Here is a 144,179-nt window from a genome sequence, read left to right on the forward strand (position 1 = left end):
AGGAGAAGTAAAGCCTTGAGTCGTGTGGCAACATGTATATGAATATAAATGGGTTAAGTTAATTTATAAGAGGTCATAAGAAACACACCTAAACTCTCAAATGAGCTTTCTTAATTGATAATAAGTCTCTGTGTCATTGTTGGGGAGCTGGTAGCCGAAAAGAAAAGTCCACTTACAGGTCCCAAAAGCAGGTAACAGAGTCATAGAAAGCTGCTGCTCTCACTGTCAGGAGATGGAAAACTAAACTAAGCCACACAACTGTCACATGTATGCAGTGGGCTCAGGTCAGTCCCATGCAGGCTCCCTGGATTTTGGTTGATTCTCTGAGTCCCTGTGAGCTCAGGTTAATTGATTCTGGGGTTTCCTTGTGCCACTCTGGCTCTCACAATCATTCCTCCCCTCTTCTCCATGATTCCCCAAGGTCTTCCAGGGATTAGACTGTGTGTCTCTTCATGTTTCCAGCTGTTGCTGGGTGATCCCTGTCTGGTGGGAATTAGGCTAGGCAGCAATCTATGAGTGTAGAAGACTATTATGAATCATTTCATTGACTTTTTGCCAGTAATGCTCAGCTCTATCCTAGGTCTCTGGCCTGTCTGACCTCTGGGTCCTGGTCCTCCAGGCAGTGTCAGGGGTGGGCTCTCTCCCATGGTATGGGTCTCCAGCTTGACCAGTCATTGACTGTCCATTCCCATAATTTCTATACCACCTTACCCTAGTATCTCTTTGTAGGTAGGGCAAACTGAATATTGAAGATTTTGCCTCTGGGTTGAAGGTGGCAGTCCATCCACTGGATGTCTTACCTGGTTACAGGAGATTGCCTGTGCAGACTCTGTTTCCCCCATTGTTAGTAGTGTTAGCTAGGGTCACCCTCCTAGATTCCTGGGATGTTCCATTGCAATAGGTTTCTAGCTCATCCTAGAGATGCCCCTCATTCCAGTAGTCTTTCCCTGGACTTGCTTCCTCCATATTCACCCACCTGACCCCTCCTGTTCCCATGCCCACACACCCCAATCCAGAGCCCTCCCCCTTCACCAGAAATGTCTATTCTAGTTCCCCTTCACAATTAGATTCATTGACCCCGCCCCCTTCAGCACTCCTAGTTACTTTAGCTTCACTGGGACTTGGGATTGTAGCATGGCTATCCTTATGGCTAATATCCACCTATAAGTGAGTACACACCATGTTTGTCTTTCTGTATCTGGATTACCTCTCTCAGAATGATCTTTTCTAGTTCCTTCCAATTGGTGGCAACTTTCATGATGCCACCGTTTTTAACAGCTCCTTCATATTGCATTGTGTAAATGGACAACATTTTCTTTATCCATTCCACTTTTGATGGATGTCTAGGTTGTTTCTAGTTTATGGCTATTAATATTCTGACTTGCCCCCTTGGGAACCAATGTTAGTATTCTGATCTACCCCCCCCCCACCATCCTGGGTCCTGATGGAAAAATCTCATTCTAAGGAACAACTCCTCCCACTTCCTCTCTCTCTTCCACCTTTTTCCTCCATGAGATGTGCACCCCCCTCTCTCTCTTCTTCTCCTTCTCCTTCTCCTTCTCCTTCTCCTCCTCCTCCTCCTCCTCCTCCTCCTCCTCCTCCTCCTCCTTCTTCTTCTTCTTCTTCTTCTACTTCTTCTCCTCTCTTTTAGTCTCTCTCTTTCCTATATTTACCTTCTTCTCTTTATTATAATAAACTCTCCACATGGATACAGTGTTTGGGTTGCAAATTATTTGCAACCCTGCTGCTGCAGCTGCCATGCCCACATGTATGCCCAGTGCACCACTGCATTTGTGCTGTATGTCTCCTTATACACTTAGGATACTCTTGAGGGTCCCCCCACATGCAATAACTCATAACAATGACTATTATAAATAATGCTGCTACAAACGTAGTTGAGCAAATGTCCTTGTGATAGGATGGAGCATCCTCTAGATATATGCCCAATTGTGGAATAGCTGCTCTTGAGGTAGGTTGATCACTAACTTTTGGAGAAACAACCATGTCACTTTCCAAAGTGGATGCATAAGTTTTCACTCTCACCAGAAATAGAGAAGTTAATTATAATTTTAGTTAGCTTTTATATCATTTAAAAATCATTTTAATTTTGTGGTTTTAGATAGAAATTCATGTTTCCCAGGATGGCTTTGAACACGTGATCCTTGTGTTTCCAACTTGCAGGTGCTGGGACTACTGGCACGTGTGACTGTGCCTGTCCTGTTCTTAGTCTCTTGAAAGATATCAAGTATTCTTATTTTACAAGTGTTAGATGGTAATCCTAATGTCTGAAGTTTTATGCACTGAATGTACTGTTTCTGCTGGATTTTTTTCCTGTTGTCATTTTCTTTGAGGCATTTACTGAACTTCTTCTTCACTGGCTACAGAAACTATCTGAAGCATGGTATTCACAGCGGTAACTGTCTCAGGAATATTTTACTCAGTGCCTGGGAATAAGATAGGTCTGGTCACTTCTGTTTGAATGTGGTCCAGGCAATGCAGACAGCTAGGTTCCAAATCTGCAGGAAAATAATTTCCTCTCTCTCCCTAAAGATACTTTCATGCAGGCAGTCACATAGGTGGCCAAAGGACAGAGACAGACAGCCTTACAAGATGTTTTAATATATTCAAGGCACTCAGATTATTTTTGTTGTGATTAGTTTTGGTTTTTCTATTTGAAGTAACATTTCATACAGGCTAGCCCCAATTCTTCATCTATCTCCTAAGCACCAGGATGGATGCTGTTTTCCACCATGACTGACCACAGAGTTCATGAATTTATGTACAGCCTACAGCACCATACAGAGTCAGAGATGGCAAGTGGTAACATTTGGAGTGAGGTGCTAGTGGCTGAGAGGATGCCTACATCCAGGTTAAAATATCTTTGTAGACTTTCACTGTGCTACAGAACTGCCCCCTGATGATGGTATGGTTACTAGGGCTGAAACTGAGGATTCAGTATAAAATCCTGGTGTTGAGAAGATTTCTTTCACTACAAGAAGCATGTTCTCTAGTGGGAAGATGCAGTATCTTGGACATATGTTTCAACGTCAGGTTCTAGTGGACCTAGTGAGCAGCTATGAGATTAACTTGTCTTTCTTGTGTAGAGCTCCAAATGGGCATCACCATGGAGGTAAAGTAAAGAGCTCATGATGTAGAATGTGTGCTCCATGTGGATCTTGTGAATAGTTAGTGTCTACTGGGTCTTTTCCTCTATACTCCTGTTCAACGCACATGCTTTATTGATTGTACCCAATGTGTCTCATGGTTTTCTAATCTGTATTCTTATTCCTACTGTACCTTACATGTTCTGTCTATACCCCAAAGGCCAATTAGTTTCATTTATATTCTTTTGCTGTTCCTATTGTAAATCTAAACACACTTTTACTACCTGGCTTGAATCCAGGGCTCCACAAATGATGATCTTTTGTTGAAGCTTTATCCTTTTGACATCAAATGGCATTTGGTGGATTTCATTGCCTGGTTTATCTTCATTCATGCAGATTCTCATCAGCCTAGCCTTTTTAAATCTCACTGTGTTGCACAAGCAAGTTTTAACAATTTTGAATAAAGTTCTCATGTCAATTAAATTCCCTTGAAATGTTTACTATCCAGCCTGGCTTGAATGTCAGTAATTTTTCCTGAATACATTAGAATTCATGATCCTTGTGTGTCTGTCTCCTGAGTACAAGATTATGGATAGATGATGTGCTCCCAATGATTATTGTTTTGTCAAAACATTTTAACTATGTTCATGTGAAAATTATTAATAGAGAATATAGACATTAAAAATTGTATGTAAATCACTGTGTGCAATACATTGTATTTTATTTTTATTTTGGTAAACATCTAGAGCTTTGATATCTGTGTTCCAGTATTAAGTGCAGTTTCATTTCACAAGAAAGTTACAACATGTTTTGAATGTCTTATGTCATCTTACTTTCTCTGCAACATGGGAGAGTTTCCTTTGCCTTTCATCTTTGCCATCACTTGATACTATCATTGCTTTGAAATTTTACCATCTTGATGAACTGAGGAATTCTCATTTCTCTAAGAACTAATGATACCAACCATCTTTTTCAAGTACTTATTGGTCAGTCATGTTTTCCTTTGTCGTATACCTGTTCATATCTGTTCACCTCCTAGCTGTAACATTGTAAGAGCATTTTGTTTGTGTGTGTGTGTGTGTGTGTGTGTGTGTATAATTTGGATACAAAGCCTTTGATATTGTTGTGTGATGTAATATTTTCTTACTGTCTAGTCTGCATCTTCTGAAATAAATCATTCAATAATATAAAATTTAACATTTCATTGAAGTTTAACATATCGCTTTTTAATGCTATCAAAATAAGTCTTTGTTTACATAAAAATGCAGAGGTTTTAACAGTGTCATTTTTCCTAAATATTATATAGTTTCAGCTTACACATTTACCTCAAGGTAATTTTTTATTTTGATTATTTTTATTTATGCATTTCTCTGTCTGTGTGATAGTGTGATCATATGCCATGTTCATTGGTACTTCGGAGGCCAGAAGACATCATTTGATGCCCTGAAGCTGGAGATTCAGGAGGTGGTGAGCTAATCAGGTGCTGAGAACTGAACTCAGGTTCTGTGTATGGGTAGCGTGCTCCATCCTCTCTTTTAAAAATCATGACACACATTCATTTGATACTTCCGGTGTATTCATCAATGTATTGCGCATCGAAAACAGACTTTACTTTCCAGAGCAGTTTTATTTTTATTTTGAATATATTTTAATTGAAAATAGAAGTGTAATACTGTACATTCTTATTATGATATTCCATCAACATTTTTTCTAAGATCCTTCCCACTTCCCTCTCCTACACAAATTCACATCCTTTCATTTTTCTCTCTATTTAGGATACAAACAGACATCTTCAAAAATAAAAGGAAATGAAACTAGATAAAGTTTTAGAAAGTCAGAATAGAACAAAACCAAAAGAAGAAAAAAGAAACAAAGAAAATCAAAAAACATAAATAGTCACAGAGACAGATACAATTGCACACATAGAAGCCCCATACACACAAAACTGGAAATCATAATACATAACCAAAGGACCTAAAGGAAACTAAAAATTGTGACAAAGTATTAGGAGACAAAGAGCTTCCAAAAATACCATTGAATGTGTTTTGCTTTGGACTTCTACTGAAAGTCAGGGAGCCTGGCTTTGGGAGTGGTTTGTATACCTAGTGAGAGTCTAGAACATGCATTTTTTATTTTCAAGAGGTTATCAATTTAAAGAGCCTCTGGTTAGGGTTGTGTGCTGTGTCTACTTTGTTTCTTGACAACAGGACCACATCAGGCCCAGACATGTGCAGGCCCTGTGCATGATGCCACATTTCTGTGAGTTCATATGTGTGTCAGACATGTTGTTATCTAGAAGAGCTTGTTTTTTGGTGTCCTCTATCCTCTCTGTTTCTTACACTCTTTGTGTTTCTTCTTCCACATATTTGCCTGAGCCTTGAGGGGAAGGAATTGATTTAGACATCCATTTAGAACTAAGCGTTTCAAAGTCTCTCACTTTCTGCATAATGTCTGCTTGTGGGTCTCTGTATTTGGTCCCATCTGCTGCAGGAAGAACTTCTCTGGTGATGACTGAGCAAGGCACAGACCAATGAGTAGAGCAGAATGTCATTAAGAGTCATTTTATTGTTATGTGCCTTTAGTAGAACAGTAGTGTTTGATTTTCCCTGGGTCCATGGCCTGTCTAGTCTCAGACACTTGGCCACCCAAGTGGTGTTGTGTATGGCTTCCACAAATAATATTTGTTTGTAACTGCTATAAGTTTTATGCCACTATTGAACCAGAAGGTCTGGCGGGAAGATAGATATTGTAGAATGAAAAGTTTGTAGCTGGTTTTTAATTTTTCTTTTTTGGTAGCACGTGAAGTACCTTCCAGAAGTCTCCCACTCCACCAGAGGCCCAGCCAGCATCCTGAACCCCATGTAAGACTGCCCCTATACCTCACCTGTACCTACCCAACATAGCCCCCTGCCTCTGCTTTCATTGTCGCCTCCTCCTGGTGTACACTTCTGGCAGAAATCACCTCTTCCACCAGCATCCTGGACCCAGAGACCAGGCACAAGGCTATCTGCATGCTTTCTCACATAATGTTCTCTCCTCTCAGATGACCTAGTTGTATCATGTTGACATAAAACTAGCCTCATTAGTGGTGCTTGGAAGAGGTGTACATACTTTAAACTCATAATTCTCATGACTTTCTTTGGGTATGTTATATTACATACATACTCCAACTTCAAAACTTGGTTTTTTCTTTAATGTCAAGGCAAAAACAATCAAAGAAGTCACAAATAAATGTACAGTATGAAAGGAACATTAGGAAACATTAACAATGATATGATCCCCAAACTGACAAATGTGAAAATGGATTATGGATAGGCTATACTCCTATATCAATACTAAATCTCTTCTGTTTTATCATTATGTATGATTATATATATATATATATATATATATATATATATATATATATATGAAATTGCTTGTCCCTAAAAGTATTTATGGATGGATTAGTATTATTAATATTAGAACATCATTATTATTATTCATGAGACAGTATCTCACTCTCTAGTGCACAATGGTCAAAAACTTACTGTGTAACATAGGCGCTCCTCAAACTCATATGCCTATAAGACTAAAAGTCTAAGTCATATTATCCAGCTGGCATCAATGAATATTACTGCATTTTTGGGGTGCCAACTTATCATCAAATAGATCAGGGAGGGTAAGAGGGAGAGAGAGAGAGAATGAGAACACATATGGGATGTGGATAATTGTATGAGCTTCTTGAACTATACTGGCAGATATTCATCATATATGAAGTTATATTTTAAACAAATAAATGCTTTTTTAAAGATGACAAATTCTTCTGCCTACAAAATATAACACTAAACAACTAACTAAAAAGAAACAGAAACCCACAACTCTATCCTATTTCTTAATTGTGATGTCAGAGCATTGAGATATTGAAAATATTTATCTTAGCCATGATGAGATATGTTTGCTATTTATCAGGTTCTGTGTTTTGTTCTATGTGTTGTTTTTTAAATAAAAAGAATGATTCCTCAAGGCCTGGGAGCAAGGGTCCCTTTACGTGAAACAAACTGCTCTTGTTACCAGGAAAGAAGATGGCTTCTGCTCTTTTAAGTCAGATACCAGAATATTTCTTCCCTTTCTAGCTCATCAACCCTTTGCATATTGAACTGAGTCCTAGGGTTAATACAGTCACAAAATATTTATAAATCATCACTGGAAACAAACAAAATCATCAGGTTCCATGTTTCCCTTTCCTTCCCACTGTGCACTGAATCAGGAAATTTATCCATCCTATTTTTACATACACAGCAGCAGATTTACCACAGTCGTCATTCTCTATACCTGCTGAACTGGAAAATGCACAGACTCCTGTGTTATGTAGTGATTCCATTACTGCCAAATAACTATAAAACAAAACATAATGAGCAGTTATTAAAATCTGGAGTTAATGTTCATGGAAGAAATGATTTCTAAAACAAAGGGTTTTTTCACCAAAATGTCCAGAATATGAAATTAATCATTACTGTGGCATTAAAAGATGGCTCAGTGGGTAGAGTCTGTTGCCACCAAACTTGACAACCAAAATTCAGACCTCAGATGCAACACAAGAAAAGGAGAGAAGTAACTCTTCCAACTGTCCTCTAACTACACATGTACTGTGACCTGTGCAGGCACATGCATATACATTTACACAAAAATAAATAAATGGAATAAAATTTAAAATTTTAAATGGTCTCTTGAATACAACTTAGTTTCTTATGTATACCATTCTGCTAAATTTTGGTCAGAAAAAATAAATACCTTTTCAATATCACTAAAGAATAATTGTACACTAAAGTTGTTTTCCTGTGATACTTTTTGCAATGAAGAAAGTCTAAAACAAATAATAATAAATATAGGCTGCATACAGGAAAAGGTCTCATGCAACAAATAATAGCACATCCCTAAAGTATGTAGGCTGGTTTAATTCAGCAATCCCTTCTGCAATCCAACATCTCTCCCCAACTGCCATTTTCTGTTCATTGGTATTCAAAAAAATTCAAAATTAACAAAACACTATGTAAGGGTCAAACACCAATGTGTTATAGTATCCCTGTCCCTGCATGGCTTATCCTTTTTGTGTTACTTTATTCTTTCTTTAAAGATTTCACTTTAGCCGGGCGGTGGTGCCTTTAATAGCAACACTCTGGGGGCATAGCCAGGTAGATCTCTGTGAGTTTGAGGCCAGCCTGGTCTACAGAGAGAGATCCAGGACCGGCACCAAAACTACACAGAGAAACTCTATCTAAAAAAAAAAAAAAAAAAAAAAAGACTTCACTTTATTATTTTTCAACTATTTATTATTTTTCTATGACTGTTTATACCCCATTTTCTAAGCATATTTTCTTTTAAGCACATTTCTTAACATGAATTTCAAGCATTTTTACCAGGTTCCATGTTTCCCTTTCCTTCCTACTGTGCACTGAATAGGGAAACTTATCTGTCCGCTTTTCAAATACACAGCTGCAGATTTACCATATGTCTGTTTAGAGGTTTTCTCAGTCTGGACCTGACTTTTTGAGCACCTGAACCTTTCTCTGACTGCATGAGTCAAACCTTAAATTGCTAAGTGGCAGCTAGACTTTCTGCCATGTGGCTCTGTTTAGCCTATGACCTATCAGCTGGCTCTGCCCCCTTCTGGTAGATGAGGACAGAACCTCATGCCTATGGGCTCTGGAATGGAGCCAGTCTATTTGCCCCAGCTCCACTAGGTGCTTCTACTTGGTCTCCCTACATCAAGCAGTGTGCCACCCCATACTCATAAACTCCATTCAAGTGCTTAGTAGCAGGGCCTCCTGAAAGAGTAGAACCTGTGTGTGCTGCAAGCACAGAGCATACTCAGAACTTTTTTGTTTTTCAAATTCTTCAGACCCTATGTGAATTTCATGTGGTGCTTTGGGCACCAAAGGAAATAAGTCCTTTTTTGGACTGCCAGCTCCCAAATAATATGGAGACTACTTATGAATTATGAAACCTTAGCCTATCGCTAACTAGCTCTTCTGTTGTTGTTTTTGGTTTGTTTGTTTGTTGTTTGTATTTCAAGACAGGTTTTCTCTGTGTAACATTGGTGCCTAACCAGGAACTCACTCTGTAGCCCAGGCTGTCCTCGAAGTCACAGAGATCGGCCTGGCTCTATCTCATGAGTGCTGGGATTAAAGGCGTGTTCCACTACCGCCCGGCCCAACTAGCTCTTATAACTTAAATTAACCCATTTATGTTCATCTATGTTCTATCATGTGGTGTTACCTCTCTTCCATCTTGCATCTCCAATTTTCTCTTCATGTCTCCTAGTGTCTCCCATGCACCTAGATTTCTTCTCCACTTGCTTTCTTTCCCTGTAAATCCCATCTATACCTCCTCCCTAGCTAGTGGCTGTTCAGTTTTTATTATACAATACAGCAATACACCTTTCATACAATGTGCAAATATCCTACAACAGTCTCATGTACCTGTGTTTGAGACTTAAAAGGAGATATGAAATAGTCAAAGAAGAGGGTATATGACTGTTTTGTGGTTGTTTTTTTTTTTCATTCTGACCACAACTCATACCTAATGGGACTTCATTGAAACATGGTGATTGACTGACTTCCTTGCATGCAACACAACTGCAGCCTCTAAAGTTTGTTGTATTGAGTGCCACAACTACCTTCCTTGGAAAAAGTAATTTAAAAATGTTGAGTAAAAAATAAAACATTAAGGTGGTATCTCATAGTCGTTTTGATTTGCATTTCCTGGATAATTAGGACATCTATCATAATGGCTAAAATCAAAAACACTGAAGACAGCTTATGCTGGAAAGGATGTACAGCAAGGGGAACTTTCCTCCACTGCTGGTGGGAATGCAAGCTTGTACAGCCATTTTGGAAATCAATATGGCACTTCCTTAGAAAATTGGGAATCCATCTCCCATAAGACCCAGCTATAGCACTCTTGGGAGTATACCCAAGGAATGCTCTATAATATCACAAGGACACATGCTCATGCTCAGCTATGTTCATAGCAGCATTATTTGTAATACAGAGAACCTGGAAACAACTTAGATGCCCTTCAACTGAAGAATTGATAGAGAAAATGTGGTACATATGCACAATGGAGTACTACTCAGTAGAGAAAAACAATGACATCATGAGGTTTGCAGATAAATGGATGGAACTAAAAAATATCATCTTGAGTGAGGTAACCCAGACTCAGAAAGACAAACATGGTATGTACCACTCATAAGTTGATGCTAGATGTAAAGCAAAGGATAACCAGACTACAACTCACAACTCCAGGGAGGCTACCTAGTGAAGAGGAGCATAAGAAAGACACAGGGATCACCCAACAACAGAGAAATGGAAGAGATCTACATGAGCAAACTGGATGTAAGGGGGTTAAAGAAGGTCAAGGGTCAGGGGAAAGTGAGCTTTGAGGAGTGGGAGATCCCAGGTGGATGAAGAACAGAAAGGGAGAACAAGGAATAACAGACCATGATAAATGAAGACCCCATGGGAATAGGAAGAAGCAAAGTGCTAGAGAGGTCCCCAGGAATCTACAAAGATACCTCCACAATAGACTACTGGCAATGGTTGAGAGAAAGCCTGAGCTGGCCTACTCTGGTGATCAGATGGCTGAACACCCTATCTGTTGTGATAGAACTCTCATCCAGTGACTGATGGAAGCAGATGCAGAGATCCACGGCCAATCCCCAGGTGGAGCTCAGGAGTCCAATTGGTGAGAGTAGAGGGATTATATGAGCAAGAGATATTGAGATCATGATTGGAAAAAGCACAGGGACAAATAACGAAACTAATGGAAACACATGAACTGTGAACCAATAGCTGAGGAACCCCCATGAAACTGGACCAGGCCCTCTGGATAAGTGAGACAGTTTATTATCTTGAACTATTTAGGAAGCCCCCAGGCAGTGGGACCAGGACCTGTCTGGTGCACGAGCTGGCTTTTTGGAACCCAGGGCCTATGCTGAGACAGTTTTCTCAGCCTTGGTATAGGGAGGAGGGGACTGGACCTGACTCAACTGATTCTCCCAGTCTGGGCTGACTCCCCAGAGGAGACCTTGCCTTGGAGGAGGTGGGAATGGGGGGCAGATTGGGGAGAAGGCTGGGGGGGGTGCTGGGAAGAGGGAGGTGAATCTGTGGCTGATATGTAAAATTAAATTAATTATAAAATAAAAATATTTTTAAAAATTTATGTTAATGTCCCATGATTCAAACAGATCATAAGGTTTGAATCTGTCACAGATCAACTAAAAAAGTTCAAAATGTAACTTTCTTTTAAGTTCCTAAATTGTAATTTCTGTCCCTAGTCTATATCTATGTCAGCAGATTTCCACTCGGCTGACAGACAAATCCATGCATCATTTGCTGACTAAAAGCCCTGGACTTGCTAAAAGCTGAGTTTGACCAGTCCAGCCAATGTAATTGCTCCCTGTCCTTTCAGCGGTATCAGATAACTTCTGATGAATGACTCATTGCCCAGCCTTTGACTATCCTTTCAGCCTTCCTGGACCCTGACAATTGATGCCCCATTTCAGCTAGAAGCAGCTACAGAAGAGAGAACACTGTCCCTTGCCCACCTACCCTTAGCAAGCTAAAATGCTGAGTCAAAAGGAAACTTCCTGGTATAGGGGACAACATGGCTACCTATAATGTCCACTGGTATAACAGGAAAGTGGGCCCAGATGTGTCAACCAGTAGATTCATTAACTTAAACAGTTCTACAATGTGATAAGATACTTGGCCTGCTTTATACAGAGCCAAAAAGGTATTAGGTGATGTTAAGAGAAAATTATTATTTCTATACAAAACATTCAGGAACATAATCTGTCTGTATTGAAATAAACAACAACAAATTGGGTTCTAAAATAAATGACTGGCACCTTGTCTATTTTCAGGCTCCTCCTATATAGTAACTCTGATGTCAGCCATCACATGGCCTTTGACCCTCCTGTTTCTGCTCATTACTTATATCATTGCATCATTGATGCCATAATTAGATGATGATTCCTACCTGAGTACCATTAACATGATGGTTGTTAGATCTCATCATTCTTACCAAGACTTCTGATTTCTGCATCCTATTTGATCTGATTCCTGAAGTCTATTGCTCTTCAGAAGGAAGCTGAGAACATTTGGGACTTTTGCCCTTAACTCACTCAATGAGAGCAGGCCAGGTGTTGGTGCCCCCAGTAATAGGGGCGGAGATAACAGTATCAGTAATACTGGGAACAGCTGACATTATGCTGTCCAAATTAGAAAAGCAAAACACAAAAGAAAGTAACTGCCAAACCTTGCCAAGATAAGGTAGGAGAGTCAAATTTCAAAATTCCTGGTTCACAGAAGTCTGTCAGATATTTGAAGCCTGTTGACTGAATATGGATGCCCCAATGTTATAGGGGAACCTTGGGAAACTGTTTAGTCAGCCAGCTGTTTCTGTCATTTCTACAGTTTTGGAAGTTGTTTGCTCTGCATTTCCTATTTACTCAGATAATAATATATTCTCCTTGGGTCTCTGATAGGATTGAAGATTAAATAGTTATAGTTATAATTTTCTGGTCTGGAAAACAGCTAGCTCTCCCAGGATGTGATCTTTAACTCAAATTTTTCAGAGTCCCCTAAAGATACCATCAACACCAGACAACAGGAAGTAATTTTAACATGACATCCACATTCCCAAAAGGTGGGGTGGATAGGTTTTCATCATTTGGTAGATGTTTATCATTATTTAAGGGGGATGGTTACAAGTTAATATTGATCATAGTAAGAGACAAAGATTAGATTCTAGGATCTTGTTCTGTAAAGAAAAAGGGGGTATAGGAATGATCAGAAAAAGGGTAGAATGTTAAATTACTTTTAAACTAAAACGACACCTACTAGCATTAAATATTTTATATTGTTATGGATTTTTGTATATTGATAAATTTTAAGGTTATTTTAATATACTGTACACATTTCTACTCATGCTTAATATATTTTGTACGGCCAGGTGGTAGTGGCACATGGCTTTAATACCAGCACTCAGGAGGCAGAGCCAGGCAGACCTCTGTGAGTTTGAGGCCAGCCTGGGCAAACAAGTGAGTTCCAGGAAAGGCTCAAAGCTACACAGAGAAACCCTGTCTCAAAAAACCAAAAAAACAAAAACAAAAAAAAAAAAAAAAAAAAAAAAAAAAAAAAACAGATATTTTGTATGTTGATACAATTTAAGGTTATTTTTGCAATATTGTACATATGTTTCTATTCTGGTTTAAGGTATTGTACCTATGCAGCTCATTAGAAAATTTAATGTAAATTTCTAATCCATAAAAGCTATTTAGGATAATAAACAAGTACATGTTATTAGTTAGCCATCTTTAATAGTCATATTAGCTATGTTTTATTAGGTAGTCATATTTGGTATGCTTTCAATGTTAACAGATATGTTTTAGAAAGATGGGTGATCTTCAAATGCTTCAGAGATCTACAGAATATGGCATTCAAGATGCTTAATAACATAATGATTTTCTTGAATGTGAGACACATCTGCTCCTAGAAGTACCAGTTTGCTTCAAAAAAGCATGAGGGTCATTGAAGAATCCCTATATGGAGTTTGCTTTCAATACGACAAAGATAGTCATTTGGGCAAGAAATTGGATTGCTGACAGTATGCTATTCAAACTGGACAAGCAGGACACATACACACATAAACACACACACACACACACACACACACACACACACACACACCACTTCCAAATTTGCCAAGACAAGGTGGGACAGTCTTTTAAAATTCCTACTTCACACAAAAGTTTGCCAGATATTCTAGGCTTTTAGGCTGAAGACAAATGGTCTTTTTGTTGTCCCAGTTCAATTAAAAATTAAATCTGGTGTTGGAGTTGGAGAATGGCTCTCTCCTTCTCTAAATGCAAGCATGTTGTTAAAAGGAAAATACAACTCTTGCCATGTCAGAAGAAAGAGCCATCTTCTGATATGAGACAGAAGATAACCTGTTGTGGATATTGCTCTTTATAAATAAAATGCTGTTTGGCCAGTGGCCAGGCAGGAAGTATAGATGGGACAAGAGAGAAGAGAATTCTGGGAGGTGGAAGGCTGGGGCAGAGAGATACTGCCAGCCGCCCCCATCTCAAGGAAGATGTAAGGTACTGGTAAGCCATGAGCCACATGGCAATTTATAGACTAACAAAAATGTGTTAAATTAAGATAAAAGAAGTAGATAACAAGAAGCCTGCAATGGCCATACAGTTTATAAGTAATATAAGTGTCTGAGTGATTATTTTATATGTGGGTTGTGGGACCATGGGGGCTTGGTGGCATCTGGAGAGAAGATCTCCAACTACAATAACCAAAATAAATAAATAAATAAAGGACTATTCTATTGCCACTAATCTCCATTCTTTGGTTCTATTTTGATTCTTTAAACTTTTTGTAATGTATAAATTGTATATCAAAATGTGTAATATATATATATATATATATATATATATATATATATATATAACACTTTTGTTTTGATATTAATGGTCATATAGAGTACAGTTCTAGAAAAAGGCTTCATTTAGCTGCCTATACATGTTTTTGAGTTCGAGTCTCTATCAGTTTTCTGCAAAAAACCATGACCAGGACTAGCAGCAATTTGGAGTTTCCAGGAAAATGATGGGGCCCCACAATGACTATTTCACATGGACAATAATAATACCACCAAGCTGACAAACAACACCCAAAAATCCCCTTTGGACTACAAATTGCTCAGAACAATATCAAGATAGCTAGCTGAGATGATCCAGCCTCACAGACTACTCAAAGAAGGATGTGAGCTAAGCCCTGCACTTTGGCATTAGGCAGAGATTGGACAACAAATGATCTAGCTACCTCTCTTGGAACTTGGCAATTAACCCAAAAATTTTCTTTTCAGGATCCCCAAAAGATGCTTTTGCCCACAAATAGCAGGAATCAATATTAAGAACACAATGCCCACATTCCTAAGAAGTGGGGTGGTGCAGGTATCTTTTGGTCTTTCAATGAGTTTCAGGTTTGGGATTGTCATTGTTTAGGAGGGTTGGTTACAAGTTGTTGTTGTTAATGGTCAGGAAAAGGGCTAAACAAAGCAGATTAGATTTCAGGTTCTTATTGAAAAAAAAGAAAAGGAAAGGAAAAAGAGGTTATAGATATGAGGTAGATTATTGAATCACTCTGAAAAGAGAGGATATAAATATGATATAGATAAAAAGGTAGATTAGTTTTAAATACTTTACATTGATTGGATTGGACTTTTATATATTGTATACAAATTATATATATTGAGATTGATATTGTTAGAAAAATGCTGTATGTATGTAACACGAATCTTTTTTTTTGGGGGGGGGAGCTGAGGATCGAACCCAAGGCCTTGTGCTTGATAGGCAAGAGCTCTACCACTGAGCTAAATCCCCAACCCCTGTAACATGAATCTTAAAAGGTCTTATTAACAAAATCAAACCTGATGCCAGATATTGGTGTGAATTGTGGAAGATCAGAGAAGCAGAACAAGCCACAGCTTTCTCACCTAGACCAATTCCTCAGGTCTCACAGGTTCAAAGGACATACTTTCTATTTGGATTTAAACATTCCCCAAAGCCATTTAAAGCCACTTTACAAACCTCATCACATGGTGCTCATTAATTCATCCATGTTACCTGGATTCCTGAAGCACCTTCCATATGATGGGTTTTCCACTCATTTAATTTACAGTTTAATGAGGTAACTAGAAGTGAATGTACATTAAAAGGCTTGACCAAGAACATTTGTTTATATGTGTAATTATCCTCTCTTATAAGATGTACAGCATTTATTTATTGTTGGCAGCTCTAAAGCAGCCACCATCAATCATCTTCACAGCCTCCCTTGGCATGCCACTGTGTAATTCTCATGTGAGTCTTCATGCTGGCTGTGGTGGCCTAAGAGGAATTTTACTACTCAGAAGATACTGGTGGGAGGATCAAGAGCTTAAGTCCAAACTGAGCCACAAAGCAAAATCCTGTCTCAAAAACCACAAAACAAAACAATCTTTTCATAAACTCATACCATGCATGTGTATAGAATATGCACACACATATCTGGATCTAAGCCTAAATTCTACCTATTATTTAGTAGTAAATGGGTACTGGACATAATTTTAACATTTAATCAATAATTAAAGTGGAATTATTTGACTCATTTACCCTAAATCAAACTTCTAAGTTTCCTTCACTGAAGGCACTTTGTTTCTTTGCTATTTAAAACAACCTCTAAGTCTATGTTAGTAAAATTAATTACAAATAGGACTTTTCATATACATGGTGTTTGGAAGCTTCCCAAGACCATCAAAGTGTTTTTACCAGGACAGCTGGCTGTTGACAGAGGAAACATGCATGGGGTGGTGCAATCATGAAGCTCCAACAAGAAGAGGCTACTGTGATCACTGTGTACAGTCTAAGAAAACACAGTGAAAGTTGGGAATGGCAATAAGGGTCCAAATGTAACTGGATAAAACTTCCAGTATTATTGTCTTCATAATAGCATGGGCTTGAACTAACTCTATTGAAATCTATATCAGATAAAGCAGATCTTTCAGCTGGGCGGTGGTGGCACATGACTTTAATCCCAGCACTCGGGAGACAGAGCCAAGCAGATCTCTGTGAGTTTGAGGCTAGCCTGCTCTACAAAGCGAGTTCCAGCACAGACTCCAAAGCTACACAGAGAAACCCTGTCTCGGGGAAAAAAAAAAAAGACAGATCTTTCTTGTGATTTCTATATGTTAGCAGGTGACAGATCAAGGTGATGGTCCTCTTATTTGGAGATGTTGGACTCAGCCTTGAAAATCATTGTGGATATTTTGAGTATCACTTCTTCACCAGTTAGAGGCTCCAAGTAGCATTTTTGTGTATCAAATGCAGGATGAAGTATGACTGATAAATACTTAGCAGTTGAGCTATAAAGAGAAATCCAGAATGACTATGATGGATCCATATGCTTTACTTTGCCTATGAGGCCATTCCTACTTTTAGAAACTGCGAGTACTGTTAAATTCTATGTTTTCAGAAGCTCACTGAAACTCATTACAACTATAAGTATGTAGTCCTTTGGCAAGTATTTGCACATGTATGATGAAAAGTCTATCTCACCCAGTTACTCAAAAGCATTTTCGAGACCACTGGCTTTCTAAATTACCCTAGTTTTGGTCCTTGTCCTTCTGGCAATGTGTAGCATGACTGCCACAGTACAGGTCAAGATAGCTACAATGTAAATGGGGAGATTGCAAGGCATCCATGAAGTCTGCAGCCAACTTTATCATAGGTTTTCACAGGAGAGAGGGTATCAGGGGCCATGAGAGCAATCAGTCAACTGGAAGAGTGAGTAACTAGTGGGGATGGCAAAAGAAAATGTCCTTATGTAAGTAAGATTCAGGCAAACACTACTAAAATTTTGAGGCCCTTTTAGAACAAGAAAAAGTGAAACCTTATACTGTGTTATTTTTGTAGTGTTCCTATCATTGGCTTGGCTTCCTATAGTAAGTATCAGTTTAAAGATAGGGAAACAAAATAATTGCATAAGAGGAAACACAATGGGAGAGCTAAAAAAAAATCCTATCTTGGACGTGTCAGGAAGGGATTCCCTGGGGTCTGACAGCTTCATGTGGAATGAAGGAGTGCTGAGTTTCTGGAACTCAAACCAAGAGAATAAAAACACAGTTTGGAACTACACAGAATCCTTAGCTTTTATTTGTTTGTTTTAATCTCTCCATAGAGTTAATTCTGACAACTATTATCTAAGACACTAAATTCCCAGAGTTTCAGTGGCTACAGGTGACCAGAAGTCATCATATTGAGTAGACTGCTCTAGGTGATAGTCTAAACTCAGTTTATATATGCATTTTATCTGATGTGGGACACAAGAAAAATAAATATTTTTATTTAAAGCAGGTTGATTATAAATACAATCTTTTTCTAAAAAAGAAAAGGGGATAGTTTAGATATGATAGGATGAAAGGGTAGGTTAATTAATCTACTTTTAAAGAGCAACTTGTTTAAAAATGTTTTACATTGCTATGGATTTTAGTTTATTGATACATATTTAAAGTTAATTTTGTTATACTGTGTGTATATTTCTACTCTTGTTTAAGGTATTATGTTTGTACAGCTCATTTTAAATTGTAATGGATAATTTAAAAATAGATTAATAATTAGTCATCTATGATAATCATATTTGTGGCCATGTTAGTTAAGTCTTCTAGGTATACATAGATATATTTCAGATAGATAGATAATCTTCAAACACTTCAAAGACCTACAGAATATGGCATTTAAAATGTTTTAAAAATTTAGACTTTCTGCACAGTGAGACATGTCTTCTCCTGGCAGCACTGATTTACTTCAGAGAGGAGGATGGGCATCAAAGACACTCTATATGGAGTTAATCTTCACCTTGGCCAAAATAGCCATTTGGGAAAGAAACTGTTCTTGCCTGGACTGCTTAAAGAAATGTATTGACTGAACATACAGGACCCATAGAAAGGTGACCACTGAACTTTGCTTGGCGAAATGGTCCTTCAGGTTCCTGCTTTGCAGAGGAAACTGCCAGACATTTTACAGGACACAGGAAGAAATGGCTAAGAGACTCTAGACCTCTGGGCTGAAGACAGATGCCCCAACTTTACAAAATGACTTTGGATTACTGTCCAGGCTGCCAGCTGTCTCTGTTTACCCTGCAGGACTCCAAAAAGTTGTGTGCATCCTTCTCAGATAGTAGTATATCCTTCTGAGGTCTTTGATGTAGATGAAGACTAGATAGGTATAATTTTTCCATAGTTATGATAAAAAAAATAAGTTAGATATGAAACCTTAGACTCAAAAATATAGGACAGATAGGCTATCTTCTTTAATTTTGCCAAATGCAAATAGACTAGATATTAAAACTGTAATTCTTGCTTGATAACTGATTTGTTATATGTAACTGTACTATGTGAAAGTTAAAACCTTCCTTTAAAAAAAAGGGGGGGGAAGTGCTGTGGATATTGCTCTGTATAAACAAAATGCTGACTGGCCAATAGCCAGGCAGGAAGTACTGGTGGGACAAGCAGAGAAAAAGATTCGGGGAAGTGGAAGGCTGAGGCAGAGAAATACTGCCAGCCACTACCATGACAAGTGAGATGTAAGGTACCAGTAAGCCACGAGCCACGTGGCAACTTATAGACTACTATAAATGAGTTAATTTAAGATATAAGAACTAGATAACAAGAAGATTGCTGCAGCCATACAGTTTGTAAGCAATATAAGTCTCTGTGTGTTTACTTGGTTGGGTCTGAGCAGCTGTGGGACTGGTGGGTGAGAGAGATTTGTCCTGACCATGGGAGGCAGAGGCAGGCAAATCTCTGAGTCAGGTCAGCCTGACAGAGAGAATACCAGGACAGACAGGGTAACACAGAAAAACCTTGTCTTTGAAAAACAAACAAATAAACAAACAAACAAACAAAAAACAACCACCAACAAAGCACCAGAAAACAAAAAAAAAAAAGCTATTCAGAACTAAAGGACATCAGCATTGAATGCATATGAACCTGAACAGGGAGGAAGAACCTAGAATGACATTATCCATCAGTGGATGAGTACATGGGTCCTAGATTAGAACAAATTACTGTATTAATATAAAATGTCCTGAGTCTGATTGTTTGGGTATAGTTTTAAAAGATAAAGTGTTGTCCCTGGAAAATATTAAGAACTTTTGGGCCTTGATTGTGTTGGTTTGTTTGGTTCTGTGACATAGGCTTTCACTATATTCATTTTTTTTCAGCAATCTTGTCTTAGCCTCCTAATTGCTAAGATTATGAGTGTAAACCACTACATCTAGCCAACTTCAATTATTACCACCATTTCTATAAGGTCTCAAATTATCAGAGATCCATTAAAGAAGAGTGGGTATGACAACTAATGTCTTGGATAAAATATATTCAGTAGTTCCTTCAACTATCCCTGCAACTGTTCGAATTTAAAATTATATTCTATGGGCAAAAGAAATGTGTATAATAATGAAGAAAACTTCTACATGAAACAAAACAAAATAAAACAGCAATCAACTAATAAGTAAGAAATTGAAGCCCACATTTCTTAATTGTGCTTTCAAATAAGACAATGTATACTATTGATAATGAAATACTCAGGCTGTTTATTAGGATTCTTTATTTAGTTCTATGGGTGTTTTAGAAAACAGAAAGAGCAGATTTTTCAGGGCTTGGGGCAAAGAGTATCCATGCACCAGAGAAGATGTGCTCCTCCAGAAAGAAAGATGGCCTCTTCTCTGTCAAGTCGGATTCTAGAGAATATTCTCAACCTCTCCAAGCTTGTGTCTCTGTTTGCACAGAGGACTAAGTCCTGTGATCAAAACACTTGTTCACAAGGAATCACAAATTATTACAGGAAACAAATGAGGATCAGCACACTCCATTTTACGTTTACATCTTGCTGTAGAGTTACTAAGGGAATTTATTGAGTCTCTTCTCACAGACACAGGAGTAGGATTTACCACAGCTATCATTATCTAGTCTTGTTCTAGATAAAAATGCACATTTTCCATTCTTGGTGTTGAAATTTGTTATGTTCGAGTCACTAAGGAACAAAAACAATGGGAAATTGTTTAATTTTGAACATTCACTGAAATGTCATGATTTTGAAAATTCTATTGACCAAACTATACAGAATATAGAAGTATTAGTTATACATTCATCACTAAAATGTTTTCTTTTCACCAAGTTCATTAGAAAGAGTCTCTTGATCATATCAAAATCCACATCTTATTCCACATTTGCAATTTTTAGTCAGCAGGTAATACTGATTTTCAATATTTCCAAGGAATTATTTTATGCTAAACCTGTTTTCCCACTTATATTTTGTCAATAAACATGCTAGGTAGAAACAAATGTGTGTAGAACACAGAATAACATCACATATGCTTGTGTGTTGTAGAATATTGTTTTAAGCTATGCTACATTTGATAATGCTGTACAACACTTTGGCTTAATGATGCAAAGATGTGTTTTATTTTTTTTTATGTTGCATTTGGTTAACTCTGTGAACTGTGTTACTGTGCCTGTCTAAAACACCTGATTGGTCTAATATAGAGCTAAATAGGCAGGATTGGCAGACATAGAGAATAAATAGAAGGAGAAAAACCAAGAAGAAAAGGTATGAAAGCAAGAACAAGGAAAGGAGGACTCAAGGGGCCAGCCATCCAGCCACACAGTCAGCCACTGAGTAAGAGTGAAAGTAAGATTTACAAAAGGAAGAGAACGGCAAAAGCCCAGGAATAAAAGGTACACAGGATAATTTAGGTTAAGAAAAGCTGACTAGAAATAAGCCAAGTTAAGGCCAGGCATTTATAAATAAGAATAAGACTGTGTGATTTATGTGGGAGCTCAAAAAGCAAAGAGTACAAGACAACCAACTACACTTGTGTTTTAAGGAGAAAGGGAAGATTTGGAATACAGTCATAGATGAGGGATTGTAAATGATGATTTGGGCTGTTCTCCTTTTCTTCCTCCCCTGTCTCATAGATAATGGGTCTTCACTGAAACATGGTGATCTAATGAATCTCCTGTATGCAACACATCTCTGATTTCTGCAGGATAGTACATTAGAAGCCACAACTACCCTTCTGTAAAAAAAGAAAAAAATAAATGCTGCAAAATTTGAAAAATGTATTTAAAAATTGTAAGACAGAGCAAATTAGTACATGGGCTAAAACAGAGGACTATGAGTACCAGTTTAACCTGGACTATGTAGCAAAACCAGAAGTAAAGAAATAATTAATTAATAATTAAGATTATCTTTTATAAACTGACAGAAATCAGATACCTACTCAGGCTGATATGTTAGCAGGAGTTGGGGAAAACCTGAAATGGTCAGGGAAGCACTGTGGCCAGTTTTCTCCCTAATAGAGGAAGCTGAGTAAATAATACACTCAAAATGGATATCCTAAATAATGAATCCTGACAGGCACAATTGTAGTCCCAGTATTTGGGAGATGAAGGTAGTAGGATCACAGTTCAAGACATAGGCAGTTTGAAGCTGGTCTGGACCAACGAGACTCTGGCATAGAAAGATAGAAAGAGAATGAAACCCACTCACACTACATGGAACACAGACTTCAAAGGAATCAGTTTTTAGCTAAATAAATCACTTTCTTTGAGTCTTGGATTTAAGATGGGAAAAATGGAATATTCAAATTTACCATAGGAATTTAGAAGAAAAGAAGATAAATGAAGCCAAGTGGCTTGTGGGACATAGACAGAATAGGTTAGATACATTAGGAATGGAATGTACATTAGACAGCCATGAGATGTGGGTTATAGTCGGGAAATCATGTGTATATGTTTAACACGTACAAAAGGAAGAAAGGGCCCAGAAAACACCAACTGTTCACAAAAGGTATTTATTAAAAAATAAATAAAATGTATGTTTACACAGTGACTTGTACATGAGTTGGCATAGCATTCATAATTGTTTATAATTCATAATTGTCAAAACTTAGAAACACACCATATGTTCACATGTGGAGAAATATCATGGTATAGTTGTATAAAAAAGTGCTTAGCAACAAAAAGAATAAACCACTGATTTGCGAAGAAATCTTGACTTAGCTAAAATGATGATGATAATAATAATAATAATAATAATAATAATAATAATGATAGTAAAAAATGCAGAGAAAAATTGAGCTAATCACAAATTTGTACATGGTATATGACACTCTGGATGTGGCCATACTAATTTACAGTACAAGAGAGCACATGCCTAATTGCCTATAACCAGGTGAGGGTGGTGGGGCAAGGTGCAAAAAAGAACTTTGGGAGGTAACAAAACTGCCCTGTTTTGGTTTGATGGTTTCTATTGCTACAATGAAACCCATGAACAAAAACAGCTTGGGAGAATAGGGTTTATTTTGCTTAAACTTCCACATCATAGTTCATTATCGAAGGAAGTCAGGGCAAGAATCAAGCTGGGCAGGACCTTGGAGGCACAATCTAATGCATGCCAGTGGCCATGTCAGAGGAGTGGCAGATGACAATTGACTTCAGGGGATTGGCCCACTAGGAAAAACAAACCCTGATTGGTAAATCTCGGATAGGAAAGGCCTTGAGACCACAGATCCCAGAGTGTCTTTTGCTTCTGCTGGGCCTTCACATGTTTGTTGGTGCCACCTTCCCTGGTATCTGGCAGGGTGTGAATGGGCATGGGGAGATCCCCACTGCCCTGAATGCAGCATGATCATCTCTTGGAAATATCCCATTCGATGGGACAATTTTACCTGTGGATTATTATAACAATGATTTCCTCTTAAGCTGTACTGTTTAACTGAAGCATTGATGTTGTACAATAAGTGTTAGTTTAAATAGGATTTTGATGATTAAGGGTTCTTAATAAATAAAGTAAGGAATTATGATAGAGGTCAGTTTAGTGGAAAAATTAACGTAGGTAAAGATAGGATAAAAGGTTGTCCCTGCCTCGATGAAGCAGAGGTTGCAGAGGATAAAAAACAAAACAAGGAAGAGTCACAGAGGACCTATATAGACTGTGGCTTAGGTTAATGATTAAGAAAAACAATTGTGTCCCAGTAACCCAGCTAGTTTAAATTCTTTTAATATTAATGTAGAGAGATGGTTCACAGGTTTCAGTGTGAATCATAGCTTAAACAAAGCCTTAAAATAATTTCAGGTTAGATTAAGACATTTGATAATAGCTTTGAGATGGAAAACCCTAAAATCAACCTAAAGTTCACAAGGAAACATAGCCAAGAGACAGATTCATTAGGTTAAGGATCAAAAAACAAAGCAGCCTAATAATTATTAGCTGACGTACTTTCCTTGCTAGGATTGATTGTTGATCAAAGATGATGATTAGTTCCTTGTACACATTTCTTCCCCCAATCTCCTGATTAAAAAAAAAAAAAAACTATTGATTTGAATGGGTATACACCCTAAAGATTTAAAGTAGAGCTTGGTGTGGATATCACTCTGTGTAAATAAAATGCTGATTGGCCAGTAGCCAGGCAGGAAGTATAGGTAGGAGAAGCAGAGAAGAGAATTCTGGGAACAGGAAGGGGAGGAGAGAGATTGCAAGCCACTGCCATGAGAAGCAAGATGTAAGGTACTGGTAAGCCATGAGCCACGTGGCAAAGTATAGATTAATAGAAATGGGCTAAATATAAGAGTAAGAGCTAAACAACGGTAGGCCTGAGCTAATGGCCAAGCAGTTTAAATAATATAAATGTCTGTGTATTTATTTCATAAGTGGGCTGTCTAACAGGGCTTGGCGGGGGCTGGAGAGAAGGTCTCCAACTACAAACGGCGCCCAACGTGGGGCAAGAGTTTCCACCTAAAACCTGAAAAAAAGATTCTAAAAGGGAGCTAAAAACAGCTTCCTAGGTGTCTCTCTCAAGTTAGCTGCAACGTGCCCCTTTGAGCTACTATGGCGGGTTCCTGGCGTGTGCTTCTGACCTGCAGTGTGGCGGGAATGAGGAGTCTACAAGAGGCACTTTACTCTGCTGTATGGTAGATTTAGCATTTGCTAGTTTAAAAAAAAAAGTTTCTGGGTTATGCACTGCTTTGATAGAACTGCTTCTAATAGTTGATGGTACACATGGCTCCAGACCCAGAGCTGGAGATAAACTGTACCACCGCCATGTTGGAAAGCTGAGGTGGGCGGAGCCAGCAGCCACAGCAGTGTTTCAGTCTTACAAAGATGGATATTACACAGAGAATCTGGTTTATGTTGTCTTTGGGATTTTTAACTACAAAAAAAGATTTGATCATAAAAGCTGTTGAGTTAAACAAATATGTAAATTTTAAAGGTACCGTGACTTCAAAATTTGGATATAAGGATATGTTGCTTTGGAAAAGAGTCTCTGCTTTTGTTTCCACAGAAAGCCAGAGGCTATGGATTTGTTCCAGATTAAGATACATCAGGTTTGATCAGCCAAGACCACCTGAAAGGTCTCCAATGACACCATGGCTCAGATGATCCAACATCCAGAATGGTTTCAAGGCAACTGGCTCAGAAGTTTACCCTCACGGACTACTCCATAATCCTAAAATTTTCTTTATGTCCCCATAAGATACAGCGCCCCCCTCCAGCAGGAAGTAGTAAGAAAATCTACGCCCAAATTCCCAGCTGGCTTTGGAGATGGAATTGGCTCACTCCTTCTCTAAACCCAAGCACATTGTTAAAAAAAAAAGTTAAGAGCTTCTTGTGTCCCAAATCAGAAGAGCCCTCTGGTATGGGACAGAGAAAAACCACTATTTTATTTAAAACAGGCTGATTATAAATGCAATCTCTTTCTAAAAAAGAAAAGGGGATATGATATAGATATAACAGGATAAAAGGATAGATTAAGAAACTTACTTCTAAAGAGCAACAACTTGTTTAAAATGTTTTACATTGGAATAGATTTTAGTCTATTGATACAAACTTAAAGTTAATTTTGTTATACTATGTGCATATTTCTACTCATGTTTAAGGTATTATATTTGTATAGCTCATTTAAAATTGTAATGGATAATTAAAAATAGATTAATAATTGGTCATCTATGATAATCATACTCATAGCCATGTTAGTTAAGTCTTCTAGGCATACACAGAGATATTTCAGATAGACAGGTAATCTTCAAACACTTCAAAGGTCTACAGAATATGGCATTTAAAATATTTTTAAAATTTAGACTTTCTAGACTGTGAGACATGTCTGCTCCTGGCAGCACCAATTTACTTCAGAGAGGAAGATGGGCATTGAAGACACTTCATATGAAGTTTATCTTCACCTTGGCCAAAACAGCCATTTGGGCAAGAAACTGTTCTTGCCTGGACTGTTTGATTGACTGGACATGCCTGGACATTTTGCAGAGGAAACTGCCAGACATTCTACAGGACACTGAGAGAAGTGACCAAGAGACTCTAGCCCTGTGGGCTGAAGACAAATGCTCCAACTTTACAAAGGAATATTAGGTGACTATCCAGGCTGCTAGCTGTCTCTGTCTATCTTACAAGACTCCCAAAAGTTGCTTACATCCTTCTCCTGGTTCTCAGGTAATATTATATCCTTCTGAGGTCTTTGATGTGGTTGAAGACTAGATAGTTATAATTTCCTCAATTATAATAAAAGATAAGTTAGATATAAAACCTTGGACTCACAAATATAAGATAGATAGGATACCTTCTTTAATATTGTAACTGTAATTCTTGCTTGGTAATTGTTTTGTTATATGTAATTTTACTATGTAAAAGTTAAAACCTTCCTTAAAAAAAAAAAGAAAAGAAAAGGGAAAGTGCTGTGGATATCACTCTGTGTAAATAAAATGCTGATTGGCCAGTAGCCAGGCAGGAAGTATAGGTAGGAGAAGCAGAGAAGAGAATTCTGGGAACAGGAAGGGGAGGAGAGAGATTGCAAGCCACTGCCATGAGAAGCAAGATGTAAGGTACTGGTAAGCCATGAGCCACGTGGCAAAGTATAGATTAATAGAAATGGGCTAAATATAAGAGTAAGAGCTAGACAACGGTAGGCCTGAGCTAATGGCCAAGCAGTTTAAATAATATAAATGTCTGTGTATTTATTTTATAAGTGGGCTGTCTAACAGGGCTTGGCGGGGGCTGGAGAGAAGGTCTCCAACTACAAACGGCGCCCAACGTGGGGCAAGAGTTTCCACCTAAAACCTGAAAAAAAGATTCTAAAAGGGAGCTAAAAACAGCTTCCTAGGTGTCTCTCTCAAGTTAGCTGCAACGTGCCCGTTTGAGCTACTATGGCGGGTTCCTGGCGTGTGCTTCTGACCTGCAGTGTGGCGGGAATGAGGAGTCTACAAGAGGCACTTTACTCTGCTGTATGGTAGATTTAGCATTTGCTAGTTTAAAAAAAAAAGTTTCTGGGTTATGCACTGCTTTGATAGAACTGCTTCTAATAGTTGATGGTACACATGGCTCCAGACCCAGAGCTGGAGATAAACTGTACCACCGCCATGTTGGAAAGCTGAGGTGGGCGGAGCCAGCAGCCACAGCAGTGTTTCAGTCTTACAAAGATGGATATTACACAGAGAATCTGGTTTATGTTGTCTTTGGGATTTTTAACTACAAAAAAAGATTTGATCATAAAAGCTGTTGAGTTAAACAAATATGTAAATTTTAAAGGTACCGTGACTTCAAAATTTGGATATAAGGATATGTTGCTTTGGAAAAGAGTCTCTGCTTTTGTTTCCACAGAAAGCCAGAGGCTATGGATTTGTTCCAGATTAAGATACATCAGGTTTGATCAGCCAAGACCACCTGAAAGGTCTCCAATGACACCATGGCTCAGATGATCCAACATCCAGAATGGTTTCAAGGCAACTGGCTCAGAAGTTTACCCTCACGGACTACTCCATAATCCTAAAATTTTCTTTATGTCCCCATAAGATACAGCGCCCCCCTCCAGCAGGAAGTAGTAAGAAAATCTACGCCCAAATTCCCAGCTGGCTTTGGAGATGGAATTGGCTCACTCCTTCTCTAAACCCAAGCACATTGTTAAAAAAAAAAGTTAAGAGCTTCTTGTGTCCCAAATCAGAAGAGCCCTCTGGTATGGGACAGAGAAAAACCACTATTTTATTTAAAACAGGCTGATTATAAATGCAATCTCTTTCTAAAAAAGAAAAGGGGATATGATATAGATATAACAGGATAAAAGGATAGATTAAGAAACTTACTTCTAAAGAGCAACAACTTGTTTAAAATGTTTTACATTGGAATAGATTTTAGTCTATTGATACAAACTTAAAGTTAATTTTGTTATACTATGTGCATATTTCTACTCATGTTTAAGGTATTATATTTGTATAGCTCATTTAAAATTGTAATGGATAATTAAAAATAGATTAATAATTGGTCATCTATGATAATCATACTCATAGCCATGTTAGTTAAGTCTTCTAGGCATACACAGAGATATTTCAGATAGACAGGTAATCTTCAAACACTTCAAAGGTCTACAGAATATGGCATTTAAAATATTTTTAAAATTTAGACTTTCTAGACTGTGAGACATGTCTGCTCCTGGCAGCACCAATTTACTTCAGAGAGGAAGATGGGCATTGAAGACACTTCATATGAAGTTTATCTTCACCTTGGCCAAAACAGCCATTTGGGCAAGAAACTGTTCTTGCCTGGACTGTTTGATTGACTGGACATGCCTGGACATTTTGCAGAGGAAACTGCCAGACATTCTACAGGACACTGAGAGAAGTGACCAAGAGACTCTAGCCCTGTGGGCTGAAGACAAATGCTCCAACTTTACAAAGGAATATTAGGTGACTATCCAGGCTGCTAGCTGTCTCTGTCTATCTTACAAGACTCCCAAAAGTTGCTTACATCCTTCTCCTGGTTCTCAGGTAATATTATATCCTTCTGAGGTCTTTGATGTGGTTGAAGACTAGATAGTTATAATTTCCTCAATTATAATAAAAGATAAGTTAGATATAAAACCTTGGACTCACAAATATAAGATAGATAGGATACCTTCTTTAATATTGTAACTGTAATTCTTGCTTGGTAATTGTTTTGTTATATGTAATTTTACTATGTAAAAGTTAAAACCTTCCTTAAAAAAAAAAAGAAAAGAAAAGGGAAAGTGCTGTGGATATCACTCTGTGTAAATAAAATGCTGATTGGCCAGTAGCCAGGCAGGAAGTATAGGTAGGAGAAGCAGAGAAGAGAATTCTGGGAACAGGAAGGGGAGGAGAGAGATTGCAAGCCACTGCCATGAGAAGCAAGATGTAAGGTACTGGTAAGCCATGAGCCACGTGGCAAAGTATAGATTAATAGAAATGGGCTAAATATAAGAGTAAGAGCTAGACAACGGTAGGCCTGAGCTAATGGCCAAGCAGTTTAAATAATATAAATATCTGTATACTTATTTTATAAGTGGGCTGTCTAACAGGGCTTGGCAGGGGGCTAGAGAGAAGGTCTCCAGCTACAAGAGCTGACTGATTCTTTTTCATATGTAAAAACTTAGGTTTGTGATTCTTTTTAAGACTACTTAAAATATTACCTATCAAGATAAGTAATAATGAACTGGCTGAGAAAAATTCATTGCTTATTCACACCCTGTTAATCTATAACAAGTTAGATGTCAATGTGTGGGGGTTTTGGTGATAACTTTGTTTTAATCATGTAAGAGAAATGAAAAACATGTTTTTATCTGGATTAAATATACACATTCACTTGAAAAACAGAATGTAACCACATTGTAATTTTTATATTTCCTGAAAGATTTTGTCAGGGTTCATAAGCTGTAGAGGAAAAATAAAGTCAGGGAATAGAGAACACAGAATAAAGAATACAGAAGGAGGGTTGGGGATTTAGGTCAGTGGTAGAGCGCTTGCCTAGCAAGTACAAGGCCCTGGGTTCGGTCCTCAGCTCCAGAAAAAAAAAAAAGTTTTGGGCTGGGGAGATGGCTCAGAGGTTAAGAGCACCAACTGCTTGCTCTTCCAGAGGTCCTGAGTTCAATTCCCAGCAACCACATGATGGCTCCACAACCATCTTTAATGAGATCTGATGCCCTTTTCTGTATACATAATAAATAAATAAATCTTTAAAAAAAAGAATACAGAAGGAAACCATCAAGAGAGTGTGCAAATGTCTTTCCCTTTACTTTCCAAGATAAAAAAGTCAGTGTATGCCTACTCCGTGGATTTCTTCAAGCCCTGAGCTGCTGAAGGATGGACTCCAGGCAGGGATAGATGCATATGTCATGAAGAAGTGCAGCTTATTGGCCTGCTTCCCCAAATTTACTCAGCCTACTTTCCTACAGTAACCAAGACTACCAACCAGCCCAGGCATGAAACCACCTACAATGGGATGGGGCCTCCAACATCAGTCACTAATTAAGAAAATGATCCACAGGCTGCCTACAGCCAGATGTTTGTTATTAAGGTACTTTCTCAGTTGAGGATCCCTCTTCTCAGAGGATTCTAGCTTGTGTCAAGTAGACATAAAACTTATTTGCGGAATAGTGGTTGCAAAGCCATACATATTTACTAAAATTCATTTTATTACATGCACACTCCAACTTCAAGACTTGATTTTTAATGTAATTGTCAAAATGAGAGAGAGAGAGAGAGACAGAGAGAGAGAGAGAATAAGCAATCATGAGTCAAATTTTCAGAACTGAAGGATATTACAAGTAAATGCACTGCACAATCCTGAATATAAGGAAATATCAACAGTGACATGATCCAGAAAACTGACAAAACTGACTATCAAGAATATGGATTATGAAATAGAACATATTACTAAACCAATCTACACTTTTTTAGTTTAGTTGTTTCAGTATGATTTAAAAATTACTTGTCTCTAGAAAATATTTATGGATGGCTTAGTGTTATTATTATTATTACCATTATTATTATTAGGCTTCATGAGACAGAATCTCACTGTGTAGCACACAATGACTTCAAACATACTATGTAGCTTAGGCTGCCCTCAAATTCATTTACCTAGAAGGTTATAAGTCTTGAACTTTAACATGCAGCTGGCCTCCATGAATATTACTATATCTATGGAATTTCAACTCATCATCAAATGTATGAGAGAGAGAGAGAGATGTCAAAGCCATGGATATTGAAATGGTTTATTCTAGTTATGATGAGATATATGCACTATTTATTAGGGTTCTGTATTAATCTGTGTGTCATTCAGGAAAAAGAAAAAGAGAGTGATTCCTCAGGGCCTTTGACAAAAGGCATCCATTCTACAGACAGAAGCTGCTGCGTGTACAAGGAAGGAAAATGGCTTCTGCTCTTTCAGTCAGATTTCAAAGTTTCTTCCCTTTCCAGCTCATCACACAATTTGCACAGCAGACTGAGGTCTGTGGTTAAAACATTTGGTCGTTAAGTAGTCACAAATCATCCCAGGAAACCAACAAAGATGACCATGTTTCATTTTTACCTTTTTTACACTCTGTACACTGAATCAGAGAATATATCCACTTTCTTTTCTCAGATACAAGAGTGAGTTCTAACACAGTCATCATTATCTATACCTGTTGAACTGAAAAATGCACTGCCTCCTGCCTTATGTAGTGATCACATCACTGTCAAATCACTATAAAATAAAAAATATAATGGGCAGTTATTTAAAGTCAAAGCTTATGTTGATTCAGGCAAAGGTTTTAAAAACAAGGTTTATTGACCAAAATGTACAGAATATGGAATTAATCATAAGTATATCAATAAAAGATTTCCATTTTCTCTAAACTCATACAAATGGTCTTGGGCCAATGACATGGCTCAGTGGGTGGAGGTCGTTGGCATCAGACCAGGCAACCAGAGTCCAGACCTCAGACTCCACACAGTAGGAGAGAAGTAATTGTTTCAACACTCCTCTAACTACACCTGTGCTGTGACCTGTATGTCACAGTACATGTGAATACATGCACAAAAATAAATGGAATAAAATGAAAAATAAAAATGGACTTTTGATCACAGCTCAAGTTCTTACCTACTTCACACTGTTAATTTTTCTGAGCAAATTAATTTTCAATATTGCCATGAAACAATTTTATATCAATTTGTTTTTCTCTAATACTTTTTGCAATAGAGACAGTTTAAAAAGAAGAAACAAATGCATGTGGCACACAGGACACAGTCTTACATGCCTGTGTTTTAAGGAAAAGGGGACATTTGTAATACAGTCACAGAAGAGGGTTGTGACTGTTGTTTTGGTTGGTTTTTCTCTTTCCTCTCCCTCCTCAGAGCTTTTGGGACTTCCCTGAAACATGGTGATCGACTGACTTCCCTGTGTGCATCACAACTGCCATCTCTGATGGACGATGAATACTAAATCCACAACTACCTTCCTGTGAAAGACAATTCAAAACTTTAAATAACACCTAAAACACAAAAGAAAGGTGGTACATGACTATAATCTAGCACTGTGAAGGCTGTATTAGGAGAATTATAAACCAGGACAGACTGGACTATGGAGCAAGACCTTGATCAAATATTAACTAATAATTAAAACTTAATTTAATTCACTTATGAACAGGCAGAAATCAGAATCCTATACAGTCTGAGGCTTCGGTAAAGCTGAGACTCCCAAAATATCAGTAAAGCAAGGCAGCTAGTCTTTCTACCAATAGGCAGGGCAAAATACATATGGAAAATTATCATTCAAATACCAAAGAATGAATCCAGGAGTATCAGAATTTCAAGGTTTGTTAGGGAAATACAATGAGTTTGAACAGACTAGCCTAATGAGAATCTGACAAAGAATACCAGACAGAATGAAATCCACCAAACTCCAAGGGACAGAAATGGCAAAGAGCTAATACTTTAACAAAAGATCGCCTTCATTTAACATTGGATTTAAGCCAGGTGGAAATAGAGGATTTAGATTTGCAACAGGAACAGAAAAGGAAGAAAATCATAGAACAGGTAAGATACAGAAGGAATGAGTATTAGTCATTAGTCAGCCATGAGGTATGATTATGGTACAATCAATAAAGCATGTGTGTTGAACATGGGCAAAGAGGAAAAGACCGAGGAGACAATAACTTCACAAGACACAAATAGAGTACACATTCTGCATCATGAGCTCTTAAATTACCTCCCATGGTGATGCCCACGTGAACCTCTATCCAAGAAACACAAGCTCACAGCTGCTAATAAGGCTCATTAGAAGCTGATATTGCAAGCAGGTGTCCAAGCTTCTGTATTTTCCCACTGGCAAAAATACTTGTGGTGGCCACAGAAACCTTCTGACCACTGGGATTCCTTTCTGAAGCCTCAGGTTTGGCCCTATTAATCACACCATAATCAGGGAACAGTTCTGCAGCATAGTCAAGGTCTACAAAAATCACTTAATCTGGATAAAGACATCCTTTCAGCCACTAGAACTTCACTCTAAATGTTATCAAATGCTCATTTCACTCTGCATGGTGCTGTAGGATACAAATAAATTCATTAACTATGTGGCCTTTTACAGTGGCAAACACCAGCAATTCTAGTGCTTGGGAGGTAGATGCAAAGGAGCAGAGCTAACCTGTATAAAATGATACTTCATATAGAAAAAAAAAAACAAAATTAATACCAATGGTGTTAATCTGTATAATTTGAACAAATTAATATATTTTATAAGGCCTTCTGTCCTCTGGCCACCTCTGTGATGGGCTAGATACCTGTATGACAGTCCAGCCACCTCTCTGACAGCCTGCTTGAGAGTGCCTTTGGAGGAGAGAGAGGAAGATATTTTCCTGCATATTTGGAACCTAACTGTCCATGCTGGCAGGGCCACATTTTAAATAGAAGTGACCTGTCATGTTCTCAGGCACTGAATGAAAGGTTCCTGAGAAAATTACACTGTTGATGCCTCAGATAGTTTCTGCAGCAGCTGAAGAAGAAATTAGCTGAATACCACAAAGAAAATGCCATCATGAACAAAATCCAGCAGGAACAGTACATTAAACCCACAAAAGAACAGACAATAGGATTACCAACTAACACATGTAAAATAAGTACGATTGATATCTCAAAGATAAAAAGGGATAAAAGACAGCCACACTAGTCTCAGCACTTGAGAGATGGAGATACAAGGATCAGGAGTTCAAGACCAGCCTGGGGACATAAATCCCTATTTCAAAACAACAATAACAAAATTAAATTTGTTTTTAAATGATATAAAAGGCAACTTGAAATGTAACTAGCTAACAAAGTTATTAAAGGACAAACACAGAGTTATTTGGGGATTTTTAAAAATTTGTATTTCTAAAAAAAAATTAATGATCAGGAAAAATGATGAATATATGATATGAAGGCAGAGAAGGGGTTCTGAGGATTAAAGAATAAAATGTGAATGAGTACTGTAAAATGATGGATGGGGAAATAAAGGATGGATCAACCAAAACCAATGATATATAAAAGACCTATGGATACCCACTAGTGGACCAACACAAAACAGACTCCTGTTTTCTTTGGTGGTTTGGGGACCTTCATGTGGTGTTTGTTTGTTTGTTTGTTTGTTTGTTTGTTTGTTTGTTTGTTTGTTTTAGACAATTTTTGTTTTATTGGGTGATTTTTTTAGTTTGATTTTATTTTTCTTTTGTTTGGGGGAGAGAGAAATAACATGAAATTGGGAGTAGGGAGAGAGGTGGGAAAGAACTGGGTATTAAAGAAAACATGATCAAAATAAATTCTATAGAAAATGTAATTTTAAAATATCAATATATAATTTTAAATAGAGTTAGACCCACAGAAGATATGAGCTATTAAATGAAAATCAAAGTGCAAGGAAAGAGAAACCTTCAAAAGAATTACTGGTCAGGGAGACTACAGACTCTCTAAACAACCAGGCTGCTGCTGTGCCCTTGGTTTTCCATCATCACTACATGGAAACACCCTGTTTCTAAAGACACTACACACTTGGTCTCTCAGGACATAAAGAAGTCAATCTCAATCCAATCTGGAAACATCTTTCTTTGGGTTAGCTTTCAATGGGTCAAAGGTTCTTTGCAGGTTGTTAGGGTAGTATCAGTGTGTTAGAGTTTTTATTGCTGTAAAGAGACACCATGACCTTGGCAACTCTTATAAAGAAAACATTTAACTGGGTGTCTCCCTTACAGTTTCAGAGCTTCATTCCATTATCATCATGGTAAGGAGCATGGCAGTGTACAGGCAGACTAGGCGCTGTCTAGCTCTTGATATGCAGGCTACAGGAAGTCAACTGACACACTCAGCAATATCCAGAACATAGGAAACTTCAAAGCCCACTCCCACAGTGGCACACTTCCTCCAATAAGACCCCATGAACTCCACCAAAGCCACAACTACTAATACTGCCACTCCCTTTGAGATTATGTGGGCCAATTACATTCACACTTCCAAAGGGAGAAAAGATTTGAATATTCTTACCCAGCACTGGACCCTGCAATGCTGACCTGCTAGGCAAGATGTGCCCAGTGGAACAACCCTTATATGATAACTAATTGCTTTCTTATCAGAGTTGAAGTATGTCATGTTTGATATCGTAATCCAAATCAAAAGCCCATGATTACCGAAGTCATGGGCCCTTTGATGGAATCTGCTACTATCATTTTGATCATGTGATCAAATTTCATTCTTAATATTTATATTTATGGGCTAGATCTGGGCTGCTCTCAACTTCCATCTGAGAAACTTTTTACAGTGGTCAGTGGTCAGTGCAGAGAACCAGAACTGGTCAAAGGGCTTAGGAGAAGAGAATATGTGCTCAGCCATAAAGAGGACAACTTCATAAACTTCTTTCCCCAAAAACCACAACCACCACTCAGGAAATGGGAAGGAAGAGGAAACAGAAAGTATGTAAGAATCTGATAAGGAAAAAAGCGCTGTAAAAAGAAACTTTCTGGACATGACAAAATTCTTACATAGATGAGGAGGCATCTACTACCACTCAAGAAATCACTATTGTTAGGTGACAGTCCCTGGAAAAGGGCTATTCATTCTTCTTGGGGGTGTGGCCAACAGTAGATATCCTTGCTCCAGTAGATGCCCTACCATGTCCCCAGGGACAGCATCAATTAAGAAAACATGAGTTAGAGAAGCACAAGTTAGGACAGAAGCAGAGGAAGCTTGGGGAAGGATATGATAATATTTTATTTTATGTATGTGAGATATATTCAAGAAAAAGAAATATTACCAACAAAGATAATCAATGAATAGTTTTCTACATGATTATAAATTAAAATAAAACTTGGAGTCTACAATACCTTAAAACAGAAAATAGATATACATACATCTATATGCAAAAATGTTCTTATATTTATAAATAACAAGCAATTATATAAGCTAACTACAGAAACAAATGAATTGAATGTTTCAGATACTCATAGTTTTTATCAGGATGATCTAGTCACTTCAAGTTATTCTTAAGTTGTTGAATTTCTTGTGCTCTCTGCATCTTAGAACACACAATCCTTATATGTGTTCATTATTACATCACTAGCTGTCAGCTTCTAGACTGTTCTTCTTCCCTGTCTAATGCTTGCTCAAACACTGCCTTATGCATCTTATCCTTAGCTGTGAGATCCATTGACAAAGAGAAAAGCATTGTAAAATGAGAGAAAAACCTTTGCACCAGTGTTAGAATGTGAAGTTTCTGGAAAATCACCGTTTAAATGAGCTGTCACCAATCCATAGCTGTTTCCCTTTCGGTTCATCATATTTTAATCCAATCCAGTAATTGTTTTGATTAATTTGGAGCTGAAGAAACTTCTGTAAGGAAAAACCTCATCTGATGATAAAGTTTCCCTCTGGTGAGAAAACAATAAAATAACAGGCCGCAGCTATTTTTACGTCAGTTCTCTGCTGTCCCACCCCCAGCATTTCAGTCCTCCAGAGTTCATTTTTAAAGTGATTTCCCCCAGTAGCTCATTTGTGTTGAAACTTATGTCAGCTGCATGAGTTGTTTAAAATGAAAACTTCAGGTGTCTAAAGATACTGATTCATGAAATGATTTTTCTTTAGATCAAGTCTCACTACGCAACCAATCCAGCTCTGAACTCACAATACTACTGCTTGTGACTCTTAAAAACAAGCACACTGCATACATGTTTCATCAAATAATTTCTGACAGTCTATGAAATTATTCAAATGTGCATTCCCAAACACTACAGAGGTCTGTGGGAAGTGTTCATATGATAAGTAATTCCCTGTCTTTACAGCAAATTCATTAAGATGAAAGATCCTGTGTGAAAAGCTGTGCATTAAGCTCCATGCTCCAGGAGGAAGCTATTCTGAAGTTTAGACCTGGAAGTGACAGAAATTGAGGAGGAAAGGGACAAATATTTGGAAAAATTTAGTGTCTTACATGTGACATGAAAATGGCATGATAGCTAATTAAATTTTTGAATATATCTTAAAATATGGGTTTATAGTTAATTATGATTCATATATCAAATGAGCATTTATATAATTATTTGAGATTAAAAATTATTTTGTTGTAATTTTTTATACATGTATTAAATTGGTGCACAAATTTTGTATCATGTTCTAAATGACAAAGTTCTCATGCTGATCCTGCAAGCATTTCTCTAGAAAAATATCATCTTTGTATTAGAAGAGATTTTGTTAGTAATAATTTAAATAGAAAATGTCCACATCTTGGCACTTTTTTCTTTTAATTACTCATTTCTAAAAATATATGTCTTTTTTAAAAACATAAAAATTGTATGAAGTAAAGATTGCTGACAGTTTCATTAAAAGTACTGTGGAGCTAACTGGTAAAACTATTTAATTCTACGGATCTCATATAATTTCCAACTTGAAAATTGGCACAGAGGTCAGTTTTTTCTCTATTGTCATCCAATTACTCATCTCAGGTAGTTTCATTTCTCGGTTCCAAAGAGAAGTCCTAGACTGAGACCTCTCTGGGTGTAGTTGGTACTCTATGGAGATACATAACTGTCACTCACAGGATGTTCTGTTTAAAATTATTCAAAGAAAACATACTTCTCTGAGGGACTCTCTTGTAGACTCCCAAGAAAGGGAGGAGGCTACAAAGACATGACTGTCTCTTTAGTAACCAGTCTGCTCATAACAGACCCTGTGTCCTGACAATAAGCCAGGAGCACGAAGGAATAGCCCAGGATATTCTTACTGCAGTTTTTGCTCACATTACAGACAAACCATATACAACACTTAGAGGTCTCTCTTTCAATTAACATGCCTGGGCTTAGTATATCACTTTTCAAGGGTTAGAGACAGAGTCTAAGAGAAGAAGTGGACATGTAAGAGTCTACAGTACCAGCTCATTTTCATCCTCTATCTTCAAAAGGGATAAGCTGCGGTGATGGCAGATGTTTTCACAACTACTCCAGCGTTTTTTCTCTTTGAAAAAGTAATAACATTTTATGCCATAGCAGAACCAGTGTCCTTCATCATCTTTGCCTAAAACAGAGAAGGTAGATGGTGAAAATTCTTATTTTGTAATATCCTGTTATTAGAGCACTGTTTTAATTAAACATCAATAAATAAAATTTCAGAGCTCTAAGAAATTTAAATTCCAGAACATTAAGAGTCTACTTTACACCTATGCCCTATGCAGTGTATTTTATAGCAGTAGATATATAGATAAATTTATCCATCATGGATAAATCAGCAGAAAAAAATGGAGCACATGCACACAAAGTAATACTACTTATCCTTTAAAGGGAAGTAAATTGTCTGAGCATGAAGACTTATGACTATAACCTGAGCACTCCACAGAGTGAGACAGGAGGACCACCCCCACTTTGAGGCCAGCCTAGGCTAAGTAGTGACTTCCATGCCAGCCTTGGCTATAAAGTAGACTATAAGGACAGCCTGGGCTACAGAATGAAGCCATGTCTCACACCTCAACACCTTGAAAGAGAGGTGCTCAACCAAGCAACGAACACGGATGAACTGGAGGATGGTGCAAGGTTAGAGTCAGGCCCAGGACCACACTTCATGGCTCAACTCAGATGAGGTTCTAACACAGCCCAACTCTAAGAAGCAGGGGCTTGTGAGAGCTGGAGAATGGGGAACAAACACTTGCTGCTCAGAGGCAGTTACAAGGATGACTGAATTCTAGACCTGCAGAAATGCACTGTGCCCCCAATTAATCCACACATACTGTGCACTTAAGGTTGTGCTGTGGTTTATGTTAGATGCTCTTATCTTAAGAGAAATAAGGGACACATGAGAGAGCTTTTGAAGGTGTTGGTGTATTCTCCTGATTGTGTTCATGCCTTCTATCTATGTCCACATACCCAAACATGTCAAGTTGTACATTAAAATGTGTGCAGTTTGTATATCAATAACACCTCAATATGATTATTTTGTTAGATGAGGGGCTGGGGATGGCCATGCTTTATTATCAAACTGTATATACAACCTTTGTTTTCCTGTGAAGAGGTATCATTGTGTTGCTCAGGATAGCCTGGAATTTGCTGAGCTGTCCAGATTGTCCTAAAATTTATAATCCTCTTGTCTCACACCCCTAAAGACAGAGACTACAGCAGTATGCTACTATTTTCAGATGATAAAGTTATTTTAAAAACTGAGAAAAGATATTTTCCATGGGTCTGAAATATTTCAAAAAATTTTTGTAACTTTCTTCTATCATGTTTTATAATGTAGCAGTTTGAAAGATATTACTGTTCCTTGCATGACAATGATTTTAACCCCTATCATGGTGTAGCAAGATCATATGCAAAAGCTCTCTGTAAACTCTAAATTCTGAAAATAATATTTAATAACAAATGATAAACTGTGTCACAATACAAGGTAAGGAAGGTTCCTTGCAATGCTTGATATTTTCATCTCTGTGACCTCATTCACGGTGTCACTGACAGTCACACAAGTGTGGACACCATTTTGAAGCTCCAAAATGTGCAGCAGGGAGCTTCACCACGGTCACAAACAGGCAAACTCTCTCATACCAAGGCAGAAGGGAAAAAAAACACACATTTGCTTTTATGACTGCATCCATATAAATGCTCTTAGTGCATTTCAGCCTAAGAATTTCGTAAATACACTCTTACTGGAAGCTTCCATGTTCTGTCAGCAACAGAGCTGGAGACTCAAATTTGTCCACAGTCCAAATAAACCTGAATTGTCTGCTGTGCTGACTTACAATTACATCCCCTTCTAGCAGTATTAGCCAAAACAGCCACTGAGTCCTAAAAACTTTAAGTTTCTCCAGATTCAAGCAGGGATATCTGGGGGTACAGGCCCCTCCATGAGATAAGGAAACTCCAAGCCATTAACTCACAGATCACCAGCATTGTAAGCTGCTAACTGGACTTCCAATCTTTAGGGGAAGAAACATTAAAGAATAAAGCAATTCTTTATTCAAGATCCTCTCCTTACCTCTGTGCTGTTTGAAATCTAAAACCAATTTAGTTTCCTGGTAGCATCTGTTCAGTGTTCTGTTGAGGGAGGACAGACTGTCTTTGAGTGCATCACACTCTCTAGACTTATTTCTTAACATTTCTTCCTTTAAGTAGCTGTCATTTCGCATGGTGCTATTCTCTTGAAGGAGATTATTTTGAGTTCTCTGCAATTCATACTTTTCTTGACTATACTGAAAAACTAAAATTAGTAGCAGTTATAACACCAAAAATGCTTATGAGTAAATAATGAAATTTAAGATAACAGAGAAAGCCCATATTGATAACCAACACATATTATTACTGGAACTGGTACTTTGACATTTAGAAAGTAACACCTCAATTAACTCACTATAGGAATGGAAACATACATTTCTCTCTATCAGGGTAACATTAACGTAAAGCAAACAATGCAGCTGAATAAAATCATGGAGGTATACCACAACTTCCAATTATTTAGTTTTTCACAGCATAAAACTTTCAAATAAATACCTAAAGAAAATATTCAGTGAATACTTAACACACATAAAAATGTGAATTAAGAAACATTAAGAAATGGCACAATTCTCATTTGACCAGAGGGAAAGCAAAATATCCAGATATAGTCATGTCTTAAAACAGACTGGGAGTGATGTCCTCTGAAAATGTGAAGCAATCAAATAAAGCTTAAGTTTTAATGTCTCTGTACAGATGAAGTCTTTTCCCTTAACCATGTCCGTAATGTAACAAAGGAAAATGAAAAGAACGTCATCATTTCTTTTGCACAGCTGTTTCTCACAGAATGTTTACGTACGATTCACAATCACCTAAGCTCAGAAAGCAGACTATCATCAAGTCCTCAAAAGGAACAATACCAAGAATGAGACAGAACAAGGCAGCTGTCAGCAGCCCCAGAGTTAATAGAAGAGGCATGTATGAGAACAGGATACTGTAGTGTGTTACATACACACACACACACACACACACACACACACACACACACACACACAAAGAAAAAAAAAAGAAAAGAAAGAGAAACAAAAAACAAAAAACACAGTCCAGAGCTGTCAGGCACATCCCCTGATTATAGGCAGGACAATGGACAGAGAGTGCTCACTGCATAATAAGTGACTGAAGGTATTACTTAGGTAGAAATGCAAAGACGATGTACACCAGTTACTCACTGTGTATCACCAACACTGCAACTGTCACCAGCAGAATGGAGCAAAGGATTCCTAGAGGTATTGCAATGAGGCGCCACGGAACTGGACACTCTTAAAACAAACAAATAAACAAACAAAAAGCAAAGCAAGAAAATAATCACCATGAAAAACGCAAGTCTGAATACTGGTTATAATTTTGTGTAGCGTGGAAATGAGGGGATATTGGTCTCCAACAGTTTACAGACATGCATCATCAAACTGACTGAACAAGTGCTTTCAAAATTTGTAGATTTCTACCTAAAACTCACGCACTACATGTTTGAAGTTTCACAGGATTTTAAACTTTTTTTTATTTTATTTTTGGCATTATATTATCAATCCTCCCACGTCAGCCTATAATAGCTGGATGACCTTCTACTAAAGTGAAAGTATTGTTTCTTTTTTTGTTTGTTTGTTTCTTGTTTTGTGTTTTTTTGTTTTTGGTTTTTGTTTTTTGAGACAGGGTTTCTCTGTGTAGCTTTGCGCCTTTCCTGGAACTCACTTGATAGCCCAGGCTGGCCTCGAACTCACAGAGATCCGCCTGGCTCTGCCTCCCGAGTGCTGGGATTAAAGGCGTGCGCCACCACCACCTGGCAAGTATTGTTTCTTATGCATATTTTGTGTTTCTTTAAGATTTCATTTCTCTAGAACATTTGGTGTTTCTTCAAATTCTACTGTGTTACGTTTAAAGGCTTCAGAATTCTTCTTGACTAAACTAAATAAAAACCTTTAACCGTTTCTCAAATTTGATGAAATGTATTCACTTCTGACCTGACAATTTTTCAGTAACTTTTTTCTTACAGACTTTTATTGATCTCCTCTATCCACTGGCTTTCTCTGTTCAGCTAACAGTTAAAAATAGAGCTATTCTTTTCTTTTCTTTTCTTTTTTCCCTTTTAAAATGATTACTTAATTTTTAAACTTATTTTTGAACAATTTTGTACATGATTACTCCCCCACTCATACTTACTTATCTCTCTTCTACCCCTGTGTATCACCAAGCCCAGCTAAAATGGAGGGTTATTGATTTCCATAAAAGCCAATAGGATATTGTTTTCAAATGTCAAAAGCTATGATGCATAAAAACAGGTGAATTTAGAGACTTAAAACACTTACCTTTGTGGCCATCTTCTCTGGGCCCTTGAGTTTCATCGGGCCTTCCTGGGTTCTGCAACCTTGAGGAAGACTTGTGGAATCTCACAGTTGTGTAAGTGATCTCCTCATCACTCATCTTGGGAGTAAGTGAAGTACGGTCAGTGTTACAACCTGCCCTTGAGTGGTTCTAAAGAAAAAGGTAAAATGTCCACATTTAGGAAGTTACCTAGATCTGATGCTGCAATGGGGTGGGAAGGGATAGGGTCTGGTTAATTCCCTTAATGATCCAAACAACCTAAATACATGTACTTACCATGATTTTCACTAGAAGTGAGAAGTCTTTGAAGATTTCTGTCATTTATACCTCTAACATTCACAGCACTTATTATTAGGAAATACAAAACTTTACTAAGTTATTGTAATATAGGCAAAGCCTATTTGTTTAAAATATTCAACAAAAAAAAATGTTAGGCATAATTGGTACCACTGCAAATCTTTGAAACATTTTTAAACTATCATTTCAAACACTAGTCAAAGCTTTCTGAATATAGAAAAATTTGGCTTTAAAATTGTTTATACATTTTGATAGATATGTGAATATAAAAGGAAAGTTCTTGCAGTCTTTTCAATTGCATATGACTATCAGAGTTTCCCAGACACCACCTCCAAAACAATATATGAAGGTTAATGCTGCAAATGATTATGATTTAGTGCTCCCAGACACATAAATATTTCTTGGATTAAGCCCAAACACCTGAGATATCCAACCTCTCCACCCAGCTTTAGACTACACATTCTTCTCCAGGGTCAGGTCTGGTAAATGCATAGAACTAGAAAAGATCCTATTGAGTGGAGTATTCCAGATACAGAAAGACAAATACAGCATGTTCTCCCACATCTGAGTCTCTTGGCGCCAAGTCTTCAGACATGCTATATAACCTGGAGTGACTGCAGCAACCAGGAAAACAGAAAGGGATATTTCATGGGTGGGTCATGGGAGCAATAGAGCAGGGAAAACAAGGATAAAACCTGAAATTTTAATCATTCCATGTACATGATTATTTCACATATTATATTCTAGAATATGATGCTGCCAGAGGAAGCTGTATGAAAACAAATTTTGTCACTCTAAAGCAGTCATTAGCTAATGCCTATAAAGGATTCAATCTGATAATAGATATCAATATATTATTAAATAGCAAATATTTGTAATTCACCTTGCACCTTACATTCATAACTGAGATGGTAGTCAACAGATAATAAAGAAAACAAATAGTGCATGGATTGATTCGTCTCTAGTTTTTTAATTTATGAAGTTTTTTGAAATTATTCAAAGTTTCCCTTATTTGTTGAGAAAAAGGAAACTTTCCATTTACAGAATTTTTTCAAAATCTTTATTTTTAGGGGGATATGGGAGCTCCTGTGCCATAGTGCATGTGTCCAGAGGACAACTTTGCCAAATGAGTCCTCTCGTTCTACCTTTATGAGGTTCCCAAAGATCAAACTTAGGTGGTCACTCAGGCTTGTGTAGCAAGTACTTAACACACTGAGCCATCTTACCTGGCTCCTACTATGACTTCTCCAAGATGGATAATATATAAACATTTAACCCAGCTAGAGCAATGAACTCCTAGAACCCTCTACCTAATTCTCTTAGCACACAGCAAAAGTCATAGCCCACTCAAAAAGTGCTAAACACCACTTTTCACATGCTTCCAGAGTCAACTAGATCTAACACAACCAACAGGGTTTCCCCAGCAATTCCGGTCTGATGTCACAACATCTGAAATTCTCTTGAGTGATAGAAAAACAATAAAAGTAGCTGTTACCTGTGTCTCAACCCAGAAGTGATTTTGGTGCAGGGAATTTGTCCCCCAGTTGGGGAACAAGTTGACCTTTTCCTGGACTGATCCTCTCAGAGGCTCAAGAGAAAAGGCAGAACTGAATCACCTCTGGGTGATAATTAAGCTCATGACTTTTTGCCCCTCCTCTTAACCGAAATGAAAAGAGGAAATTGCATGATGAAAACAGATTCTGATGTCAAAGGAAAGAAGCAACAAATAATGCTGGATGCTGCAATCATGTCCATATTTGATATTTGAATACTAAAAAGATAATATATCTGGTGATAATGTAAAATCAGTGTGTTAGCAAAAAATACTAGTAAAAAGAGGTGACTGACGTTCCTCCACTCCTAACTTTATAATAGACTATTGGAAATTTTCCCTTATGTTACCAATTAACAAGAAAAATTACTTCCTGTTTTTTAATTATGCTTATTATACCTAAGTGTGTTTTAGGATGCCTTTAAAGCACTCACATTTCCACTGTGAAACTTACTGTAAACAATTCCAACTTTTTATTCATAGACAATATTTACTGTGAACACTGAAGTCATTCCATATAGAGTAATTTGTTGCTGATATTTTTATGGTGCTAAGATATCAACTCTAAAACACTGAGCATGCTCAGCCAATACTTTATCAGTGAGCTACAGACTTGGGCTTTGGTTTTGCTTTTTACAACTTGTTTGTCCATTTGTTTTTGTGTATGTTTTGTTTTGGTTTGTTTGTTTTCAGACAATTGTTGTATCATGCTTACTATGTAGCCCAGGCTGGCCTCAAACTCACAGAACTCTTGATTCAGTTTCTTCACTGCTGGGATTACAGCTATATACCACCACACTGGTTTACACCGTGATTCTGGTTGATATTTTCTAATATATAAAGAGCATTTATGGTTTGTAAATATTGAACTATGAGATTTTTAAGCTAAATGTAATTATTAATCACTTGTATACAGCACAAATTAATCCTCTACTGCTGAACATTTAAGTTGTTTTACAGTGTTTTGCAGTTGTTAGTTTAAAAACTACATGGGATATACATTAGAATATACTTAGAAAGATTTTTTTATACCTGAAGTCATGGGATCAAAGAAGATATGCATTTAAGGAACTCTAATATAGATTATCACAATCCCTGTAGTTCATTTATGGTCTACCAGTTGTGTGTGAAAATATTCACAAATGATTTTTTTAAGATGAAATAAGGTGAATTTTCATCTATATGAATTCTATTTGTGAATGAGAATTCCTGTAAAGAAATTGTGTCAGCAAAGACTGATTTACTGATTAAAACCACAATGCTGGGTAGAGGTTGGATATTGTAGATCCAGAGGCTATTTACCTTATCAAAAAATATCTCTAGCCCCTTAAATAGCCATTTCTTGCCCACTTGTGTCAGAACTAATATCCTGTGACTAATAGATAAAGACTTCATAAAATCTATTAACAGACCACTAAGTCCCACTAACCAGAAAGCTAAGAACATCGTCTGATGACCTATACATCTTCTTCCATCTCTCTATAACCACCTCTTTGATGTACCCACCAATCTATGTTAAATTTGCCTCGATTTATAACTTACTCTGTTCTGTAAAACTACAAAGCTTCATGAAAGTGCTTCCACCTTAAACATGAAGCTATGGTCACTTAAAGTGGTTCCAGAATAAACTACTGTTATTCCCTCTGAGGTGAAAACTGTTTTTGTATCAGCACATCTCCATTCAAAGTTCTTGCTGTGCATACTCCCAGTAAGGATTCACACTCTAATACTGAATGCTGAAGACTTTAGAAAATTCATTGGGATTTGAGATACAGTACAGAGAAGGTTCTTATATGACATGTGCAAAGGCCCAGCCTTGACTAGAAATATCTCCTGGCATTGTTCGTTTTGTAGAAGTAAAAAACAAAAATAATTAATTATATATCATAATAATGATGACAATAAAAGCAATAATAATAGCAGCAACAATGATAGTAACAACAACAAGAAAATAATTATAGGGGAAAAAGAGGAAGTAAAAGACTGATTTCGAGTCTGTTGCCATGAGCTAAGCCTTGCCAGATTATGTTCAAATCTCTCACCAAACTTAACTTGCATTTTATTATAGCTTTTCCAGTGTGCTGCTTGTTTTTGATGATGCCAATTTAAATTGCTATTCCAACCAAGTGACAATGGTTAACAGAGCACTGGGGGATGGGGAACGGGCTAGAGAAGAGAAGAGGAACTGACAATGCAGTGACAAGCCTGAGCTCCACTTTACTAGGCCAGTGGGGAACTTCCTGCTTCTCTCTTCCTTTACTAAAGTCTAGTCGGCCCTTAATCATCTCTCTCTTAGCCTTCATTCACTCCCACCTCCAATGTTTCCTCCTAACTGTTTCACAGTCTACACATGTTCTCACCACTAGGTCATGCTGCCTCTATCTTATATGACCTGATTCTCTCTCCTACATTGTTCCTTTTGTAGACTTTTTTTTTAAAAAAAGAAACTTTTATATTTATTATTAGTGTGTCTAAAGTGTGTGTGTATGTATGTGTGCATGTGTGTGTGTGCGTATGTGTGTATGTATGTGTGCGTGTGTGTGCGTGTGTGTGTGTGTGTGTGTGTGTGTGTGTGTATGTATGTGTGCATGTGTGTGTGTATGTATGTGTGCATGTGTGTGTGTGCGTATGTGTGCGTGTGTGTGCGTGTGTGTGTGTGTGTGTGTGTGTGTGTGTGTGTTTGCTTCTGAAAAAGAGTTTGAATGCATTCATGCCAAGTAGTGTGCTTGATTGTCAGAGGAAAACGTTGTGGAGCTAGTTCCTTTCTTCTGTCATTGGCTCCATGGGTCAAATTCAGGGATGTCATAAGGTTTGTGCTGCATGCCCAGAGATTTCACCCATTGAGCAATCCCACAGGTCCCCTTTCTGGTTCTTAAACAGTGGTATCTCTGAGTCACTACTCAAGTCTGCCATTGTCATGCACCAGAGAGCCAGACATTAACTCATCTCAACAGTTCCTTGGGTGCAAAGTGGATGTTTCCATAACACCACCTGCTAATTGCTTTTGTTTCTATCCCCTCGTACTGGGGGATATCTATCTCTAGTGTTCACACACACACACACACACACACACACACACACACACACACACCAAAAACTAGGAATGAAAAAAAAGAGAGATTTAAGAAAGTAATGCTTGGAGGAGAAGGTAGAGGAGCTGCAGTGCTGGAGAATGTGGCAGACACTCCGTCCCCGCTGGCAGATGCTTGTTGTCTCAGCTTTCCACAAGGAGGGGCTGTGAAAGTGGTCAGAGGGTTTCTTGGGTCCTGCCTGGCCCCCCACAGACCTGCAGCAACTTATAAAACAATCTCTCAGAGGCTTATATTATGTATAACTGCTAGGCCATTAGATCAGGCTTATTACTATCAGAGCTGACTAGCTCTTACACATAAATCAACCCATAATTCTTATCTATGTTTAGCCACAAGGCTTGGTACCTTTTTTCAGTTCTGCCTTGTCATCTTACTTCCTCTGTGTCTGGCTGGGGACTCCTCCTCTGCCCTTAATCTTTCCAGCATTCTTCTAGTCTGCTTGCCCCGCCTAATACTTCCTGCCTGACTACTGGCCAATCAGTGTTTCATTAAACCAGTGTAAAAAGAACATTATCCCACAGCATTTCCCCTTTTCTAGGAAAAGGGAGGTTTTAGCTTTAACATAGTAAAATTATATATAATAAAACAGTTATCAAGAAGGAATGACAGTTACAATATCCATTCTATTTGTATTTGGTAAAATTAAAGAAATATTCTATGATTTATCCTATTTTTTGTGAGTCTAAAGTTTCACATCTAATTAATATTTTATCATAACCAAGGAAAATTATACTTATTACTATATAGTCTTCAATTATATCAAAGCCCTCAGAAGGATATTATATTACCTAAGTAAACAAGAAATGCATTGCAAGGAACTTCTAAAATTCTGGAAATGACAATACAGCTGGCTGCCTGAACAGTCACCCAAAGTTCCTCTGTAATAATGGGGCATCTATCTTCAACCAATAGGCCTAGGTTTCTCAGGTGCTTCTCCTTGTTTTGTGAAGAATGTCTGGCAGTCTCCTCTGTGAAGCAGGAAACTGATGTCAAGGCAGAACTAAGAAAAGGTACCAAGCCACATATCTAAAAATAGACAAGAATTATGGATTAATTTAAGTGTAAGAGCTAGTCAGTAATAAGCCTAAGCTAATGGCCAAGCAGTTATAATTAATATAAGCTTCTGAGTAATTTTTTTTCTCTTTTTTTATTTATTATATTTGTGTTTTAATTTTACACATCAGCCATGGGTTCCCCTGTCCTCCCCACTCCCGCACCCACCCCTAGGCTCCCCCCAGTACCACCACCCATTCCCATCTCCTCCAGGGCCAAGACTCCCCCGGGGATTCATTTAAACCTGGTGGATTCAGTACAGGCAGGTCCAGTCCCCTTCTTCCAGGCTGAGCAAGGTGTCCCTGTGTAAGCCCAAGGTTCCAAACAGCTAGCTCATGCACTAAGGACAGGTCCTGGTCCCACTGCCTGGGTGCCTCCCAAACAGATCAAGCTATTCAATTGTCTCATTTATCCAGAGGGCCTGATCCAGCTGGGGGCTCCACAGCTGTTGGCTCATAATTCATGTGTTCCCATTCGTTTGGCTATTTGTCCCTGTGCTTTTTGCAATCTTGGTCTCAACAATTCACGCTCTTTCAGTCCCTTGAGAGAAAATAGACTCTTACTGAAATTTTCCATTTTCTGTCAGCAACAAATTTTGAAGAGTTGGATTTGCTCATATACCAAAACAATCTGAATTCTCATGGTGCTGACTTGATTTTCCATCCCCTGGGGGCATTAGGAACCAGAATGGCCACTGAATTCTAGAAACTATTAGATTTTCCTAATTCAAAAGGGATTTTTTGTAGTTCCAGGCTCCTACATGAAATAAGGAAACCCCACTGCAACCTGCTAATTAGACTTCAAAGCTTCTGCAGAAAAATAAATACAGAATAATGCAAGTCTTTATTCAAGATCCCCTCCTTACCTGCATGTTGTATGCAATCTAAAACAATCTTAGTGTTCCCATAGCATCTGTTCCATTCTCTGTTGACAGAGTTCAGATGATCTTTGAGGGCATCACACTCTATAGACTTATTTCTCCACATTTGTTCATTTAAGGAGTTTGTTATTTTTTATGGTGTCATACTCTTGGGAGAGGTTATTTAGGATTTTCTCCTGCTCATGTTTCTCTTGTTTGTACTGAAAAACTATAATTAACAACAGATATATAACACTAAAAATGTTCATAAAGTGTAAATATTGAAATTTAAGATAAAAGAGAAAGCCCATGGGGAAATGCAACACATATTACTTTAATTGCTATTTTGACATTTAAAAAGAAACATTTCAATTAACTAACTATAGAAATGGAAACATGAATTTCTTTCTATTTACAACTTCAGTGTGAAGGATATGATTACTTCACTTTTTTTCACAGACCAAAACTTACAAATAAATACCTGGGTAAAATATTCAGCGAACACTTAACATACACTGAAAATCCAAATTAAGCAACATAAAAAAATGCCACAATTCTCATTGGACCAGATGGAAAGCATAATATCTGGATGCATAACTATGTTTTATCACAATCTGGGAGTGATTTCCTCTAAAGATGTAAAGAAATCCAACAAGGCTGAGGCTTTAATTTCTCTGTACACATCTACCCTTTTTACTTAATCATGTCCTCAATATACACTGGAAAAAAAACCTGAAAATAAATCATTTCTCTTGTACAGCTATTTCTTCTGGAATGTTTACCTAAGATTCACAATCATTTGAGCTCAAAAGGAAGACTATCACCAAGTCCCCTGAAGGAACATGGCCATGAACGAGACAGAACAAGGCAGCTCCCAAGAGTCCCTTATTTAACAGATTCAGTATATAAGAGAACAGGACACTGTAGTGTCAGGAAGAAAACAGAAAAAGTCCAGAGTTACCTGTTAAATCCCTTGATTATAGGCAGGACAATGGACAGACTATATTACTTGCATTAGTTTCTGAAGTTATTACCTAGGTAGAAAGGCAAAGGAGATGTACCCCAGTAACTCACTGTGTGTCACCAACACTGCAACTGCCACCAGCAGAATGGAACAAAAGACTCCCAGAGGTATTGCAAGGGACTGAAGATTCTTAAATTAAGAAAATAAAGCAAGAAAATAATCAACATGAAAAGAGCACATTCCACTACTAATTATAATTTCACATAGCTTGGAAACAAGGGCGCATTGGTCTTTATAAGTTTTACAGAAGTCCATCTACAAACTGAATGAAAATGCGCTTTCAAAATTGTAGATTTCTACTTAAAATGCACCCACTGTAGAAATCCTAGTTTCACAGGATTTCAAACTTTTTTTCACCTTTAGCTTTGTATTTTCAATCCTCCCAACTCAGTCTAGAAGTAGCCGTATGACAGGCACATGCCCCTCTCCCAGTTCTCTAGGATCAAAAGCCCATCCTGCAGAAAGCACTGGAGGCACAAACACAGCCCAGGTAGATGATCCCAACCTGGAGCGTGCAGTTCACCAAGGGAGCATAACTGAGGATGAGGAGGAAGGGAAGAAGGATGGATGCTCTTGAGAAATGCAGGGAACCATGGCAGTTCTTGAGCTGACCTGTATACAAGTCCATCCTTAAAGGGGCCTAGAAGTCAACTCTCTCTTTTTTGCCATAAGTTCTATTTTTCTCTAGACAATACTGAACACCTTTTGTACCCAAGGTGTTGGGAATCTGAAAGTCAAGTCTGCAATTTCTACCTAGTCAAAGAAGTTAAAGTCCTCCGGAATTGATTTATGACAGTGTGTGTAGAATGAGCATAATAGGAGAATAGAATTCTTTAATTAATAAACTTAATTATTCTTTGATGTTTTGGCAAATTCATAGTGTGGTTTACTCATTCCCATCCCCATTCCCCTCTCTCAACCCCCATTCTCTTCTGTTCAGCCTTCTTTAAGAAAGAGACTTCTTTGGATGGACTACTTTCACTGCTTCATTGCCTCCGACTCTACTGAGTTGCTTTTAAAGGCTTCAAAATTCTTTACTAGACTGAAAGTGAACCCCTAATGGTTTCTCCAATTTGACAGAATGTATTCACTTTTGCTTCTCCATTCTTAGTAACTTTTTTTTCTTCTTAGGCTCCCATAGTTCTTCCTTGCCCATATCACTTTCTTTTGTTACCAGATAACAAGTAGAAATGGGGTTATTGTTTTTAATAGAAGCCGGTAGGATATTGTTTGTAAGTGTCAAAAGTTACAATGCATAAAAAACAGGTGAATTTAGACACTTAAAACACTTACGTTGGTGACCAGCTTCTCTGAGCCCTTGAGGCTCATCAGGCCTTTCTCAATTCTGCAACTCTGAAGACTTATGGAATCTCACTGTTGCATAAGTGATCTCCTCATCACTCATCTTGGGAGTAAGTGAAGTACGGTCTGTGTTAAAATTGGCCTTGAGTGATTTCTAAAGGAAAAGTTAAAATGTCCACCTTTAGGAAGTTAGTTACCTGGATCTGATGCTGCAGTGGAGTGGGAAGGCGAGGGAGGGGTCTGATTAATTTCCCTAATGATCCAAATGCTTGATATCACATGGGTGAACCCTGATTTTCACTAGAGGTGAGAAGTCTTTGAAGATTTCTGTTAAAGTCATTTATACCTCTAATGGTCATAGCAATTATTATTAGAAAATACAGAAAGAATTTAAAATATACTAGTAAGTCAGTATAATATTGAAACAGACTGCTTATTCAAAATATTTCACAAATATAAAATTGTTAGGCAAAATTGCTATTACTACAAATCATTGAAACACTTTTAAACTATCAATTCAAATAACAAAAATTGGAAGATTTCTGATTAAATAAAAATCTTTACTTTAAAATTATTTACACATATTGATAAACACATGAATATTAAAATGTTCCTGCAGTCTTTTCAATTATTTATCTAACTAGGTTTCCCATGTATCACTTCAAGAAGAATATTTGAATGTTAATATAAGAGATGATTAAATTTTTGAGATTCAAGACATATAAATATTTCTTGGGTTAAACCCAAGCACATAAGATGTCCAACCTGTCTACCCAGTCACAGCCTACACATTCTTCTCCATGGTCAGGCCTGGTAAATGTATGCAACTTGAAAAGATCCTAAGACAAATATTGTATGTTCTCTTGCATCTGAGGCTCCTGGCTCCAAGTCTTCAGACATGCTACATAACCTGGAATAACTGCAGCGACCAGGAAAGTAGACAGGGGTATTGCAGGGGTGGGGTGTGGGAGCAATAGAGAGGAATACAGCAGAATACAACCTGAAATTATTCCACACACATGATCATTTCACATATTATTTTCTAGTATATGATATTGCCAGAGGAGTCTATATGAAAATTAATTTTGTCACTAATGAGTCATTGGTTAATGCCAATAAAAGACCCAATCTGATAATACATACAAATATATTATTATTCAATAGTAAATATTTGTAACTCACCTTGCCCCTTACATTGATAACTGAAACTGTGGCCAACAGACAATATGGAAAAGAAACAGTACATGGATTGGTTCCTTCTAGTTTTTTAATTTTATGATTTCTGGAATTATTCACATTTTCCCTAATTTCTTAAGAAAAAAGGAAGCTTTCCATTAGAGAGTTTTCTTTCTTAAATTATTATTCCTTATTACTGATCTTAGGGTAGTGCCTGTACCACAGTGCACATGTGCCCAGAGGACAACTGTATCGAGTGAGATGAGTCCTTCTATTCCACCTTTTTGTGGGTCACATGTATCAAACTCAGGTGGTCAGTCAGGCTTGTGTAGCAAGTACTTTACACACTGAGCCGTCTTACCCGACTCCTATGACTTCTTTAAGATGAATTATATATAAACATTTGACTCAGTTGAAGAGTAATGAAGTCCTTAGAACACTCTACACTATTTTCTTAGCACACAGCAGAAGTCAGAGCACAATCAGAAAGAAAATAAACAATGCCAAACTCCAGTTTTCACATGCTGCCAAAGTCATTCAGATCTAACAGAAAAAAAAAAAAAAAAAAAAAAAAAAAAGGCTTTCCTAGCAATCACTCTCTCTCTAGAGTATGTATAATCTTGTGATAGAAAAATAATAAAAGTAATTGTTACCTGTGTCTCTTCCAGGAATCGATTTTGGTGGAGAGAATTGATCCCTAATAGGGGGATAAGTTGGCGTTCCTTGGTTTATATCCTTCAGAGGCTCCAAGAGAAAAGGCAGAACTGAGTCGCCTCTTGAGTGATACTCAAGTTCATGATTTTCTGCCCCTCCTCTTGACCAAAGTGAAAAGAGGGAACTGCATGACAAAAGCAAATTCTGACAGCAAAGGGAAGAACCAGCACATGATAGATGCTGCAAATCATGTCCATAACGGATAGTTGAAGACTGAAAAATGGCATGTCTGCAGAGAATGTAAAACCAGTGTTCTTAGCAAAATACTAACAAAAAGAGGAGCTGACATTCCTCTGCTCCTGGTTCTGTAATAAACTGTTGGAAATTTTCTCTTAAGCTAGTATTTGAAAAAAAAAATCTTGCTTTTGAATTATACTTATTACAACTAAGTGTGTTTTAGGATACTTTGAAGGGCTCGCGTTTCCACTGTGAAACTGTTGGTATTAACTTTTAGCTTTTTATTCATAGATAATGTTTACTGGTAACACTGATGTTATTTCATACATAGTGGTCTTATTGCTGACATTTTAACGTTGCTGGGATATCAAATCTAATACTGAGCATGCTCAGTAAATACCCTAGCACTGAGCTCCACATTCAGGCTTTGTTTTTGTTTGAAGTTTTTGGTAGTTTGGGGTTTTTGATTGTTTGTTTGTTTTGTTTTGCTTCGAGACAGTTGTTGTACCATACTTACTATATAGCCCAAGCTAGTCTAAAATTCATAGCCCTCTTGACCCGGGCTCTTCAATGCTGATATTATAGCCATATACTGCCACACCAATTTACACAGCCAATAGCTTTAACCTTCTAAATAACCGTTCTTGGAATCTGTTAACGTAGCATACCACTAAGTTCCATCAAGATGAAAGCTAAAAATGTCATCTGATGACCTACAGAAAAGCTTACCCCATCTTGCTATAATCACCTATTTGACGTACCCAACAATGTATCTGTTAAATTTACCTTGATTTATACCATTCTCAGTTCTGTAAAATTACAAAACTTTGTGAAACTGCTCCCAAGTTGGAACTTGGACTCATGGTCACTCAAAATGGCCCCAGAATGAACTGTTACTCCCTTTAAGGTAGAGGTTCTCAACTCCCTAATGCTGCAACTCTTTAATACAATTCCTTATGTGGTGGTGACTTCCAACCATACAATTATTTCATTGGGACTTCCTAACTGTAATTTTGCTATTGTTATGAATCAAAATGTAAATATCTGATATGCAGGATATCTGATGGTCCCTTTGAAAAGGTCATTTGACCCTTAAAAACGGTCAAGACCCACAGGTTGAGAACCACTGCTTTAAGGCAAAAGCTGTTTTTCACATCAACAGGTCTTCATTCAAAACTCTTGCTGTGCACATTGCCAGTGAGGCCTCACATTCTAACACAAGCTGAAGACTTTAGAAACTTCATTGAGATTGGGGGAATGATTCAGAGATGACCCCAAGCACCACAATATAATAAAATTAATAATAATAATAATAATATTAATATTAATAATAATAGAGGAAGGAAGACTATTTCATTTCTGTAGTCTGTTGCCATGAGCTAACTCTTGCCAGAATCTTTCACTAAACTTTATTTTCATTTATTTTAGCTTTTCCAAATTGCTGTCTTGTTTTATGAAACCAATTTAAGTTGTTCTTCAAATCAAGCAACAGTGGTTAACGGAGCACTGGGGGTGGGGAATGGGTTGGAGAAGAGAAGAGGAACTGGCAATGCAATGGCAAGCCTGTGCCCCACTTAACTAGGCCAGAGGTGAACTTCCTGCTTCTCTCTTCCTTTACTAAAGTCTAGTCGGCCCTTAATCATCTCTCTCTTAGCCTTCATTCACTCCCACCCCCAGTGTTTCCTCCTAACTGTTTCACAGTCTACTGTTCTCACCACTAGGTTATGCTGCCTCTGTCTTACATGGCCAGTTTCTGTCTTACATTGTAGATTAAAAAAAATCTTTAATTTTTTTTAATTATTGTGTTTAATGGGTGTTTGTGTGAATTTGAGTACATGCATGCCATGGGGTACATGTGAGGGTCAGAGTTAGATCTTTTCTTCAATCATGGGTTCCAGGTATCAAATCCAGGTAGGTCATTAGTCTTTATGTGCACACTACTTTAACCCACTGTGATATCTCATGGGCCCCCTTTATGGTTCTTAAATCCTATTATCTCTGAGTCACTACTCAAGTCTGCCATTGCTGTGCAGCAGAGGTCCAGACATTAACTCATCTCAACCGTGTAAGCAAAGTTCCTTGGGTGTAAAGTCAATGTTTCCAGAATACCTCTTGCTAGTCACTTTTGTCTCTATCCCCTCATCCTGGGGGATCTCTATCTCTAGTGTTAACACACACACATGCACACATTATAGAATATTAAAGGTATGTTACATTTGTTTATGCTGTGGAATATTTGTTTAATGATGCAGAGATGTGTTGCATTCTTTAATGTTGCATTTGTTTACGCTGTAAAACTGTGTTACTTAGCCTGTCTAGAACACTTAATTGGTCTAATAAAGAGCTGAACAGCCAATAGTAAAACAGGTAGGGCTGGCAGGTAGAGAAAATAAATAGGAGGAGCAAGAAAAAGAGGAGAGATGGATTGCAGGGGCCAGCTACCCAGTTACATAGCAAGCAACGGAGTAAGAAGTGACAAAAGATATATAGAATAGATAAAAGATAGAGGCAAAAGGTAGACAGGATACATAACACAAATTGCTAAATGGTCTTAGAATAAAAAACTCAGAGCCTGTATTAGGGTAAATGCTGAAAGATCAGATAGACAAAGAGACAAGCCACTGCCACATCTCACCTCTCCAACTCCTCAGCCTGAAAACGCCTCAGCAGATAGGCCTCTAGCCAAATGAGCTTCCTTAGCTAAAAAGACTTCAGCTAAAAAAGCCTCTAGCTGCAAAGGAAGCTTCTACCAAAAAGCCTTTAGTTACTGTCTCCACACTCCGTGCATACCTTTTTCTGCCCAGCCATCACTTCCTGGGATTAAAGGTGTGTGCCGCCTCTACCTGGGATCTATATTTAATCTAGTGGCTTGTTCTGTTCTCTGATTTTAGGCCAATTTTATTAGGGTACACAATATATCACCACAGGGTAATTTAAGTTAAGAAAAGCTGGCAAGAAACAAGTCAAACTAAGGTCAAGAATAAGCCTCTGTGTGACTTATTTGGGAACTGGGTGGCAGGCCTCCAAAATAGCAAAGAGTAAAGAGGAAAAACCAACCAACAGTACACACACCACCAACACCACCAAAATCAAGGAATGAAAGAGATGAGATTTAAGAAAGTTATGCTTGGAGGAGGAGGTAAGTGGGGGTGCAAGAGCAGCAGTGCTGGGGAATGCGGCACACTGTCCCTGTGCAGGCAGATACTTGTGTCGTCTCAGCTTTCCACAAGGAGAGGCTGTGAAGAAGACAGATGATTTACTTAAGGACAGCTCGTAACTAACTCTCGACCTATAAATAAAGCCTTACCCAATACACAGAATATGGTTACCATGTGGACTCTGAAGAGCCTGTGTTTTAGCTTGCCACAAAGCATGAGTTTGGTACATGGAGAGACTTGAGTGGAAACACCAACAAGCTCCTGTGACTTCAGGTAAGTCTGATCATTCACAAAGTTTTTGACTACAGCAAAACAAAAATGCAATTTCACTTCAGGGTTGCTGTGAATATTTAATAAGATATACAAATATAGTTTCGTTTTGTTTTGTTTGAGGCAAGGTCTCACCATGTACACTTGGCTGGCCTGGAATTCACTGTGTACACCAGGTTTGCCTGGGACTCCCCTGCCTGCCTCCCAAGTGCTGGAATGTGTGAGCCACCAGGCCCAGCTTCACAAATAAAGTTTTTAATCATAACCTGGAAAATGGATGGTAAACTTTCATTCAACATTAAACATTATATTTAAAGTCCAAGACTCTAATTTCCTTACCATATAAATTTGAGCAAAACACTGAATCTTAAAGATTCTTTTTTTTTTTTTTTTAGTGTGGAGTGTGTTAGAATATTCCCAGTGTTGGAATAACTGGAAAAAAAAAACACAATTAGGAATTATAGAGACAAAAGAAGCTCTTAGATGTCAGGGCTGGAGAGATGGGTTGGTAGTTAAGAGCACTAACTGTTCTTCCAGAGAACCCAGGTTCAATTCCCAATACCCACATGGTAGCTAACAGCTGTCTGTCACTCCAAGATCTGGCACCCTCACACAAACATACATGCAGGCAAAACACCAATGCACATAAAAAATAATTTTTTAAAAATCTCATAGATTTCAAAATAACTTTTTTTTAAAGATTGCTAGCCTGCAGAAACTTCTCTCAGCCACAGCGTGAGCTAGGTTTTCTACCTGATCTTGTCAAAGAGTGCTGGTGTTTGGAGGAACAGGATGGGGATGGTAAATGAGCCAAGATGAGGACCTGAGAGAGCTACAGCAGAGAGCCACTGCTGCTCCTGAAAATTCATTGTAACCCAGATGGGGGGGGGGGGGGGGGGGGTGTCACACTGCTCATGGAAACACTAATGGACCTTTTTACATCCTTATCTCTGCTGAGAGGAAGTCATCTTTACCATGAAGGCTAAGCAAGTGCAGGACATGCTTCTTGGTGCTTTCTGCATGCTGTTTGCCTCCTCTAACATCATGCAAAGTCTGTGAGCAAGAACTCCAGATCTGTTTTACTGATATCAAAGCATGAACAGGATGTGGGCTGCCTAGCAGTGCTTAATAAAGGACGGTAGCCAACAAAAACTGAACACAGAATGCAATTTTTTTTTTTTTGGTTGTTGACAGAGACTGGGTGGGGGAGGGGTGCCAATAACTGAAAAGCCAAAGAGTAGTAGCTTCCTCTGAGCTCTGTATAATTAAGCTCTGAATTTCTAGAAAATTCTAAACTGATGAGCTTGATTAATTAGCATTGGAGGAAAGTCACCTCAGAAGGGATGGACTGACAGTCTCATTGTGGATTTTTGACCAAAGCACAGCACAAAACAGGGACTGCTGAACTTCACATGACCAGGATAAAACAGAAAGGTGGAAACAGAAAGGTGGAAATCTTAAAGAAATTTTTTATTTTCTTGAAGTATGTCTTCTAAATTCACTTTTTTGTGAAAAAGCAAACAACAAAAGAAACCACAAAACCCACAATATGCACACAAATATATATTCATTTCTCTGGCTTCTCTGCTGTAATAGCCTCTGTGAAACCACAATTGCCTGTCCTACTATGTTGAGAGAGATACAATTCTCATCACACATTCAGACCTTCTAGTGGGACCCTCAGACCTCGGTGGCATCATCATTGCACAGCTGCAAGCTGTTCTTCCTGCCCCAGGCTGAAGTGAGAGACACCTGCAGTAGCCACCAGCCCACAGGGAAGGATGGGCTGACTCACCGCCTTCACTGGGAGGACTGGTTAGTCCTGGCCAGCTTCACACCTCGGTATTTCTGCCTCACAGGGAACCTTTCACAACAGTGAAATATGGTAAACTTGACAGCTCTCAACAAAACCAAAAAGAGCTCTATTTTAAGATTTCCTGTGCCCTAAACCACCTCATGTGTCCTAGCATTTACAATCACATCTGTTCTAAAGGTCTGCACTATCATGCCTACTCCTAAAGTCCTTGCTGAGCCACAAGCACTGAGAGTGAAGACATGAGAAAGAGGCTTCAGGAACTCAGTGATGAAAGGGGACAAGGGGACCCTAGGAAGGGTTTTTGGGTGGGTATTTGGACTCTGTCGCTCAGGAATAAAATCCACTTAAAGGTCCCAAGAAAAACAGGGGCTAGAGAGAGATGACTCAGTGGCTAAGAGCACCGGTGACTCTTGCAGAGGACCTGAGTTTGGATCTGAGCACCCACATGGGGATAATTCCAGTCCTAAGGGTTCCAACATCCTCTTCTGGCCTCTGTGGGCACCAGGCATATGTATATTTCCAGATGAGCGGCCTCTGCTCTAAGCTCTACCAACAAGAACAACTTACCATTCTTAAAGCAAGTCACTGACTCAGCTGCAAAAAAACAAAAAAACAAAAAACAAACAAACAAATAAAACAACAACAAAAAAAAAACAAAAAATCAATGACTCCACATCTAGGCTTTTCATACATTTTATTAGAGCAAAATTTCAACAAAAAGTGGCTTTTATGTACAGAATCAATTGCATATAGGGGCTTTCTAGCCCACATGGACCCAAGAGAGGAAAACATATTTCACATACTAAGTTTATATACAAAAATTTCACATTAATAAAAAAATCCCGAAAGTGTCAATTAAAAAACCCTCCTTTAATTAAATATATAAATAATCTCAAAAGTATCCAGTTCAAATTGGCTTAATCTTGAAATGTAGTCCAATGAGACTGAATACTAAGCATTTCAAGTCCTGCACCAAGTAGTAAAATACACGGAGGCCTTCAGGATCCCTAAAATTAAAAAACATAAATAAATAAAAGTTATCTTTCGTTTTCTATGAAACATAATCTTATAATTTCCTGAAAGAAAACAAACCACTTGTACCAATTAAGCTTATAGAACTAGGAAAAGGGCCACCTGCCAACAACTACAGTGAACAAACTGGACAGTTAATTAACACTTCTTTCCCTGTAAGGAGGAACACAGTTCAGCAGGACTCACTGCGCTCTCAACAGAAGCAACCCACGTACAAACCCAATAGAGTACACAGGCCATGTCCTCACCAACTGTAGGAGCATATTTATAGGTTTAAGCATCCAGTTGTTCTTCATGAATATGGGTGTCCAGTTATTATTGTGCATTCATTCTTTTCTTCTTTTTAATACTTATTTGAAACACCTACTATGTGCTGGGCACTACTCTAACTCTGAAGACAAGAAGGTTCTCATGCAGCTTATACTCAAGCAAGTTATAATTCAGGGCAACATGAAGCAATGGAAGCCATATGGGGACATTTTAAGGAAAGGAGCATGAAGAAATGACTCAATGATTCACACCAGCAAAGCTTCAGTATATGCTACAAAGAATCTAAGGACACAAAGGTAGCTCACACACATGCCTACTGTTTTTTGTTTTTTTTTCAAGTGCTAAATCCTAGGGGAAGTATGATATAAAATGGTCCCAATGAAGCTGATGAATCCAAAATTTTCTTCCTTTACATTTTGTGACATTATAACCAGACTTTTTAATATAAAATGACCAATAAAAATCAGGCATTATTATGCACATTGCTGAACTGAGTACTTAGTGAAATACACTGCTAACTTCTCTGACAGACAAGATAACAAGTATTTAATTACTTAAAAGTCCCTATGCCATCCGAATACTAAACTGCCTTGTCTAGGAGACCACAGTACTGACACAAGCCTCATTAATGAGTTACATTAACTCAGCCAAACACTTTAATATACTTACTTTGACTGATTTACATCAATAAGAGAACCTATTTTTGATGTGGTAAAAGAAATATGTTCATCCCCAATTACAATTTCAAGTTCCTGGAAACAAAAAGAGCAGAGAAATGGCATCAATAAAAAAAGTCTACCCGAGAGATACTTGTATTCATGCTACAAAGAAGTGCAAACCTTCTAGAACTTGATAGAGGGGAAAAGAAATTTAATCTCAGCCAAGCATGGTGGCACATACTTATAATCCCAGCACGCAGGAAGCAAGACAGAAGGATTGTCTCAAGTCCACGGCCAGCCTGATCTACAGAGAAATTCCACACCAGCCTGGGGAGACTCTCTCCAAAAACCAAAAGAAAGTTAATCTGCTAGACCAAATTCTCTTAATAGAACCTCACTGACCACACATGAACACTAGCCTCAATTTCAGGAACAAGCCAGAAATGCTTTCCAGAGCCATCATAAGAAAGGAGCTCAACAAGATGACACCAAAATGTTTCTGATGATGTTGGTAAACATGAGCACTGTCACTTTAAAGCATATGTTATAGAAATGATTATATAAATACAAACCCATTTAAAATAGCACAAAATGCATTTTCCCTTTCTGTTAAGTTTCTATAAATAAATACAGGACATTAACAATAGCTACCGTTTGGGCACCTGCCACATATCAGGCCCGACTGCTGGGACTTTATATTTTCCGCAGTCCCTAAAACACCTTTCCAAGAGCATAGTCTTCGTTAGCCCTATTTCACAAATGTACAATCTTAACCTCATCAAGTACAGAACATACAATGATATCAATAGCCAGAAGTGATGTATAATAGTAATGCTCCCATTTACAGACTAATACCCTCTGAAATTCAATGAAACCTCAAACTTATACAGTATAATGTGGTTGCTCCAGTATCATTATCATCATACAAATTTTATCTATACTGCTTACCCAAAAACCTAAAGCTAATGAAGGGGCTGTATGTTTAAAGAATTTTTACACTAAATTACCAAGCAGATGCTAACAGTCACAGCTTTTTAATCAAAACGCCTAACTATACTCTTCAAGAGATACAGCAAATTGAGAATTAGCTAAGAATCTCTAATAATCACAAAATTCTTGCTTTAATTATCCAGTGGCAGTTTCTGGAGCATGCCTGCTCCCCTCTCATGAGAACACATCACCAGTACACAGATGCAAGCAAGCACTGGCTCTCCCCAGATGATGGAACACATTTTTATATCTAATGAAATCTTCTCTGTATCTGCAGTTACTTTTCTAGAACTGGTGGTTCAGAAATGACATTACTAAGGGAAAAATAAATGGAAAATATTGGCATTTTCTAATGTATATTCCAAAACCATCCTCTAAAAGAAGTATATCAACTTATAAACACAGTCAAGTCTAGATGTCATATCACCACTATAGAAGCAAGTTTAATAATTTAAAATATCTGGCTGTTTTGTAGACACAGACACCCAGTAACTACTACGCTAACTAGTGGTATTAACTGCTATGACTCAGGTTCCCACAGGACACAGACCACTACCTCTGTTGCCTCACACCATACTCTACACTGTGCTCTTGCCACACAACAGTTACATTAATGCTACTTTCAGCATGTATTTGATCTCTCTACATTTTCTTCTAGTCAAAGAAAGTGGCTGATATACAGTATAATCCTTAGGAACACACAAAAATGAAATTAAGTATTTCTTTCACCAAGGCCTTATATTTCATTTCTCTGAGAGTTGAAAAGACCCAATTCAGAAACCACACTGTCTTCATACAGAGTGAAATTGGGCCTACAGAGTTCTTTGGGAGCACTTTGAGAAATATCAAGTATTTTGAAGGGAATATAATAGTCAAATGCAATAGTCAGTTTGAAAAAAAAATCAATCAAGACTTTTTCTGGGGTGTTCAAATATACAAATCCTGAAAGAAAAAAAATTGGAGAAAGTGAATTGCCATACTCAGTGATCAGAACTAACTCTCAAATTTAGCTAGTAATGTACTTATTTACAATAGAAATAATTAACAATAACATCTAATTTACAAAAAATAATTCATAGCCGTGTCAAAATATACTAACTTAAGAACTAACTCTCAAATTTAGCTAGCAATGTTGTACCTATTTATAATAGAAATAATTAACAACACAGCTAACTAACAATTAATAATTCGTAACAGAGTCAAAATACCCTAACTTTAGCTGGACAGGCTGGAGAAAGGATGTCTAAATTAGAGCTCAGTTCTAACTCCTCTACTAGGTGGAAACAGCAAAGAAAATCAAGCTCAGTAAGAGCTGGAGCTGTAACCTGATGGAGTGTTTGCTTGCCTAGCATGGATGAATCTGGAGTTCAATTTCTAGTACCACAAAAAAGAATCTGAAAAGAAAATGAGTTATATAATCAAAGCTTCAATAAGAAACCATCATGGATATACTGACAAAGCACAGTAATTGTATTATCAACTTGAGTCTATCCACTTAAAGAACACGGTCCACAGACCTGGCGGCCAACCCTGTCAGGCGGTGGCCACAAAGCATCATCCTCTTTTGTAATTTCACTGTCGTCAATAATTCTCTTCAGTTCTTCCATGACACTCTTGTGAACATAGGCCTGAAAATCAATTACAATAAAATCTTATAACGCCCATCTGTCTTCCCACAATTCATTGAGATATAATAAAAGAAAGCTACAAATCCTAAATACAGATATACACAATAGGAGTGAACAATTTAATTTGATTCCAAAGTTGCAGAATTAAAATTTATCCTTCTCACAAACTTTTATCCTGCTCTCTCGCCCTTTAACACACACTGTTCCCTCTTCTCACCCCAGCTGCTTTAGGCCCCGGAGTTGGCCGGTGTAGCGGGGACACTCCAGGTGCTCACAGTTAACGGAGCAGCGTAAGGGCTACAGTGTGAGGACACAACACAAGCACACAGCAGCCGGCACGCTGAGCCCAGTCCACGCTTCCAAGCCTTTGTTTAAAAATCATGCTTCACAAAATGAATGATATGGGATTAAAAATATTCAAGTTGATTGTTTAAAAAAATGCTAAAATGAGAATCACCAAGATGGCTCTGTGGGTAATGTCAGCCAAGACTAAAGACCTGAGTTCAATCCCTAGAACCCACATAGTAGGAGAAAACCAATTCCTACCAGCTGTTCTTTGATTTCCACACATGCATGCTATGTTACATATGTATCCAACACACACACACACACACACACAAATACACACATGTTAAAAAATTTTAATGCTATAATCACATGTAATTAACATAGAAACCTTTCCATCTATAAATTGGCTTCTTCATTGAAACACTTTCATCAACACAGATAAGATAAATAAACAAAATGTAATAATTTAGACATTTGAAAAGAACTTAGCCAGAGGCAGGTGGATCTCTCTGAGTTCAAGTCCAGACTGTTCCACACTGTGAATTCCAGGACAGCCAAGACTACAAAGTGAGACCCTGTCTCAAAAGAAAAGAAAAAGGAAAAAAAAGAAGAGAGAGAAGAGAACATACCTCTTTTCTGATCATCACGTCGTTTTTATAATTGCTGTTGTTGGCATATCTAAGCTTTCCTGTGTGGAAAGAAAGAAAAAATACCATGAGCAATGTTAAAGGTAAAGACAATTTCATATTCCCAGTTTTACTAGTAAATACACTTTCCTTGTGTAAGATCAAGGCTAATATATAATATAAGTCAGCTAGCCAACTTTAAAAATGTTCCATACCTTCAACATAACAATGGGTCAGGTTTGTTAAGGTTCTTCTCTCTCTCTCTCTCTGTCTCTCTCTGTCTGTCTCTCCCTGTCTGTCTCTCTCTGTCTGTCTCTCTCTGTCTCTCTCTCTGTCTCTGTCTCTCTGTCTCTGTCTCTCTCTCTCTGTCTCTCTGTCTCTCTCTCTCTCTCTCTCTCTCTCTCTCTCTGTCTCTCTCTCTCTCTCTCTCTCTCTTTCTCTCTCATACCTAAACATACAATGGGTCAGGTTTGTTAAGGTGCATTGTGTAGTCAGGTTAGTAGCCTTGAACACACAGGGATCTATCCTCCTGCCTCTGTGTCCTGAATGCTGGGATTAAAGTTGTACACAACACCACATTTATTTTCTTAATCTAGTCCCTGAACTAAATGTGACTGTGACAAACCACCGAATATTCTCTTCAAGTGTGACGACGTGTTGGTGCTAAATGCAGTACTCACAACACTTCATCTGGTCTCGAAAGGAATTCTAAGAGCAGGTTTCTTTTTCTCACGTGTTCACAGGGGATAAAATCAAGTTAAGCAACTTGCTCAGGGTAATACAAGTCTCTATTATTCCAAAACATTCTCTTAATTGTTTTCCTTCAAATTCATGTATATAGTTAAGATAGCGAAAAATTTTTAAAATTAAAACTATGAAGCATACAAACTATCAGTTTGTTGGCTGATTTATTTCAATCCATCTGCCATGGCCTCTGAGGCCTCCAGTGTGTGCTATCCTGAATGGTTAGTCAGTCAGGTGCTCAGATACATCTGTGATGTCCTTCTCATCTGCTATATTATACTGGGGTGTACCCCATTTTGTGAGTCATCACTTCTCAGGTAAGTGGAATGATTCGGTGGTAAGGGTGCGTGAGAACCAATCCACACAGAAAATTTCCCTTGACAGTGTTGTTCTTAATTTATGTGACTCAGGGTGATAAGGACAAGCTGCATGGCATGCACAAGCAAGGGAACTGAGAATTACAAAAGAAATAAATAAAAAACAAAAACAAAACCCACCAGCACAACAACAAAAACAAAGTAAGTTTGCTCCAAACAACATCTGGAGAACAAGGGTAAAGTTAAGTTTCTAAACAACTGCAAGGCCACAACAACCTTGACTTCTTCCTAAATTTTTGATACCTGATCCTCTCATACTTCCCCTTTCAAAGACCCTTGTCCAAAATATGCATACAGCACTTCATTAAAGTCCACACAGTCATATGCTTAGTTAAATGTCTGCATCTCAAGTACCACCTTCAGCTCTGGCACTTAAGTACTGCCCAGTAAGTACATAATGTACATTAAAAAATAAAACTCCTTGGGGCAGGAAAGCAGAGCTGTCCAAAGACAGAATTGCATCACTCTAGACGGGAGGGCTTCAACAGACCCCTGCTCATTCTGCTCCTCTCTGGTGTTTCTCTCCCTCAGAAGATAAGAAAGTTTTTTGTTTTTTGGTTATTTTTTTTGCTGGAGTTGAGGACCGAACCCAGGGCCTTATGCTTGCTAGGCAAGAGCTCTACCACTGAGCTAAATCCCCAACCCCAAGTGTCTCATCTTCCAAGGGAAATTCCCACCCACCCCCACCCTTCCCACCCCACCCCCAACCCCCAACCCCGGTTTTGGGGATTTTTGTTTTGTTTTGGCTTGGATTTTTTTTTTTTTTTTTTTTTAGCTTTTGGGGCCTTTTTTGTTTTGCTTTTAGAGACGGAGTTTCTCTGTGTAACCCTGGCTGACCTGGAACTTGCTCTGTGGACAGGCTGGCCTCAAACTAACAGAAATCTGCCTGCCTCTGCCTCCAAGTGCTGGGATTCAAAGCATAAACCACCACACCTGACTTAGGGGAAGCTTTTCTTTTTTCAAGTTCTGATTATCAACTTATTCTTTACTGGACTCAGACTTAAAAGTAGAAGCTCTTCACAAGGACAGCCTACATCTCTTGGAAATCTGATCCTGGTGCTTTGTTTTGTTTTTTGGCTTCCTTCATTCTCTATGCCAAAAGTTTAGTATATTCTGCAGCCTCTTTATTTTACTTAGTGTGTTGTTTCTTCAGAACAGAAAGTTGGAGTTGGGAACCTTGGGTGCTTTGGTCCTGGACTTCCTACCATCTTTGTTGAAGAGCTTTCTGACAACATCCTGATAGATATCATCTTCCTTAGAGAGATTGAAAAGCTTTAGAACTCTGATAGCTGTCAGCCCAGGAATATCCTTTCTTTGTTATTTTAAATAATAATCACTTGGCATCCCCAATGTGCTTCCTCTCGCCAGCTCTCATTGGTCTATGGCAAGTACGCCCCTTACTCAGCAGCAGGCACACTCTACAGTGGATCAGAAGCCTTGTTTCTTTGGGAAAACCTAACTTGTCGCTGGCTACTTCATTTGCTTCCTGTGGAAATACCTCAATGTGTTCTGACAGCCAGTGGCTCAGAAGGAGATACTCAGCTTCTTCTTAACAGGGCTGACCACCTAAGATGCAACCAGAAAGGAGCTTCTAGGAAGCCTTTTCGGCTGACTGCCTTAATTCTGACCATCCATCCATCCGTGTATCTTGACGAAGATGGTGAAGAACTGTATTTCAATGCCTAACACACATCACACTCTTGTTTGGACAGGGGGTTCCTCCCCTACAAAGCAGCCTTCACACAGGGTAAATGGGTGAGTAGGCCGAAAGGTCACCCAACGATTTCAAGCATCTGCGGAAGCATCACTTGATAATTCTGTTAATACTGCCCAAGGACACATTCTCCATTCTAGGTTTCCGATTCTTCTATGTCCAACCTCCCTGATGGCAGCAGGATCTGCTTTTCTGGATAACGTTACAGCAATTTTTCTCTCACAAAAACACCCCAGCACACTACACGAGCAAGCTCTTCCTAAGTTGGAGCTAAGCCCTTCCTGGGAGGTGGGGCGTGGTGACACACCTGTCACCCCAGCATCCGGGAGGCTGAGGCAGGAGGATCGTGAGCTCGAGGTCAGCCTGGACTGCACAACGAGACCTCGTCTTAAAACTAAACAATTAAATTGAAATAAAGAAGACAGAAAATAAAACGGAAGAAAAGAAAAGAAAAGAAACCCACCCCCAGGGCGGCTCGCCCTCCCTCGCGGCCCCTTCCGCCGCTCACCGTCCGGCCGAAACTCGAACTCCAGAAACTCGTGCCCAAACTTGCCCTTGTGCCCAACGTAGTAGCGCAGGTAGAAATCACTAGCCATAGACATTTTTGCGCTCGGTAAAGCCGCCGCACGGCCGGGCCAACGTGCCGCCGGCGCGGGGCAGTGACGTCAGAGGCGCAGGTAAAGAGCGTCACGGCGGGTGAATGAAATCCCGGAAAGCTGCGGGTCCAGCGAAAGACCCTAGGGAGAACTAGAGCTTTACACTGGAGCGGCTTTACCAAGATCCCTAGCACATTGTTTTCTTTCTTGAAAGGATTTTTATATGCTTTGCTTTTTACTCTCAATTCTTCGACGATTTCATTCACGTATATGATGAATTTTAGTCACTTCCACCTAATTACACTCTGATCCTTTCTCCCGCCGAACCACCCTTCCCAACAAGCCCTCCTGCCCTTTTATGTCTTACGTGTGTCTGGGTTAAGGGGGGACTATAAGGGTTGTTTACAGGAGCACGATGGCGGATAAAGCCCCGGATTTCATTATGGGATTCTATATTGTTTGGGGTTAGCCTCTTCCCCCATCTACTGTCTCCAACCCTCCGTCTGCAGCATACCTGCTTGCACTATCTTGTTAAGCGTATCCTGTACCCTCAACATTCCATTTCTTTAACCAACCAACCCCCAGTCTCCTGTCTGGTTTAATAACCTACGCTCACTAGCATGTAACACACATACACAAGCTAAGATCCACGCACAAGACCGAATGGGTTATTCGTCTTAATACTTCGTGGTTACCCTCACTACTATAATAATTTCCAGCTTTATCCTTTTTCCTGAAAATTCCATTTTATCTTAGTAATGAGCAAATAGCCTCTCTTTTCCTTTCGTTTTTTTTCTTTTCTTTTCTTTTCGTTTTTTTTAATGGGCTTGGAAGGAGCATTTGTAAACCACTTTTACTTTCTGGTTGCCCTATAGTATGGGTGTGCCTTTTTCTGGGTTTTGGAACTAGGGTTCACAAGCTGTAATTGTTGTATCTCTGATCTTGAAGCACATTGTAAAATGGGGTGTGGCCCTACTTCCTGTAACTGGTGAGGTGAGTAAAGATACATTCCCGTGGCAACCGGAATATAATCTTCCTGATTCCTAACAGAAGCCTTTGGACAATGCTTCACAGTTTTCCAGTAGCTAACAACCTAGACTAAGACTAAGAAAGCAAACAAATAAAAAATAAAAATAAAAGTTTTAAATAGGAAAGCAAACAAAGTAAAATGAATCTCCCTGATGGGAAGTTTGATGTTCAAATAGCACATGAAACTGAAAATCATCCCTGGAACTTGGGAGTCACTTCATTCAGTAAGGATTAATAGGTAGTAGCCTGTGGCGGGGTAGGTGGGTAGCTAGGCCACAATTCTCAACAGTTTAAATTGGAGAAGTAAGGAACACTCTGGTGTGGCATGGTATTGAAGAGCACAAAATGTGAGTGAATTTACACACAGTTCACTTTTCAAATCCTGATCACCTCTCTGTTACCAACCCTGAGTAATCCTACCTGGTGACTGGTAGCCTTCTGTAGTAATTCTTAAAAAGTTCAATCTCAACACTGTCACCACCTAATTATATCTCCACCTGTTTGATCATTAACTAACTAGATACACAGTAATCAACTTTGCCAAACATAGAACTGAGAAAATTAAATAACGTGTATGATGTGCTTTGAAATCTATGCCACATGAGTTTTAACAAGAATTTCCTGTGTGCCGGGACAGATGGGCGTTAGTAATAAAGCAATAGAGCTATTTGCACCTTCAGACTAAAAGAACGCAAACTTATAAAGCAAACATCAGCACAGAGAAGCAATTGGTATTACATATAGCATATATGCAATAAAGCATCCCTGTACAAAAAAAAAAAAAGCAAGTGCAAGTGCTTTTATTGTAGGTGGAGTTAGAAATTTATAAACAAGAATATTAAATAAGGCTTATAAAGGGTGTGTTATTTGAATTGCTTTTTGATGAGCAAATTCTGTGAATGTCTGCAGTACAGACAAGCATTTCATTCAAAGGATGACCTAAAGTGAGGCACAGTGGTGTGAACGTGTGTGTTTGGAGAAAGCCAAAAACCACAATTTCTACACTTGAAATTAATAAGCAACTCGAATGTAGGATTTGGGGAAGTGGAGTCGTTTTCAAAGCAAGTTGAGGCAGGTTCTCTTTGGTCCTTGTTTTTTCTTTTTGTTTTGTCTTTTGTTGTGTTGTTTTGTTTTCTGAAACAGAGTTTCTTTGTGAAGCCCAATCTTTCTGGGCTTGCTTTGTAGACAGACCAGGCTGGCCTCAAACTCACAGAGATCCACCTGCCTCTGCCTCCCAAGTGCTGGGACTAAAGGTGTGTACCACCACCACTCAGCCTCTTCAGTCATCTGAATAGTTATGTAATCGTTATAAAATTTACTCACTCTCATAGTAGTCTGCTATGTAGGAAAATGCATTAGAAACGTAATTCACCACATCTTGCCACTAGGTGACTCACCATTCCAGTTTTCCCAGGTTTCAAGAGATTTCTAGGGTGTGAGACTTTCAGTTTTAAAACCCTAGAAGAGCCTGAGTTATTATAAGAATAATGCACAGAAACTTAAGGATAGTGTTTCATAGCCTCTGTGAAAGTATCAGTTATAATCCCTTTCACTGAATTCTACAGAAGGCTTCATTTAGGGGCCTTAGGTCCTGTAGCACCCTACATGTTTTTAAGATAAAATAGAAAACTATATTACCTACCTCTTCATATTGTAGGTCAAGATAGTACCAAAGTAGGAACTTTCGCATTGTGATCAGTATTAAAAAGTAACAGAGCAATGTGTTTTGTACTCCCAGATGGTAGACACCAGGGATGTGGGAAAGTGTTTTGTTTACTGAGCTCTTAAGTGCAGCTAGTTGTACCTAAAAGTTTTCCTATGTCCTGACCAGTCTGCCGCCATTCAGACCCAAGTAAACACACAGAGGCTTATATTAATTAAAACTGCTCAGCCATTAGCTAAGGCTTCCTACTGACTAGCTCTTACACTTAAACTCAGCCCATTTCTGTTAATCTATATGTTGCCACAAGTTCTGTGGCTTTACCTGTGTGTCATTACATGCTGCTCCCTGGATGGCAGGCTGGCGTCTCCCGACTCAGCCTTCCTCAGCCTTCCTCTTCTTCCCAGAATTCTCCTTATCTGTTTGTCCCACCTATACTTCCTGCCTGGCTACTGGCCAATCAGCGTTTTATTAAACCAGTGTACAAAAGCGTTATCCCACAGTAGCTAGTGAGACTGGGGAAACCAAATTCTTAATTTTACTTAACTTACATTAACATTTAAATATCACACATGCTAGAGTTTCTCATGTTGGCTAGCACAGTTATGTAAAAGTTCCAGGTATCATTAATTGGACTGGAAGTAGTGAGAATATATTGTGAATGTTTTCTTTTCTCAGCTACTGTAGCTTCCCAATTAGGGCAATTACATTGCCACAGTTTACATGTAAAACTAAGTGTTTTTATCACTTATGTGAAACTGAAGGACTATTTCTGCCTTTGCCAACCAACACTGTGGTCAGCCTCACAATACCTTGAGGAACCATTTTGAAGCAGGAAACAAACACTCCTTACTGCAATGGAAAGTGAGGCTTGATGGTTTAATGTACACTATCTGTTGATAATTATTTCCAGTCAAGCGTTTCTTCAATCATATAGTTCTTTCATTTCTGGTTGTGTTTTGTTTGTTTTTTTTGTTGAGTCAGGGTCTCATGGGCTCCAGCCAGCCTTAAACTCACCTATGTAGCCTATCCTGGCCTTAAACTCCTGACCAACTGTTGGTATTACAAGTGTGCACCACAAACCTGCCTTTGTTAGATGTGATTCTTCCTGAGAGCTGTCTATGTCTTAAATGCTCTGCTGGGCTTTTTTTTTTTTTCTGTGTATAGAATTCTCGTCTTTTGATCTTTTTCATATCTTCTCTGCCCATCCCCATCTACATATTTTTGTCTATTGAAAGTGACCAAATAAGCCGGGCGGTGGTGGCACACACCTTTAATCCCAGCACTCGGGAGGCAGAGCCAGGCAGGTCTCTATGAGTTCGAGGCCAGCCTGGTCTACAGAGTGAGATCCAGGACAGGCACCAAAACTATACAGAGAAACCCTGTCTCAAAAAACCAAAACAACAACAACAAAAGTGACCAAATAATTCCCTCTTCTAATTTTCAGAAACACTCTAACCGTATCATGATTAACACTGCAGGTAAAACTTGTATTTTCATTTTGTATCAGTAATTGGTTTTATATACTTATAGAATCAAATGTCAGAGCTGTCTCCTTTAGTAATAGTAGTATACAGTCTAATATAACATACTAAAGTTGGTACATTTTAAGGAGGAAAAGCCAAAGTGTGGTGATCTATTTCTGTCCCTATCCATCCACTCACCTTTGTCTTTTATTCCGTCTTAGGTTTCTCTGTGGATTTTAGGCATGTCTTTTGCCATTTGATAGCAAAGTGTTTCAAATAAATCCCCATCATGCTGAAACACCAAATTCACATACACCACTGGTTATCAGGCAGGATCACTGATTACCATGATTTGATAGACTTACTTTCATTATTAAGTCTGGAACAGCTGGGAGGCAAACTGTTGTGAGGTATTTAATTACACTGTATAGAGATATGTCCCTGTGGTTGGTTTAAGAAAAAGCTAAACAGCCAATAGCTAGGCAGGGAGAACAGGTAGGACTTCCAGGAAGAGGGAGGAACTGGGGATGAATTTAGGCATGCAAAGGAGATGCCAGGAGACATGGAAGATACAGGATGGGCAGTACGTGACAGAATATAGATTAATAAAAGTGGGTTGATTTAAGTTATAAGAGCTAGGTAAAAACAAGCTAAGCTTTCATAATTAATAAAAAGTCTCTGTGTCATTATTTGGAAGTTGGTGGCAGAACAGAGAAAGAGTTACAATGAATATATAACAATATCACATAATTTAAACACACAACATTTAACTTTTAACTTATATTCAAACAAGCACATTCTACTAAATTGAAGATAATAGACTATCCTCTGGCCTTCTGTTTTTGTTTCTATGTGTTTGCCTTATTTCATTGAGTAAGGTAAATCATTCTATAAATTGTTATAGTAAGACTGAGAAAATTCTATTTATGTACAATAATAATTTTATTAACCTAGTTTTTCTTCATTTAATATGGTGAAATGGAGCTGGAGAGGGATTGCTCATTGTTAAGGCTACATACAGAGAACCTGAGTTTGGTTCCCACTATGTATGACAGACAACTCACAACCACCAGCAACTCCAGCTCCAGGGAATACAACACAGCCTTCTGACCTTCCTGGCCCCCTCCACGCATCAGCACATACCCAAGAAGGAAAGAAAGAGTGAGCTACCTCCATTTCACCATATCTCCTCCCTCTTTAACACACGTGCTACAATCCTGTAAACATCTTTTCATTACCTCACCTATGTATTACTTTTTCTGGTTATGATTATGGCTTTGTTTTTTATAGGTGCATGTTTATGTATGTATGTGTTCAGTGTATGGCAAGTTAGTCAGGTGTATTCCACAGAACATATGGAGGTCACAGGACATCTTTTGGGTGCCTTGCATCTTGTTTAGGTTTGGGTCTTTTATGATTGACCACTGTGAGAAACATTCCTTATTTAGCTGAGTCATTATGACTGCAACAAGATTTCAGTTGATTCAGTTGTGTCTGTTTTCAGCTGACAGTCATCTTATCTATGATAGCTTTCCTAATCCTTTTAAAGGTATCAGGGTGTTCTCGCAAAGTCACAGATCATCGTGTAAACAGAATTGTCCTCAATGTAATACTTACAGTATTTTGAAATCATAGGAGACTACTGTCATCAGCCAAAACCTCATACAAACAACAATGGCATAAGACCAGTGTAGATCACTTCCTTGTGTGTGTAAAGCCCTGGCTTCAGTTCTCAATGTTGGAAAATAAACAAAATGTGATCATAGTTTAATGATGTGGTGCTTGTAACATACTACCATCTTTTAGACATGTTCTGCCCTGTACTATCACAAGCCAGTGCTCTCTTCTTGGCCATAGTAGATGTTATGTCTTTTAAAAAAGGATGAAAAGAAATGTTGTGAGTTGGGGGGGGGGGGGGAGAAACTAACATTTATTGAGCACATATTATATGCCACGTAATATACAAATACATATTCTCATTGACCCTCACACCACTCTGTAAGGTAGATAGTCTTCTCATTTTACACATAAAGAATCTGTTTTTGGACAAAGTATGTTCTTTAATTTTTCTATTAAAATTAATTTCCACTTATTTTCTTTTCTACTCCCTATTGTAGATATTGTGACAGCTATACACCAGAAAAGTCTACTTCTAGTCAATAAATACTAATTTAATGGGTTATTTCACAGTGTTTCAGTGGATGGTTAAAAATTAGAGGCTACCACCCACCCCTATCAGATTACTTCTTTGGCACCTCTTAATGACCACCTGGGTTAGTAAATCTTCTTGCTTGGTTTCCATGCTTCCTACACACACACACACACACACACACACACACAGACTTCATCACTAGATTTAACTTTGGCTCTTTAAACTTATTCTCCTTAGTCTAACAGGACTAGCAAGCAAATGTAATGAACAATGTTCTTAATCATGAAATGACTCCTCCATCTAATTGACTGTAGTATCAAACAGGGACCACCTGTCTCAGAGTTCAATAAAAGAGTTCAATAAAAGTTCAATCTATAGTCAAGGAAAAATTCAGTATTATTTTTCATACTTCTTCTCCAACTCTTCATGAAGGGACCAGGACTGAACAATTTTTATGTCCCCTCAATGTAGAAGAGACAAGATCTCTTCTTAAAGGAGATCTTAATTCCCCTTACACTTCTCAGAAAAAAAGAACCTTGAATTTTCTTTCTCATGAATTCCTAGTTGTGTTCCTATTCATTCATGCCATTCAGATATTTATAGTCTGCAATAGTTTAGATTAAAAAAAAAACTTTTTAGTTGAAAACCAGCCTGGGGTGGGTGGGACCAGCCCTTTTGCCCTATCCCCCAACAATCATTGAAGATTTTTAAAACCTCATTTGGAATGAGACTGTCCACCACTTGTACTCAGGCCTCGGGACTGGGAAGCAGACGGGACTGGTGAGTCTTGAGTACATGGTGTATAGAGGTAGAGCCCCATCCAGCAGCATTTCATATTTCCAGGAAAATGTATAGGGGAAAGATGTGGGATCCATTTCCTTTTTTCTCTTTGTGGCCCGTAATAGGTTCCTTCCCTCTGTTCTTGAAGGAAATTAATTCAAGCACTTGTCTGGGCGCATCTTCAGAGGACACTGTAGCTGTAGGAAAGGCTCTCTGCACTGATGCCAGCCACATCTGCATATAGCTCAGGCACCACTAACTCTGGCACTTGCAACACAGCCTTGTCATTCGCAGATCTAGAGGCAGCTTCTAGGCGCAAGCGCAGCTCTCCAGGTAAGGGACGGCTGCTCTCACTCCACTGCCAACAGCATTTCATGATGTTGTACCTGAGATGGGGACAACAGAGATGAATATGAAAGGAATGTAGTTCCTCTTCAAAAACAAAATAAAAGCCCTCAGCCCTTTGATCTTTCTGCCCGTCTCCCACTGTATTTCCAGAGAGTGGTACTCTACCATTCTCTTTCTATCAAGTCTCTCAACATTCTCTCAGCATGATTTCTTTTTATAATAGAATGCTGGAGACTTTTCAGACTACAAAGTGACAGAAGAACTCTGGCTTTTCCACCATGCAGTGCAATAAGGTAACAGGGCTAGGAGTAAATTGTCTGTTCCACTCTATGGTGTGATGGGTGGAGCTTTTAATCATCTCATGCTTGAACTATCTTCCCATCACAGTATTAGGTTCTTTAAGGTCAGGCCCTTTGTCTGAAGGCTTCTTGTGAAAGCAAAAATTAGAGTCCTCAGGGTTGCCTCAAAATTGTATGTGAGAATGTTTGTATATATACATATACATATGTATATATATACATGTGTGAAATGTATATGTAATGTATATGTGTATGTCATATATGCATATTGATAAGTATACATATATGACAATATTTATGGCTTGAGCCGGAACTGTCCCCCAGAGGCCCATGTTTTAAGTGCTTGACTCCACAGCTTTTGGCACTAAGGGAAGCCTTTGAAAGTTATAGCCATCCTAATTCCAGCCTTGTTTCACTGCCTGCTGATCCACAAGCATGTGAACAATCTGTCTATGTGCTCTTGCAGCTACTATAATGGAACAGTGAGACAAGGTCAACCTTCCTTCTCTGAAGCAGTTTCTGTTGGGTATTTTGTCACAACAATTAGAAAAGTGACTGACACAGTTGTTGAGCAGAATTGATTTTGTTTTGCCTCATGCTTCATTTAAGGTTGTGCATTACCATATAAGGATGACTAACGATCATCTGTGGCATATTGAAAAAAGGTGTAGTTAATAGAAATCAAAACATGATTTGGAATTACGGAAACTCAAGCCTTTAAGAGCCACTTACATGGCATGTGTGCAGCTGCTGGGTCTCTTCATGGTTTTCCTTCTCTGAAGATACTGCAGAATGCTGGTGGGAGGGACTTTAGGGTATGGTGGTGCCCCTGTCAATATGAAAAACATGAGAGCAGCAAGAGACCTTCTAAATATGAAGTGAAAAGAACTCCAGTATCCATTGACCTCAGACAGTGGCCTTTAAACCATAACCATGGGGAAGCATTGTGTACAGTATAGTTGCTTCCTGCTGATTGTGTAAGGTCGCAGTGGATTTCAGAAAAGGTGTTTTCAAGAAGAAAGGTAACATTAGGAGATGCTGAGTGTTAAGGAAAGTAATAAAACAAAGCAAAACAGGAACTGAGACCTGCCTTCCACTTCTTATAACACATAAGGAGCTACAGTTTCTAAATTGAGTGGGTTAATAAACTAGAGGAAACAGTCTTATGTTTATATAAGGTTACTAAGGGATTATCCTTTGGGTCTGAAAACATGCTATGGAGTTGGTCTGGTCTGGGGGAAAGAAAGGGAGAAAAGAAAAGCTAAAGTCAGTTAAGGAAGGTCTAGGAGAGGGAGAGAGAAGAAAGGGGATCATCATTTTAGTATATTTTAGAGGAAAGAGGCTCAGAATTCATGTCAATCTGGTGCAATCTGTCCTGGTCTAAAAACACTTTCAGCATCCACCCTCCAAATAAACAAATTTGTTCACCTGGAGGTCATTCTTACCTAGAGTCACCATCTCATAAAGCAGGATCCCAAAGGACCAGCTGTAAAAGAAACAAAGCCATCCACTTAATTTCTACCTTTATCTTTACTAAGGAAAACTTAATTTAACATCAGCAGGGAAATGAGGGAGTCAAAGAGAGCTGTAGTGTTATCAAAAGAGGCAAAGTAACAGAGTTATTAGAGAACATTCCTGTCCATGACCCCAGAATCTCATCTCTTTAAGAGCTGAATCTATGTCCCTTCTTCATAATACATGTTTGCAGTTGTTATTAATACAATCACAAATCCACTCACTAAAACAGAATGCTCCTCTTTTTTTCATCTTATTCTTCCCCTGTGCTCAAACTCTAACCTTTACTCAGCACAAAGCAAAGAGGGATTTAACCACAACTTTCTCAGTAGATCAGTTTCCTCAAACCCACAAAATGTATTAGTAAACTTTAGACATTTGGACAGGGAATTTGGCTAATCAATATGACTTGAGAGGTACATCCTTTACTATTGATACCATCATTAAATGAGTGACATTTTATAAGGAAAATTGCCCACAGTTTGTTGAAAAGCAGGTATCAGTGATACATTAGTGGAAGCATTCTAACTGGCTCATTGTGCTGATGTTGAAATTCCCACTGCCTCCTGTGATATTGACATCAACAAAGGCATTCTGAATCGAATTTGTGTGCCTCTTCAAATGGTTGAGGTATATAATTTCCAAAGATCAATTTCAAGTCTTTACAATCCTGATTATACCAATTGCATATGTAATTATAGTTAAGTGATCATTAAATGCTATAGAAGCTACTGAAATATTTGCATAAGATATATCTTTTAAAAATGAATGTTTTGCTGGGCAGTGGTGGCACACGCCTTTAAACCCAGCACTTGAGAGGCAGAGGCAGGCGGATCTCAGTGAGTTCGAGGCCAGCCTGGTCTCCAAAGCAAGTTCCAGGACAGGTGCAAAACTACACAGAGAAACCCTATCTCAAAAAACCAAAAAAAAAAAAAAAAAAAAAAAAAAAGAATGTTTTAAAACTAGTCTGTAAAAGTATACTGCTAAAAATAAAATGTCCTGCAATAGTACTACACAGCTATAATCCCAACATTTGAGAGACTAATGAAGGAGGGTCTGTAGTGGGCAGCTGTTCCAGCTTTGACCTGGAAGTACTACCCCCATTGAGGCTTCCAGTAACTGCTATGCCTGCTATGCCTACGAGGCAGGGCCGAGAGAGGAGCCATTAAGACCCAAGATGCGGATGTACTAGCTCTCTTAGTTCCTGGATCCTGGATGCTGTATGTAGACCGAGCAGAGTTCTCCAGAGAACACCGCTGGACTGCACTTCACCTCTCCCGGACCCTGTAACCTACCCCTTCACTTGTAAGTTATCCCACAAAATAAAACTCCCTTTTAACTACATGGAGTTACCTTAATACTTCCACCAATAAGGGTTACTAGTTTAAGGACAGTCTGGCTACACAGGAAGACTGTCTTTAAAACAAAACAAAACAAAAATGAAGCATGTGTGGTGGTACATGCCTTTAATTGAAGCATGTGGGAGGCAGAGGCAGTCAGATTTCTGTGAGTTCAAACTCAGCCTTTTCAAGTTCCAGGATAGTCAGGGATATATAGAAGACCCTGTCTCAACTCTACTTCCACCCCCAAATAACTAAAAAGAAGAATGAAATGAATAACGTGTTACAAAATTATATAGATGAGTCAACTGTAGAAAATGAGGTGGGGGGAGCCAGGCAGTGGTAGTGAATGCCTTTAATCTCAGCACTTTGGAGGCAGAGGCAGGAAGACCTCTGTGAGTTCAAGGCCAGCCCAGTGTACAGAGCTGGTTTTAGGACAGTCAAGCCTACACAAAAAAACTCTGTCTCAAAAAAACATTTTTTTTAAAAAAAATGAGAAGGGAAACAATAAGCCTCAGTTGTTTCACAAATATTTTCAGGTGTCTCATTATATACACTAAGAACCATCTCAAAGTGGCATCCAGCCATTAGTCATCATTACAGCTGCCATTCAGACCATAAACACAATTTATATCTGGACACTGTGGTATACATGTGTGACCCTTGCACTTCAGAGGTGAAGACAAAAGGATCATGGCTTATGTGCTATATTTGCATGTTCAAGACCCTTCACAAAATGTATATTTTTTTCTCCTTCAAAAGTCTGATAAATAAATATGCATGCAAAAGTTTTCACTTAAAAGGTGATTTGGGAGTGGAAACATAGCTCAGGGATTAAGAGCACTTGCTGCTCCTGCAGAGGATCTAGATTCAGTTGCTACCATACACGTGTGCTCACAACCTCCTAAACTCCAGTTGTGGAGATCTAAGACTTTCTCTGGCTACCAAGAGCTCTTACACATACATGGTGCACATAAACTCATGTAGGCACATGCCAGTAAATAAGTAAATATTTTTTTAAAAAGTGACTTAAAACATGCATAAATATTTTATTTCAAATTCTTCATTCCCTGGCTTTTAAGTGGAACCATGCATGACCTAAAGGTCAAAGCAAGGATGCTGAGGTAAGTTCTCCAACATTAATTTGAATAATATTTTCACTTTTTTTCTTTTCTAACAAAAGCTGCTAGTCTAATTCACAGGAACTACTGGAAAAGCATTTTTAAAAGTGATTAAAAGCAAATAACAAATATCTTTGCTTGAGAGTAAGTCAGATTCAAGTAGAGCTCTCCGTTGCAGACATAATTGACTGCAAGTGCAATCATGTTCCATGGGAAACACCAGGCCTCAAAGAGAAGAAATGAAGGAGTGGGAACATACACATCTCCTCTGATGCTTGCAGGTCTCAGGAGAAGCCGTTCTGGAGCGAGCCACTTAAGAGGGATAGTGCTGGTGTGAGCAGAGGAGATGGCTCCTTGGGTGTGGACTTCATAAGCCAGGCCCAGTCGGCAGAGTTTGACAGTCAGGTCACTTTGGATCAGGATGTTCCTGGCAGCCACATCCCCATGAAATAGATGCTTATCCTGCAGGAATTCCTATCAGCATATGATCAAAGGTAATCAGCCTTCTGAAAGTCAAAGTTCACAAATAAGACAGTCTTGGGTGGCCTTCAAAAGACAAGGGCCTTCTCTGCTCCAAACACTCTCACTCATCAATGAGATCATTTTCAAAGCAGGATAAGGAATTAGACCTTTTCATTATGTTTTTAGGATAACCAAACTCAGTGAATGATCCAACTGGCACTAACACAGGGGTTTCACTCCAGTGCTAAAGATGGATCCTGGTGTTTCCTGTGTTCTAGGTGAGCACTCTGCAAGTGTGCTACATGCCCATCCCTAACACTAGACTCTGAAAGCATGATCGCATGCGCTGTGTCAACCCTAGCCTCTCTTGATTGTATGTTCCCTTCAGATGGTACTCAGATCAATTCTGGGACAAAGAGCAAAGCACACAGAAAAGCTGAATGCCATGTAACAAGTTTATAGAAAGGTTCAAATCATCTCATTGTCTTCATAACTAGATGAAGTTAAGGAAGTATCTTTAAGACAAACCCAAAAGAAGACAGAAGGCCACATACTCATCAGGTGATTGTAACCAGAGGCTGGTCTCTTAACTCAGGATGTGCCACAGACTCTAACAATCCACTAATAGTTCCTAAGCCAGGCTCCAGATCAAAATTAATGACAGAGAAATGGGTGAGAGCTACATGAACAACCTGGACGACAGTGGGAGTAATGAAGGGCAAGATTTGAGGGAAAGAAAGCTTAGGGGAGCAGGAGATCCCAGCTGGATCAAGAACAGAAAGGGAGAACAAGGAATAACAGACCATGATAAATGAAGACCACATGAGAACAGGAATAGGCAGAGTGTTTGAGAGGTCCCCAGAAATCCACAGTGAAACATCCTCTGTAGACTGCTGGCAATGGTCGAGAGAAAGCCTGATCTGACCTAGTCTGGTGATCAGATGACTAAACACCCTAACAGTCGTCTTGGAACTCTAATCCAATAACTGATGGAAGTGGATGCAGAGATCCTCAGCCAGGCCCCAGGTAGAGCTCCAGGCGTCCAATGGTCGAGAAAGAGGAGGGACTGCAAGAGCGTGAATGGTTGAACCCAAGATTGCAAAAAGCACAGGGACAAATAGTCAATCGAATGGAAGCACATGAATTATGAACCAATGGCTGTGGAGCCCCCAGTTAGATCAGGCCCTCTGGATAAGTAAGACAATTGAATAGCTTGATCTGTTTGGGAGGCACCCAGGCTGTGGGACCAGGACCTGTCCTTAGTGCATGAGCTGGCTGTTTGGAACCTTGGGCTTACACAGGGACACATGCTCAGCCTGGAAGGAGGGGACTGGACCTGCCTGTATTGAATCCACCAGGTTTAAATGAATCCCCAGGGGTGTCTTGGTCCTGGAGGACATGGGAATGGAGGGGAGGGCCTGTGGGGAAGTGGGGGTGGGTGTGGGAGGGGGGAGGACAGGGGAACCCATGGCTGATGTATAAAATTAAAACACATAATAATAATAATAATAATAATAATAATAATAAATTCTAAGAACTTGTAAAAACAAACTTAACAGATTTACTAAGCCACCATCTAAAAAGAGAGGGGTAGTGACTTGCAGTATGAAGGATCAAAGGATTCTGGTGTGGTTAGAAAAGCAGGTGGAAGCCACAGTGGCTGGTGATGTATGCCGGTATCATCTTCTCTGGCATGAATCCACTCAAGCTGTGTGTGACTGAAGAGCCAGAGATCTGGGGCTCTGATTACCAAACATGGACAGAAAAGGGAAATTTAGAGGGTTAAAGTGACAGATTCCAGTCACTAATAAAGAAGGAGACCATGAATGCAGTTTTCTGTCCCTTGGAAATTTTTAGAATAAAGAAAATAAATATGATGAACTGAATTAAAGAATATATAAGGAAATTTTACTCTAATGAGAAGAATTGAAGAATGTACTAAACTTGAGATCATTAAAGATAACAACAAAAAAACATAGCCTTGCCCCATGAGAGATGATGTCAGGTACCTGATGGATGCATCGGTTTGATCAGTACAGCCCTGTAGGATGGATACCTCTGCATTTATAATTCAGGGCACAAGGTAGGCTGAAGCTCTCAGCTTAGCAACACCTTGACTACACATTCCAAGAAGTGAAAGTAACTTGTGAGTGATGGTGTCTCTCTCCATCCAATGGGTGTTCCAACCAGGACTACTCCTCTTTTCTCCCATCACTTCCTTCTTAGTCCATTTTTTCTAATTTCATTTAAATACCTGGTGGACCAGGCATGCACCTATTGCTGTGTAAGAGGCCATCAGTTCAATTCCCCATACTATCAATACTACACACACAAAATGTCGCTTTAGACTCTGATGCATTTCACAATTTGTGGTAGCAAAGTTCAACAAAACTTAAAATCATAGTTTCACAGAGCCTTGATTTTTCTATAGAAAATATCCATTTGAAATACAACCAAATAATTTCACAGACATAGTTATATACTTCCTGAGTTATTTTGACAAAGATAATTTTTTTCTGAAACTCCAAATTCTTTAAACCTTTTAAAATTGGTTTAAAAATAGAAGAACAGTTGGCCTTTCCTGTTCTTTTTATCTCTTCCTCTTGCTCCTTATTTTTCAAGTTTATTATATATATATATGTGTGTGTATATATATATATATAATATATATTTCATATCACATCATTCATCAAAGCAAGTCTCCAACCAAACACATTCCGAGCTAGTCTGCCTTGTTTTCCGTTGTAGATCTGCACGCTTCCTCACCCTCTCACCTATTCACTCTCCTCCCTCACATCTCCTCCATCTTGCTTCCCTTGTCTCCTTGTTTACATGTGTACAGGTTCAAATACCAAATTAATCATGACAATGGGTTTTGAAATTTAAGCTAAGTAAACTTTCACATCCTTCTAGTTCACTATATCAATCCTAAATTGACTTTCTTCTGCCTGGAATGCCTTATACTGCACTGTATTACCTGAATAATTTCATAAATAAGTGGCTGAAAAACAACTGTCAGTGAATAGTCTCTCCCTAACTTTATCTATCATAAAGATATTTACCCCATTTAGAATTGTTAGTGTGGGAGATATAGCATAAATACTAGGCTGATGAGAAAATCCCAACATCAGTTTCCATTTATGCTAGTCTTACCAGGGCCAAAAGGACCTGCTTTCCGATGTGATATATTTGTTTTTCTGTGAGATCATAGAGCAGGCCATCCATAGTCATCACATCCTAATGAGACATAAGAAAGAAAACCATTATATAAAAGTGACTTAAACATGTTTTCTTTTTTAAATTGTGATAGAGAAACTCCGAAATGAGATATCAAAGCTAAGAACAACATAAAAATACAGGGATTAAGAGTCAAGGAGAAGGGGCTGGAGAGATGGCCAGAGGGTGAGGGTGCTTGTCACAAAGCCTGATGATCTGAGTTCCACCCCAGAATCCACCTGGTGGAGGCACAGAATTGGCTTCCCCAAGTAGTCCTCAGACTTCTGTGCGCTCCCCATGCCTTACACACACACACACACACACACACACACACACACACACACACGCGCACACGCACACGCACACAAAGGAGAGAGAAATGTAAAAAATTAAGGTGCATTTATGTTTCTTTTATGTGTGTGAATGATTGCCTGCATGTATGAATATGTACCACATGTATTTCTGGTATCTTTGGAGACCAGAAAATGGCATCTGGCCTCCATGTTGATGCTGGAAACTGAACCTTGATCCTCTGCAAGAGCAGGAGGCACTCTTAGTTGCTGAGCAATCTTTCTGAAAAATATATTTAATTTAATTTCTGAAAAAATATTAATAATGTAATTAAAAAAGAGACAAAGATGTTCAGATTAGGTATGTTCAGATACGCAGAGGAATGAGGCTCATCGAACTCCAGAAATGCTAAGGAAAGCAGTTGAACAGCAGGCAAGAAAAATGAGCAGGAATGACATCCGGCACTGAATAATGCAGCAGTTTTTCTGGGGCTGTGTGTGCAGACATGCACATGATTAATACAGCTATGCAGAAGGCTTACATATGCCAGTTTCCATGTTAAAAGCTTGGTCTTCAAAAGTGATGAAAACATACTTTTTAAAAAAGAAAAATATGGAGATATTTTGTGCTGAAATGTGATTTTATTTGTATGTTAATAAATAAAGTTGCCTGGGGATCAGAGCTAAAGCAAGCCATTTAGCAGAAGTCCAGTGGTGGTGGCGTACACCCTTAATCTGATCACAAGGCAGGCAGAGTCTCTGTGTGTTCAAGGACACAGCCAAGTGGTAACCCGAACCTTTAATCTCAGTACCAACCGTAGAGACCGGGAGGTCTGTATAGACAGGCAATGACAAAGAAATCATGTGGTTGGTTGGGTTTAAAGCCAATGAGAAGGTAGAACAGAAAGGCAATCAAAAGACAGGTCACACAGGAGGGCTCTCTCAGGGGAAGGACGGCAGCAACTGGTAAGCTAAAGCCTTCGCTAGTGCTCTGATCTTTGGGGCTTTTGACTCTGCATTTGGCTCTGTGTGTCTTATTTAATAAGACCATTTAGAATTTCATCTACAGAAAAATTTCAAATTACACACAAAAAAAAGAAGTTGAGAAAATTCACTATGTGCAGTTTCTCATCTGAGCCTGATGCCTTAGAGACTTACTGAATGCCAGGCATGAGAACTAGAATCAGGAAACTGTAAATAAATATGTAGCTACATATGGTAAGTGCTGCAAAGGAAATGTACAGCATCTACTAGACCATGTGGTGGAAGGAGGAAGGTGAGAGCGAGCGACCTCAAGGATAGAGGTCAGTGGGGAGAGGAAGGATTTGTGGACAGCCACATGAAAGGTGCTTCAAGTCGTAAGAAGAGCAGATGCAGATGATCTGAAGTAGAGAAGATGGAGGCTCTGAAGAGTGAAAAGTTGCGTGGGGGTGAGAGCACAGAACTGGTGGCAGACGGACAATCTCTTGAAAGGTTTAAACTGACAGCGTCTGTGCTCTCTTCTTCTCATCCCAGGGGAAAGACTTCATCCACAGGCTCCTTTCCCACACGCATTCAGTTGTGTGTTGATCAGCCTGTCTGTGCATTCAGTTAATCTTGAGCTGGCTCATAAGCAAGTGAGAAACCAGCGATACTGGTTTCTTCAGCTCTTTCAGGGAAGAGCATTTAGAGAACTGAGGATATTATTGTTAGTATTATTTTGTTTTTTAATAACTTTTCACTTCATGAGATTATAATATAATTACATTATCTGCCCATTCTCTTATCTCCCTCTAAACCTTCCCATGTTTACCTCCCCCTTGCTCTCATTCAAATTCATAGCTTCTTTTTCTTTAATTGTTATTACATACATGCATATGTATGTATGTATTCATAAATATATAAATACAATCTGCTCAGTCTGTATGTTACTTGAATGTGTATGTTTTCAGGGCTGACCATTTGGTATTAGATAACCAACTTATTAATTTTTTTATAAAGGAGATCCATTAGAATCTAGAAACTTCCGAGCTATTTCTTTTTTTAAGATTTTGACACACAAACGCTTATAGCTGAGTTTCCCCTTTGTCAACTCTGGCACACTAGGGTGCTTTTATGGAATGGAAAACACACTTAGCAGTTAATAACAGAGTAACTATTATTACTGAGAGTGGTATATTATTATGTCATTATCATTTTTAACAGCTATCATTTTAATTGCTTATAAGTACCAATGGCTGCTATGTTTTACATACATAATGTCTTTGACATTTTATGATAATTTATTTATAAAACTGAGATCAGAATTAATTTTCCAGGCTAGGCATGATGGCACATACTTTTAGTCCCAGCACTTGAGAGGCAGAGACAGGCAGATTTCTGTGAATTCAATGCCAGTCTAGTATACATAGCAAGTTCCAGAACAGCCAGAGCTATGTATAGAAACCCTATCTCAAATAATAGCAAAACAAAAACAAAACCACCTTGCCAAAGTCAAAGTTAGGCAGTGGAGGCAAAAACAAGTCTTTAACCATACATTGCCCAACAAGAAAGTAACCAGTCACAAGTGAGTGTCTATTTCAACTCTCAGTGTGTAAAACTGCCCAAAATAAAAAGTTCAATTTCTGTTTCTCCTGCTACATGTCAAGTGTTTAATAGTCGCATGTCACTTGTGGCTAATTGTGCACATAACAGATACGGAATTTTTATTTTTTCAGTCTGGGTCTCATGTAGCTGAAGGTGGCTTCAAAATGGATGGAGAGTTGAAAATGAGCCTAAACTCAAGATCTTTCCCAGTGCTGGAATTATAGGTATATGCAACCACACACAGTTTTATGCTGTTTGGGAGAACAAACCCTGGGCCTTTTCATACACAAACATTGTACCAACTGAGCCACATCCATACCACCTAGCTATGTGATGATTATTTCATACTTACATTGTCATAGTACCATTCAAAGGTGGTAATTGTTTCACCTTTACATTGTCTGCATATTTTGTCATTTGTGGTGTTAATTGATGTATGAAAAGCTAATCAAAGCTTTTCCCTACTAATGCAGCTTCTCTGCTGCTCACCCTGCGGCAGGTCCAGAGAAAGCTGAGCAGGTCTCCTGGGACCACATCCTCCAACACCATGTAAAGTGGCAGCTTTTCTGTGCAGCAGCCTTCCAGCTGTACCAGGTTCTTGTGTTTCCCCAGGAACTGATAGAATTGGATTCGCCCTATGAAATCCTGGACCTCCTGGAGTCCAGCAGGTTCTATGGAAAACAGAAGAATTGGATCAGTGAATAGTCATGTGCAGCTGATGAGTAAGAGGCAAGAAGCAAAAGACACGTGTAGATGGTGTTGTTCAAGGCCCCTTGTGGAAGAGGGACCAAAAGTGGAAGAAGTGTAGCCAGAAAGGGGGCAGGAGGGGGACCATGTTGAGGAGAGTAATACTCAGTCACTTTAACAGAAATAATACACAGTCACAGAAAGAACAGAGTCAGGAGTTTTAGACCTGGATAGGTTTTCACTTGCCTGGGTGTTCTGTTCATATTACATCACTTTCTGGGCTTTTTGATGGACACTTTTGCTTATGTTTAGCCCTTCCTTGTTTTATGTTCTATGTATCCAATGCTAATTGTATATACAGAGAGAAAGGGGAGGAAAGGAAAGGGACACAATATCAAGGAAGAGTATAAGGACCAGAAAGATCACTCAGATGGTAAAAGTCAGTGACTGGTGACATGGAAGTCTGATGACTTTTCAGTCACTGGAACCCACGATGGAAGGAGAGAACCAACACCTGAAAGTTAACCTCTGACCTAACATTTGTGTGGCACATATCTGCACTTATATGTACATACCATACACACACACACACACACACACACACACACACACACACACACACATACACACACACAAATAATAAATTAATTTTAAAAAGAAAAGGTATCAAAAAGTAAAATAAAATAAAAACCCCATTATCCTAGGCCAAGCAGCATCTACTATGAAAGTGTCTACTTTTCAGGTTTCAGTAGGTGAGGATGAGGTAGAGATCTAAAGACCCAGAAAGAAAAACTCTGCATGAAGCTTCCCCTGTACTCAATAATCATATCTGCTGATACATATCTTATTGTTTGCTGTTCCTGTTAATATTTACAGGTACAAGCTCATAGCAGAGAAGTAAAAGAGGAGAGAAGTTGATCTTCATACTTTACCTTCTAAAGCCTTGAGGACAACACTCTTTGGCTTAGAGTTGTCCCTGGTAGTCATCATGGCATGATAAAGGGTCCCTAAACTGCCATTGTGGATCTTCTCCAGAACATCTGAGAGTTGTTCCCTGGGCACCTGCAGCTTAGCCAGGGGAGGCAAGGTTGCTCGTAGAAAGCTCTCCACAGAGGTCTCCTTAAGTGGTACAAGCACCTTTTCTCCTTGTCCTGCTGGCTCCAGGCTTAGGTCTCTAGATTCAGGTACAGAGGCAGTACCTAGAACAAAGAGACAATGTCTACCAGCTGTCCCCTGCTGTGGGGACATCAGGAAAGTAGACTTAACAAATGGCCAGTCAGATTTCTCAATGAATAACACGAGGGCACCTTCTGATGCTTCTCGATGAATGAATACCAGCACTAAGCTTCTACGACAGTCGCAATAATTCCATTACTTATAGAAAAACTGAAGATGAATCTCTTGAAAGTGGTCATGTTTCTTTTTTACCAACCTTAGGATTACCTTCAGTGTTTCCACAAATGTAGCACAGAAACAGGACAAGTCTGAAAAGGACTCCACACCACAGGTACCAAAAGGTGGTGATCATTGCCTTAAGTCAGTCACATGACTTCTAGAATTGAAGGACGGGTACAGGTAGATACTCAATCATAAGATGTAGCTTTTCTTTCTTCAGGTTGCCCTCAAAATGAAATCATTCTACATTTCCATGACTCTTAGTCAAAAGGTCTTCTGAAACTATCTTTCATCTATAGCTACCTTTCCAGTTGGCTAAGAAAGTTTCCTTCTTAAATTTCCAATCATTTGCTAATCAATCTGTCTATTCAGTAAGTGTAACCATATACCATACACTGTCTGTGAGTTGAGGATAGACATAGTTCATATCCACCTAAGATTAGTCTCTAATCATAGGACATAGAACATTAAGAATGGATGAGGCAGTGTGTTATGGGGGAAAATAGCAAAAGGAGATACTAGTTTATCTATAGAGGTAAAAACAGAAAAGGCCTTTCAGATATGATAACATTTAATAAAGGCCTAGAAGCAATTACAGAGAAAACCATGATGACACTGTAGGAGATGGAACAAGATGTATGAAGGCACCAAGAAAAGAGTGCACATGGGTGTTTAAGAAGCCACAAGGAAGGCAGTACAGATGGAAGCCAAGTGGGATGGCTGGAGAGATATGAGACAGGGCCAGAGAGTCCAGATCATACGAGGCCATCGGAAGAACATTGCTATTTTCCATTCTGTGGAACATAACAAACTATTGGAACTGAGAGGCCTATCAAGGCATTCATGAATCATTTTGCCTTGTCAAGGAGGAACTAGATAATTATAGAGTTAGAAGCAGTTATAGGGAACACCATTAGGAGTGCAAGATGTAAGTAGCTTGGGTTTATAATTCATAAGATCTGATTATAGATTGGGCCTATTGAGACATTAGCATACAATTTTTCTTAAAATAGATCTTCTCTGAGACCATGCCTGGCTCCCTGGTTTGAGCCTTACCCCGGGGTCCAGGGCACTGCCTTTGGGATCTCTGTCCTCTAATAAAAAGCCACAGGATGATTGCAAGAAGGATAAGGAAGCCACCAACCAGGAGAGCTGGAACAATGATTACTTCATACTGTTGCTCTTGGACAACTGTGTAGGCAATAAACAGGAAGTGGAGTAAGAAGTCTGCAAGATCCCCCTACCCACCATATCTCAGTGCTCCTGGTATTCCCTCATTCTCTTCAATGGAGGCCCCATGGAGGGCAACCCTGCATCTTAGACCAATGAAGGTCATTTCTTCTATCCTGATCTCTGATTGGCATGTATCCCCCACCACAGAAATGATGCCTGCTAGAAATGAAACAAGACCTCCTCTTCTAGAACCACCCAGAACTCAGTCTCTTTATTATAGAATCAGATCACAGGAAGTTGTGTTTGCTCTTACCACACAGCTTATCACTGAAATTACATTCCAACAGTACTCGGGTGGGGCGATGCTTCTCTCCCATCGCCACAGGGCCAGCCTCCTCTGCTAGGCCCACAGAGGGTGCAAAGAGCACAGCCACAGTGATGTGTTGTTTGCAAGAACTGTGTGTGTTATTCTAGAAGAAAAAAGAGCACATGTAGAATTTTAAATACAACTATGAATCTCTAGTACTAAGCATACAGTGCTCTTTCTGAGCCACCTCCTTCTCTCTGCTCTTTTGTCTGAAATTCAGGCTGAAGGAACATTTTTATCTCCTGAAGCATTTTTCTTTCTTATACAGCTTTCAAACTTGATCCCTTCATTTCATTCTTCCTGAAATTATTTTAAGGACACCCTAGACTTCTGTGACCATGCTGAAGTAGGGACCCACAGCAACATCTGACCACTGGTAGAATATCTACCCCCACTACAGCCTTAAAGTATTTTAAATTCCTTTCAGCTGCATGTCACATTTTTTTTTTTACACATAAAATTTCATTACACCTTTTACTAGGATGGTGAATGAATATTCAACAAATGTCAAAAGAGATGATTCAGGCTTTTGCTTGCCTATTCTGAGACACCTGCACCCTCAGAACAAATAAGTAGACAGCATTTATCAATGAAAGCTATTTAATCCCTCAGCTCTCAAAGCTTGTGTGGACTTCCTCTACACCCACCAGATGTAGTCAAACAAACCCACATTCTGACCAGGTCATAGACTATAGAAAGTGTCACTATAGAAAGAGACACCTTTTATTTTTCTCACTCCTTTAAATAAAAAGAAAATTCATCTATATGTAATGTGTTTTAAATGTAGTGCCAAGGAGTAGACTCAGTATGTAAAGTGCTAGCTGTGAGGGCCTGAGGACCTGAGTTTGGACCTCTGGAACTCATGTATCTGAAATCCCAGCTCTCCTATATGAGATGCAGAGAAAAGAGAGCCCCTATAGTGTGCAGGCCAGCTAACCTGGTACACAGTGCAGGAAAAACAACTAACAGAGGCTAGAAGGCAAGGACTGACACCAGAGGATGTCTTCCACACTAATGTAGTAGCATGCAGGCACTCACATTCAAAGATAAAATCATAACATAAAATGTTATAGCATAAAAATGTTTCCCATTCCAGTTACCAATTTTCCAAATAGATTACAGTTCCTAGTTTACTATTGTTGGAGATTCTTTTTATTATTAATATAGTTTGTCCTTTGAAAGTTTTATACAAGTATATAATACATTGTGGTTCTCTCCACAACACACACACACACACACACACACACACACACACACACACACACACACAAAACCCTCTTATTTCCCTACCGACCCTGCCAGCACCCTATGTTCCTTACAAATCTCTTTCCTTTATTTACTAGTTTATATTATTGCTTTGTTTTGTTGTTGTTTTAGTGTCTCATAGGGTTGAACTAGGGCTATCTGTGTGACCCTGAATCACCAGTGACTACATACACAACTGGATGCTTTGTTTCCCACTCTGCTAAATCAATGCATTCACAGTAGATCAGCAGTAAGTGGAAGGGCCCAGAGAGCCCCTGCTCCCTCCAGAGCAGATTGTCAGGAACACCCAACTTTGTGGAAGTAGTGCTACTGCTCACAGGCACAGCTGCTGTGACTGAGCAGGATCTAGTGACCTTCAACAACTCCGTAAAACCCACACATCTTTTAAGTGACATCTCCAGACTTGTTTCTTTCTGAAGAGAAGCAATAATTCCCACTGTTCTACATATCTAACAACCTCCCCAATGCCCTTGCCCAGAGATGTGGTGGCTCTGGAGTGAGCACAGCCTATGGCTTTCATTCTAAGGAGTCTGAAACAAAACATGGAGATTTTCCTGCTAAGTAATCCGTGTAGTGATTTGATAAAAAAACAAACCGCAAGTGCAGCTGACACGACACATGCTAAATCTGTTGGCCATCTTAGGCCTCCTATGGTTACACACTGAGTTTTAGTATTGACACTAGTGACCAGCGTGCTACTTACTGAAGCACAGACTCTGCTCAAAAAACATAAAGAAATCTCCCAGCTCCAGCCTCATGCCTTTTTGCTTTTCCCTATCCCATGAGTACATATTGTGGATCACAATTAAACAACTCAGAAGGGAGACAGGTATGTGGCCAGCTAATCAGATATGGGCAAGAGGAAAGGTTGCAAGCAAGAGAGGAAAATTTACCAGGCTATTCCAGCATTGGGGAGGCAGAGGCAGGAAGATTTCTTGAGTTTGAGGCCACCCTGGTCTACATAGTGAGTTTCACAACAGTCAGGTGTACATAAAGAAACCCTGTCTCAAAAAAACAGAGAGACAAAAAAGAGGGAAGAGGAAAGAGAGACAGACAGAGACAGAGACAGAGACAGAGAGACACAGATAGAGAGATCTTTTGCCTGTGAGTTTTTACACATCAAAGAATCCATGAAGCCAGTGAACAATTGGACAGTAAAGTCTACCTCATATAGGTGGTGAACCAAACAAGCAGAGAGGAAAGCAGTTTAGAAAGCTCCCACCCTCCCAACACCACAGGCCAGGAGCAAAGGAGCACAGCAGGAGCAAAGGGAAGCCCCAGAGACTAACCCTGAGCTCAGCTGGGTTCTCAGAGTCTGTTTGAAAATGTCTCAAGGCTGTAGGCATTCTTTTCATTTCCTCTGGCTTCCTTTGCAAGACCTTATCAGATGTCAGTAATTATTTTTGTTCAGGGAGCAGCCAGTTGAACGAGTTTGGCTCTCTGGGGAGTAGGTGCTAGGAACACACTCTCTCTACACAGTATAAATGGAAAAAAAGAGTCAGTCATCAGCCAGCTCAGACTGTGAGCTCTGCCCAAAAACCAAACTACACGCCCACTAGCACATAAGGAAGTAACCTGAAGACGTGCACAGACCCCAAGCTGAACTGGCTGTGGCCAAACACACCTTCTCTCAGTGACCCAAACCCTCCCTTCTTCCTCCATGCCTGGATATACAAAACATCCACCTTAAGATACCATATGGCCTTCACTTTTACTTCCTGAGCCAGGTTCTTGCCATGGCTTCTCCTTGTCTCTGGTAGTTTAAGGAAACTGGGATTATTAATACACAGCAAGCCAATGAAGCTGGATGGTGAGAAAGCAAGTGTACTCTGTGAAGCAACTTCCAAGATAGTCATATGGGCTGGGGGAAGACTTGTGGGTAAAGGTATTTGCTGTGACAATCTGAGCTCAGTCCCCAGGACCCACATGGTGAAAGTGAGACCTCCCAAAATTTGGCCTCTGACTTCCACCCAGGCATCATGGCAAGTTACAGTTTGCCAAAAATCATGTGGCATATAACAAATGAGTCCAGGACTTTTAAAATTTGCACACCAGGCATACTTACTAAGCATGCCCAGATAGTCATAAAATAAGCAGAAAACCTTGCCACACAGACCCTGTATCCCTCCAGGTTTATATAAAAGGAAGATATTCACAATTGGTTGTCACAGCAAGATTACTTGCTGTACCATTTTCCCCCTGAAAATAGTAACTGATTAGCAGATGGCTTTGTCTATTGGTCTGTATCAAGCTGAGAAAAGGCCTTGATGCCATCCTCTGGGATGGTTCTTCTGAAGACTTAGTGTGGCTCTTTTAGAAGAATCCTATAGCCAACATTTATACTTATATAGTAAATATATTAAATTAATTCATAATACCAATAAATATGTATAATATAGTTAAGTGTTGGAGTCCTAAGTCCCATAGCCCATAACCACTAATAAATCTTTAAACCCCACATGGCATCTACCTACAGGGTAAGATAGGTCACTTAGGTACCTGAGAAGAACACTAATGGATTAATAATATAATTTAAGTTATCCATATATTGTACATTAAGACCACATTTATAACAACACTATATTAATATTTAGATAATTTTCTTATCTTGTTAAAAAATTATAGCATGGCTACAGCTTCTCTTATATGGACTGCAAAACAGTTAAGAATGTAAAGCATTAATTCACAGTGTAACAAATAACAAAAGGCATTCACTGGAATAAAGGGACTCTTGCAGCTGTGATGTTCTTTATTCTCATCCTCATTTGACAGTTGCAAAATACGTTTGTCTATAGCTTGCCTACGGTTTGCATGTATCTGTGTTTGCCAAATCTCACCAGGCAGAATTCTATCTGAAACAAGAATATTGCCTCACCTTTGGATTGTTATTCCTTGCTTCATTTCCCCTCAGCTACTTCAATGTTTTAATTTTCCTATAAAAGGTTTAATTCCCCCACCTTAATTGAGAATCCATCACACAGTGACAAAGGAGACACAATGCAAAGAGCATGAGAATGAAAGGTGAGTGAAGGTCCTAATTAGTTGCAAGACAACATTCTGAAGAATATAGAAGTTTGTGATAATTAGAATTTAACTAAATATCATACTAACTCTCCAACTGCTACATAGATTCACAACACAATCACAAACCACAGGGTGTTTCAGCATCTGTTTCAATACATCAGAGGCAAATCTTTTTGCAACAATAACACAATCCTTGTTCCAGACTTTTCTGTTTAGTTAGCACAGTGTCACCACCACCACCCCCAAGACACAATGACCAATCTACCCACAAGTTTCCAAAAGAAATTTTCCCCCACCAAAATACAGCCGTGTACTTTGAAAATCAAACTTATTCTGCTGGAACAAAACTTCTACATGTTCATAATTCATGTGCTTCCATTCATTTGGCTATTTGTCCCTGTGCCTCTCCAATCTTGGTCTCAACAACTGGAGCCCCCAGCTGGATCAGGCCCTCTGGATAAGTGATACAATTGAATAGTTGAACTGTTTGGGAGGCACCCAGGCTGTGGGACCAGGACCTGTCCTTAGTGCATGAGCTGGCTGTTTGGAACCTTGGGCTTACACAGGGACACTTTGCTCAGCCTGGAAGGAGGGGACTGGACCTGCCTGTACTGAATCCACCAGGTTTAAATGAATCCCCAGGGGAGTCTTGGCCCTGGAGGAGATGGGAATAGAGGGGAAGGGATGGGCAGAAGGTGGGGGTGGGGACGGGAGGGGGGAGGACAGGGGAACCCATGGCTGATGTGTAAAATTAAAACACAAATATAATAAAAAATAATAAATAAATAAATTAAAAAAAAAAAAAAAACTTCTACATGTGCTGTGGAAACTTCCCTGGAACGACATCTGACCCTCTTCCACTGAGGTGTGATTCTGTCTGTCTGAAGCTTCATTCCCAGTCTCAGCGTCTGTATAACAGACCTTGTGGATCTGCCAGCAAGGTGGTTTTCAAAGATCCAAGTGACTCACCTGCCAGTAAATACAATTAGTCAAGGGAGTTATTAATCATTATGAGCTATGGGGCAGAGGAGATGAATACTTTAAATAAGGAAAAATTATATGGAGGAGGAACCCTAGGCTGAGAGGTTCTATTTTTGTTCCTCAATCATTGATTGCCCCTTTCTCCTTTCTCCTCCCAAGCTATCCAACAAGAAAGCTTAATTTTGAGAGAGAACATGTTCAGTTAGCAGGAAGAGTGAGGACTGCTCAGATCCGGAAGAATTCAGTTTAACTGACGTCCAACATCCTGAAAAACAAGCTATCCTTCCTGATTTCAGATCTTAGACACAAAGAAAATACAGCACGCCAGTCATTGTTTTAGGCTGTTCCATGCCAAAGAGGAAAGGCAAAACCTGATGTTAGCATATAAGTGATCAAATGTGACTAAATGGCAGAGGAAGGTCTCATATCTAGTCCCAGGTCTCATATTTATATACCCAGTATTCTTTATACTACTGCATGTACGTGCATACACACACACACACACACACACACACACACACACACACACACACACCTTTGATTCTATTTCTATCATCTGCTTTCTGAGTTTGAAGACTCAGTTCTCAGGAGTAGTAATCTTTTAGTGTGTGTGATAGCCACGAAGGCTATTGTCCCATTATCCAAAGGGACAGAACACCAACTGAGGACTTGAGATCCCTAGGCACTTCTCTCATACTCAGGCTCCAACTTTCTCCTGAAATAAACCTGGAAAACAATCCTGTGAGACACCACACAAAAAGAAAGTGGCAGAGGTGACCTACAGAGGCAAGCTCATGTAGATCCTCGCCTTCTATTGCATCCTCTGTCTGCTGGTGTGATGACACAGGCAGGTGAGGGGCACCTGTTGCCCTGCTCTTCTCTGGAATTGAAATTAGGATTGTTCTGACATTCTCCCTCTTCCACCTTCTCAGAGACGTGGGGCCTGAAATGAACTTGGAAACCCCACAAAATGCCTGTTTGAGCAGAAATCTTTTGACACAAAGCATGTTATCAGCTTCTCCAGTGCCTGAAGACCTGTGATGCAAGGCAGAGAAGAGGAGGCCTGACATCTGATGCCTCTGCACAGCTGACCACGGAAAGCAGCAATGATTTTTAAGGCAGATAATCTGAGCATCTAGGTAAACTCACAGACATCACCAACAGCATCAGAGCTCACAGAGTGACAACTCACAGACATCACCAACAGCATCAGAGCTCACAGAGTGACAACTCACAGACATCACCAACAGCATCAGAGCTCACAGAGTGACAACTCACAGACATCACCAACAGCATCAGAGCTCACAGAGTGACAACTCACAGACATCACCAACAGCATCAGAGCTCACAGAGTGACAACTCACAGACATCACCAACAGCATCAGAGCTCACAGAGTGACAACTCACAGACATCACCAACAGCATCAGAGCTCACAGAGTGACAACTCACAGACATCTCCAACAGCATCAGAGCTCACAGAATGACAATGATGCACACCTCTGATCTCCTACAAGACATTTTACACATTCACTACACAATCTGATTCTTGCCAGATTTTCATTCTGTCTTTTTTATGTCCACAGTTCCATGACATACTACTTTGAAACCTTAAAAACACATAAATATTGTATCTGAAATGTTTTCTTCCTGGTCACTCTTTTTGTGGTTACTTACTAACTGTTTCCCTGAGTCCTTAGTTTCCTATATTTACAAAAGAGCTCCGCAAAGAAAGAAGAGACAAGAGCACATGGCTGCTGCCCACCCCAAACAGCCACCTCAGATCCAACTGCGGCTTCTTTTCGCCATTAGACTGGCACATCTGATACATGCAGTGGCTGTGGAAGCCTTCTTCCAGAAGCTTTGTTCATACTGTTCTTCATCACATTGTACTTTCAAGGCTGGATCCCCCTTTTGGATTCATCCCACTGGACTCTGCCTATCAAGCAGGTGCTTCCGACCCTTTAAAAATCTCCTCACAGCTGGTTGTGATGGTACAGTTTTGTTCCCAGAACTCAAGGGGAAGAGGCAGAGGCAGAGGCAGGTGGATCTGTGTGAGTTTGAGGCCAGGCCAGCTTGGTCTATATATTGAATCCCAGAACAGCCAGGGCTACATACTGAGACCTTGTCTCCAAAAAAAAAAAAAAAAGAAAGAAAGAAAGAAAAGAAAACATACACACAGAGAGACACACACACAAAAATCTTCTCATAGTTTCCTCCATAAACAAGGAGAACATTTTGTTTCTGGACACTCTTCTCATCTGCTTTCTCTCTGATAGACAGAAAAGTTCAAGCTAAGGTTAAGAAGAGAGACCTGAAGACCATGCATGTGCACACAAAAGCATACAATACACCCTCCTTCTCCTCTCCTCCTTCCCTCCCTGCCTCTCATCTCTCTTTCTTTCAGGCCAGGCCAACAATCAGGAAGTCCACTCAGCTACCTTTACCTCGGTACAGTGTCATGCAGGGTGTGGTTCAATAACAATTCTGTACACAGAACACAATCCCAGGTAAACAATAAATATCAAGCCAGATTAAAAATATATCCTCAGGAGGACATTACTACCTCCTTCTGCAGAGTTGGGAGCTAAGGCAGAGCATGTCCCCTCCTGAAGGTGGGTCAGTAGCATCTATGAGCTGTCTATGAGCTAGGAGAGGTGGAGTCAGCACGGACTTGGCTCTGTGATAACAGGTTTGTAGTCTGAGCTCTGGTTTGGTGGGTGACTCCTGCAACACCTAGACACCCCACAGCATCTGACCTTGACAGTCCCTTTCTTCAGCCTCCAGGGGTTAGGAAACCAGCCTCTCTCTCCTGTGGACAGTAGAGAAACACAGAGCAGCAGGAAATGAATCAGTGACAAAAGGGTCAGACTCAGGTGAAAACAGGTTAACCCTCCTTGCCTCTTCCATGTGACCATGTGATCCTTTCAAACTTAAAAGGGAAGAAATGATGTTACTTTGGTAAGCATTGAATAGTAAGTCGGAGGGAACAATGAACAGGAGAAAACAAATGTTTCACAATGGGCTCTGGGGTTACAATATTGACAGTAAAAATAAACACTGAAGATGTTGAGTAGGTTGAACTATCAGTACACAGGAGCTGTAGGAAGGGCAAGGGAGAAGGACAAACCCAAGACAGATAATACAGGCTAATTAGTCAGATTTGATGTTTTGATTTGAAATCTCCAGTAGACATCTGGGCTGAAGATGAATCTTCATGAGCTTAGAGGAGTGTTGTTGTTGTTGTTTGTTTTATTTTGTTTTTATTTTAATCTGTATAGGTCTTTTGCCTGCATGTATATTTGTGCATACATGCAGGCAGAAGATGGAGGCCAGAAGAGGGAATCAGATCCCTTGGAACTGGAGTTATAGATAACTGTGAGCCACTATGTGTGGTAAGGAATTGAACCCAGATCCTCTGGAAAAGCAGCCAATTCTCTTAATTTCTGAGCCAACTCTCCAGACCTGGAAGTTGTCCAATGATACTAAAAGTTTTGGAAGTAGAGGAGAAGGACAGAGGGAAAAATGAAAAGAAGAGAGAAAGAAAATAGACATTTGTTCACAATGCAAGTGTCCTAACATTTGGAAGCATAAAGAAAGTGTATTACACTCCAAGAGAAAATATACAAAGACGTTAAGAAGGAGCAAAGAGAGAAGTAGGAGAATGGGGAGCTGTTGTGGAGGCCGAGGAGGAGGGGTATCAGCGTCATCATAGAAGATAACAGGATGGCATGAAAGGGCCGAAAGCCGACAGGGAGTGGACACAGATCAAAGGGAGGTGAGCACAGAAGAGTGTAGACAGGACCAGAGTGAGTGTTTCCAGGAATAAACAGGTGAAAGGATGGGAGAAAAATGTGTCCAAGCATCTCTCCAAGATAGTTCAGAGATTTTGAATGAGAGGACTTACATGAATGAGTGAAGGCTTCCAAGTTAACTTGTAGACCCTCAGGGCTCTACCTGGTCCTCACACCTGCCTGCACCATTACAATTCATAGGAGCAATAATATAATGTGAAATATTAATAATAATGTGAAAATATTATTCCCCACTGCTCCCAGAGATGAGGATGATAAAGGGTCCTGGATTATGACTCCACATAACATCATTCAACCGTGGAAAATCTTCTCAGAAGATGCTGACAAACAGCAGGGGTTAAGTACTACTAAAGTTTAGGCAATGGATTACTAATTTGATAAAAAATAATTTACATAGTTACTTCATTGATAACAATATAAATTTGAGTTGGGAAAAAGTAAACATCTTTCTAAGAAGCATAACTCCTTATTATAGAGTATATGATTGGTGATTGCTTCATAAACTTCAAAGATGGGATATTTTCCCATAGAAAAAAATCACAGTGAAAAAGCCATCAATTAAGCCGGGCGGTGGCGCACGCCTTTAATCCCAGCACTCAGAAGCAGGAAGATCTCCGTGAGTCTGAGGCCAGCCTAGGCTACAGAGTGAGTTCCAGGGCAGACTCCAAAGCTACACAGAGAAACCCTGTCTCAAAAAAAAAAAGCCAATAGAGATTTTATGATTATAAGAAGATTGTTATGCTGATAAATAAATAGATAAGAATGGAGGGAGGCGAATTAACTAAGTTAAAATGTTTAATAAATATAGACAAAAAAGTGACTTTTATATGAATTAGTAATTTTATCTTGTTTTTATTTTTTATTTTTGAGATAGGGCCTCACTATGAAGTCCTGGCTGGCCTGAAACTCATTATGTAGACCATACTGGCCACAAAATCACAGAGATTCTGCCTCTGAATGCTTGGATTAAAGGTGTGCACTACCATGCCCAGCTTAATTAATACATTTTGAAAATACCTTAAGCGCAGTCTATAATCCCAGAACTTGGGGTGCACAGGCAGGAGGATCTCTGTGTTCAAGATTGGCCAAGTCTACATAGTGAGACCCTGTCTCAAAATTTTTTTGAAATAGGATCAGATATGATTTTTTTTAAACCTATCTATTTCAATGAGTAATCAAAATTGCTCTCCTGACCTACAGTCAGAGTCGGAGTCCTGAAGCTTAATGAGTTCTTCCTGGTGTTTGTCAAGGCTACTATCTGGCCCAGTCTCTAAAACAGCCAAGTTGAAGTTCACAGAACAGAGTTAATGTATTATCTCTTTCCAATAGCAGAAAGAACTCAGGACAAGAATCAGATTCCTGGGGTGGACTTATCTCACCCTGCTGAAGGTTACATTTTCTAATCTAAGAAGCTGAACTCATCCTTCATGCTCAGCTCAGAGAATCCTGCAGAGTCAGTGTGGGGGGAAGGGGGGGTAGCATGAATCTTAACAGGTCTTATTAATAAGAACAAACCTGAGGCCAGTTATTGGGGTGATTGCTAGAAGATCAGAGACACAGAACAAGCCACAGCTATCTCACCTTGCTAGTTCCTCAGGTGATCCTTTTTCCTCAGGCTGGAAGCTTCTGAGTCCTCCTCCACATGAATCTCAGCTGAACTGTGTTGCTCCAAAGCCTGAACGCTTAACCAACCAAATGCTTAACTAACTACATGCTTTACTCATCCTGGTGCCTGGTTTTCACGCCTTATATATCTTTCCCTTTCTGCCTGTCACTCCCTGAGATTAAAGGTTGGGTTTCTGGGATTAAAGGCATGGGTCACCATGCTTAGCTGTTTCTAAAGTGGCCTTGAACACACAGAGATCCACCTGGCTCTGCCTCCCAAGTGCTGGGATTAAAGGTGTGTACCACTACCACCCAACTTCTGTTATGGCTTACTCTTCCCATTTTCTAGCCACCATTTTTGGCTTTGTTCTAGTGGCTGTCTGTTCTCTGACCACAGATGTTTATTTTGGGGAACACACAATATTTCAGGGAACACAATACCCACCACATTTTCCCTGTTTTTGTCTAAAATTTAAAAAAGCTATAACTAATACAAGAAAAATAATATCCAATAAGTATATACATAGTCAAGAATTACATTAACAATGTTTAGTCCATTAACATTTGACAAATTCAGATAAAAACTCCATTATATATAGTAGCAATGTCCAGTCCAGTAACATTTGATAAACTCAGGCAAAAAAAAATTCATTACTTATCCTATTTAAAACAAATAGTTCCTTTTATTAAAAGTAGATTCCATAATCTCCCTTTTTATCTTATCATATCCATATTCTCTCTTTTCATAATAGATTCAATAATCTACCTTTTGTCATCTTTCTCTTTTTAGAGTAGATTCAGTGATCTACCCATTTATCCTATTATTTCTTTATCTTTTTTCTCAGAGTAGATTCAGTGATCTACCAAATATCTGTATTTTCCTTTTTCTTTCTTCTTTTTTTTTAAACCTCAACTCTATTTTTGGGTTAATTGTCAAGTCCTGTATCATTTGTCCAGCCGCTGCATAATGATAAAGTTCACGGCTTGTTTCAAGTCCTTGTTCAAGTAGTCTGTCAGGCTGTATCATCTCAGCCAGTCATCTCGAAATTGTCCTGAGCAGTTTGTAGTCCAAAGTCAATCTTTCCATGGTGTTAATGGCTTTACCATAGATCATGTGGCATCATCATTGTGGAGTCCCATCATCCTTTTGAAGATTTCAAAGTCACTGTTAGGCATGATCATGGTTCCCTTTAGATTGTGTGTGTGTGTGTGTGTGTGTGTGTGTGTGTGTGTGTGTGTGTGTGTGTGTGTGCTTCCTCTGTGGTTTGGAGCAAACACAGTCTGATAAATGTCTGTCTCTCAGGACCACGAATGTTCTTCCCTAGAAGAGAACATCTTCACAGCAATTTCTCCCCAGCATTTCTCTTGCCAAACTTTTCCAAACTGACCTTTGCTGATGCTTTCTTGTAACATGCTGGTCCTGGCAATTCTTCTCTGAACAAGCAGCAGTAAATTCTTTGTTCCAGGTAGCAGCATCACCGCAGTCACCAACACGATGAGAAACAGCCTGCAACTCGGAGCAGCAGCCACTGCCTCCATGGTCCCACCAAAACTGTTTGTGTCTCTGCCCCAGCCGAAGCTTCTCCTAGGCCGGCCTCAATTAGGGATCCTCCTGCCTCTGCCTCTGCCTTCTTCAGTAAATCCTACTGGCATGTGCCACCACCATCAGCCAAGTGTAGCTGGGGCCTGAGCTGGGGCTCACAAGGCCACAGGCAAGAGGCTTTGAACGTTGGGCGCCAGGGGGCAGTCATCAATGAAAGTGATTGCCAGTGGCCGTTCTAGCAAGAATTCTTTCTGACAACCACGATGGGATACTTATATTGTATTTGTGTGTGTGTGTGTGTGTGTGTGTGTGTGTGTGTGTGTGTGTGTGTGTGTTGCTGGAAATATAAACTAGAGCCACATTCATTCTAGGAAAGCATTCTACCTCTAAGCCATAGGCAGAGCTTTAAAATAAAAACTGTTATTAAAGCACTATCAAGGAGTCTGGGGATGTAACTAGGGTGGTAGAGTGCATGCATGAGGCCCAATATTCAATCCCAACACCGAATAAACTGGGCACTACTTGTAATCCCAGGTCTTTGGAGGTAGAGACAGGAGGATCAGAAACTCAGGGCCAACCTCAGCTAGATATCTAGCTCAAGTCCAGACTAGATTACATAAGACACTGTCTCTAAATACATAAATAGATAGATAAATAAATAAATAAACAAATAAGGGCTAGCAAGATAGCTCATGAGGTATGGGTGCTTCCCACCAAGCTGAAGTGACTTCAATTTCAGAACCCAAATGGAGGAAGGAGAGAACAGATACCTTCAAGTTGTTCTCTGGCCCTTATGCTCATGCTTCCCATGGTTATTGCCTCCCCATAAATAAATAAATTTAACAACTTTAAAGTAAATAAATCAGGATGGCTAGCATCTGCAGATCTTCCAGTGCACATAAGTAATAATGTCTTTCGTTCACAACTTACTGAGTCAAGAAATTCATTTCTATAATTTCTTCTCAAAGAATTCAGACGTTGTATTTGTGAATATCCTAGAACCTGAACTTCTTTAGTGACTGCTACAGCTTTACTGCCAGGCTCCCTGGAAAATAAGCTCCTCTTCAAAGCACAGACCTAAACATGGATCCAGTCCCTTCTCCCATTAATGTGGTGAAAGACTTTCTAAATGTTAAGAAAGAACAGTTGCAAAATCATCTAATGAACAGGAGTGGAAAGTGGTGTGTGCACAGGTGTGGATGTGGATGTGTGGCAATGTACTTATAATTCTGTTGCAACTGGTGTTTTACCTAAACAACCATACAGTCGCCCAGCAGCTAGCCCAACATCTGTTGCCTGCACTGTTAAACTGTGTACAGTCATTTATAGCTACACATTAAAGGCAGATTTATATGGTTTATCCAGTACTTTGGCTTCAGTTCACTTTCAATTTTTGTGGCAAGTCTCAGAAGTATAGTAAATAAATCTTATTTCTGAAATCAAATATACTTGTCTCCAGTGATCATTAGCTGTATACTCTGTTTTCTTACTTGGTTTGTGATGTTATCCAAGCATTACTGTAAGAATTAAGGAACATCCCATACAAAGTATTTAGTATAAGACTTAGCTAGTTATAATTAACTAGTTGCTATTACCAAATATTATATGAATAAACACCATCTTGTAATAATTGCTATTGCTACTCATCAAATTATAACATCTTGACATGGTCTCTCCTTTCATTGTATGCAACATTCATATCAAAACATATCATAAGTAGGATACCTAGGTTAAATGTGTCCTGCGGGAGATCTCACCTGCATATCCCGTAGAATTTTCTCATCCTCCTTCTATAAAATGTCTAGTTCCTAAATCTCAGGCTTTTTGTTTGATTTGAGGATTTTTCTTTGTTGGTTGTTGTTTTGTGACAGGATTTATTGTAGTCCAGGCTGACCTTCATTGCTATGTACCCAGGAATGGACTTGACCTCCTGTCTCCACGTCTAGAGTAGTAGGGGTACAGGAGCCTCACTATACCTGCTACTTCAAGTTTTTTAATCCTTCTGTTCCTTTTTGTAAATTGCTTCATTGTTTTCTGATGTGAAATATGAAATAACAGATTTCAGACTTCCTTCTCTACACAATAACTCCCAAGTTAAAACCAATGGTTCTCTTTGAATTTTTCAAAAACCATGAAAGAGAAAGAAGGCAAGAAAGACATTTCTTAGGAATCATCTAGAATTAATTTTAAAAAGAATAAAACTCTCTTCAAATGAAAACCAAGTGTTAAGAAGTACTTACAGCCCTCTGGATAAGTGTAGTATGGAAGACGAGTTGATCACCCTTCCACACTCTGCTTATCTCTCTTTCTTAAGTAATCCAGAGAATATTCACTAGGTTCTAACTCACTAGAGAAGATCTTGTATTAGCAGCCAGCCATCATTTTAGTCTCACATACATCTGCGTCCTGACTTCCCATATTGTTCTATGTAAATTTGGGCAAGTGTCATCTCTTCCTGCATTTAAATTCTTAATCTATAAAATAATGAATCATAAGACTAAGTCCTAATTATTAAAATTATGAATCACATAATCAGAGACGAAGGAGATAAGTCACATGCAAGTGCACACCGGTAAACCTGGAACACAGGAGGCTAAAGATGGAGGGTCAGGAGCAGGAGGGCCAGGTTGGGCTACAGAGTGAGACCCAGTCTCAAAATAACACGTGGAAGATTAAAGTGCTTTCAAATTTCAAGACCAAAGTATTTTAAAGCTCCAAGGTAGGATTATCAGATGCTGTTTGTGCCCCTCCACCCACACACACTTATTGCCCCCTCTTCCAAGGCACCCTGCTGCCTTCAGGAGTTGAAGCCCAGCTCCAGTTATTTTAGAGGTCAAGCACATTCTGCATGTGACTGTGTCACTTGTTAGCTGCATGTTTTCTTCTCTTTTGTCGATAGTTACATTTCTTTATACTTATGATTAACAAAAGTTAACACGTTTCAAGAGAGATGATGCTAGACTCATATTGGGAGATAACATGCAACCAAATGAACTTTCAGCCATCCTTTATCTAGATACCAGTGTGGTCTTCGGGCTCTTCAATGGTGCAGTGGAGCTTTGTGATCTAGAGCAAGGGCAGTGACAACCCACACACTGTCAGTATTTGTTCTGTGAAATGTCTGCTCACAGAAAAGAATCGAGAGATGTGAAACCAGAAGGAACATGGAGCAGAGGATGAAAAACACGACAGCCCTTCCAATAATCACTGCTTGTTGTGTGTTCACACAGCCTGACTCCTACAGAAAAATTCAAGTCATGTAGGTGTCCCCATCCAAAATGCAGAGAGTGATGCCAAGTAAAGAAGTCAGCAGAGACACCAGGCACCCTCATGGGATCCTGATCTGTCCTGGAAATAAAAATGTGGCAGTGTCATTAATTTTTTTAAAGACAGGATTGACCTTTGGCTTTGCCCTTACTTTGCAAAATAAAAGTCTAACAAAGACTTCATTGGGAAAACAACAAAAGTAAAGGCTGGAGAGATGGCTCAGTAGTTGAGAGCTCATACTGCTCTTGCAGAGTCCCCAGTTCTGTTCCTAGCACTCATGCCAAGCAGCTTGGAACCACCTGTGACTCGCTTTAAAAATCAATCTTCTTGAAAATTGTTTCACATCGGAACAAGAGGACAAAGGTGTCATGTTTCCTGCCTGACTTCTGGAGGAGAGCTCCTCAGAAGTATGCATCCAGGGATTATTTACATTAAGCAACAAAACTCATGAGGTGCTGCTCACCATCCCTTCACAATGTTCACAAAACCCACATACAGCTGGGAAGAGCAGCTCACACACACACACACACACACACACATCTGTGATCCCAGCATTTGCGGAGGCTGAGGCAGGAGGATTGCAAAGGTTCCAAGGTTGGTCTTTGCTCCATAGCCAGCCTAGACTACAGAGTGAGACTGACTCAAAACAAAAACAAAAACAAACAAACAAAACAAAATGCTAGACCGGGAAAGTAGCTACAATCTGTGTAATACCCCAGAGTCTCCACTACCGGGAGAGCAGAGTTCACACAACCAAGCTAAGCAGCCAGCTTTGCCCTCTGCCCCACCCTGCTGCTCCTTAACTGACATTCTGCCTGAGCTTACTTGATTCTGGTTTACCCCCACTGTTGCCTACTGCTGTGACTGTGTTTACAGTACCAAACATGGACAACATCCTCACAGGTCAGGTGTCTCTCTAAACGAACTGCATGTGGTGAATCAGAATTCTCACAGATGGAGAAACCGTGGCGCAGAGCCAATGTTCTTACAATGTGTCTGGTACTGTACTGTCTTAAAAGGTTTTTCTTTCCTTCTTCCTGTTCTCCTTCCTCCACTCTGTTCCTTCCTTTGTCTTTCTTCTCTGCTTTCCTTCTTTCCTTTGCAAAGTTGGAATTACCTTTAATATTGCTCCTTTAATTATGTATCATAAAATTCAACATTTTCAAATTTTAAAAAGTTGCTCTTAGTATATTCACACTATTTGACAATTGTCATCACTACGTTACTTTAAAATATGTCATTGGGCTGAAGAGATGGTTCAGTGGTTAGGAGTACTTGCTGCTCTTCCAGGAGACCTAGGTTTGATTCTCAGCACCCATATGGTGGCTCAAAGTCATCCATAACTCCAGTTCCAGGGAATTTGACACCCTCTTCTGGTCTCTCCCAGTCCAAGGCGCGCGCGCGCGCACACACACACACACACACACACACACACACACACACACACACACACACATATATATATATATCCTTCTTAGTAGCAGAGATTGCCTAGTTCTCCTGCCCCCTAAGCCAGAGCAATCATGAGCCATTTTCTGCCTGTGGACTTCCCATATTCACTGAATAATGTAATGCAGTATGTGGCCTTCTGTGTCTGCCTTCCTGCACTTAATGTAAGGATTTCTAGGCATGAGTCCCTTTTGGGGACTGAATCATTGGATTGTATGGATATACTTGATTTTGACTACCTATTTACCATGATTGATTTCTAGTTTTCACCACTATAAATTTTACTATGAGTAAAATATAAATATATAAAATATTTTAAGTTTTTCACACTTTTTATAAAGGTAGTACTTAACACAAACTTTAGTTGTTTTCTTTTTCTTTTGCTCTTTTTTTATTTTATTTTTTTTTTATTTTTTATTTTTTGACAGGGTTTCACTATATAACCCTGGCTGGCCTAGAACTCTGTAGACCACAGACCACACTGGCCTTGAATCAGAGATCCACCTGCCTCTGCCTTCAGCTTGTTTCTTTGTTTTTTACATTCTATTTACTAATTTTGTGTATGTATCCATTTGTACATGTGTCATGGACAATTTAAAGGAGTCAATTCTCTCCTTCAACTCTGAGTTCCCAGGATCTAACTCAGGTCAATCAGGCTTGCATGGCAAACACCTTACCATCTCACCAGGCCCTTGTCATTTTAAAGTACATAATTCAGTGACATTTAGTGCACATACTTTGTTTGAGTAACTAACTAATGAATTTTACATAGTTCCAATATATTTTTTTATCACCCAAAAGAAAGCTTAACAGGCCTCATATCTTTCAGGACCAAGGGAAGGTATAGTTTTTAAAGAATTTTGGAGATCAAACAGAACATTCTTGAACAATGTAGGTGGCTGTGTTACATAAATACTATGTATTTCACATGGGAAAAAACTAAGCGTAAGACATCTTCCACAGAAACCAACAGCTCACAAGGTTTGTTTTGTGCTTATTGGTACTTTATTGTACAAAGCCTGAAGGGGAAGACAAGCTGATGATTTTTGCATACAGGATGGACAGTGTGCTGCCTTTATTTTAGAGATGTTAAAAGTCTGTAGAATGCTGCCTTTGCTTCTTCTCACTTTCTCAAACATTGTCCAATTTAGAATAGAGACACGCACAGATGGGGTTTTTCTTTGACAGTGGAAGAGACAAACCTACATATTTTTAAAGCTCATTGGTTCGGCATGCATTTGTCAAGTAGACTGCATGCACTGTGGCATACATGCAAAGCTTCCCTTACTTCAGTGAGCTCCAAATGCAAATTTAAAAACCTGAGAGCTGCTTTTGAATAAAATCGAGAATCCCCCACCAAATCTGTAACCCTGGATTTTTTTTCTCTAGTCAAAGAGGCATCTTCCTCTTCAGTTCAAGTGGAGCCAGACATGAATTGTTCCTACAGCTCATTTACTCTGTTTTACCTAGTAGAAAAACTGTTGGAGGCAGTCAAAAGTTGCAAGCTTTTACCACTAAGTTGGGTTACTCTGATCAAACCTAGTCATTTTCTTCATCTCTCCTTCTTAAGTGTGGAAATAAGGAAAACAGACTATGTCACAGAGCTCTTAAACTTTTTTCCTAAGTGCCTCCAAAGTTAGAAACTGATGTCATATCCTAAAGATTGGGTGGCAATGTCAACACAGGGGATCATAATCACAGTGTTTTTTAATGAATTTTGTTTTGTTATAAAATGGATAAAAATTTCCAAATCAACTCCAACATAAACTTTTAATAGTTTTAATTTTACAAGGTTTTGTTATATTTCTTTGTTTTGCATGCCTATGCTTGTGTGTTGGGTGACAAGTTCCTCTAAGATAAAACTCCATCTTAGAAGGAAGCTTGTTACAAAACAAGATGTTTTAAAGGAGAGGTAAGTGAAACATTCCATCCTATAGGGAAGTTCCTTAAGCTTAGGAAGTAAATAACTCCAAGTCTTCAGGAAGTTTCTGAAACTGACCAGATTCACTGGGCTCCTCCCTCCCTAAGGCTATATTCACAGTAAGGACTTCTCAGAGATACTTTGAGACAAACTGAGCTTCCTAAAAGAAGCTAAGGCTAGGTAAGCTGCCTTTAAGAGGCTCAGACCAACTGAAGCTTAGAAAAGATACTCTCCAACCTATTGAGCTGCCTTCAGGCTGTGATGTGTGATCCAGATGTCCACCTTTTGTGAGCTGTCACCTATGCTAGGGTAGGCTTTGATGATGCATCTGTCTTTTAGTTATTTCCACTCCTGTAAGTAACTTCCATAAAACTCATTGGTTTACAAAATTGATGTTTGATGGTATCCTTACTCCGGTCTGTTGTCATTTCCCTATCTATAGTGAGAAGACATTTATTTATATGACCACAGGGATAGTGTCAAACAATAGTCTGTGGTATATATGGGAATGTATGCATGCATGTGTGTATGTGTGTGTACATATGTGTATATATAACTACATATACGTGGAGACCTAAAGCTGTCACTACTTGTCTTTTCCAATCACATGTACTCAGGGTCTTTCACTTGAACCCAGAGCTCAGCTATTTGAATAGCCTAACCAGCTACCTTATTCCATTCTCTGCCTCTCAAGAGTTTCAATTATAGATGGGCCACTACACCTATCTAGCTTTCTGTGGGTGTTTGAAATCCAAACTCTATTCATGATTGTGGAGCAAATACCTTACTGACCATTGGGATTATAGTGAAATTAGGAACCCTCTGAACAACATGGAAACAATCACAGAAGGAGAGGTGACATACATAATGAGGAAATTTATTTCTAACTGCACATCCAACAGGAGATTAATATCTAGGATATATAAAGAACTACAAAAATTAAATGCACACACACACACACACACACACACACACACACACACCACAACAATAAATGATTCAATCAATAAATAGGCTAATGAGTATAAGTGACAATCCTCAAAAGTGTTGTGGAATATTCATTTACACTGTGTGACAATATGGCACTGTTATTGGTTTAATAAAGAGCTACACAACCAATAGCTAGGCAGGATTTTAGGGGCAGAGAGAACCATGGGAGGAAGAAGGCAGGGTTGCCAGCCAGATACAGGGAGGATGCAAGACATGGAGAAGGAGAAGTAAAAGCCACAAGCCACATAGCAACACATAAATTTATAGAAATGGGTTAATTTAAGTTATAAGAGCTAGGTAAAAACAAGCCAAAGCTATCACCTGAGCTTTCATAATTAATAAGTCTCCATGTAGTTATTTGGGAGCTGGCTGGTGGGACAGAGAAAGACTTGCTACAAATAGTGCCCAACATGGGGCCACATATTTCCATATAAGACTTGAGAAAGCTTTAAAAAAAGGTTGCAGACAAGCAAAAATGGAAACAAATGTGGCTTCCTAGTACCCCAGTCTCTCATGTGGGTCATGGTACAGAGAGGCATTGCTCAGCCACTGTCTGTGGGCTTGAGCTGCCAGCACACCACTGGCTAAGCTGTGTGTCAGTTTAAGATTCAGACAGATAAGGTTACAGATATGCAGTAAAGCAAGTTCAGGTGAAAAAAGTCTCTAAACAGATTACAGTGTGTTTAACAATGTCCATAGGCTTAAGAAAAAGAAAGAAAAAAGGGTATAGACATCATAAAAAATAATTTTAAAAAAAGTCTTTAAAGAGAGAAGTAATAAAAAAATTCAAGGAATAAGCCTGGGGGCTGGAGAAATAGCTCAGCAGTTAAGAGCACTGGCTGGTTTTCCAGAGGACCTGGGTTCAATTCCCAGCACTCACTTGACAACTCATAACTGTCTGTAACTCCTATTCCAGAACATCCTCACACACACATATATGCACATAAAATAAAAATAAATAAACCTTTAAAAAGTAATAAACCATGTAGAGATGGAAAATATACAGAGAATCTGGATCCTGTACATTATTGTATTGTTTTTTTTAATTTTTTGATTGCTGATGAATGAACAGTAGCTGCTGAGAGACATTGGATTGTGGAAACTGCTAAATTATACCAATTTATACTTTTAAACAAATCTTAACTTCAAAATGGAAGTAAAAAAAATGGTTATGCTTTTGTTTCCACAGAAAACAAAAGGCTGTGGATTTGTTTAAGGTTAGTAGTGATCAAGTTTGATCGAGGAACACCCCCTGAAAATCCTGGCTACAGGCATAAAGAAAAACTACAAGACATGTGGTGTATATTTTACCTGCTCAAATATAAAACAAACAAACAAAAAATCTGGCTGGCTTGTGTACAACACAGAGTCCATGCTAGTGTTAATTCAGATACGTATGTTAGCTTTGAAAGTTTATGTGTTGTCAGAACAGGGGGACCAGGCACCAATGAAAAAGGGTGGCTCAGGTGATCCAGTCTCTCAAAATTGCCTCTGATGCTGTTTCCTCAAAGTTCTGCATCCAGAACCGCTTCAAGACTATTGGCTGAGATGGTCCAGCCTCACAGATTACTTCAGCCAGAACCTTAGATAAGCCATCACATTAAGACTGGACAACAGCTAGCTTACCCAGGACTTGACCATTATCTTAATTTTTTCAGGGTCCCTTAAAGATTCCAGCACCCACAGACAACAGGAAGCAGTCTAGAGAACACAACAACCACATTCCCCAGAGATGGGGTAGGTTGGTTTTTGGTCATTCAGTGGGTTATGGATGTTTGTCATTATTTAGAGGTGCTGGTTACAAATTGTTATTGGTCATGGCCAGGAGAAAAAGCTAAACAAAGGAGATTAGATTCATGGAATTTCTTTCTAAAATGGAAGAGAGGTGATATAATATAGAAATGATGAGATAAAGGAGTAGACTGTCAAATCTACTTTTGAACAACCATTTGTATCAAATATTTTACATTGGTATGGCACTTTGTATGTTGATATAAATTTAAAGTTGTTTTTGTTATACTTTATATATATATTTCTATTCTTTTTAATGATATTGTATCTATGCTGCTCATTTAAAAATGTAGTGTAAAGTTTTAGTCCCTGAAAGCTATTTAGGATATTAAAGAAATACAGGTTAATAGTCATAATTATCAAACTTACAGTCATGTTAGGTATGTTTTTCAAGGTCATATAGAGATACACTTTAGATACATAGATGATCTTCAAACACTTCAATGACCTAAAGAATATGGCATTTAGAAATGTCTTAAAAATATAATGCTTTTCTTGACAGTGAGGTATGTCTGCTCCTGGCAGCACCAATTTACTATAAAAAAAGAAGATGGGCATCAAAGTACCTCCATATGGAGTTTACTTTCTTTGTGGCAAAAGCTATCCATTTGGGCAAGAAAATGCCCTTGCCTTGACTGCTGATAGTATGCTATCTAAACTGGACAATCAGGACACTTTGCCAAGACGGGGTAGGACATCCTTCAAGGTTTCCTGCTTCACTGAAAAGTCTGTCTAGGCTGAAGACGGATGCCCCAACATTGCAGAGAAACCTGGGTGACTGTCCAGGCGGCCAGCTAATTCTGTAATTTCTTAGTTTTGGAAGTTTCTTACTCAGTACTTTCTGTTTACTCAGGCAATATTATGTCCTTCTGGGGTTTTTGATGGAGTTGAGAACTTGGTAGTTATAGTTGCAGTTTTCCTTAGTTATAATTATAGGTAAATTAGGTTCAAAGCTTTGGACTCATCAAGTTTGTTTAAAGGATAAATAATGAAGTATTTTCTCCAAATAAGCCAAATACAAATGGATTGGACATTATAAATGTAATTCTTACCTGATAATTGTTTTTACTGTCTAGGGTTTTATTATGTTAAAGTTAAAACCTTTCCTTTTCATGTAGACAAAAAGGGGAAATGTTATAGAATATTCCTTTACACTGTGTGAAGATATGCCACTGTGATTGATTTAATAAAAAGCTAAATGGCCAATAGCTTTCAGGATTTGGGGTTCAGAAAGAACACTGGGAGGAAGAAGGCAGAGTCACCAGCCAAACAGAGAGGAGGCAAGGCATGCAGGGTGAAAGATAAAAGCCACAAGCCATGTGGCAACATGTAAATTAATAGAAATGTGTTAATTAAGTTCTAAGAGCTAGCTAGAAACAAGCCTAAGCTTTGGCAACACTTTCACAATTAATAATAAATCTCTATGTGGTTATTTGGGAGCTGGATGGCTGGACAGAGAAAGACTTGGTACAAAGAAGAAATACAAATGGCCAATAAATGGCTGTAAATGCATGTAAAAACACTTTGAGTTTCTATCTCTTGCTGTGGGATGTTCTGTATGTCAAATGTGTTGCTCTGCTTGGTTAAAATAAATAAAATGCTGATTGGCCAGTAGCCAGGCAGGAAGGATAGGGTAGGGGGACAAGGAGAAGAGAATGCTGGGAAATGAAGGCTGGAGGGGGAGACACTGCCAGCCACTGCCATGAGAAGAAAGATGTAAGGTAATGGTAAGCCACAAGCCACATGGCAAAGTATAGATGAATAGAAATGGGTTAATTTAAGATAAAAGAAACAGATAACAAGAAGCCTGCCAAAGCCATACAGTTTGTAAACAATATAAGTCTCTATGTGTTTACTTGGTTGGGTCTGAGTGACTGTGGGACTGGTGGGTAAGAGAGATTTGTCCTGACTGTGGGCCAGGCAGGAAAACTCTAACTACAATCTCACCCTAGTCAGAATGAAGAATACAAATGACAACAAATGTTGATGAGGAAGAACTTGTACAGCTACTATGGAAATCAAAGTAGCAGTTTCTCAAAAATAAATAAAGAAACAAACAAACTGGAAATGTCATAATGCCATAAACCCAGCTATCCTACTCTCAGGTGTATACCCTAAGGACTCATATAACATAGAGGTGCTTATGCATTCACAGTTATAGCCATACTATTCACTGTAGCCAGGGAACGAGCAAGTATAGATGCCCATCAATACATGAATGGATAAAGAAAATGTGATACATATATGCATACAGGCAATTTTATATAGCCCCAAAGAAAAATGAGATTGTCATGAAAATGTATGGAACTGGACATCATATGTTAAAAGCAGTAAGCCACACTCATGAGACAAGCACCACATATTTTCTCTATATGCCGAACGTAAGTTTAAAAAATTGAAAGAGAGGGTTCATGGAGCTAGACAGAGAATCGTGACAGGAGGGAAATAAAGAGGGGCGTAGGATAATTAAACACCTGTGATAGGAAAGCAAAAGGGTGATTGTCTTGGGATGGAAGGCAAAAGTTAGAAGGGTAGGCAGCATGGATAAAGGGAGAGCAGTGATGAAGGGTGAACTGTCTAGTTTTTTTATAAATTTACAACTTAGAGTCATTTTAGAAGAAATAGCCTCAACTGAGAAAGTGTCCTCACCAGATTGGCCTGTGAGCAAGCCTGTGGTCCATTTCCTTGGTTGATGATTGATGTGAGAGGACCAAGCTCTCTGTGGATGATGCCATCCCCAGGATAGTGGTCTTGGGTGCTATACAAAGGTAGGTCATGTAATCCATGAGGATCAAGACAGTAAGCAGCACTCCTCCATGGCTTCTGCTTCAGTTCCTGCCTCCAGGTTCCTAGCTTGAGTTCCTACCCTGACTTCCTTCAATTATGGACCATGAAGTGGAAGTGTAAGCTGAAGTAAACCCTTTCCTCCACAAATTGCTTTTGGCCATGGTGTTTATCATAGCACTAGCAAGCCTAACTAAGGGCTGGTGAGATGGCTCAGCATGTAACAGTACTTGCCACTTGCCACCATGCCTGAAGAAATAAGTTCAGTCCTCAGAACTTGCATTTAGAAAGGAAAGAATAGACACCAACAAGCTGTCCTCTGACCTCCATCCTACATATACATGCTGTAGCATTCTTGCCCACACACATACACATATTCCACAAAATAAATGAATTAAAATGTAAATTTTAAAAAATAAACCATAACTAAGACAGAGGGGAATGAATGAAAATAAAGTACACACACACACACACACACGAAAATGTCATACTGAAAAACATTGATTTGTATGTAAACCTAAAAATTAATAAATTAATTCATATGTGATTTGCTGAGACCACAGTAGTTCTGTCTCTTGGAGAATCAGTGCATGGGTAAACTGACCAACAGGACCTCCTAGAGACTGGCCAGAATACTATCTATGGCAGGCACTGTGGTGTGAAATGGGACCACTGGTCCCTGGACGACTGCTGGATAGATAGAAACAAAAGTACCATCTGTAGTTCTGCTGGTATTTTGAACCAAGTTCAATTTTGTTCACAGCCCTGGAATGATCTCAGCCCTCATATGGCCAAGGAGGCATCCAACAATCCATGTCTCTAACTTCCATCTCCACTTTGACTTCTAATAATCCATCCTCCAGCAGAACCCACTGCTCCCTTGGCACCCAAAATATGTAAGATTTCTATTACACTGTCCCTCCATTCCATTAGATTTTCAGGCCAGCTTTTTGGCAGTGCTGAGGATGAAGCTTCAGGCCTCATGTGTGTTAGGCAAGTTCTCCAGCACTGAGCTACTTCATCACTCAAGCCCACAAAGCTTTAGCCCCTGATATTACTGCTAAACCATTGACTCATTCATGAATATACACAAGATGCATCATCAACAATTATATTCCAGAAATCAAAGATCAAAAAACCTCCCTTTTGTAAGGAATTTATGTCGTTCTATCTGAGTGCCCATAGCCCACAGCCTATCACCAGTTATACAGACACCATCAAGTGTTCATTGCCCAATCAGTTGTAGATAATCTACACTCTGGCTTTCACTTTCTAGTTGGGCCAACTCCATTCCCTGCTCAGTACTAATCCAGAAGACTGAAAATTACTTGCTTTCATTATGGTTCAAGAAAGGGAAACAATTAATATGATGATGAAGGATGGAGTGGACACAGATGATTGCAAATAGTATTTGGGTTATCCACATTTCTCTCTTACAATCTTACATTGATCCAGTACTCTTCAAGTTTTCCTTCACTCTTACAGTAAAAACATCAGGTTAGAACATGACCCTGCTGTTTTATTAACAGCATATTACACATGGAAACTATGGTTTAAGAGTTAACTTGAAAAGTGCCTTGCCTGAGGTCAGAAAAAAAGTAGAAATCTAATCTGATGACATGTGACTTCTTGATTCTGGCTGTATTATTAGGCCATCCCGAATTTGGATTATGGGTGAGGAAAGGGTGAAAATAAGGTCACATGGTATCAGGAGAAGCAGCCTGGGCCTCCAGGAGTATTGCAAACACAGCAGGTCAACCCTCAGCATCAGAAAGCCATTCTGCTAACACACTGCAAATGTACTGAGTATTTCTATGGTCCATGCCATGATTGCCACATTCCAACTAAAGAAGCAAGATATCTGAAACAGAGCTCTGCTATTCATTTCTTTAAAAAAAATAAATGTTTGTTTATGTGTGTGTGTGTTGCATATGTGTATGAGCTTGTGCCACTGTGCATGTGTGGAGGTCAGTGGGTTATTTCCTTCCAGCTTTATGTGGCTTCTAAAGATCATATTCAGATCAGCAGGCTTATAAAGCAAATGCTGTTGCTTGCTAAGCCATCTCACCGGTTTCTGTCCTCCCTCCCTCCCCGCCTCCCTCCCTCCCTCCCTCCCTTCCTTTATCTATCTATCTATCTATCTATCTATCTATCTATCTATCTATCTATCCATCTACTTATTTTTGAGGATCTTGCTATGTAGCATTTGATGTCCTAGAGCTTGGTATGAAGATGAGGCTGGTCTTGAACTCCTAGAGATTCACCTGTCTCTGCCTCCTGAGTGTGGGATTAAAAGCATACACCACTTGGGCCTGCCTCATGCATTTATGAATCCCTTCATAAGCACAATATGAAATGCAGCACATGCATCACAAAGGCCACAGAGTTCTAACTGTGAAGCTTCAAGAGCCTTCTGAAGAAATTACTTGAGAAGGGGAAGAAGATAATGGAAGAGAGAATAAGGGAGGGTGATGGGAAGGCATCTCCATGCAATTGTTATTCTGTATAACTGGTGTACACAAGTTACAGCTAATGAAAAAAAAAGAACCCTTGAAAACAACTCAAACCACCAACATCAACCCAGAACTTAACTGACACTAAAGCTAAGGCTGGCATTGGATGTTTCAAATCCCCACCAAAGGCTCTTCACACTTCAGATTCCCACTCAGAAGCCTGGCAATGTTTAGTCTTTTTGCATTTAGCTGAGTTTTCTGTAGATGGGAATGAGAAAGGAGATCCTGGGTCTTAGAATTCATCATGTCTTCTGCAACTATGTCTTGGGACGGGTAGGCTTCTGAACCTAGCTCCTGCACACACATGGAATTTGCCACTTCCTAGTGTTTTTATTGCTGAGATTATAGGAATATTCTAGCATTGTACTCTTTTCTTCTACCAGAATTTATGCTGGCTCATACCAAGATGTCAGCCCCTTCTGAATCTTGAAGAGATTAAATATTGAGGCCTTGGGTGAAATTCAAGGGGCAAGAAGCCAGGTAGTCCCACCCAGATTCTAACCACACTGATTGGATTTGAAGACTGTGACTATATATCAGATGAGACACAGGATGAGGTGTCAGATTCTCAGCATCCCTTTAGGTTTCCCCTGCCTTGACTCACAAAGTACACCCTTTCTTCTTCTTACACTGACAAATCCTGCTACTGTGTCCTTTAGCTGACCAGAAGCAGCACTAAACTTTGGGCCAAGATCAACAAAGACTCAGTTGAGCACTTAGGTGAAGGTCAGCAGGAGCAAAAACAGCATAACATGACTTCAGGAGGCTGGTCCTAAGCCCGTGTGTGTTTATGTGCATATGTGCTTGCATGAGTACAGGCATGTGTGTGTGTTGCATGTGTGTGTGTATGTGTCTGTGTGTCTGTGTGTCTGTGTCTGTGTGTCTGTTTGTGTGGTGTGTCTGTGTATGGGCATGTGTATTGCTTGCTTATGCGGATGTGTCCTATGTGTGCACATGCCATGGTCAGCCAGCATCTTCCTCTATTACTCTCACTGAGGAGACAAAACACTGGCAGGGTCTTTGAGGCTGTTTCCAGAGAAGTTTAACTGAGGAGAGAAGATGCACTCTAAATGTGAGGAGCACAGTCTTATGGACTAAGTCCCAGACTGCCTACAAAGGAGAAAGCCAACCCAAGAGTCATGGTGCAGCCTGTAATCCCAGCATCAAGGAATTCAAGGCCTGCTCCAGCTACGTTGTATGTTAAAAGCCAGCCTGAGCTACATGAGACAGAGTGGGGCACATTCCCTGTTTTTGGATCCTGGTGCACAAGTTTTAGTGAAAACTCTTCCTCTTTTGCCACCAGAGCCACAAGTTGCTCCTGCTGCCATGCTTTGCCTACCTTGGTAGACTGCATGCCCAAAGCATGAACCTAGCAAATCCTTCATCCCTTAATTTGCTTCTTGTTGAGTATTTAGTCGCATGTAACTCGGTTGGTGCAATGAGATGGAACCACCAGAGGAGGCCATCTGCCTTGAGCTGGGGGAGTATCGACTCAGGAAAGAGACTGCAAGTGAAGGGGCAGACAGGAGTCTCTGCTTCCTCCACTTCCCTTCATTATCTAAAAGTAACTGTCCCCAACTGTGCACTAACCTATCTTCTCATTATTCTGGGTAGAGAACTCAAGAAATTCTGAGAAGTTCAGAAATAAAAGGTCTTTAAACATGGAAGTATCCCTAGCCACTTCCCATCTATAGACACCTTTCATTTCTAAGAAGAAAAAGGATAACAAAACAGTCAAAGACAGAGCTAAGTGCTTTGTTCTTTGGTCACAGATAGAAGGGTAGCACTTAAAATAAATCTCAGAGTCAGACACGGTAGCTCACATTTAAATTCTAGCACTTGAGAGATGGCAAAAGGAGAACCAGAAGTTCAAGGTCATCTTTAGCTACCTAGTGGGTTTGAGAACAGTCAGAGATATGAAATACCCTGTCTGAAAAAGAAACAGCAACCAAAAGCCAATAACAACAAGAGCAAATCCCAACAACAATAGTAATAGCAACACTAATAATAATAAACAAAATACAGTAAATTCAGGACCTGGACTCAAGACAGGTCTCTTCTCCTTCTCTATCAGCACCTGGCAGCTGTACCTTTAGGGAACTGACTTCTTCTCTCATTTTCCCTACTTGGAAACTGTGTCCAACACATGATCTAACAAATAGAAAGCATTCAACCGCCACACCGTTTATCTCCTACTTGATGCTGAGTTTTCTATCATTGACTGTTCCTTCCTCTAGGCAGCCATTTCCTCCAGGGCTTCACAGTCAGCCTCCTGGATTAGCACGGACAGAAGGAGACACAAGGAGCATGTGGGAATCCAGACCAACTAACTGGACTGCTGAGGACAGAAGTGACAAGAGGGAAGAACAGATGAGACTCCCGTGAGCACAGAGATGTGGGAGCTGTGGAAATTCTTTCCATTGCAATACCCTAGAACAGAGGCTTCCTGAGTAAGGAACTAAATCTGTTTACAAGAGTATCTCTGGGTCTGCATTAATTTAAAAAAGGTAATTTTTATAAGAAAATAACCTACAGAAATTAGTCAAGCATATGGGATCAAACTGCACTGAAAACCATGAAAAGACTGAGTTTCTATTCATTTATTTTGTTTTATTTATTGTGTGTCTGTGTCTGTGTGTGCCTACACACATGACACAGCTCATTGTGTAGAGATCAGAGGACAACAGTTCTCCTTCCACATTTATATGGGTTTTGGGGTTCATCTAAGGTTGTCAGGCCTTGTGTCAGGTATCTTACCTACTGAGCCATTTCATCATCCCAAAGAGTTTTTTATGGTACTCAATTGCTGCCCAGTGAACACATGTTGTTGTTGTTTTTCATTTTATCTTTAGGCAAGTTGATGTTTTTCTCCATGAAAGGGATTTAAACTTCCTTGCTACACATAAGAAGGAAAACGCTAATCTCTAAGTAAAAAGTGGATACTAACAGTTACTCTGGAAATTGAGGCAGGAAGATAGCCCTGCCTAGGCTAGAGTTAGTTCAGGCCAGGTTAGACAACCAAAACTCCATTGAAAAGCAGAAAATAAAAAGAGGGCTAAGATGGGGCTGGAGAGATGGCTCAGTGGTTAAGAGCTTGTACCGCTCTTGGAGAGGACCCAAGTTCAGTTCCCAGCACCTGAATCCAGGGGTTCAGAGCTGCCTATAATGCCACCTCTGGATGATCCATCGCCTCTTGACTGCACTCCTGTGCACCAGCCCACATTATGGTGTATGTGTCCGGGTATGCAACTACATTATGTTTGTGTCTTTGTGTCTGTACATTAGTTATATACACAAACACACAGACACAAATATAATGTAAGAATTAACAAAGCAAAATCTGTAAAAAAAAAAAAATCTAAGAATATAGTGACAATGCCCTGAGTTCAATTCCCATTAATGAGAAAAAAAAGGAGAGGTGTGTGGGGAGGGGAGATGATAATGTATTCAAAGACTCAATACAGGACTGAAAAAAGCTTCCTTCTTCCCACAATGCCCATGCCCTAAATCTCTGGACCTTATTAATATGTTGTTTTTATTAGTGTTAAATAGCAAATGGAAATTAACTTTGCCAATGGAATTAATCAACGAACTTTGAAAAAGGGAGATTACCCCCAAATAACTGACTGAGTCCAGTGTGCCACAAAGACGCTTAAATGGTCAAGAAGAGGGCAAGGAGTTGGTGTGAAAGACCAAAGAAACCAAACCCAGGCAGTGTGGGCTTTGAAGTTAGACAAAGGGGCATGAACTCAGGAATGTGCTTGAAGCTCCAAAACAAGCAAGACTGGAACTAGTTTTTCTTTAGGGCCTCCAGAGAGAAGACTGCCCTACCCATGCTTGACTTCAGACCCACAGATCCCAAAGACAAGACTGTGTGCTTTGTGGGTGGGGTGGGGGGGGGATATTGGCTACAGCAGCCACAGCACAGGTGAGGTCTCATGCTAAAACAAAACAGAATTGTAGGATCACAGACGATACAACTTCAGAGCATGTTGTTGTTGAGACCATAGCAAGAGGTGGGAAAGGTGGGGAGAAGCATCAGCAGGAGACAGCTGAGCAGTTCCTAAGATGTCCTATCTTTGAGTACACTTATAATGGCTGCATTTGAGCACATATATAAAGACTAAACTATTGTCATAGGCTGGGACCCACTCCGTTCGTATGTTGACATTGTAGAACCTCCAACCCCCAAATTTGACATTGTTTAGGAATGGGAACTTTGAAAAGATGAGATAAGCAGGATTGGCCTTCGTCTAATATGACCTATTTGCTTATAAAATGAAAATGCAAAGGCAGACAAATGGGGGGGGGCATCATAATATAAAGACAGTCACCTATCAATCCCAGAAAGAGGCCCAGAATAAACCCTTTCCACAGAGCTCAGGAGCAGCAGTCCTACAGACGTACAGACTTTGCATGTGTACTTCTACAACTGAAAACTTGAGTTTTGGTTGCTCAAACCCCCATCCAACTGCCAATAATGAAGGCATGGAGAAAAGGTTATAATTTGCAGTAGCACAAATACTTCATGATGTCTCAGTGAAAGGATCAGTCTCTAGGTGTCTATGAGTGGAGACGACGATGGAGGAAGAAGGATAACCCAGGCAGTTAGTAGAAGCTGGTTCCGTTCAGGTCCACTGCAGTGTATCAGCACCCGCCTCCTTTACCCCACATCCACTGGTGGCTCTTATTAAGCAGTAGGGGAAAGGCATGGATGGTTTCATGTACGGAAGAAACTCACACGGGGAGAAGACTCTTTACAGAAGGAAGTAGCATAAATGAGAGAGAAACAAAAGAGACAAGATGGTAATGAGACTGAGGAACTGATAGAGGGAAATAGGAAGAAGAAAAAAGGAGATTAAGGAGAAAACAGGTTTGGCCCAACAAAGGACCGCACGTAGTTTTGAAACATGAGATAATAAAAATATTATCTCATTGAACAAATATTATCTCACAACCTTGTGCAGCAACTGTAACTGCGGTGCCTAATTCCGAGGCTGAGCATGCTGAACCCAAGATAATTATCTAAGGGGCTACGGACCCTCTGATAAGTAATTCCTGTGCCCTCATTTATTCTATACTCTCTAGGTCCTGGCGGTCCCCTCTCCGAGAATTTCATCTTATTGTTCTCTTTGCCAAAACTGAAGTTTTCGTGACATAAAAAGTCAGAAGTCAAAAGCCACAAAACACTTGCTCCAAGGAAATACAGATCAACGCACCTTGGTTCTCACACAGCCAGCCTGGCCTTCCACCACCAGCTCCCTCTCTTTCTCTCTTTTCTCTCCAAACTTCAAACTCGCCCCAGATGCAACCCGCATGCTTCTCCCTCCCTCTGACCCCAGAAGCCAGCTGCTACCTTGTCCCTCCTCGGGTCACTCGGGTTTCAGATGGAGCTGGCCAGTCCGTGGACTGGAAGGGACAGGTGAGGCACAGCCAGGTGTGCCAGCCTCAAGGAAGAGCTTTCCAAGTCTCTACTTCCCCCAGTGGGGCGTGGCTGCCCGCAGAGGATGAACTCTGGGCGGGCGCCCCACAAGGGGAAGTCTGCGGGCCCTGAGGTTTCCGGAACTCACCACACAGCAGCCAGCAGGAAACCTCGGCTGAAACTGTAAAAGTTGGACTTGTCTCCAAGCGACGCGCTCAATTTCGATTGCAAGGTGAAGAAAGAGACCAAGAGAGAAGTCCGTTCGGGTGGCCAACAGCGCCCCCTCCTGGTAGATCCCGTAATCAGCAGCTTCCCGGGAAACTTGCAATGTCAGGGAGATAGATCCCAGGCAAAGTCCCCCACCCCAAGGCTTTGGCCAGGTGTTACAAGGTAATAAGGACCACAACATCCACTCCAATAAATCTAAAAGGAACCGATGCAAAAGAAAGTCCTAGATAGGTCCTCACATATTTAGTATAAAGTTTTAGAAACTCCTTACGTGCTGGACCTTCCTCCCCCGTTGGGGAAGGCATATGGGAAACTAAAGTTACCTACACTCCTTTGTTAAGCCAGAAGTATCCTAAAGCCCCTTTTTTTTGGGGGGGTCACATAGCAGATATCTTGCATATCATATACTTACATTGAGATTCATAACAGTAGCAAAATTATAATTATGAAGTAGCAATAAATAATTTTATGGTTGGAGGTCACCACATGAGGGACTATATTGAAGGGTCACAGCATTTTAGGAAGACTGAGAACCACTGGAAGCCCTCTTGACTTACAATTGAGTCTTGGGGGAGAATTATAATTCAACTTCATCAAAAAAGGCATTTCAAAATCCTAAAAAAGATGATCAATCCTGGGGCACACTGCTTTGTAACGGTTACAAAGGCATTTAACATGAAGCAAGGCGAATGATTCTTCTGACTTTATCTGAAAGCACAGAGACCTGAGAGAGGCAGCAACACCCATCCTAGAAGCTCTGCGGAAGCTGTGGCCAGACACAGAATTGCACAGTTGTGTCTGGCGCCTTAAGGGAGACTCCCCAGGTAGGGAGGGGCAATAGACAGCAAGGACATTTAAGCCAGGCAAGGGAAACCATGGGGCCCTGGTTAGGAGTAGAGTTTAACCTGTTGATTATAAGGTCCCTTACCATACTGGAGGTCTTGGAGACAATTGAGGGTAAGTTTTGTTTAAAAAAAGAAAGAAAGAAAAAGATACTCTACAATCAGCTAAAGGCAGGGAAGTAAATGTGGGTTGTCAGTCTTAGAGTAATCTCATGTTGACACTGAGTTGGTGTAGCCCAGAGAATGTTAGTCATGAGTAAACGTCCATGTATGTGTTGTGTTAGTTTTATATCCCTTGTTAGCTCAGGATGTATGATGGTCTTCTATTGCTGATTTAACAAATTGCACAAATACAGTTGCTTGGCTAATACAGATCTGCATGCCAGAAGTTCAGCAAAGGTCTCCTTGTACTAAAATAACTGGTTGTATATATGCCTTTCTGGGGGATCTCGGGAAAAATCTGTTTCCTTGCCTTTCCGACATCTAAGACTTCTCCCACACTCTTTGGTTTGGTACCAACGCCTGCTTACTGTAGTCATTGTCCACAGTGGAACATCACTGCTGGGTGAGCATCCATCTCTGAGCTTTCTCAGGGCTGAGGACCTGCCATCAGACAGCTTACTTCCCACCTCTTTCTTCCGCCATCAAAGCTAGCAAGGCAACGAACAGGTGGAGTCCTTCCACATGTTCCATGCTGTGGTTCAAACCCAGGGCCTCACATACACTAGGAAGTGCCTTTCCACTGAACTACATCTCCAGCCGTTGTTTCCTTTAGGGACAAAGTTGTTGGGTAGGCAGGGAGTTAGGGAATTGGAAGGGGAGGCAGATTCTCAATGAGGCCCCTTAATGTTTTCAAGACGGACATTTCAGTAAACAGTATTCAAAATGCTTACTTTGTTTGGTCCAAGAGGAACCAGATGAGCAGCTTGGGACCCTAATCTGTCCCTAACGCTTACATTTAAACAGGTGACGGTAATTACACATAGCTGTGCCTTCCTGGCCCAACACCAAAAAGGGCTAGAAAGGTAAAATTCTCAGTTCGGTTAGCTATCATCTCCTGTCTCATACACCCATCCCGAGGTTTGGGTTACACAGAGCAGCCTGCAAGGTTAAATCAACGGAAGTAAAATGTGTTTGCTTCTTCCTGTGTTGGCCTGAGGAGGTGGAGTGTCATGGGATCTTGGGCAGAAGACAGTTTTTATGCTAGCCTCAATAAAGCAAAAGGCTTCCTACAACCGTCCTTTGTACTTTCTCCTTTCACCTGCCTGGCCTTCTGGCAAGGAGTACTAGCCTTGCTCTGGATTCCGGTTTTCATTCAAAGTTTTCTTAACCTTTTGACTGGTGTCCATTTTGTTCCTGGCTGGGAAAGTGCTTTTGGGAGATGTTCCTAACCTTAGGCTGCCTGATCCAAAGACTGGGGTAGTTTTCTAATTGTGGAGACAGAATCTCACTGTGGGTGGCCTGCAAATCACTGGGAACCTATTCTGCCCTGTTCTTGTAATCCTCCTGCCTCAGCATCCTGAGTGTTGGAGTTAGAGAGCACAACCACACCTGCCTTGTATGTTTGTCTGACTTTTATTGTTATGCGTAGCATGACACCCCCCCCCAAAAAAAAATTGTATCTTAACAAAATGGGTCCATTCTTGCTGCCAAAACTGATGACCTGAGTTCAATTTCAGCTCCCACATTGGGGAAGGAAGGAGAGAAAAAACTCCCACAGGTTGTCCTCTGTCCTCCACGTGCAAACCCTGCACACACACAAACACACCCAGGCACACATGCAAACACACATTCACAAACACTTATGCAAATAAGAAAATAAATAAATGTAAGTAACATGTTTTTAAATTAAAAAGTTTAAAAAGAATCAAAATAATTCACATGCCTTATCAAAGAATATTAGACAAACTCAAGAAATGTCAAGAAGCAAAACTCAAAAAACTTAAAAATACATGCAGAGTAAACTATACATTCTTAAATGACCAATGGGTCATGGATGAAAAAAACATCAGGGATGAAATTTTAAAATTCCTAGAATCAAATGAAGCTGAAAACACAGCTTAATCAGGACCTTAGGGTACAGCGAAAGGATTTCTAAGAGGAAAGTTTACATCTGTGGATGTTTGCATGGAAAAAGAATCAGAGCTATGTCAAGTAATCATCTAATAATGTTTCTAAAGTTCTCTTGGGAACAGGACAAACACCAAAGAAAATAGCAAGGGAGGTCGGAGTGGGGATGCAGATGGGGGTGAATCAGGGTTAATTAGGAAGATGACTTGGAAGGAGATAAGATAAGATAAGATAACGGGAGTAGTATCAAAGCATAACATAAAACACCTCTCATCCCACTCCTGCAAGCCACCCAAGTGTTGCTCTCTGGAATTGTGAAAGAGTGATTTCCTGAAGAGCCTAAACATTTCCAGACCGGCACCTTTGTGGTTTAATGCTTCTGGAGCACTTGGGGTCTGCATCCTGAGCCCCCTCCTTTCTGTAAAGTCTTGGCTCAGCCATTAACTTAGCAGTGAAGCCTTTTCTGATCCCTCCCACACCCCTAGGGTATATCTATCACTCTTAGCAGGCTCCCACCCTTTCAGGACTCACCACTTCTACACATACTAACAATTACTTGTTTATTTCTCCTCTTTCTTCCCTATCTCCACCATACAAGATTTTGTCCACTCCCCCCCCCCAACTAACAAGAGTTTTATTAAGACAAGGGAAAGAGACAGACAGAGGTGCACAGGCCTATGGAAAGACATGTGAATGAAGATGGGGCCGGGAATCATGGCACCATCTTATCTAACCTAGCTTTTTTATAGGTGCATTTATACAATTCTTCGAGCCCCATGATGATGTTGTAAGTAGCACTTGCTGATAGACCATTAGCATCAGGGATGTGTACTCCTTATCTGAAGCAAAATGGGCCCTGTGTGCTGGCTAGAAGACTAAAACCACATTTTGAAACTGACAGAGCCATAGCATGAAGGAAATTTCATTCCTGAGTAGCCACTGGGAAGAACATGCCTGGGAAAAGTCACCCAACCAAACACATTGGCAAGGAAAAACTGAAATATTAAGCCACTGGAATTTAAGGCTGTTAGGACAGCAGCTGACATTAATTACTCTGAGGAAAGACAGCCTAGGAATATTTTAGAGGCACATTTTCCATATCAGTGAGGGAAATAGGATAAGCTACAATAAAGATAAAATATAGCATTTCACAATGTCTGCTATTGGGTTATTTAGTGAGCTATATATAAATTAGGGGGAAGATACAAAGATTGATTCAATCCTCAACCATGAAAAAAGAGGAGGAGAAAAAGAAAAGTAAAGAAGGAAGAGAGAAAAACAGAAGGGGGAGGAATATATGAAAGTAAGCTTCCACTAAAAATTATTAAAATTTCATAGAGTATGGTGACGACAGCATCGTGGCAGATACTTAGTCTGTGTCATGTAGGGAAGGGGGAACATCCTGAGAAAAGAATGGCAATTACATGGAAGGAAGTGACTAATGATCTGGAAGATCCTTTTTATTTTAGTTTAGGGGGTTGGCACATGATGTGAAGGTGCCTCTAGAGGCCAGAAGGTATGAGATCCCTTGGAGCTGGAGATACGGGAAGTTGTGGGCTGAGAAACATGGGTTCTGGCTGGGATTCTGACTCTGGCCTTTATGACTGAGCAGCAAACTGTATTAACAACTGAGCCATTAACTCCAGCCCCATGGAAGATACATGTTTCTTGATGAATGAGTAACTCTAAATTATCTACTTTGTAAAATCAAAGTAATAAATAGAATATACCTTGAAATAAGAAAGGTGTAGTAATTACTTCATGCTACACAGAGGCTTCCTACTATCTACTATCATGTGCCAAAATATTCAGTTATCATTTTTAAGTTGTTTTTTTCCATTTATGTGAAAGCAAGCCTGTACTTTGCCAATTTTACTGCCATAATTACTGAGAAGGATATATTGTGCTGGCAAACAATTTTGAAAGAATGAGTAGCTTTAGTCTAAAAGTGATATTTTAACTATCAAAAGTCCATACAACCAAAAGTATGCCTGCATTAACTTGGGAGGTTAATGTGAAGAGATCAAGAGTTCCAGGATAGCTGGGCACAGTGGTGCATGCCTTTAATTCCAGCACTAGGTGTTGTGGAATATTTTGATCTCACTCTGATACTCCCAAGGCTTGCCAATAAAGTTAAACCTTAAATCAGGGGGCAGAGCCAGTGATTATCTGGCCAGAATCGGCCATAGAGAAACCAGCACTATGAGTCTAGAAGACACACAGGAAGAAAAAAGTGGATACTTGAGTTTGGTGCTTCCTTTTGGTTCTGGAACAAGGAAAGAGACCTATCTCTTGCAGGGTCTCTGGCCAAAAAAACAAACAAACAAACAAACAAACAAAACAAAACAAAACAAGCCACAAAGTCAGCTACTTGCTACTTAATCTCTTTGAGCTAGCAGGTTTTCACCCCATCCTTTGAGTCCCAAGTCATATTGATAAATAGAATGGTAAAGACTTAATTTAAACCTACCTCTAACAGCTGGAGCAGAGCCAGGACATGGAACAGGAAGTTTCAGCAGGCCATGGCCTGAGTGGTGGCTGGTGGGGCACTGACTGCACTGCTGTGGGGCCACAGGCAAAAATTAAAATATCAGTAGATTTGTGTGCAGCTGCTAAGCCAACAGAAAAGCATCATTTGGTGCTCCAATAAATGGTATGACCATATGGATGGAAAAGTCATGCCAACTGGAACATTCTCAATTGCTGCCAGGGCCTTTCCAAGAACCGCTCAAGGGATTCTGTATGTAAAGAAGGCTCATGCTTGGAAATCACAGAAGTGGCTTGAGCCTGATGGTGATGGCACTGTTGCTGTGGACAAACTGAGAAGTCATCAGATTTGGCAAGACACTTGGGAAGTTCTTAAGGAGAGAGGTAAATAATATTAAAAAGAAAAATTTTTCCCATGTTATGAATCAGAAATATTATAATATCATAATTTGAGGACTCTGCAAAGTGTTACTAGAGATGGCTTGCAAATGGAAAAAATAAATGAGGGATAAACCACTTAGCTGGAATTGATGTAATGCCAATTTTAAATAATATCAGCTTGGTAATTCATATTTTTCCTTTTAAAAAGTTGTTTAGTAACTGCCAAATATAAAAGAAACAAACCTTAGAAAAACTTACTAATAAAAATAATAAAATTTGACTGATAAGATACAAGTCTTAGACGAACTTATTACTGATAAGATACAACCTTTAGAAAGACTTACTACTGATAAGATACATGCCTTAGAAAGACTTACTAATGAAAATAAGAAAAATTTGACTAATAATATACAAGCCTTAGAAAAACCAGCTAATCAAAAATAAGGAAAATACTCAGACACAGACAGAGGAATTTAGAAGAGAACCTACCATAGCATTGCATTATAAAACTGAAGAGATGTTAATGGGATTATATTACTAACAATCCATGGAGTCTACTTAATGATCAAAGGAATTTATTTGGGGGTTAACTCACAAGACAGAATAAAGGAACTTGTCACAGGATCCTGGAAGGGTGAGACAAGGTCCAATGCTGTTCTCTGGTAAGCTCTGCCCTGGTCTGTCCCAGCATCCAAAACCATGAGGTAAAGGAGAGAGAGCTGTGTACATGCATCCCAGGTCTTAAGGGTCCCCTAGTGGTCATGCCTCAGGTTCATATACCTCAAGGTCACAGGCAGGTATAACAGTTACCTGCTACCTCAATAGAGGTGGTATTTCAGGGCATGGCTCAAACAGCTCCCACTACAAGATGCAGCCTAAGGTTATTAGAAAACCAACCTAGGCCCTCTGGATAGGCCAGGCAGTTGTTTAGCTTGAACTATTTAGGAGGCCCCCAGGCAGGCAGTGGGATGATTGGGACCCATCCCTGGTACATGAGCTGGCCTTTTGGAGCCCAGTGCCTATGGTGGGACACTCTGCACAGCCTTGGTGCAGGAAGGACATGCCTCAACTGAATGTACCAGGCTCTGCTGATTCCCCATGGGAGAAGGTAGGAATGGGGGGGGGGGGTAATTGGGGGAAAGGATGTGTGATGGGGGGGGAGGAAAGAGAGGGGAATCTGTGGTTGGTATATAAAATGAATAAAATATCTCTTAATAAAAAAAAGAAAAACAACCTTAATTTTTCCAGTTACCATTCAACAATGACACCCAGATGATAGGCATACCTATGGCCATATAGAAGTTAACTAGGATCATGTAGTAGTATTAATTTCAAGAGATTTAAGGAAGCAATCCTTTCATGTGGCATGCATCCATCTTTTTATGAAGCAAATGTTAAATTCATGGGCCATTTGTCCTAGATATATTTCACAAGGTTGGAAAGATTTAGCAACAGCATTATTGGAAGCTGGTCCTCAGTTACAATGAAAAACATGGTGGAGAGAGGAAAGCAGAGTCGTAGAACAACAAAGTAGAGCTAAAGGTTTTGAAATTCCCCAAGAACGGATTCTTAGTGAAGGGTAGTATATTGAGTTGCAAAGGCAGTGTGAATTGGACAATCATACCATGGCTCTAGCACCTTTGAATGCTTGGGTGTGGTGATACATTATGTTCCCCAAAATATTGTGTACCCTAATAAAGTTTATCTGAGGATAAGAGAAAAAAGCCAGCCACTATATTATACATAGAAGTCAGGCAATGGTAGCACAAACTTTTAATCCTAGCATTCAGGAGGCAGAGATCCATCCACATCTCTGTGAGTTCAAGGCCACACTGGAACAGAGCCAGGCATGGTGACACATGCCTTTCATCCCAGAACTAGCCATAGAGGTCTGGAGGGCTGTACAGAAAGACAGGAAGTGATGTAGCTGGGCAGAGAAAGGAAGTGAGATACAGAAAAGAAAGGCATATAGGCATGGGTATACAGGAAGTAGGTCTCTTTGGGAGCTGAGGACTTGATTAGGTGAGATGTGGCTGTGCCTTTTCCTAGCCCTCTGATTTCTCAGGTTTTATCCCACTATCTGGCTCAATGTTTTTTATTAATAAGACAATTTAGCAATTTGTGTTACATTTGGTGGCCTAACATTTGTGGCAAGAATTCACTAAAAAGCTGCTTGTGGACTTTCAGGCCCCCAGCTCAGGCTGGAGCTGCACATGGCTGGATCTCCAACCCATGTGGGCTGAAGTCCCTTGGGCTTTTCCTCTTCTGGTGGGTGATGGGCTTTCTCTGTATTCCCATCTTGGACTACTACCACATTAGGTAGCTGCTTTGAAACTCCTTCGGACTTCTACTGTTCTACTCAGTTGGCAGACTTAGTTAGTCAATTAAGATATCTTAAAGGGAGAAATTAGTTAAAAGATAATTTTTCCCACATTAAAAAATGAGAAACATTTTTACAATGGAGAGAATTTGGACTCTGTTTGATAACACATTAGGTAGTCTGAGAACATAACAATTAAATAATAGGATAATTAATGTTGATGGAATTTACATAACATCAATTATTAATATTATTTGTTTGATCATTTTTATTTTAGCATTAAAAAGTTTGGTCGCCAGGCAGTGGTGGAGCACACCTTTAATCCCAGCACTCGGGAGGCAGAGGCAGGTGAATCTCTTTGAGTTCAAGGCCAGACTGGTCTACAAGCAAGATCTAGGACAGGCACCAAAACACCACAGAGAAACCCTGTCTTGAAAAAACCAAAGGGAAAAAAAAAGTTTGGTCAATTTGAGTGCCAAGATAAAAGATTTAGAAAAACCTGTTTAAATGATTTATAAAGAAATTCATACCCAGATAGAAGAATTTAAAAGTGAACTATCTCAGCATTGAATTAAATGGTTACAGAGAAACAGCCTAACGTTTCCAGACTACAAACATTAATCTACCTGGTAAACCTTCCAGCAATAGCCAAATGCTCAAGGCTGTGTACAAGCTACCTAGACTCCAGTGGCAATGTTAGCTTTGAGGAGATTTAAAGAAGCTATAGTATCATATGGTATACATTATCCATTTGCAAAGCAGATGTTAAACTCATTTAATAGAATTATCCCTCAGGACTGAGGAGATTTGGTTACAGCTGTCCTAGAGGCTAGGCCACAGTTACAATGCATTACCTGGTGGAAAGAGGAGGAAAAGACTATAGAACAATGATGTAGGGTGAGAGGTATTGAAATTTCTCAAAATCAACTTCTTTGTATGATGACCAAACCCAAATTCTCTGCCTCATGGAAGCTGTGAATGCATGGGACAGAATTGAAGAAGAAGGGAAGAAAATTGAGTCAATTATGAAAGTTACACAGGGCCCAAAAGAAACCTTCATCAATTTCTTACAATGGCTGTCTTCAGCAGTAAATAGAATGATACCAAATTTAGATGCCAGACAAATAATAAATTGAATCTTGGATTTTGAGAATACCAATGTAGCATGTAGAAGGGTAATTAAGCCATTAAAGGCAATATCAGCACCCTTGGAAGATTGGATCAAAGATAAAATTAATTTTGAATATATGACCATGATGGCATGTGAATAGGAGAGGTGATTTCAAGAGATTTGAAGAAAAATAATAATGTCAGATGCTTTAATTGTAGTAAATAAGGCCAACTAAAAATGGAATGTAAACAGGGCATTGCTAGAAACAATGTTTCTTCAAGGATCAATAGCAACAGAATATACCTCCCTTCTGGATTATGTAGAAGATGTGGTAAAGGCAAACATTGGACTAACAAATGTAGATCAACAAGGGACAGACAAGGTAATTCTTTGCCTTCACCATCAGGAAACTCCCTGAGGGGCCTCTGGCAGGCCCCCATGGCAAATCCAATTCAGTCCTTTCCTGCCATCATAGAAGAAAACCCTTCTCAGAGCAATTAAATAACCAAATGACTATTGGAATAAACCATACTGCTCAGGGTGATAGAACAGCTATAGCAGAAAGAACAGAAAATTTAGGAGAAACTGTAAAGCAAATTTTTGGCAAACTTCTGTAAATGAACAAAGACCAAAATTAAAAATACAAATAAACATTGTTCTCATGGCAGGTCTTGTAGACACAGGTGTGGACATCACAATAATTGCACTAGAAACTTAGCATCCAAATTGACCTCTTCAGGAGGTAAATATTCAGCTGTTAAGTATTAGAACATTATCTCAAGTGAAACGGAGTGCAAAATGGCTTAAGTGTATAGGGCCAGAAGGACAGAGAGGAAAATTAAAGCCATATGTGGCTAATATAGCTATGAATTAATGGGGCCATGATTTATTACAACAATGGAATACCCAGATTAACATTCCTCCAACCTCAGAAACAAACCATTAACTAACATGTGTTTCTGGGAGAAATATTAGAAGATATTATAAAGAACAGTCACCAGCCATCCAGATTGTACAAGAACAGAACACAACATCTGATGATCTTTCAAAGACACCAACAGCTCTACCTTTAAAATGGTTAACAGACAAGACTATGTGGGTTCAGCAATGGCCATTAGCAACAGAGAAACTATAGGCCTTGGAAGAGCTAGTACAAGAGCAGTTAAATGCTCAGCATATTGAAGAATCTACCAGCCCTGGGAATTCTCCTGTATTTGTTATTAAAGAGAAATCTGGCAAGTAGAGAATAGTAATAGACCTAAGAGGAATTAAAAAGGTAATTCAGCCAATGGACTCTCTACAATCTAGAATTACTTTGCCTTTTCTGTTACTTAAAGGATGGTCTCTTATAGTTATTGATTTAAAAGACTGTTTCTTCTCTTACAATACCCTTACAAGAAAATTACAGAGAAAGATTTGACTTCATGGTGCCTACTTATAATAATTCTCAGCCAGTTAAGAGCTATCAATGGAAAATTCTCTCACAGGGAATGTTAAATAGCCCAACCCTGGGCCAATATGTTGTATGACAGCCATTGGAAGTAATACGTAAAAATTTCCTAAATCTATAATTTATCATTACATGGAAGATATTTTACTAGCTAATTCAAATGCAGATACCTTACAAAGAATGTTTAAAGAAGTAAAGAAAATTTTGCCTTTTTGAGGATTACAAATTGCTACTGAAAAGATACAAAGATGAGATTCTATTAATTATTCAGGATATAAAATAGGCCTACAAAAAATTAGACCCCAGTGCTGGGGATTTAGCTCAGTGGTAGAGGGCTTGCCTAGCAAGCACAAGGCCCTGGGTTCAGTCCTCAGCTCTGACAAAAAAAAATTAGACCCCAAAAGGTGCAAATTAAGAGAGATTAATTACCGACTCTTAATGACTTTCAAAGATTAGAAATATTTCCCATCTATGGACTATTGTTGAGTAAAATTGATGAACTCAGTAATTTTTTCATAACCTTAGAAGGTGACTAGGACTGAAATAGTCCAAGGGAATTATCAGCTGAAGCTGAGAGAGGATTGGCTTGGGTTGAAAAGAAAATGCAGGGTGTACATGTGGATCATGTGGACCCAAAGCTTGATTATTTTACCCTCTAAGCATTCTCCTACAGAAATTTTAATGCAGAGAGATGTTATATTAGAATGGATATTTCTACCAAATAAACAGAGTAAAAAAATGAAAACTTATGGGGAAAAGATCTCTGACTTAATTTTAAAAGGAAAATTGAGACTTCATTGCTTAGCAGGAATAGAACCAGCAGAAATTGTAGTACCTTTAACTATGGATGACATGGACAAATTATGGGCAGAAAGTGAACCTTAGCAAAGAGCTTGCAGTAACTCTTTGGGAGAGATTAGCAACAAATATTCCAAAAGCCATAATTAAACTTATAAAGAGAGATGATTGGATCCTGCCTTGCATTGTATGGGAAACACCAATATTGGGAGCCCCTACATTATATACAGATGTAAACAAACAAAGAAAGGCAGGTTACAGATTAGAAAATTTAAGTAAAGTGGTTCAAAGTCCTTATAATTCGGTTCAAAAATCAGAATTGTATGCTATTGTGTTGGTATTAATGGATTTTTCAGAACCTCTTTACACAGTTACTGACACTCAGTATGCGGAAAGAGTGGTCTTACATATTGAGACTGCAGAATTTATACTTGATGAGTCATAATTAGCTTTGTTATTTATTCAGTTACAAGATATAATCAGGAATAGGAAGCATCCTGTATATATAACTCACATCCCATCTCATACAGGTCTGCCAGGCCCTCTAGCACAAGGTTATGATGAGATTGACAAACTACTGACAGAAAATTGCTGGAGGCCTCAGAATTTCATAAAAACATCATGTCAATAGAAAAGGTTTAAAAAAGGGTTTTTCTATAACCTGGCAATAAGCCAAAGAAATTGTAAGGAAATGTCCTACTTGTTTTTTACAAGCAGTCTCTACTACCAACAGGATGTAACCTAAAGGGTGCTCAGATGAATGAAATCTGGCAGATGGATGTGTTTCACTTTGCAGAACTTGGAAAACTGAAATATGTACACCATAACATTGATACCTATTCAGGATTTCAATGGGCAACTGCTCTGAGTTCTGAAAAGCTGATTCTGTAATCACTCATTTGCTAGAAGTTCTGGCCATCATGGTTATACCTGCACAAATTAAAACTGACAATGCTCCAGCATGTGTCTCTGGTAAAAATAAACAGTTTTTTGCTTATTACAATATAAAGCATCTTACAGGTATACAACACAATCCTATAGGCCAAGCAGTCATAGAAAGATCAAATCGAACTCTAAGGGATATGCTAAATAAACAGAAAGGGGTAACAAAAACACCCAGAAATAGGTTACATAATGCTCTATTAACTTTGAATTTTCTCAGTGCTAATGAGAAAGGAACAACAGATGCAGAGAGACATTGGATAACAGAAAAAACTACAGAATTAAATCAGCCTATATACTTTAAGGATGTGCTGACCTCAGAATGGAAACTAGGATATGTGTTATGTTGGGGATGAGGATTTGCTTTTGTTTCTCCAGGAGAAGGTAAGCTGTGGATACCATCAAAATTGATAAAGGTTCAATTTCAACAAGAGATACCTCTTAATTAGAAGAGGTGGTAGTTCGTCAACCAGCATGACCATCCAATTTAAATTAACTTATACCACTAAGAAATGCTTTTTCTTGGTCAGATATAACTTGCCAATAGGGAACCTCCCTAAAGTAAGGGTTGGAGAACGGTTTTTATTTTTTTCTTTCAGGAGAATGAAGACTAAGGAATCTGAAGAACAGTGGCAAAAATAGACATCTGAAGAAATAGGATAAATCATCCAGAAAAATATGTCCCAAGAAAAAGAGTAAATTGGCCTACTGGTATATCACAAATAAAGTTTAGTAAGTCTTCCTAAATGTTTATTTCTTTTCTTCTCTACAGACATGTAATACAAATGGTCTTTATGTAGTCCCATTTCAATTAAAAATTAAAGCTGGTCTTGGAGTTGGAGAATGGCTCTCTCCTTCTCTAAACCCAAGTATGCTTGTTAAAAGAAAATGCAAAATTTCTGTACCCTGTCAGAAGATCCATCTGCTGTGGGACAGAAGAAAACCAAAAAAATTAAGGGACTATTTTATTGCCACTAACCTCACAATTCTTTGATGCTATTTTGACTCTTTAAAACTCTTCTTAAGGTATGAATTTTATATCAAAATTTGTAAGATTTATATATACATATATATTTTTAACTTTTATCATGATATTAATGGCCATTTAGAGCTAGTATTAATTAATATTATGAATTAGTATTAATTCCAGAAAAAAAGGCTTCATCTAGTTACCTGTATATGTTTTCATGTTTGAGTCTCTATCAGTTTTCTGCAGGGTATCATGACCAGGCCTAACAGCAAATTTGAAGTCTCCAAAAAGATAATGGTGTCCCATAATGACGATTCCATGAGGACAAACACCACCTAAAGATTGGTTTTGGACTACAAACTGACCAGGACAATTTCTAGATGGCTAGCTGAGATGATCCAGCCTCATAGACTACTCAAGCAAGGACTTGGAACAAGCCTTGCACTTTTTTATGCAGAGCCTGCACAACAAATGATACAGCTAGCTACCTCTCCCAGAACTTGACAATTAACTCAAAATTTTTCTTTTCATCATCCCCTAAGATGCCTTTACCCACAGACAGAAGGAAGTAATTTTAAGAACATGACACCCACATTCCCAAGAGGTGGAGTAGGTGGTTTTGGTTTTTCAATGGGTTTTGGATAATTGTCATTGTTTAGGATGGTTGGTTACAAATTGTTATTGTTAATGGTCAAGAAAATGGCTAAACAAAGGAGATTAGATTTAAAGTTATTGTTTGAAAAAAACAATATGTAGATAAGAGGTAGAATGTTGAATCTACTCTGGAAAAAAAGATATAGAAATGATAGAATAAAGGGTAGATTATTGAATCTACTCTGAAAAGAAAAAAGAGAAGATACAGATATGATAAGATAAAAAGGTAGATTATTGAGTCTACTTTTAGAAGGCAACTACTAATTTTAAATATTTTACATTGGATTGAATTTTTTATATTGTATACAAATTTTGTATATTGATACAAATTTAATATTGATTTTGTTAGAATATATTGTACATATATTTCTAATCTCATTCAAGTTGTACCCATACAGTTCATTTAACAATGTAATGCAATTTGCTAATCCTTGAAAGTTATTATTACCAACTAAATATAATATAAAAAATGTAAGTTAGAAGTTAGTCATTATAATTGAACTTGTAGTCATATTAGGTATGTTTTGAAGGTCAAAAAGATATATTTTAGACAGACAGGTCATCTTCAAATACTTCAGAAATCTGCAGAATATGGCACTTAAGATGTTTTAATAACAGATTTATTTCTTTTTTTTATGACTATGGGACATGTCTGCTTCTGTCAGCACCAATCTATTGCAGAGAAAATGATGGGCATTGAAGAAATTCCATATGGAGTTTACTTTCACTGTGGCCAAAAATTAGCCACTGGGCAAGAAAGTGCCCTCGCATCAACTGCTGACAGTATGCTGTCCAAAATGGATTAGCAGGACACAAGGCAAAGAGATGCTAATCCTTGCAAAGACAAGGTAGGAAGGCTCTTTAGAAAATTCTGCTTCACAGATGACTTTGTCAGATATGCTAAGTCTATAGGCTGAAGATGATGCCCCAACATTGCAGAGAGACCTCAGTGACTGTCTAGGCAGCTGGCTGTTTCTGTCATAACACATTTTTTGGAAGCCACTTGTTTGCACTTCCTCTTACTTAGGTAATATTATTTCCTTCTTAGGTTGCTGAGGGAGTAGAAGATTGATGGTTATAGTTTTCCTTGTTAAGAAATTCAGAAAAGAAACTTACTAAAGAGATATAATGTGTATAAGTTTGAAAGATATCAAAATACAGTTTGGGGATGCAATTAGAGTAGAAGGTAAAGTAGCTACAATCCTTTGGATTCACAAAAATAAAAATATTTTCTCTGAATTTTTCAAATGCAAATGGACTAGACATTGTTAATGTATTTATTGCTTGTATATTATATAGTTATTTTACTTATTGTATTTTTTCTTACATTGTTATAATTTTTTATTTTAGACAAAAAAGGGGAAATATGGTGATACATTTTGCCTCCCAAAATATTGTGCATTTTAATAAAGCTTATCTGAGGATAAGAGGAAAAAGCTAGCCACTATATTAAACATAGAAGTCAGACAATGTTAGCACACATGTTTAATCATAGCATTCAGGAGGCAGACATCCATCCACATCTCTGTGAATTCAAGGCCACACTGGGGAACTGAGCCAGGCATGGTGACACATGCCTTTCATCCAGCACTAGCCATAGAGGTCTGGAGATCTGTACAGACAGACAGAAAGTGATGTAGCTGGGCAGAGAGAGGAAGTAAGATGCAGAACAGAAAGGCATATAGGCATCACTACACAGGAAATAGGTCTCTTTGGGAGCTGAGGGCTTGATTAGGTAAGACATGGCTGTGCCTTTTCCTAGTCCTCTGATCTCTCAGGTTTTTGCCCCAGTATCTGGCTCTGGGATTTTTATTCATAAGACTGTTTAGCAGTTTGTGTTACACTTGGAACAGGATTAATCGGGAAAGAGGATTGAGTCATTTAGCAAAATTATACAAGGCCAAAAGAAGCCTTCACTGATTTTTTCTTACAAGGATTGACTTCAGCTTTAAATAGAATAATATCAGTTCCATAAGTTAGACAAATATTAATTGAATCTTTGGCTTTTGAAAATGCTAATTGAGAATGCAAAAATGTGTTAGGCCTTTAAAGATAAGATCAGCACCCATAGATGAATGGACCCAAAATACAGCTGCTATTGGATCCCAGACTTATAATGATAATTGGATAGGATAAGTGATTTCTAAAACTTTAAAGAAAAATCTAAATGTCACATGTTTTAATTGTGGTAAATAGCATCATTTCAAAAAATGTATTGTAGAATAAAAGATATGCTTATAGAAAATTCAACCACAGAAAGTACCAATCAAGAGAGATCAATTACAGACACTTAATGATTTTCAAAAATTGTTGGGAGAGGTTAACTGGCTACTGCCCACAATTGGATTGACAACTCAAGAATGAAGTAATTTATTTTAAACCTTACAAGGGTTTAAAGACTTGAATAGTCCAAGAAAATTATCAGCTGAGGCTGAGACAGAATTGGCAATGGTAGAAAAGAAAAATGCACATGTGGATTCCTTGGATCCAGAGCTTGATTAAATCCTAGTCATACTACCTTCTACTTACTCTCCTAAAGTAATTCTTATGGAGAGAAAAGATAATATCTTAGAGTGGGTGTTTTTACCACACAGAGTAAAAAATTAAATACCTATGTAGAAAAGGTTTCTGAATTGATACTGAAATGACAATTGAGAATTTATCAGTTAGGCAGGAATAGACCTAGCAGAAATTGTGGCACCTTTTAATAATGCTGAAATTGCCTGATTGTGGACAGAAAATGAATATTAGTAAAGAGCTTGTAGTAATTTTAGGGAGGTATTGGCAACAAATATCCCCAAAGCAAGAGATTTCAGTTTATTTTTAAAAAACAAAAAAACAAAAACAAAAAACTAATTGGATTCTCCATCATATAATAAAAGGGAAACCAATTTCTGGAACCTTCACATTCTATAATGATGCATATAAATCAAGAAAGGCAGGTTATAAGTCATGAAATTTAAGTTAAGTGGCTCAAAGCCCTTATGATTCAGTTTACAAAATTGTATGCTATTTTCATGTTATGAGATTTTCTAGAGCCAGTTTTATTTACCTTGTTTAATTTACTTTACATACCAACCACAGCTTCCACTCCCTACTCTTCTCTTGTTCCCTCCCCACCCACCTTCTTTCTACCCACCCCCCCATCCAATCCTCAGAAAGGGTAAGGCTTCCCATGAAATCAACAACACATGGCATAGTTGAGGCAGGACTAAGCTCCTCCCCACTACTTCATGGCTGAGCTAGGCATCCCACCATAGGGAATAGGTTCCAAAAAGCCAGCTCATGCACTAAGGACAGATCCTGGTCCCACTTCTAGGGACTCCACAATCAGACCAAGCTACACAACTGTCACCCCCCCCACACACAGAGAGGTCATTGGTTGGTCCCATGCAAGCTCCCTAGCTGTTAGTCTAGTGTCTGTGAGCTCCCATGATCTGAGGTCAGCTGTCTCTGTGGGTTTCACCATCATGAGTCAGTAACAACATTAAGAGGTTCTAGAGGTAGTTGGGGCTGCCTCCAGAACCTCTAAATGTTACTGACTCTCAATATGCAGAAAGAGTTGTTTTACATATTGAAATCACTGAACTTATTCCAAATGATTCAGAATAAACTTTGTTGATTATTCAACTGCAACAAGTAGTCATCCATTGTATATAAAATATATCAGATCACATACAGGTCTACCAGGCCCTCTAGCACAAGATAATGATGAAATTCATAAGCTATTGGTAGGATTTATGCTAGAAGCCTCAGAATTTAATAAGAAATACCATGTTAACAGCAAAGGTTTGAAGAAAGATTTTTCTATCACTTGGCAACAAGCCAAGAAAATTATAAGAAAATGTTCTACTTGTTCTTTGTATAATCAAACTCCATTACCTACTAGAAGTAACTGAAAAGGTACTCAGAAAATGAAATTAGGCAAATTGGTGTGTTTCATTTTGCAGTTTGGAAAGTGAATATATATGTACCATACCAAAGATATGCATTCAAAATTTCATTAGGCAATTGCTTTAATTCTGAAAAGATTAATGCTATAATTACAAATTTACTAGAAGTCATGGTCATTATAGGGATACCTGTACAAATTAAGACTGATAATGCTCCAGCATATGTCTTTAGTAAAATGAACAGTTTTGCATATTACAACCTAAAGTATTTTACAGGTATACCACAGAATCCTACAGGACAAGCAGTTATAGAAATATCTAATCACACATTAAAAGATATGCTTAATAAATGGAAAGGGGTGATAAATATTCCCATAAATAGATTACACAGTGCTTTATTAACCTTAAATTTTTAAAAGCTAATGAAAAGGAAACAGTAGCTGCAGAGAGACATGGATAAATGGAAAAAACTTCTGAACTAAATCATCCTACATATTTTAAAGATGTTTTGACCTCAGAATGGAAGCCAAGGTATGTGTTACATTGGGGAAGAGGTTTTGCTTTTGTTTTCACAGGAGAAGAAAAGCTTTGGATACCATCAAGATTGCTAAAGATTAGATTCGAACAAGAGAGACTTCTGGATTAGGAGATGCAATAATTTATCAATCAGTTTGGTCATTCAGTCCAAACTAATTTATAAGACTAACAAATGCCTTTCATTTGATTAGGTGTAGATGTAACTGTCTTGTTAAATCAGAAACACAGAGCCAGTTGCAGAGTTAAAAACTAAGAAATCAGAGCAATAGCTAAGAGCCTTACCCTTCACTGCTTCTGCTGTCTTTCTTCTTCACAAGAGACCTAATTCTGTGTGTCCTGTCTTTTTTATAGACTTTCTGTTCTGCTTTCTCATTGGTTGTAAACCCAGCCACATGACCTCCTCGTCACTGCCTGTTTGTACAGACCTCCAGGTCTTCTATGGTTGGTATTAAGATTAAAGGCGTGTATCTGCCATGCTGGCTGTGTCCTTGAAAACACAGAGATCTACCTAGCTCCGCCTCCCAAGTACTGGGATTAAAGGTGTGCACCACTACCTCCCAGCTTCTGCTCTGGCTTGCTCTGACCTCAAGGCAACTTTATTAACATACAAATAAAATCACATTTCAATACAAATAAAATATCACTATAATTAGGTATGAAAAAGTTGTTTTATTATTAAAAGATAATACTTTTTCTGTTGCTAAAATAAACCATATTGTCTTTAAAAAGGTATAACCTACCAAAAAGAAACCCCCCAATGTTAGAGTTGGGGCAGGGTTTTGGTTTTGTCATTCTAAGAGAATAAAAGTATCCAACTAAGGAATCTGAAGACCACTGGACAAATGAGAGATCTGAATAAGGACAAAACATTAAGAGAAAATGTCCTGAGAAATAGAGTAAACTGGCTTAATTGTATAGCACACATCCAACAGGGTAGAATTTGATAAACCTTCCCAAATATTTGTTTCTGCTACTCTCTACAAACATAAAGGGCAAATGGTCTTTTTGTGGTCCTAATTCAAATAAAAATCAAAGCTGGTATTGAAGTTGGAGCATGCCTCTCTCCTCTAAACTCATACATGCTTGTTAGAGGAAAATCAAAAATTTCTGCCTCATGTCAGAAGAGCTACCTGGCATGAGACATTAAAAAAAAAAAAAAAAAAACAGAATTAAGGGACTATTTTCTTGCCATTTATTTAATAATCCTTTGGTTCTGTTTTGACTTTTTAAAACTTTTCTTAAGGTATAAATGTTATATCTAAATTTATAAGATTTTATATATATTAAGATTATATATAATCTTCTAAATACATATTTAAACTTTCTGTTGCGATATTAATGGTCATATAGGACAGTAATTAATTCCAGAAATAGGCTTGATCTAGCTTCCTGGATGTGATTTCAAGCTTGAGTCTGAAGCAGGTAACTAAGAATTAAGTATGTGTACTCAAAGTGTATTTAACAAACAGTGGTCCTTTAACCTCTCCAAGATCTGTTACATATGACATTAAAATGTTTTAAGTTTTCTGCTGTGAACCATGATTCCCAGCAGTGACCTTTGGAGTCTCCAAAAAAATGATGAGGCCCCACAATGACTATTCCACCTGGATTGTGGTAATGCTACTAAGCTGACAAACACCACCCAAAGATCAACTTTGGACTCTAAACTGCTTCAAAGTGGACAACTTCAAAGTGGTTAGCTAAAAATGTTCTGCCTCACAGACTACTCATTAGGACTTCAAATAATCGTTGCACTTTCCCGTTACACATAGACTGAACAATAATGAAACAGCTAGGACATTACCCATTATCTCAATTTCCTCAGGGTCTCTGAAAGATGCTATCACTTCCAGAAATCAGGAAGTAATTTGAAGATCACAATGCCCATGTTCCCAAGAGTTGGAGTGGGTGGTTTTGGTTGTTTGGTGGGTTATAGATGTTTATCATCATTTAGGGAGTTGTTTGCAAATCATTAATGGTCATGGTAGGGAGGAAACCAAGCAAGGGAGGTTTGATTCAAGGATCCCTTCTGAAAAAAATGAGAGGGGTGGAGATATGGGAATGATAGGATAAAAGAGTAGATTATTGAACCTACTTTTAGACTGAAAAGTAACTACTAGTCTTAAATATTTTACATTGGTATGCATTATTTATACTGACAAAAATTTAAGGTTATTTTTGGTATACCATACCATATATACCATATATATGTTTCTATTCTTGGTTAAGGCATTGTACCCATGAAGCTCATGTAAAAATGTAATGTATAATTAAGAAATACTAGTTAGTACTTAGTCATCTGTAATAATCAAACTTATAGTCATGATAGACATATTCTCAATGTTCAACAGAGATATATTTTAGATAGATAGGTTGTCCTCAAACACTTCAGATACCTATAGAATATGGTATTTAAAATCTTTTAATAACCTAAGGCTTTTTATGACAGTAAGACATATCTACTCCTGGCAGCACCAATTTACTTCAAAAAAGAATGATGAGCATCAAAGAAGTTTGCTTTCAATTTGACAAAGATAGCCATTTGGGCAAGAAACTGCTCTTACCTCAACTGCTGACACTATGCTGTCCAAACTGGACAATCAGGACATAAAAGAATGTTACTGCCAAACTTTGCCAAGTCAAGGCAGGACAGTCCTTCACAATTTTCTGTTTCACAGAAATGTCTGTCAGATATTGTAGGCCAGTAGCCTGAAGATGGATGTCCCAAGGTTGCAGAGGAAACTTGGGTGACTGTACAGGCAGCCATCTGTCTCTGTCATTTCTATAGTTTTGGAAGTTGTTTGTTCTGCACTTCCTGTTTACTCAGGTAATATGATATCCCTCTTGGGTCTTTGATGGGGTTGAAGAACAGATAGTTATAGTTTTAGTTTTCCTTGTTTCCAAATTCAGAAAAGAAACTTACAAAAGAGTTATAACATGTATAAGGTTGAGAGACATAAAAACTTAAGTTATTTATCTAAGATGTCTTAAGGTCTGGTTTAGGTATAAAACTGTGGACTCACTAAGATAGTATAGATAGTACAGTAGTTTCTCCAAATTTGCCATATACATGGCCTGGGCATTGTGAATTATCTTAGCTGATAATTCTTCTTATTGTATATAGTTTTATTATGTTAGAGTTAAATACCTTCCCTTTTTTAGATAATGCCTAATAATTGTTCTAATCAACTTTGCTTTTTATTTAGACAAAAAGAGGAAAATGTAGGCTATTTTGATTGCATTCTGATTCTCCTGAAACTTGCTAACAAAGTTAAACCTTGACTGAGGGGTGGAGCTAGTGATTAGCTGACCAGAATTGGCCAGAGAGAAGTCAGCAATTTGGGTATAGAAGATGCACAGGAAGAAAAGGTCAGGGACTTGAGTTTGGTGACTCCTTTTGGTTCTGGGACAAGGGAAGAGACCCATTTCTTGCAGTGTCTCTGGCCAAAATGCAAGGTCCTATAGGTGCTGCCTAACCTCTCTGATCTTCACCCCATCCTTTGACTCTGAGTCATAT

General features: G+C 39.0%; 3 protein-coding genes across 8 annotated transcripts; all 3 read right to left on the reverse strand.

The window, feature by feature from the left end:
• Window positions 1-20,286: 20,286 nt before the first annotated feature.
• LOC118580887 (killer cell lectin-like receptor 2) lies at window positions 20,287-53,449 on the reverse strand. Of its 4 annotated transcripts, none has more exons than XM_036182908.1 (9): window positions 53,340-53,449; window positions 51,502-51,664; window positions 50,259-50,337; window positions 42,316-42,481; window positions 41,182-41,271; window positions 39,999-40,220; window positions 37,912-38,054; window positions 36,277-36,380; window positions 20,287-20,727 (listed from the first exon to the last, which is right to left on the reverse strand). In XM_036182908.1, exons 4-9 carry the CDS (start codon window positions 42,428-42,430, stop codon window positions 20,595-20,597), a joined length of 807 nt encoding a protein of 268 aa, XP_036038801.1. In that variant the 5' UTR covers window positions 42,431-42,481; window positions 50,259-50,337; window positions 51,502-51,664; window positions 53,340-53,449; the 3' UTR covers window positions 20,287-20,594. The 4 variants fall into 4 exon arrangements, with proteins under 4 accessions (XP_036038801.1, XP_036038802.1, XP_036038803.1 ...); XM_036182911.1 differs by having other exon boundaries at window positions 20,668-20,727; window positions 36,236-36,380; XM_036182909.1 differs by lacking the exon at window positions 51,502-51,664.
• Window positions 53,450-59,498: 6,049 nt separating this feature from the next.
• On the reverse strand, window positions 59,499-67,827 carry LOC118579793 (protein mago nashi homolog). 2 transcript variants are annotated; one of them, XM_036181478.1, is made up of 5 exons: window positions 67,658-67,827; window positions 64,318-64,376; window positions 63,290-63,400; window positions 60,793-60,875; window positions 59,499-59,828 (listed from the first exon to the last, which is right to left on the reverse strand). In XM_036181478.1, the coding sequence occupies exons 1-5, from the start codon at window positions 67,749-67,751 to the stop codon at window positions 59,729-59,731; spliced, it is 447 nt and encodes a 148-aa protein (XP_036037371.1). In that variant the 5' UTR covers window positions 67,752-67,827; the 3' UTR covers window positions 59,499-59,728. The 2 variants fall into 2 exon arrangements, with proteins under 2 accessions (XP_036037371.1, XP_036037368.1); XM_036181475.1 differs by having other exon boundaries at window positions 67,613-67,808.
• A 6,029-nt stretch (window positions 67,828-73,856) lies between these two features.
• Window positions 73,857-96,083, reverse strand: Styk1 (serine/threonine/tyrosine kinase 1). Of its 2 annotated transcripts, XM_036182037.1 has the most exons (10): window positions 96,031-96,083; window positions 89,557-89,713; window positions 89,127-89,261; window positions 87,608-87,874; window positions 86,478-86,659; window positions 83,071-83,154; window positions 79,715-79,929; window positions 76,925-76,965; window positions 76,212-76,308; window positions 73,857-75,218 (listed from the first exon to the last, which is right to left on the reverse strand). In XM_036182037.1, the coding sequence occupies exons 1-10, from the start codon at window positions 96,046-96,048 to the stop codon at window positions 75,014-75,016; spliced, it is 1,401 nt and encodes a 466-aa protein (XP_036037930.1). In that variant the 5' UTR covers window positions 96,049-96,083; the 3' UTR covers window positions 73,857-75,013. The 2 variants fall into 2 exon arrangements, with proteins under 2 accessions (XP_036037930.1, XP_036037931.1); XM_036182038.1 differs by lacking the exon at window positions 89,127-89,261.
• Between the last annotated feature and the right edge of the window lie 48,096 nt (window positions 96,084-144,179).

Source organism: Onychomys torridus, chromosome 3, assembly GCF_903995425.1.
Source record: "Onychomys torridus chromosome 3, mOncTor1.1, whole genome shotgun sequence".
Classification (NCBI taxonomy): Eukaryota; Metazoa; Chordata; class Mammalia; order Rodentia; family Cricetidae; genus Onychomys; species Onychomys torridus.

Coding starts and splice junctions, on each gene's coding strand:
- Styk1 (XM_036182037.1), bottom strand. Junction 79,930..83,070: donor AGCAGGTCCTTTTGGCCCTG/GTAAGACTAGCA, acceptor ATATGCTGATAG/GAATTCCTGCAGGATAAGCA. Junction 76,309..76,924: donor TTATGAGATGGTGACTCTAG/GTAAGAATGACC, acceptor TCATATTGACAG/GGGCACCACCATACCCTAAA.
- LOC118580887 (XM_036182909.1), bottom strand. CDS start 42,430: ATGAGTGATGAGGAGATCACTTACACAACTGTGAGATTCCACAAGTCT. Junction 41,272..42,315: donor CAGAGAAGATGGCCACAAAG/GTAAGTGTTTTA, acceptor GTTTGTTTTAAG/AGTGTCCAGTTCCGTGGCGC. Junction 20,728..36,276: donor GGTGACAGCTCATTTAAACG/GTGATTTTCCAG, acceptor TTTGTTCCTTAG/TGACTCGAACATAACAAATT.
- LOC118579793 (XM_036181475.1), bottom strand. CDS start 67,751: ATGTCTATGGCTAGTGATTTCTACCTGCGCTACTACGTTGGGCACAAG. Junction 63,401..64,317: donor ACGTGATGATCAGAAAAGAG/GTATGTTCTCTT, acceptor ATTGATTTTCAG/GCCTATGTTCACAAGAGTGT. Junction 60,876..63,289: donor CTGACAGGGTTGGCCGCCAG/GTCTGTGGACCG, acceptor TTTTGTTTCCAG/GAACTTGAAATTGTAATTGG.